The 144,179-nt window shown below is 39.8% G+C and overlaps 1 protein-coding gene across 2 annotated transcripts; it reads right to left on the minus strand.

Annotated features, from left to right (window-relative positions):
- Positions 1-53,802: 53,802 nt before the first annotated feature.
- mafa (MAF bZIP transcription factor a) lies at positions 53,803-121,386 on the minus strand. Of its 2 annotated transcripts, XR_003272602.2 has the most exons (4): positions 119,678-121,386; positions 112,191-112,258; positions 57,393-57,434; positions 53,803-54,075 (listed from the first exon to the last, which is right to left on the minus strand). XR_003272602.2 is itself a non-coding variant. In XM_026169911.2 (3 exons), the coding sequence occupies exons 1-2, from the start codon at positions 120,643-120,645 to the stop codon at positions 112,231-112,233; spliced, it is 996 nt and encodes a 331-aa protein (XP_026025696.1). In that variant the 5' UTR covers positions 120,646-121,386; the 3' UTR covers positions 53,803-54,075; positions 112,191-112,230. The 2 variants fall into 2 exon arrangements, 1 of the variants encoding a protein (XP_026025696.1); XM_026169911.2 differs by lacking the exon at positions 57,393-57,434.
- Between the last annotated feature and the right edge of the window lie 22,793 nt (positions 121,387-144,179).

Here is a 144,179-nt window from a genome sequence, read left to right on the forward strand (position 1 = left end):
AACTTCCATCTCCTGAAGGATTAAAGAGAAAAAACAAACAAAACAGAAGATTGATAGAAGGAAATCCCATATAGATGAGGTGTCCAGATAATATGTAAAGAATAAATAACAGTTGTTCTAATTATAAATAATCAAAGGGCTTCACATTTGCTAAGACACCACACCATTTAAAGAGTTTAATTAATTCCAACTATCTGTCAAGTCAACATGGTCATATTTGTGTTTTGGTCATTTATTGCATTTATTTAATTAGTTTTACATATTTTATCATAAAGTCTCTTTCAGAATAAGATTAAACTACTAAAAAATAGAGTTCAGAGTAATTAGAGGCTTAACACTGTAGGCAGGTCTCAGTAGTAAGATGATCCAAAGATGGGTAGAAAGACGAGAGTGATGGAGACGATTCTATTCCCAAATGTCTTTGAATCATTCCCTCAAAATCAGTTAGTTTGTTCTCTCATCATTCTGTATTTTCCCTTTGTTTATTTCTTGGCTTTCTCTGTTTTGTGCATATAATTCTGCTTTAAAAAAGAAATCATTTTCTAATGTTTTCCTATTCCCTATGTATATAAAAAGTACTCTACCATAAAAGGGATTGCTTTAAAAAAATCAGATAGCTTCTACTTTTAAGCATATTCTTGGCATTGTGTTAGTGTGTGTAAAGATATCACTGAATTGGGATTAGACTGAGATGTTTGGCTGTGATTATTCCAGTCCATCATTCGAACAGAGTTCTATTGTGAAGACTGAATAACACCACTACTCCAAAGTGCATCTTAATACTATACTCGACTCCTTTAAATCAGTTTAAAGTCGCCTACACAAGCCTCGGATCTATTCATCTACACTTCAATCCCTTCACGATACTGAAAGGAGATGCCTTTTACATTGGAAGGCAATACAATGACAATTACATTATGGTGGCTGCACTTTGGTCATCCATGCGGCTGCTCTGACCCCAATGATTGGTTAAGCTGGCTGTGTGGCTCAGCTGGGAGACAGAGGTGGTGCTCACGGCGGCTCCATTGTTCAGTAAAGAACTTCTTTATGTGCAGCTGGTGTTGCCTCTGATGTGATTTGGCCTTTCACTCATCCTCACTTTGGATAATAAAAAAAAGCTTTTCTTTTGGGGTTGGACTGGCTCATTGGCCTGTTGAGGGAGGAAAGTTAAGGTAAAGATTGTGATTTTTGTTATTGATGTCTACCCGCTAATACTGATACAGAAGTCTGACTTTACCTGTAGGTTGAAAAAATATGACTACTTTTTTTTTTATAATCCTTTTTTTGTTTTGTTTTTTTGTTACCCTTTCCTGCTATCATTTGTCACATAAAACTGCCATTAAAATGATAGCTGATCCTCTGAATGGTTAATGTGCATAACTGATAATGTCCAAACATAAAATTCAGGGCTTTCTCCACTGGTTGTTGAAGTCTTAACTAAAATCAGGGACTTGAATTACGTCGCTGGACGTCAGCGACTTGAATAAAGGTGCACCACTGTAGCTGGTCTCCCAAACAGACTCCAGTACTTTTTGATAAGTCCAAAAACAGTAAGAGAAAAAACACAGGTTTTAGGAATGCCGCAACAACTGCGAAAGAAACTGGTTTGCCTGATTAAAAAAATCTGTTGCACAACTACCAGTAAATACATTTAAATACTACGTATGCTATCACATTTTGGGATTTTTTTGCTTTTTTGCTTTTTTTTTTTGAGTCACACAAGCGTTGTCATCACGGACACTTTGAGTGTTGCAGGTTGGGACAAGTTTCATCTCTGTGTGTGACATGCTCACCGGAAATGGGCCTAAGTACACTGTTTGAAAGAAACAGAGAGCATATTTCTCCTGTTTTAGCTTCCCTTCATTGGCTTCCTGTTAAATCCAGAATTGAATTCAAAATCCTGCTCCTCACATACAAGGTCTTAAATAATCAGGCCCCATCTTATCTTAAGGACCTTGTAGTACCATATCACCCTATTAGAGCACTTCGCTCTCGCTCTGCAGGCCTACTTGTTGTTCCTAGAGTATTTAAAAGTAGAATGGGAGGGAGAGCCTTCAGTTTTCAGGCCCCTCTTCTGTGGAACCAGCTTCCAGTTTGGATTCGGGAGACAGACACTATCTCTACTTTTAAGATTAGGCTTAAAACTTTCCTTTTTGCTAAAGCATATAGTTAGGGCTGGACCAGGTGACCCTGAATCCTCCTTTAGTTATGCTGCAATAGACGTAGGCTGCCGGGGATTCCCATGATGCATTGAGTTTTTCCTTTCCAGTCACCTTTCTCACTCACTATGTATTAACAGACCTCTCTGCATTGAATCATATCTGTTATTAACCTCTGTCTCTCTTCCACAGCATGTCTTTATCCTGTCTTCCTTCTCTCACCCCAACCGATCGCAGCAGATGGCCGCCCCTCCCTGAGCCTGGTTCTGCCGGAGGTTTCTTCCTGTTAAAAGGGAGTTTTTCCTTCCCACTGTTGCCAAAGTGCTTGGTCATAGGGGGTCATATGATTGTTGGGTTTTTCTCTGTATCTATGAAGCGCCTTGAGGCGACTTTTGTTGTGATTTGGCGCTATATAAATAAAATTGAATTTAATTGAATTGAATTTATCATTTCCAAAACCATATAAAGGTGACGTGAAAGGGTTGACCAACTAGATCAACTGATTTGTACAAATGCTATGTAAGTTTTTTATTTCATGTTAGCTGACTTACCTACAGTTGTCCCTGTCACTATGTTTCCAGCAGAGTTTATCTGATGAAGAGAAATAAGGGCTCTGATGCTCTACTTTTACTAGTCCTTCTTACACATACTTCCACTCCAGCAATACCACAAGATATAGATAAGAGTGCGTTCTTTCACCCACCCCCTTCGGTTAGGTCACCATTTCCCCGTTACTTACTCAGTATCATATCACTGTGGTTGGAAAACAGAAAAAAGCCCCATAAACAGTCTTCAATAAACCACATATAACTGACTGTCCCTCTTCGGTTGTAAAATATTGTTCCTTACTCAATCCATGTGGCTTTCTTAGATTGGCTAAGCATCTGCCTGTGGTGCTATTTTGTATCTGGTGCAGGCTGTTCTTACTTCCCTGTCAAACATTCAGCAGAACACATAGGCCTCCTGTCAGAGAGTATTTTCCAGCAGCCAAAAGGTTTTAAGAAAGAAAGACAGAAGCCTCCCAGCATTCAGCCTGTTTGCTCCACACCTCTCAGAGCTCCATGGTACGTGGGAGAGAAGCTGTCTGACAAGACCACCTCTCTTGCCAGACTCAGAGAGAAGGTGGGGGAGGATGAAAGGAGAGGGGAGCAAGAAAGAGAGGAGGGAGAGACTGAGAGAAAGTGTGTGTGAGAGAGAGAGGTGCCTAGAGACTCTTTCCCTAATCTTTATGTATTAACAAAAACAACATATTCACTCAAGCTTGCCAAAGCTTTCACAATCTCCTGAAGGAGGAGAGTCTTGGACAAGATTTCTTTATCTATCCGATAGAGATTGTGTGTGTGCATGCGTGTGTGTTAGTGCAAGAGACAGAGAGTGTAGCATGACTTCTTATTGGTTTCAACGTGTCTAAGTTTACATCTATCAAAATGCATGTGTTGTGTCCAGACAGTTGAGTTTTAGACTGTAATTGGTTCATTTTTTTGAACTCTGTGCTCTCTGAATGGCGTCTAGGTAACAACGGCGTATGAATTTTTCATCACTCGCAGCAGCCCCTCGCCTCTCTTTGGGCAGGTCTGTGTTTGTCTAAACTAAACTTAGGGTGACATGGCATCTGCATCCAGGTGTCAACAGGCGCGTGAAAGTGGGGGAATTCATTAGCACTCAAATCCCTCACCCTCAGCGTGCCAGCTTGGGATACTTGATGCACACGATCTATGTATGTATAGTCGTTACTGTGGTGTATTGTTACTGCAAATGGTTCCCTCCCCAGCAAGCAAGCTACTGTATTCAAAACAAAATAGCACAAATACATTCATTTTTACCCTATACGAAAAGATTTTTGATGTATGAGGACGCTTCCTCCACATTTCCACCCTTCTGTCTTTGATTTTATCTACCTCTTTCTGCCCGATTGCATTCCTTCCCCCCCCCCCCCCCCCTCTCTCTCTATCCATTTCCTTGATTCTCTGGGGCTCCTCATGTTATCCAGTCAGTTGATAGTGTATGCCTCCATGCATCACAGCTCCTAAGCTGTGATTGAAACATCAGACAAGGAGGACGGGGCCCTTGAGATGCTCCCGCCTTGACACTGTCTCTCAGCGCTAAGTTTTATCATACCCAGTGCCTGGCTCCCACACACATCAGGTATGCTCCACAGCACCAATGTATATTAATCAATGACAATATGATTACCTCTGAATGGACCGTATACATTATTTAAAGCAGTGTCCCATGGCTTACAGTGCGTCTGCCTTTCAAATTAAACTCAGAGTCAATAATTAATGTTGAGATTAACCGAGAGCGCATTCAGAGGGCAGGTGTTGAGAACACAGGGACACAGAAAGAGAGGGATTCTGTGTGTGTGTGTGTGTGTGTGTGTGTGTGTGTTTGAGAGAGTGAGTGAGCACACCAGTTTGTGTATATTATTGACATGGAACCAGTCATGTGGAGCAGTGATCATGATCTTGGCCTCATTCCCTCAGGGATCATCTCTAACAGCCCCTGACAGAGCCTGTAAACCTCCTCACTTCTGTTGGGAGAGTCTCCCAGACATGCGAATGACACTAACAGAAGCCGAAGAGATTGCAGAGTTTTGTTTTTCTCACGGTGACGTGGGCCAAAGACTTATCTCCGTGTCTCAAAGGGAGTGGTTCATATTGTCTGAGCGAGAGCCTGGGCTTTCTCACACGTGGATGGACTCTCTGCACGGTTCAAGGCCCCTGAAATCTGTCTTGGTGATAAGCTGCCAGCGCAGCGGGGAACAACAGGAGATAGGACTTTTAAAGCAGTTCAGCTCAACTGGAGGGCTTCCGTCTGCCTGCCAAGAGCCTGATTACTCAATCCAGCTTTTCTGTTGCTCACAATCTGCCCAAAGAGCTCCTGGGGCAAGGCCTCACGACTACCTGTCAATACTTGATACTGGCATAAATACCGCTGCTCCACAAAGACAGTACACAGAAGGTTACAGGAAGTCTAATCTCATGTAGCAGCACCTTTAGCTCTAAACAACCTCAAACCCAAAAGCCGAATAGAAGTGGCTGCAAGGTCGACAGCTGCGTTCAGCCAATCCAGTAAACTTTCAGTACTGACACACAACTTTTATCTAGCAACACGTATACATCTGAAAAACAAAATCTACTATTTTCACATCTCCCTGGGAAGAAAAGCAAGCCATAGATGTCAGTGAATTGGGCAAGAATCACACTTATAACCAAACGTCTGGTAGGGTAAACTAGTTCTGCTCCAGCTATGAAAAAAAGGTTTGACTTCATTGATTATTGTAAGCACTACCTTGAACTTCTTAGTTATATATAAAAAAATTGCTTTCATTTCAAAGGTGTTTCAGGTATTCTTAGATTTTCTTCTTACTTTAGCCTTTATGTGCATTTGGAGGGAGATCTTATTATAGTGTCCATGAAATTATTGAACCCACATTAACATATGATAACTGAAAGGACATTTAAAACATTTTTTAGTTATTTTTTATTTTGACGTTACCACATGTCTGGATTGCAGTTCCCCTGGGAGAAGGCACATTGTCCTTCAATAGACCCTGCAATAAAAGGCTGAACATCTTTTTCATTGGTAGTTTGTTATGTAAATGAAGTAAGTCAAACATGAAAGAAGGAAATCTTTTGAGAAAACATCCATCCATGATTGACAGATGTTTCGTTACTGACACAATTACAGTGCACACTGCAGTAATTGAAGTACTTTCTACAAGTAAATGATCCAGTTTTGGACAATTCAGGATTTTTGTGGTTTAGGTGGATTTGGTGGGGCTGTTTTATTATTATTATTTTAGGACAATACAATGCATTAAAAAAACCTTTCACAAGCTTGGCCCTTCACACACGCACAAATCCCGCACACATACCAAACCACCCGTATTTGTGATCATCAGACTAATGACCTCTGCTTTCAGTGTAGGATAAATCATCCAGAGTTCCAGGAAATCTATTTTCATTTCCAGGAAAAGACACCAACTTTAAGCTGCGTGTTGGGGCCAAATGTAGGACTTGCCAAATAACTGGAGTGTACAATAATCTTTTTGTGCAAACTGTAATGCCTACATTTAGTTATGTGTCTAGTTAAGTTTCTATTTGTTTATTTAAAAGGGACAATGCATCGTAATTAACATGGACACTTAAATTCATTATGTAAATATGCCAGATTTAACCGCATAGGCTAATTTTCTTCTGTAGTCTCTGGCAGTTTGATGGCATATTAAACTAATCAAGAAAACCAAACATTCGAAGGCACGTGAACATAAGTCAAAGACAGAAACACATGTAAAATAAACATACATAACATGTTAAAAATCAAATGTTAAAATCACTTATAAAAACATATTAGAATCATGGATCTTCACCACCATTATTTAAAATCATGACATGTTTTGATTATCCAGTAACCAGTTTTACAGATTTAGAGAAAGAAGTAAAGAATGTTAGGTTCCTTATTTCTGTATTGTATTCCAAGCATGAGCTGCTCAGTAAGAGAAAACTGACTGCCCAAAAGTACTGTTGCTGGGGGCTATTTTTTAGTTAGTTACTCGTGTAATTCATTCAGTTAATACATATAATTCAGTTTTTTAATCCCTGAAAAAAAGTTTAAAAAAAGTTGTAGTATAAAACACTTCAAAGTCCCCTTTAGTCTGTGATGTTAAATGTATCCCCTTAAACAGTTGCATCAAAAGAGAACAATGCCACCTCAACAAATGTCAGAACATTCATTATGCACCATCATGCATCATAACGCACTTCAGATAATGACTCATAATGAAAGTGACTTTAGTATTTCCATACATTTCTTTCACTAATAGACTATATGATAGTTTGAATAAAAAAAAAAAACAAGAGAACTAGGTCAACCCACGGTATGTAAAAACGTTATACAACAGTCTTTTAATGTGGTCCAGTGAAAGGGTGAAGTGTCAGCCAACCCACGAGTCTAAAAACGTGATAAGGACAATGTGACAATATTGACACATTAAGATGAAAGCAAACACAAAAGGTTTCTCACCAAAGATAGAACATGAAACGTACTGAGGGGAAACATCTTCATTCCATTAAAAAACTTGAAATTACAGATGAATAATTGCTGTACTACCACATTACTACTCACGCACAACTTTGTTGTGACCAACTTGAAAGTCTGCATAGTTGTCTGTGTCAAAAGTCATGTTGTTTTTGTTCGTAATATGTGAGAAATGGCATGAGAGATTTATTCAGCCTTTTGTGTGTGTGTGTATATATATATATATATATATATTAGGGGTGCAACAATACACAAAATTCAGGGTTCAGTTCGGTTCGATACTTTGGTGTCACGGTTCGATATTTTTTCGATACAAAAAAAAATGTTCATGCCCTTTTAATTTGTCATTTATTAAAATTATAAATATATATTTTAACTCAAAAGTACAGTTTTTAAATTTAATGTTGCTGAAACAAAAAAGTAATAAAAAAATAAAAAAATCTCAGGGCTCGCAAAATTTCAAAATCCCTGGTAGCCCTTCGGGTAGGGACTCTTCAGTGTTTGGTAGCCCAAAATACATTTAAGTAGCCCGAATAAAAAAGAGAGCAATTTTTTGATTGATGTTTTGTTTCCTTTACAATATTATACATTAAAGTATAATATTTTAAAAAATTACAATCATCAACTCAAATACTTGGTTCTAATTGAACAGAAATTTCTATGAACTTGTAAAAACTGTGTAAGTCTGTGTCAGATCCTGAATTTGAAATTTCCATTGAAGTCACGGGTAAGAGGCAAGTGGAACCAAGCTCTAGGCCATTTGCTTTTTGAAGTTTGCAAAGACTGCTAAATTTTGCCAGTGGTAGTTCACTCTTTGCAACATAGTACGATGTTCTAAACAGATTTTTCAGGTTTATTTTTAGTATGTTATTTGCAATTAGTGTTTGTTCTGGGAAAGATACTGCAGACTGAGCAATAATGCATTTCTTGCATTTCTCATGGGTTCTAATGGGGGCCTTTCTTAAAATGACTGGTCCCAGTAAGAAAGGCGCTTGTCGACTCAGAATTCGAGGGAAAACCAACAACACACCCGGCAGAACATTATGTTATTTACACGGGTGCACATAAGTGGTCCGCATGTGCGCATTCGCTGTCAAAATAAAAGATGCGCAGCAGATAAGAAGTTGCAACGCGCGTTTGCGTCCATATAAAAGGCACTGTTTTTGTCTGCTAGAGTGGGATTTTCACGGCACATTCCGCACCACATCTCTGTGCGTTCATCATTTGTTTGAACCCAGCTAACCTCCTGCAACCACTTTTCTGAGAATACGTGCTTCTTTTGTGGTTCGGACTCCTTCTGACATTTCTTTGGATATATATATATATATATGTGTATATATGTATGTATATATGTATATATATGTATATGTGTGTGTGTGTGTGTGTATATATATAGAATAGAATAGAATAGAATAGAATTCAACTTTATTGTCATTGCACATGCACAGGTACAGGGCAACGAAATGCAGTTTGCATCCATCCAGAAGTGCTTTAGTGATATAGATATATTACAATATATATTAGCAATAGTATAGATATGTAAGTATACTACAGAAATGGGTCTATTATGGTATGTTATAATGTACACGGTATGAAGTATGTTGTGAATATTCTATAACTAAGTATGTAAAGGCTGTAGTGAGTACAAGCTATGTACAGGCTATGAACAGGATATAAATATGAAAAACTATACAGAATATGAAATAAATAACTTTACAGAATCTGAGATATACAGCTATACAGAAATGGGAACTATGCAAGTTGTAAACAGTTGTAGGATTAAAGATTATTGAATGTACAGAATGATTATTTACACAGAGCTATACAGTAGTGCAGTTAAGATAAGTGAGGGTGTAGATAGTTTCTACAGAGGCTATATAAAGTGCTAGTGGTTGTGAGTGGTGGTTCAGTCCATGTTATATATATATATATATATATATATATATATATATATATATATATATATATATATATATATATATACACACACATATATGTTTTCGTTGTTTTCTCATTTTGTATAGGACATTTCAACACCGTGCGACATGACCTCCATAATTGATCAGTGGAAATAAGTCTGCCGCTTCTTTTTGTCTTCAGCACATCAAGGCCGGACGGAAGATTGTAGTGGTTTTCAACTATGTAAACACTCACTATACAGAATATGCTTAATTTTCCAGGTTTCTTCCCCGCCCTGCTAACCTATTTTTTCAATTGCAAAGGTTTGCTTGTGGTAGCACAACAGACAAACGGCACATCTATTTTTGACTAATAGGACAACGATTGTCCCATTTATTTGTGGTAGCAGAATTTTCTGTGCAGGCTAGCATTTCTCAGCTCGGCGATGTGGGGCCCATATACCTGCTTAACAGAAAAACAGAGAGTAGGGAATGATGCCACCTTATAATTTTTCTCTTTAATCTTTGTCGATTCGTTTCTTGTTATTTCATTTTTCTTTATTGGATATGGAAGGGAAAAAAAATTAAACGGTTTTATTGTTTTACCTTTGGAATCTTCCAAGAGAAAAACAGCTTAATGCCCAGGTATGAAGTCATCTTAATACCACAGATAACATTTGAGGTTATTTTATTGTTGTGCATCAACATTGGGACGGGGTTGATCCCTGAACACTTCAGACCCTTTCCCTGTAATTACCTGCCTCTCACATTGTTCTGGAAGAGTTGAGGTGAGCTTCCTCCTGCTCCTCCTGTACACTTTGGGGCATTATCATAAATACGGTACATTAACACTTGTTCCTGGCTTGTCAGGATATAAATTAAGTCTGCAGGTGTCCCACCGAGGTTTACCCCTGATACTAATTAAAGCATGATAATTAGGTTTGTTAAATTTGGTCCTTTCAGCCTTGATACCCCCCTTGGAATACAACAATCGCAGATTGCAGACAAGAGAAGGGCTTAGAGGATCCTCCCCTAGTAAACGCACAAGAACAGACCAGTGGGTGCCTGATAAAGTCATTCCCCGGTACTGGAGGGAATATGTGGGCTTGTAATTATGATTTTGCGCGTGACAATTCTCATTCATCTGACTTGAATGTAGTCTCGTTTTGTGAAGGGAAGAGACAACATTTTGATGAGGTTCTTCCTCTTCATCTAGAGAGAGAGAGAACTATTCATTTACACCAGAGAAATACCCACCCCCCTTCTTCTTCTCTCTCCTGTCTCCATGACCTTGGCGCTGGCATGCCTTATCAAGCAGGAGACAAGAACAAAGAACCAGAAGAATAACAGAAGGTTATGGCAGCTCTTTAAAGCATTATGGAGGCTTAAGCATAAGTTCTTGTCTCTTATAAGAGTGAAAACAAAGTCAGTGTAGCCAGTGATGCTGAGCTCATTAAGGTGAAGCCAAGATGTAGGCAGAGGACTGTGAACCTTCACAAAGAGGTCAATAAAGGACAAAGATCTGAATATTGTTATTTAGTAGTTTGCCTCCACAAAGAGCTCTCATTGTACCATGCAGGTCTGAAGATCTGCACTCATTGCCATAAAATAAAAAATTGTTTATACGTATTGAATCCCAACAAATAAAAACAAAAAACGGCAACAAAATCAATAGAAAATGTGTATTTCTCAGTACATATAATGATAATCTTTTTTTGTGGGAATAAAGAGATGGTGACACCCAATACTGATTAATGACTTGAAAGCTGTTACATGTCACAGCTCTCCTCTGAGGCTGCATATGTAGACTGTCCCTGAGCTCTTTCCCTCAGTAGCCCTGCCAGGGTGGAATAAGAGATAGGTGAACTGAGGCAATGCAATGAGAAAAATTTAAAGGGAGAAAGTGCATAGAGGGAGAATGAAGGGAACAAGGGGACAGTTCTGCTGCTATGGAGTCAGCTGGCTCAGTTGTAGAGCTGTTCATCATCCTTTCCCTAGCGACTGCGACTTGTGGACCCTTCCGTAGAAGGATACAGAAAATAGAGGAGAGGGAAATGAGAGAGAGTGGGAGTTACTAACAGAGACAAAGATGGATAGACTGAGATAGAAAGAGAGGCAGTAAAAAAAATAAATAAATAAAAAATCTGAGAGTGGGAAGGATCCCTCCCTCCTGTGTAGTCCAGATGTCAGACTGTATCCAGGCCTCCCAGTACAGGCCTTTGGGACAGCCCCAGCCTGGTGAAGCCCACTGACAGCACAGGAAGAACAGCTGTGTACAGGTCCTCAGCTCTGACGCTCACTGCTCAGATGTAGGACAAACAGATACCGCTCTTTGTTTACACTTGCTCGTTGTGTACATATTGTGCTTGTTTACTTGCTTTTTGTGTACGTGTTGTTTTTTTGATGGCCTCCCATGACAGACATTGTTCTGCATGGTCATCGTTTTCAAGTTTCAGCGCCTGGCAGCTGATGGTCCTCTTGGGGTGTTATAGGTGCATGCCACAATGAGCATTTTTAAAAGCCTGTTACATTTTAGGCCTCCCATTGAGCAAGACTGCACCTGATGTCTGTAGTTCTTCTCCCTACTTACCTACTTTCATTTGATTTTTAATGCAACCTCTTTTCAACTTTTGTTTTTATATTACCTGGTTTTAGTTGCACCCACAGAACCACAGATGCTTCCGTAATCATAGTTTGCCTATTTTGCAATCCTTTAATTTTACCTTAATCTGTCTTCACCGTGAACACAACAAGTGGATTTTATGTCAGTAAGTGACAACTGATGTCTCTGAGATCCATGGATTTTCAGTCATTGATAGACTCTTGGTGACAGCAACCCAAAGAGCTATCCATTATGAATGAAGCAGGGTAAAAGAGAACTGAATAGAGTGAAACTGAAGAAGGCCAGGCAGAGTGCCTCACATCACTGAACACTTGACTGAGTCCAGAGACAGGATTGCTTTAGTAATGTTGTACAAAGAACAATGAATGTCTACACTTTCCCCTTATGTAGTGGATGGAGAGGGATCAGGCAGTACCTGGTTCCTGTTGCAGCATTGTCTCCTGGGAGGTTTTTGTGTGTGTGTTTTATGATGATAGTGCTTTATGGCCGTTAAAAGTAAACTCCTTTTTAGATTCTAATTGTTATATCCAATAGTTTACAGAGAGAGAGAAAAGTGATAAAGCATTTCATAAAAAGTTTAATAAAGGATAAAGAACAAGACACCTTGAAAAAAGAGGGATTCCAAGTTTTTCTTGTGTTATCCGGCTTGACAGTATCCCAATCAGTCATTATCAGGAGTTGGAAAAATCCAGTAAGGCATCCTGTATCTGACTGACAGATTCATATATACTGAGGTCCAGTGAGTATATACAGTATTTGCACCTTGGTGTTTCTTCCACATGATTCCACTTGGGAAGTATAACTCTATGACCAGTCCTAAAAACATTTCTTGCAATTAATTTGAGGTTCACATGGGGATAAACTTACTGTTGTGTTTGTAACATTTAGCTCACAAAAGAATTGGAGCAAGCATAAATCAAGTGCCTTCCTTACTTAAGTGGCTCGCAATTTCAGTTGCAGCGTTGTAGTCAGAGGCATAACCTGACTATTTGTTCTGCTCTTTGCTACAATAAGAGTACCAAAACTGAGGATAGTATGAAACATATTCATACCATTCTGCATCACCTTCTACAGTTTGGCAACTTGATGCGGTTTATACTGAAACTCCATAGTTTTATTTGAAGCCATGATGGGTTTAACAGGTCTATATATATTACATTCAGCTGAAAATCAATGTATCGTTCAGATCATTCAGCTGGAAAAATACAAAATTTGTGGCACCTTTTAAAGCTGACTTTAAACTAAGAGTTTTTATAATCTTATCCAGAGCAGATTAGGCAGCACAAGTTACTATGATGATTTAGCCAGGTTAAATTTATTGACCCTGAAAGCTCTGGCTTTTGCTCCAAACCATTATTCTGTCTTAGGTTTTTTTTTTTTTCCACAATATTAACTTCTCCCTAGAGTTAGATTTTTCTATTGCACCGTTAATTACCAGCTGTATATGTGCAAATCATAATTAGTGCTCATTGTAGGGCCAGATTGGGTGGAGCTTGACCTCTTCCAACTCCACCTTGCTGTTGGTAGTCTGCGAATTAGGCTGGGGATTGGGCTGGGCCGAGAGATGGTGCTCGATTAGCCTGTAGCTCTGCAGTGAGAAATCTAGCACACGTCCTAGGACTCTTTACATATACATACAGTGTGCAGGCATATGATAAGTGACTCGAAGAAAAAAAAGAGTCCAAGGAGAGCATTGTTGCAGCTAAACACCCTCACCATATTATCAGTATGCATGCAGGACCTGAGAAGTTCCTGGCTTTCTCCTCCTTTTTTCTTGCGATAACCTGTATGAACCCCCATGTGATAACTTCAAGGTCTAGGGGCGTTCTGCCAGTGCTACATCTCTACATAAGGAGGGGGGAGCTGGGCCACAGGCATCCTGAAAACTGTCTTTATGGAGGCGAAACACAAGTGAACAAACAAAGGGGTCTGCAGCCAGGAAGCCTTAATCACTGCCACTACCATTAGAGTAATGAGGCCTGATGGACGCACAGTCTAGTGAGACACGAGGGAGGGGGAGTGAGGGGCTTTCCTCACAGATGAGGGCTGATAACTCACCTCTCATTCTTCTGCTACTGCCACCATAGTCTCAGGGGCATATTAATGAAACAACAGTACACACACACACACTCCACTCACCCCCATTTCTTTCTTTCAAGGGTTTCTTTTTCTTCCTGAGATTAGCAGGGTATTGTTTGAAGACCCCTTCTGTTTTAAAAGACACCCTGGTGAGACATGTCAGTGTAAAGTTTTAAGGAACTGCACATGAAAGACAAGGCTGAACCTGTAGCTTTCATTAGAAAATTTGAGATCAGATAATCTTGTCCCTTAAAGATGTATTAAAGACTCTGACTCTGACAAGGGGAATAAAGAAAGAATGGGATCCTTTTAAAATTAGATAAAACAGAATGCAGTCCCATAAATGTCACAAGTGTTCTCGTATGTTAAAGGTCCTATTGATTTTAACAATAAGCTTTGGATATCATTCTTGGCTGTGGTTATATGTGACCATAGTGCTTTGTGAGCTGTGTTGTGGCCCTCGCTATCTTGGGATTGCCTGTTGTGTGTTCTCCTGTTTATGGATCTCATAGCTCTTTACAACACACTTCAAAAATTAATCACCCCAGAGTCCCATACAAGTCTCTTCTTTGCATCTGCTGAACTGCTCTGGCCAAGCTCCCTCCCACTGAAAGCAGCCACCAGTGAACAAACTGCTGCAACGCTGGAGAGCATTTCATTAAATAATAAGAAAAAAAATCCCGTTATGGCTCTTGTTATGCAGTATGAAATAAATTACATTTAAATCACCCACGAGAAGAATTAATAACACACTTGTGCAGTGTCACAAAGCAGAGTTGACACTGATGGCTTGTCACAACGTCGTTTGCTAATGCTACATGCTGCTGGTTCTCCTGTCTGCCTGTGTCGGCTAATATTTCCAGCAGGTTTCAGTTTTAAAGCTCTCAGGTGGGCCTTTAAACGGTTGCTCAGACAACATTGAAGGCCTCCCTCCGATTTTCCATTTCTCTCTCCTCCTGTCCGCTGTCCTTTTCAGTGGCTGATTTATGGCCCACATAAGTGTGCAAGAGACGCTGAGATTTCAGAGGAAGTCATAAATAGAACAAAACTAAGGAAGAGAGGAGGGAAGAGGAAACAGACTGAAGAGGTGACGGGGACATGCGGAGTGAAAGCGAGAGCGTGAGAGAGACTTTGGCTTATTACTTCAGTCAGTTTTACTGTAGAGTGAATAATTTCCCTGCTACTCTATCTACTGTACTTGCTGTCTGTCAGCCTTATTTCTTTCCATCCTGTCAGCTGACCTTTGAACTCCCGACAGTGTGTATGCCTCCCTCTGGTTTATTCTCCTAATTGGAGTCAGGATGCAGATGCTCTGGCAGGTTGCGAGCGACATGCATACACACCTTCTTTATTAGACTGAAATGATGGAAAGGAGGAGGATCACCTGAAAGAAAAAAAATAAGATATGATTCTGTTGGTTTGTTTAAATTAGGAGGTAATTTTCTGAGAATACACTGCAAGTAAATGCAACTTTCTTTTTTTCTTTATGCATTTGACTTTCTGGGAAATGCTGCTAAATATTGCTTATTATAAAAGAAATATGTAAGGAGTGTAATAATTACAATAAACTTCTTTATCATAGTAATGGCACATCACCAGTCCCACGAACTAATAATCCACATAATCCAGGACGATGTTTGATGGAATGTCTGCTGCTAACACACTTACAAGCAATGCACTTGCCACTTTCTTAGTCTTTAATTATTGGTAAACTGATGCTTCCAGGGCAGTGATCAAAGCAATTTTCACTCATTTGAATCCAGACCTTGCATTGGACTATTTGTTTATTAAGGACACTTACAACTGACCTATAAATCATACAAGTATAAAAAGGCACTTAACTCAATCAGCATGTGTCAGTTTAGCAAAGAAACCAATTTTATATTGTATCTTTAGAGACTTTGTTACCAGCATCCTGCCACAAAAACCCATCATTTGTTCCCATTTATTTAGCTGAATCTGTTAAAGATTGCGAAGGTTTCATAGTTTAACAGGCCTAAAATAGAAATTTTACGCCAACAAGATGATTCCAAATATAGCTCATTAGACTTGTACATACTCTGCTTTTGCCTATATACTGTATTTCCATGTTTGCATGTTTCAATAAATTGCTGCAGGTATTTTTCATTTTCCTAGCAACATATAAAGAAATGAATGGTGGCTCAAGACTTTTGCACAGCACTGCATCCCTTTTGTACTGGTATTTATAGTGAAGATGGGGAAAAAAAGAAAGCTATTTCTGCATTGTTCTGTGAAGCACTGCTTCTTTGTTGTTTGTGTGTTACTGTTTCAGTGTGTGTGCTTGTAATGCACAGACGGGCCATACATCACATCCTCTTTACAGTGTTTCCCTGAGTCATTTGCATGTCATTACAGCTTTGTTTTATAAGTGAGTGGCTATTAAGGAAGCTGCTCCATAAAACCCCTGTTAAAATGGAGGAAGCCAGCAATACGGATCTTAAGAAGCCAAGAGCATTCTAAATTTTCTTACCTTACATGCTCGATGAAAAGTTAGAGAGAGAAAGAGAAAGCGAGAGAGGAGCCAGATGTCTTTCCTCTGGGACCTGCACATCTGTTGGTTTTTTTTTTTTTATGACAGCAAAATTCATGCAATCCCATTTCTCTTCTCACTTTCCCTACCCTTCCTCCCTGCTGCAGTCCCTCTGTTCTCCCTTCTTTCACACATCTGGACTTAGCTGTATGCACCCTGATGTGGTCCCCATCTGTGAAGGATGACACAACTGTTGGCACAATTTTTTCAGGTTGGACCCAAGATTGGACAGGGCATCCAGGGAGTCTGTGCGCTCAAACTGTTCCTCCTTGGCAATTTTGATGTGTGTCCACACAAATTTGTTTGCATTTATGTGCTCAGCGTTGCCGTTAAAGAAAGAGCAAATTTTTTAATTTTTTTATGTTTATTTTTCAGACAGCTTTTAGAGCTTTTTTTTTTTTTATTAAGTGTGTGTTCTTTAAAGAAACACATTGTAGTGTCAGTTTTCTACATTGTGTGTGCACATTCCTGTAACCACAGAGCCACATGCATTGCTATTGTGCAAGCACAGGATCTTTGCAGGCTACACGAATGACTTAAATCATCAAAAAAAAAAAAATTGAAGACAGATTTATACAGCTAGACAACCCAGAACAAGGGAAGAAAGATTATACACTGGCATGCTGTTTTTTTTGTTTTTTCTTTTCTGAAAGTCAAAACCCTTTTGCTAATCTAACTAACTGTGTGTTTGAGACGTGATTTCAATTGCTAAGGGTCAGGTGATTTGGGGTGTAGTAGCTTGGGATTGGAAGCATGTGTCTCACATCTGGATCTGCTTACAGTGGCAAGGAGGGTGCCTTCGTGACAGCCAGGCACGTGGCAACAAAGTAAAACCATTGCAGAGAAAATGTCCTAGTAACTCACTCGTAAAAGAAATGTTAGTGTGGCAAGCACTTTTGACAAGCTTAGCATTGTATTTATAACAGAAAGGGCAGGAAGGGTTGTGCAAAGTTTAACAACTTTTGGCATGAGCAGGAGATCTTTCCACTGCAAGTACTGAGATATGAGGTGTCGTTTTGATTTCAGCTAACAGGCTATGTCCATTGTGTTTCTATCCAATACGCTAACTAAAGTGTTTTATTTTTTCTTGTCTCCATGTTGCATTAACAGCATAGGGTATATTGTATACTGTAACGCTATGTGATACAATGCATGTGAATAATTTTGTGCAATTACTTTTTTGTAAATCCACAATGACAAATCTTTTGAATATGAAACACATGTTCCCATGTTGGCACATACTTTTCCAGCTGTAAATCGTGTTATTTCAGTGTTACAGAGCTCTGAATTTAATGGCCCAGTAGAATTTTCTCAGCTCCTGTTTTATCAAACAGTAGAAGAACTGTGGTAAGAATAACAGTGTATGATTTGTAGTAGGAAGGCTGATCTGTCTGAAAAGAGCATATCTGTAATGATTGAATTTCCATTCATTGTTGCATCCGTATGTTATAATAAAACAGGTTTTAAAAGGTTTGTACCACAGTAGTTTTTTGCTCCCTTTGTTGTGTTTAAAAAAATGTGTTTTTTTTTTGTTAAACTGGTAGTGTGGTACACACTATTCATATGTCTAGTTTACAGTTTGTCCTTTCATGACTGTTCTTCACTAGCACTTTCTCTTTCTCTTTACTCTCCTTCTAACTCCTCTGTCCTTCTCTCAGTCCACTCTCTTCGAACACTGTTTCTCACAGCTATTTCTCTCCCTCCCCCTCTGCCTCACTCGCTCTCATGGACATGACAGTGCGGGGGGATAAGGGAAGAGTAATTATGGTTCAGTGAGGCTGCCAGGTGTGATAAATGACTAATAAGGGGAGCGGAGCCCTGGGTCCTCTAAGGAGGACTATTACAGTCTTATCAGCACAGGGCTGCAGCTCACAGCCTGGCCTGGGACAGAGGCCCTTGTAGCTGTGCTCGCTCCTCTCCTAACCCCTTCACCTCAGTCATCCTCCACCAGCATCAGTCCAGCCCACCCCAGAGACAATCTGCAGCTTTAACACCTTAGCTGCTGGTTGTGAACTTGTATATGTATTGTGTATCAGATTTATACATTTTAGTGTTAGGACTTCGAATGAGGAGACACGATCAGCGCACCTCACTGCACAATTGTCAGTAAAACCTAATGATCTCACTGTGAGAATCGATCCTGAAGTAATGAAATGTAATGTTTTTTGCTCTACATATATATATATATATATATATATATATATATATATATATATATATATATATATGGACTCCAAGCCCATAGCACAAGTCACCATCAAGTGCGGGATCTACCAAGGAGATGCTCTGTCCCCACTGCTGTTCTGCATAGGCCTGAACCCCCTCAGTGAGATCATTAACAAGACTGGCTACGGATACCGACTACGGAACGGAGCAGTTGTCAGCCACCTCCTGTACATGGATGACATCAAGCTGTATGCCAAGAGTGAACGAGACATCGATTCACTGATCCACACTACCAGGCTATACAGCAATGACATTGGAATGTCGTTCGGACTGGAGAAGTGTAGTCGGATGGTATCAAAGAGAGGGAAGGTAGTCAGAACTGAGGGGATTGAACTACCAGAAGGCAACATTGCAGACATAGAGGACAGTTACAAGTACCTGGGGATCCCGCAGGCAAATGGGAACCATGAAGAGGCCGCTAGAAAGGCTGCAACCACCAAGTACCTGCAGAGGGTCAGGCAAGTCCTGAGGAGTCAGCTGAATGGTAAGAACAAGATCCGGGCCATCAACACGTACGCCCTGCCCGTGATCAGGTACCCTGCTGGGGTAATAGGCTGGCCAAAGGAGGAGATAGAAGCCACTGACATAAAGACAAGAAAGCTCCTTACCATGCATGGAGGGTTTCACCCCAAGTCCAGCACCCTGAGGCTGTACGCTAAGTGGAAGGAAGGGGGCCGGGGACTGGTGAGTGTCAGCACCACAGTCCAGGATGAGACAACGAACATCCAAGAATACATTGGGAAGATGGCCCCAACTGACCGAGTGCTCAGTGAATACCTCAGGCAGCAGAAACCCAAGAAAGAGGAGGGAGACGAGGAACCATCATGGAAGGACAGGCCCCTGCACGGTATGTACCACCGGCAGATAGAGGAGGTGGCTGATATCCAGAAATCCTACCATTGGCTGGACAAAGCTGGACTGAAAGACAGCACAGAGGCACTAATCATGCCAGCACAAGAACAAGCTCTGAGTACAAGATCCATAGAGGCTGGGGTCTATCACACCAGGCAAGACCCCAGGTGCAGGCTGTGTGTATTTTTTTTTTTTTAAGGCAAGATAAATATATATATATATATATATATATATATATATATATATATATATATATATATATTTTTTTTTTTTTTTTTTAAGGCAAGATATATAAATAAATAAATATATATATATATATATATATATATATTAGGGGTGCAACGATACACAAAATTCACGGTTCGGTTCGGTACTTTGGTGTCACAGTTCGATATTTTTTCGATACAAAAAAAATGTTCATGCATTTTTAATTTGTCATTTATTAAAATTATAAATATATATTTTAACTCAAAAGTACAGTTTTTAAATTTAACCCTAACCCTTGTGCGTGTTTTTTATTTTGACAGCGAATGCGCACCTGCGGACCACTTATGTGCAGCCCTGGTTATTTAGCTCCTCATTTTGCAGCCACAGAAATTCTTTTGTCCATGAAACCATAAAGCTGCACTTTCTTTTTGCCTTATAGTCTGATTTGTCATAACTTCTCCGTTTTGTGGTAAGCTTTTCTTTGGCTGTCACTTCTTCACCCTGACCTGTCTTATTTGGCTCAGCAGAACTGAAATGCTTTTACACACGCACTCACATAAGCTCAGCGATTCTCTGCGCGATCAACCTCTCACATGTTTAAGCTGCGGGAGATTTCACTTGTCATGTTTGCATAGTAAGCTAACAATTAATAAGACGATGTCAGAGGAATTGGTGCACAAATTATCATCACTCACAGATCAGTACTGTCGCTCTCTATACACCGTTCGCGCGATTGCAAAGTGAAAGCAAAAAAACAAGCGCAAATTCAAACGCGATTTCAATATGTCACATATTGACAGTGGCTCACCGATGCCAATGACATAATTACCCAGCTACATTTCCGAAAGAATGCAAAAGCATTGACATATATTTTTCCTTCCTACAAAAGCCCGACGGGCAGGGAAGAGATAGATTCTGGTACCCCGACTGAAAAAATCGCTAGCCCCGGGACGTCGGGCTAGCGATATTGCGAGCCCTGTATCTGATTGAGGAATCACTCATCTTTGGAAAAGAGAGTTTATTACAGAGAAATGCCTCTTTCCAAAATAAAAGCTATACTATCCGCTTCTTCTGGGCTATATTCTCAGCAGCATATTAAACAGCTGTCTAAATGACTCGGCTAAAGTTAGTAGCATGCTTGCTTGTTTTTTTTCTGCTTCCACTTGTCTTTGCACTAGGATGATGTCGGCGTAAATGTGCAGTCATATTCGTTGTGTTCCCACTAGTGCTTTCAGGTTAATCTCATTGAAATGACCTTAATGCCACAACACGGCAAATCTCCGTTAACGAGCTACCGCCGATCGCCCCGTGCATGGGGCTAGACGGCCAACACATTAATGAGCTAACTGCGCTAACACACTAGTTCCCACCCATGTAATTGAGCATTGCATGGCACATCCAACATACTGTTTTACTTTAGTCCATGACTCGCTTACCTTCAGGGTCATACGTCACATGAAAACCAAAATAATTCCAAACGCCAGATCTGAATGAGAGTGGGGGAGGTCCATGTTGTAAGGGGAGCTTAACTTCTGTCTCGCTAGCTTGCCCTGCGCTCTTCCTTCTGACGATGCTGTCTGTGTTGAGCGCTCAGTGAATCTGTGTTCGACTACTCCGCCTAGGCTGCACTGTCGACCCTAGGCGGAGCAGTTGAACGCAGATTCACTGAGCGCTCAACACAGACAGCATCGTCAGAAGGAAAGTTGATAAAATAAATTACAAATTTTGTATTGTTCGATACATATGCGTACCGAACCGAAAGCACTGTATCGAACGGTTCAATATCGATACGAATATCGTTGCACCCCTAATACACACGTATGTATATATATGTATATATATCTATGTATATATATATGTATATGTCTTGCCTTTAAAAAGATTGGTAGGAAACTGTTAAATACATTTGAGTAGACAATGCATCTAGCTAAACTGACACATTAAAATGGATAGATTTCTTTATAGGAGGTTATTTTTACTTTTAACTCTTGTGGCCAATTTCATATATAAATTGTTCATGAAGGGGACTACTGCTCACTGCATACAATGTGTACAGTCTTGGGCGGTTGAATGATATCACATCTGGTTTAAATTGCCTTGCAGCCAGTTTTATCTGATATTTAGTTTCACATTCTATGTGCACTATGAGAAATGATGGTGTTAAAACATGATAAGCCTTTGCGGGAAAAAAAAAATCCAGTATGACCAATTGTGTGCTCATTTATATCTCAAACCCTCAAAATAAAGTAATGTGTTGTAACCCATGTGTATTTTTGATAGCTGAAAATGGTTGGAGTATTCCCCCATCACTAAATAAATAATTGGATGAATAAAATTGAAAAACCTAAAATCTCACAATAAATTAAGTAGGAAAATCTCAGTTTTTTTAAATTTAGATTTTTCTTTATTACATAATGGAACTACTATGAAGATGTTATAGAGCTAGTGAACAGTGACGTACGTGTGTGTGTGTGTGTGTGTGTGTGTGTGTGTGTGTGTGTGTGTGTGTGTGTGTGTGTGTGTGTGTGTGTGTGTGCAAATTAGACTAAAGTAGACTACATCAGATACAGACAGATGCATGTGACAAAAATTCCCTTATATTTTCCTTTTCTTATGCTGGTCTATTAAAAGAATAGAAATCTATTGAAAGTACCAGTCTACCACATCTCCATCTCCTGAGAAATCCCAGGATGAGCTGAAGTAATCCCTTTCTCTGTTGGGGCTGTACTTGGGTTGACTCCCAGTAGGATGGTCCCACAGTTCCTCTAATGGGAGATATCTTAAAATCATCCTAATCAAAGGCTTTAATCATCCCAGCAGTTCCTTGAACACCCTTGAGTACCTCCACGTGACAACATTGGCCAGTCAGTGTCAGTAGTCAGATGTGCATGGTCACTTTGAAAAGCCTAGGCCAAAGGTTGGCAACTTTTGCTATCAAGAGACATATTTTTGAGGAATTGCTAGAAAGAAACAAATCTGTATGGAGCCACAAAACATATTTGACCCCTACAATGAAGGTGACATAGCCTATTAAGACAAAATTAGCCTATTAACATTACTATTAGGTGTAAATTTAATTACATTTCATTTTAATGTAATTTTAATATTTTACCACATGTGATTACTCTGCAAAGCAGAACTACAATAATGAAAATGATGACACAATTGCGAGTTGCAGGAAAAAGTACCTGCTTTAGCATGTTTAAGCCTGCTTTGAAATAGAGTGGCTGTAAAGCTAGGCAGGCCACTTTGAGTCATGGCTGTGATTGCGCAAGTTAATTAGATTAAAATTACCCTGCTTTGATTAAAGCAAATAAACATATAAACAGACAAAACATTTAGCTGCATAACAGCTTGAAAATGCAACAAAAACAATAAAGGCTACTTTCAATGTTGTGCAGCTGCAGATCAACTATCCTTGTGAGCACTGGTAATAAAAGTAAACCAGTCTAGATGACTATGAATCTTTCCAGTTTGGTTTTGTGTCATAGAGAGCCACTGGGCATGGCCAGAAGAACTGTATGCAGCTCCTGCCCTAGACTCATGAGCAAGAATCCTGGATCTTTCTATCTTGTCATTTCAAGCAGCAACTCACCTTCAAAGAACAGATGGAAATCCACATTTTCCCCACATCAGTGTACTATTGCCTGAGGTGAGATAGTTGGCACTGATCCCAGCAGCTTAACACTTTGCTGCAAACTGTCCCTATGTAATATACTGTCCCATAAGTAAATAACAGACAGGTCACCTGCAGAAAAGAAGTGATTAGCAGAAAATAATGTTTCCTATAACCAAACACATTGTTTGAATCATTGTCAAGGACCCAACTGCATCCCTAAGTCATCTCTCAATGGGCTCCAGTGGCATATACCAAAGAACAGAGACTCCCACCAAATCCACAAATACAGTGAAAAGTGGGAAAATAATGAGTTCATACAGCAGGAACAGTGTCTAGTTCCATGTCTCATTAGAACACAGCTTTCAAATCATTTCTCTGCCTTCAGGGCCGTATTTTCTAATAAATAGATCAAGTTTATCTCGAGATTTCATACTATTTTAGAGGTGAGTCAATCAGGTTTAAGAGTTTAGAAGAAAGTGCTCAAATTATTTCAGAGTTGGATATTTCCATTCTATCACTACTATCCATTTGTCATGGTCCGGAGTCTGCGACTCCGTGTTTATGTTTAGTCTATTAGTATTCTATGGTTTTGGTTACCTTGGGTGTTTGTATTCTTCTGTTCATGTTCCTATGTTCTGTGTCGCCCAGTCTGTGTTTAGTTGGTGTGTTATGTCATTGCGTGTATGTGTTTCCTGTTTTATTGTGAAGGTCTGCGTCTTATGTGAGTGTTTTCAGTTTGCCTCCCTAATCTCGTCACGATAATCACTCCCAGCTGTGTTCCCCACCTGCGTGTAATCTCCCTGTGTTCTCTGGGTGTATTTAAGTTGTGTCTTCTGTCATGGTAGTTGCTGGTTCGTCTGTGTTATTTCCCTTCCACCCTTCTGTGTTGATTCTCTGGTCATTCTCCCTGCATGTCACGTTTGTATTCCGGTTAGTGTTTTATTTAGTTTTCCCAGTTTAGAGTTTTCACCGTTTTGTTCCTCGCCACCCTGTCTGTTGTACCTTTTAGTTGCAAATAAACTCACCCTCCACTTCAGCAGCCTGCAGTTGGATCCATTATTATTCACACGGCTTGCCCCGGCAAACCGTGACACCATTTAGTTATACCAAGTCTATCTGGCCTAAACCCGAACCATGTATTTGAACAGATGTTCAAGATCCTCCTTCAGAAATAAACATGGAGACTCGAGGGAAGCCAAATACTCTGAGGTTCTGTTTGACAATAGTCTTTCTTTCTGCCACACTGTGGTAATACTTGTCCTCTGCTTAGACAAGCTAAATAAAAAGATTTGTTAATGCCTGTCCAGTTAGCACCTGCCACCAATCAAGAAAAGAAAGCTGTAATCAATTGTGGACTATAGGGATGGGTATCGTTTAGGTTTTATCCGATACCGGTGCCAAACCGGTACTTTTGAAACGGTGCCGGTGCTTAAACGGTGCTCAAACCGGTGCTTAAAGAATGGAGAACACAAAATTGGTCCAAAAACCTCTCATGTTCAGCTGTTTTTTTGTAAAAAGATAACAATGTTAGCCTTTTCTGCAGCTATGGGGCATATATGGTATGACTCTTGGCTGGAAGCAGTGCTTAAACAATGGAAAAAACACAAACTTTGTCCAAAAACCTTTAATGTTCAGCTGTTTCCCCTCTTTTTCTTTGGTCATTTTAGCCTTTTTGGCCAGGGTGAAGGGAGTATCTGCCATCAACCAAGAAGACAGCCGCATGTAACTACGAGGTGTTTGCTAGTTCACCTTACATGCATTAATGTAATAACGTTAGCCTACTCAACGTAAATTACACACGAACAACATTAAGCTACTCACGCGGAGAAGAACGGCTGCTGCTGCCATCATCATCCTCATCATTTCTGCTACACTGGCAGGGCTAGGGGCCAGGACTCTCCTCTTTGGGTTTTTGGGTATGTTGCTAACTCCGGGTCTGATAACAGGCACCACATCCGAAGTAGATGTGCTCGGTGTGAGGTCTCGCAGCAAGCTATCAAATACGGCGCATTTCTCGGCTTTTTAAAAAAAACGCTATGCGTCGCCAGGTGTTTCATCGGATTTGAGGTGTTACCTCCTTTGACAGTATCAGCTTAAAGCACTTGTTGCAGGCTGCTGAGTTTGCATCTTTTGCTGTGAAGTACAGCCAGACTTTTGACCGCTTCGCCTTGGGCGTTTTTAATCTGTAGCTCTGCTCTAAAAGAACGTACGTACCTGAACCCGCCTACTATCCTCGGAAACGTAAAATGATTGGCAAGAAGTGTATCACAGCTCAGGAAAAAAAAGCACCGAAATAAAGCACCGAAATGTGCGCTGCTTTTCGGTCTGGTTACTACCGTTTATGTCAGAACCGGTGCCATCACAGCACCGGACACCGGTACCCATCCCTAGTGGGCTATGAGGAAAAAGGGAACATATTAAGTATTGATACTTAAGAAGGGCCCATTATAGGGCTGTTCGATATAATGATATATATCGGATGGCGATAAGAAAACGTCTATCGTTTCATTTTAGTCAAGTTCTCGCTTTCTCTTGTATTTAATATAACCACACTACTGACGGACAAGAGACTGTTTTTATGCGTTGCCGTTAGCAACAACGACGGTAAAACCATCGCGTGGCTCCGCCATACGTTTGTTAATATTCCACATAAACCTTTCACAATAAAGCTGAAGATCCTGTTGAGATTTTTCAAAAATAAACTGAATCCGGTAAAAGAGTATGCAGAGTGTTTACGGACGAGAAGCTAAAAAGAGCCGTCAGGTGCTAAAAAATAAACCTTAGAACACGCCATGTAATAAATACTCACAAAGAAAATTGCGGCCGTTTCAACTTATATAACACTCCACTCCAGGTACACTTCACGCAAGTCAAGTTGCCCAAGATTCACAGAATTTAGAGAAAATGTTAAAGTTTTGTGATATATATTGTTGTCGGGACGATAAATGTCTTTTATCGTGATATGAGATTTTGGTCATATAGCACAGCCCTAGCCCATTATGCAGTCATCTACGCATTTACAAGCCAAACATCCCTGGTTTTATCCGGCATAAAAATTGCTTTCGGATTTTATCAGGAAGGACATCTGGTGTAAAGATCCGTCAAAGCAAAATGTGGAACCTGTCTACTGTGTTGACCCCTTATGAAGACGGCAGCCAAACACAGCTTTTACTTATAAAGCCAAGATATACCTGGGATTCAAATGTATACCCACTGTTATCTTTCACTGAGCCTAGAAGCGATCGGTTTTAATTCAACCTTTTCTCTAATTTTTTCATTTTCTAAAGGATGCCAAGCGGCTTAACAAGAAAAAGGCATTCACACATACAAGTATTACAAATATTTTGCATGTATTCCAGGCAATTTAACTGCCGAATGATACATTTGAATGGATTTACTCTTATCTAAGTGGTTAGAGATCAGACATGATCTGCTGGTAGGGTGATCTGTGTAAATAGAAATTATGTCAACAATTTTAGAAGAAATTTAAGTCATTCATCTGCATTTAACATCTACTGTCTCCCTGATTTAAAATGTCATCATGTGCCAATTGTCTTCTTTAACCATATAGGTATGAGAGCAGATAGCTTTTTAGCGTCCTTTTTGGGCGGATGTTTTCAGAGGAAATGAATGACAAATGAGTAAAACATGCACCCAATCCTTTAACCCCCTCCCCGTCTAAAACTCACAGCTAATTCATAGCTCCGTTGATTACCCAGGGGAATTCTTTTATCTCCCCCATTTCATTCCTGAAGCGCTCCGCGGACATTTTAATGGCTGCACTTTCATCGTCTGTCAGATATTTAAATGGAGAAGTGCGTGTGTGTGGTGAGGAGCGAGGGAGCGTGGGGGCCATCTCAGATTCTGCATGTCAATCTTTAATGCCTAGAGATATGGACGAGTTCTGACCTCTTACTCTGTCATTCTCCTTCTCCCTTGCATAAATTGACCTCTTGATAATCATTTCCTGCTCCTATCTGCTGTAACGAGTGTTCCAGACTACTTGGCAGTCACGTGAGCCAAAGTGAGCCATTAGGGTTGAGAGATTGACCCCTCTGCTGTGGCTAGGCCATAGAGCCATCCTCTGACATATGGACTACAGTAAGACTGTCATGGCTAGTGAATTTCACTTTGCCTGTTATGGCTGTGAACATCACACGAAGACATGTAATAGAAAGGGGACCATTGGTGTAATGAAACTGCAAGTGTGAATCATTTGCTATTATTGCTATCAGTTGGTAGTTACAGTTGAAGGAATGTGTGATTAAAGACACAGAATGAGAGGGTGGACCAGGAGGGACTGTGTAGTTTGATAAATGCCAAGTTCAAAATTGTGGGAACACGATTATTGTCTGTGCTATATCTCTGTGTTATTCTGTAATATTTTGGCTTGAGTGCCACCTGCCCTTTAAGAAGTGGCTCTCTGCCTATTGAGAACTGCTGCTTACTTAGGTTAGCACCAGTTTAATGAGGCCCCAGTTTTCTGTCTCCGTCCCAGGCCACACTACTGCAGCCTTATGCATATGGCTACACACCTGCTCCACAGCAGTGGCTGTTCACAGATGACCTAACTCTTCAGACAGCAGAAGTTTAGGCGGACAGAACCAGTATCAACCCTGCATTATTGTTTTATACTAACTAATCAGTCTTTCTCACTTCTCCCTAATGATATCTTCTCATATTAGTGTCTTCTAGCCGTGATCCCTTAATTTCACGTGGTTTAAAAATTGATGGAAAATTTGCCCTACATGAATGGACAGAAAGAAGGATAGCTGAAAACGTTAGCGTCATGGTTTCTCCAATTCACTAAATGGGAGCACACATTTAACTCCAGATGCAAATTCTGCCTAATTAGTTTACTTAATCCTTACAAGAGTAATGGCCACACACCAGTGGTCCTCAAATGAACATTTAATCCTTTTGGGGGCACCTCTAATCTTTTCATATTAAAAGCTAAATAATCAAATGTAAGTATTGATCTAATTACACATGAATTTCTCTGGAGAGCTTTGGAAATGAAATGTGTTCTATATGCAGAGTGCAACCCGTAATATATGTCAGGCTCTCGGAAACGATGTAGTCATAATAGCGTTTTTGATATTAATTTAGACTTTGGTGAAATTGGTTTCCAAATATAATATAATGTGCTAATTTTTAAAATCCTTTTTCATGTACTGTGTGAATTGCAACATTTTAATAATAATAAAAACAAATACTGTGCATTTTAATTTTGTGTGCAACCACTTACTGGATTTGTGAAAAATCACAACCTCACTAACAAAGGAAACTGCAAATGAAGCCCACTTCTTAAAAGTGTACATGTTGACTTCACCCTCCATTTATTCACATCTTGAGCTTCTTGTGTTCCTTCTACTTGATGTTGCTATGATTCTGTATTGTTTTTAATACATATTTATATGTACCTCTCTCTATATAGATATATTTATATATCAGTTTCAGCATTTAACTGTATTAAAGAGTGAATGGACAATAGGTTGGAATAATAATTCCTAAATCATATAATTTCTTTTTGCCCACATACTTTAATTGTTTTCCTAGGTAATTGTTTTTTAATCATTTTCACTATTGATATGAAAATGAAAAGTATATTGATCAAGTACTGTGGTTGCGACATTTTTTCTAAACCGTTTACCGCCTGCTCTCACGATGAAAATGTCACTTTCCTCCACCTCCAAAAATCAGCTTTAGCACAACATTAAAACACATTTTATTGTCTTTGTTCACTAACAAAAAATTTTGATACTAGATGCATTATATTGATTTTAGAAAACAGACAAGATTAACATTTAATCTTCTCCATAAGAAGCTCAATAACTGATTCTATTGTTTTAAAGTGTTACAATGTTTTTGGACTAATGAGATAACTTTTGTGATTCTTCACTTAAAATTTAACATCACTTCTATTAATGTAAATGTCTTAATTCTTTATTCCCACATTATTTTGTAACCTTGGGTTCCTTGAGTTTAAGGACATACATTTAATCGGGGAGTTGTTCTTTTCCTGTGAAATATTTAGTGTATTGCTAAAGAACACATGTTTTGCGCCCTTGGTAGTAGGCGGTGCACTGGACTGGAAATGTAATTGGTTTTGTTTATTTTCTGAGGAAATGCAGTTTTGTGCTTATGCAAGTGAATAATGTTTAGACAAACATGTAACCCAACTTGGCTGGCTCATAGGAATACCACAGCTGTGTGTGGAAAAATATACGGTTGATATGATTGCTGAGCAAGAAAGAAAAAGGCTTAAATGCAAAGCTGTGAATCTTTTAAATAGCCACATTTGCACTGAGAACAAAGACTCCACACATGTATAGGTCCTGTAAATGATATTAGTATTTTGAAAGAAAGTTGTGTTTCACTGAATCTGATAGGTGTTTATATTAAACTTAATGTATAAATACATTTCACCTGCAGGTTCCTCGGTGGTTAAAATGCATGCTACAAGACTTGTATAGTGAAGGAAAAGCAGAAGGCAACAAGAAAGAGGCAGATGAGAAAGCTGTCCACAAATGTAATATGAAAATACTAACTCTTGTTTTTAACTGAGTAAATGGCATTATTCTATGTAGAATTAATATATCAACTTGACTGTTATATGTAAACACAACACTGGATCATCTCTTGAGTTTTGAGCAATTTGTATGCCTGAATGATTAATAGGTCAGTGTTAACCAGCTTTACACAGAAACAAAAAAATAAAATACCCCCGAGGTTCAAACAGTGAATTTGTCTTAGATTCTTTAACCCCAACACATGTAGGTTTATGCATAACATACAGTGACATTATAAAACTTCTTCTTTGATTGGGTATATTTTTTTTTAAAAAGTGATATATTCATGTACAAGTGCATTTTTATCAATTCATATTGACAAAATTAGGCATACTGTTATGACTCAAAGTTGCTGTGCTTCATCCCTTGTGTATTAATTGACTTAAAATGCTATGCACAAATCTGATTACAACATGCATCTTGAATGTACCTTTTATCATTATTTGCACATAAAATTACTGTTGCATCACAAGTTATAAGACATGGCAATTAAGACATCTAGTCAGCTGGTAAGTATCCCCAGATGGAGATTGGTAGAGGAGCAAAATGGCACTTTTAGGTAGATCATTTCTGTCTTGACTATAAATCAGACTCAAATACAACTGTTTAAAGTTTATTGTAAAAACAACATTGTTTCAATGCTTCAGAAAGCTTCCAGTAGCTGCGCTGCTTTGTGCGATTTCTTGTTTTCCAGAAACCAGTCAGCTGAGGGGGAGAATTACCAAGAGTCAGAGCCACAGTACTTTGTTACTGGGACATCTCTTCATAGTGAACTAGAGTTCTCCTGTTCAGTTTGGACGTTTTGAACTGTCTGTTTGACAGCAGCGAGACATTTAATGGCAGCCCTCTGCATGAGAGTTTAATGGGTATGTATATGGTCTATTAATGAAACTAGGGATGCTCCTCGTGACTTATTTACTAGCTGTTAGTTGACTGATCCTGACATAAAACATTAACCTGAAACAAATAGTGGTTTAATTCCGCTGAAATGTATGTCACCGTGCGTTGTGTATAATGCTGTACAAAGGTGATGTCTGATTATTTTGCCCAGTGTAGCCAACATTAGCAGTGCTAGCAGTCAAGATCCTGCACACACCTGTGCAAAATGTAGTCGCACATTGCTTTGGTTATATGGTTTCGTATTAGTTTACTCTAACACAGCTGGCATACAACCATTTATTCTGCTTGAATAAATTGGGTCCAGTGTTTGTAATAGAGAGGAGCATGAGTTCTTAAGTACTGAAGTTGGCGCTTCTCTCTCCTGTCACAGACAGGCACTGCTGCTGTCGTAGCTGTAGACCTGGGTAAGCAGCAGGTAGTGTAGTAATAAAATAATGTAGGAAGAGGGGCAACATTTAAAGTCTTGCGCATACCAGGATGAAACATTTTTAAAAAAAATAATTACCTTATTGATAATTATTTTCAATTAGCTAGGAGCCTGACTTACTTGAGATGCATATACTATCATTATTACTGTTGCATTTGATAAGGTGGATAAATACAGTGTGTCAACAGAAATTAAACAAATGGAGAACTTCTTACTGATGTCTACTAACTGACAAGTAAAGGATGCTTAGAATAGTTTTAAAAAAATGCTTCTCTGTTTTCTAAAGTGTACTTGATGTACTAAAAATGTACAAAGATATGCAAACTGCTGCTATGGGTCATCAAAGACCCTCCAATACTGATGAGGTCTGATGGGATTTCTGAGAAGTCTGCAGCATTAAACTGTTGATTTCTCCAGTCTGTGAGCTTCCCTGGCCTGCCAGTGTTATCTCCTTCTCCCTGGTGGGAGGAGACATGCTCCGTGGGAAGGGCAATCACCACGGGCTGGTGTGGAATCAGATTCTCCTATCACAGCTCCTGACCTCACTGTTATATGATAGAATGTGAAAGTTAACCTGGATCAGTGCCTGGGGACAGTGTCTGCCTTTGTCGAGGGAATATGGTGTTTCATTGTTTTTCAAGACTTCTCTCTTCTCACACTATCGGGCGTGAATGTGTGTGGGTGCACAGTTACACACACGCAAAATGACGATTTTCCATCCTGGAAAGCAAGTTTCTGAATTGTTGCAGGTCGCATTCACTTTCTGTTGATTTTTGCGTGTTTATCTGGCCTGGGTGCTCGGTGAATGCATTCTGCACCAAGGCTTCTGCCTTATTTTGTAATTTAAAAGTGCTCTGGGTCTGCACCAGCATTTAATGGGTCCTGACTTTGCCCATGCTCCATCCCCCACCAAGTTAAATTCAGCTTGGAAGCTATTGCATATTTGTGCTCACAGACTGAGAGACAAACAAACAAAAATATGTGCAACAATGAAAAGATACCTCAGCTCTTACCTTGTCAGAGGGAAAATAAAACTTCTCCACTGAAACTTACAGGGAAGGGTAATGCAGCTCATTTTACCTAATAGTCTAGGGGTTTGGCTTTTGTTTACTAGCTGTCACTTCTACTGAGCCCCAGTATACGTGTTGAGTAAACTGAGTGCAAAACAGTAAAGCAGTGATGATGAACACAAAATAAAGAAAACAAGAATTTTATGGATTAACACCTTCGACATGATACAGCTGTAACTTTCAGTGAATGTGTGGGAGGACTCACTGCTTGTGATCTACTGGGAGGATCTGTACATGCTCTGTTTTGCTTAAAGGTTAATTAAATTATGCAGGGGGTTGTGCCACAGCTGCAGGTTTGCTCTCTCACAGACGGGCACACTTAACCGAACCCTGGAAAAAATAACAAGGCCAGTTGTGAAATGATTCCATACACGTGCATTTCCGATAGAAGAAGCTGCTATCTAAACATACAGCACAATGGATAGACTGACATGTGGTAATACACGAAACTGCGAACAGTTACGTATATATATGAAAACGTTGACCACTTTCCTTGCATTTATGGTAACTGCTCTATATGTGCTTTACTTTCCGCTTTCTGTTTACCTCTTCTTTGCCTGTTCTGATCACTTGGCTCATCTGTAACCTGCTCATATCATAGATGATGAGACACAAACCTCTTTAGAAGTTTGACAGAAAAAGAAAAATACTAAAAGTACAATTTTTAACTTGTGTCAAGTATAACAAGTATAACTGCTTTATTGTACCTGATACCAGAACCATGTCAACAACACATGGAGCAAAACAAAAGAAAACACTGACATCTCTTAAGGTTATAGAAAAAAACATAAATTTGACGTAAATTTGACATAAAATGACAAATTCTTCCACTATGTTCAGAGTGTGTATCCCATATGCCTTTCTACAGAGCAGTAGACGTCATCACCTCTAAGGCAGCATTAGATTAGATTGTTTTTAGTCCTGTGTACTATTAGCAACTACGCATGGAACAACTGTGTGGAGAGTGTGTGCAGCATTGGTGCCACAAGATAAGTTGTACTTCAATTAAGTCAGTTAGCTTCCAAAAAATACAAGCCAAAATACTATCGATTGGAGGATCCATGATTCATGTTTTTTTTTTTCTCTAATGTTGCTTACTGTAACAGGTCAAACGTCCCAGTGATAAATCGATCTACCCTTGTGGCCAAGAGTGAGCTGAGTATTAAAAGAAGCCAAAGTATAAAAATGACAGCTGGACAAAGATATTAAGTTTCACTGACTTCAATCTGTTCTCTGTTCTTACAGCTGTTAACAACTATGTCTGATCCCAAAGTACAGATGGTAGTGTCTCCCTGTCTGTTTTTTTTTCTTCAGTTTTATAACCATTTGTTACAGGGAAGCATTTGTGAGTTGTAACTGTAATCAATTTCTTATTCGCTGTATGTTAGTTTATCTTTTTTGGTTTACTTTTTAAAATTTGTTGTTCAATAAACTTTATATGTATTGTAAACTCTAAACAGTTTTATAGTCAGCAGCTTTGAAACCAAACCTCAGGAAGCTTTTCTCCAAGTTTCTTTATTTAGTTTATTAGAAGAATGAAAAAAATAAAATGTAATTGTCTTATCTTCAAGTCAATCTCTTGATGCCGACTTGTTGATCACTTTAAAAATAGATTGGCATGGCCACTGCAAGAAAAGAAATGAGAGAAGTTGCAAAAAAACCAAAAAACACGTGAATAGGAAGGAAGGGTGGAGAAACTGAAAACAAATGAGATGGAGTTGCATAGAGAGATCAAGTTAGAGACAGGGAGAGCTAGAGGGATACAGGCAGTGTTCTAATGACTTCACACCCCATTAGCCACTTAGTCTGATGCGTCACACCTCATTATGCTGCTCAAGCAGCAGTGCATGAACGCGTGAAACCGTCCACTCAGCCAGACCTGTCCACCCACTCCAAACACTCACTCACTTACAGCAATTAGTGTTTGTGTATGTGTGTGTTTCTCTGTTGCTCTTATGAGCGCGTGTATGTGTAAAGGTAAAATCCAACTGTCCTGCCAGTTTGCGAAAAGAAGTGGTTAAAACTGCTTGTTTAGAGCCCAAGAAAGACTTTCTCAAATCAGATGCAGGGGCTCCCACTATGCTGTATTTCAGCCCAAGTTCACCATGGCTACCCCAGAGCTCAACCGGGAAATGCTGCGAACAAGCTGAGCCGCGCTTGCTTTGTCAGCCGCACAAGAGAGCAGGACTGAGTAGCATGCTCCAGAGGACTCTCCTTAATCACACTCGCACATGCACACACTCTTGCACTATGATGACCATGTACGCACACAAACACACAAGGATAAGGAGATAGAGAAAAGAGCGGTCCCCATGCCATTCCCTGCACGGACAGCCCCAGTTGGCAGATTGTGAAGTGTTCCTCTCCAGGACAAGGCCTGCTAACTCAAATCCCTGGCTAGCGGCCACGCTCCTCTCTATTACAAACACTGGACCCATTTATCCCGGTGTCCCCCCCTCCCCTCTCCAGTCACACTGCCACCCCAGGGGCGATCCCATATAATGGATCTGGACCCACTGTAACTGACATCTCTATTCAGCTAATGTTTATTGTTTTGCTCTGCTTGATTTGTTGATATTCAACAAAAATGAACAGCACAGAAGGAAAAACCAAAGTGAGCAAATAATGAGGGTATTATTATCCCAAGCTTTGTATAATTCATGAGTTCCAGACAAATATTTCATATTTAATTTGAGTAGCCTCTTGTTTGAAGCCAAGTTAGACTGTGTTAATTACTGGGAGATGAAGGAGCCTTAAATGATCTGTTCGTTCCACTTTACATCTCATTGTCTGTCTTGGACACTTTTTGTCCTCTGCCAAATCTTAACTGCACATTCATATCGTCTGTTCTTTGCATTCCATTAATGTAGGAATTTGATACTTAAGAACTCTTCTGCTCTCTCTCACCTGTTCCTGTCAGGCCTTTCTCCAAGGTGACTTTCTGCAGTTTTGTTCAGGGTTTTTTTCTTATTTAAAAAAAAAAAAAAGGTTACGTAGCTGTGTCTTCATTCCTCGAGATGCGTGTTTGTCCAAAAAAGCTGACAAACTATGACGAAAGTAAGGATGCTTTAAGAGTTAAGGGCATTTTAGGCCATATTAACAGAATGTAAACATTCCCTTATAAAATATGCATTGTTTTTAGTGTTTAATAGCAACCACAGACACAGATTGACTTGACTAAGTGATTTATAAATGGGTATGCCCGTCATCATCCTGAAAAAAGATGCAGGTTTCCTTTTGCATCATACATCACCTTGATATTCATCTCACTGTGTAAGCACTTACTTTCTACTTGTTTTATGTAATGATTACTCAAAACAATAATGCGAATGTTTTTTGGTTGCATTTGCTGATCAAAGTTTTGATATATTCTTCTTTTTTTGGTGTATTCCTTGCTTTAACAATTAAACGCTTTGCTTAACTGCATATTTCAGCATGAATAGGTTTTGTTTCAAGACAAAGGAAAAAACCACCAGCTTCTCAATCTGAATTAACAGTAAACAGACTTATGCAACACACTGAAATGCTTTTATTTAATATTTTATTTAGTGTTTGTTTTAATTCTGCCTTCCTTAAAAATCTGGTTTTCCTCACTGCAACGACGCCTGTGCCCTGACCTTCAGCAGCACACCGAGAGATAATGTAATCATGGTCAGGGAGTCGCTGCTGTCAAACACATCTCCTGCATGTGATGAACGCATGCTGTGTGAGAATGTCAAACATCACACACCTGAGCACCTGTCTGTTCATGTCTCCAGCCCCACCTCACCCCGGTCACACAAGATGAGCAAGGGAAAGGACAAAAACCATGGGAGTGGTTGTGGAGAAATAAAAGAGGATAATTCATCTTGTGTATTGAAAGGAGGAAGGATCCCTGCACGTAGTAAATTATGACTCAATTACTGCCCTATTAATTTTCCAAAGCACGGGTTTAATTAAAGATTTTTTTTTTATCAGTGTGTGATTCACATGGTGGGGTACATAGGTATTATAATTTGTTTGTAATCAAGGCTAGCTGACTGGCAGCTGTGACAGTTGGCACAGCTTGGAGTGTGTTGGCCCCTGCAGTGTTCTGTTACTGGGTCACTGAGGCACTGTGTGCTGCAGACAGGGGGTGGCCTTTAGTGTCAGTCTTCTGTGACCTCCCGCTTGCATCCTCCACTCTCTTCAGCCTCTTCATCTTTATGTGCTATCCACTGAGATAAAATAGGGATAACGCAGATCAGCTGGCATGGAAAACATGTCTCACCTGCTGGGACGAGAGATTAGAGGGAGTGGATTCTCATGGATATATGTCGATTGTTGCACGTGTATATGCGGTTTATGGTTTCAAACGTGGTAAGTATCAGCCTCTGTCACTTCCAGACATCCTTAACAGAGGCAGGCTGTGACTTTTTAACCGCTGAACTTAACCTTCACCGCTGGGAGGAAACAATCAGCGCACAATTGATGAACATGCCCTTGCCCAACAGCGATGATTTCAGAATAAATATTACACTTTATTTTGAAGACACAAGCATATGTGTTAGGGTTGATAATGCACTATGGTCAGATGTGCTCATTATCTCTCACACTTCATTATTCCCTCCACTGCCTCCGTTCGCTGACCCCAAACCTGCAACCCCCATCTACTCTCCTCTCTCATTCACTCTGCTTTAGTTCCTTTTTTCTCTCCTACTCCCTCTTCTCTTTTGGACTGAGGTACGGGTGAGATCATAATTATGTTTTGACACATGGCGTTAGCCCCCAGAGCGCTAGGATTTTAACTCAAAGTGGGAGTTGTCAGTGCGACAGCCCTTGCTGCTCTTAATTGGAGGGGAGGGCCAAGAGGCCCGCCCACAGACCAGGGTGGCAGTTTTAATGAGGTTATGTTCATACAGGAAGTCGGAGTTGTGACAGGAGGAAACTATCATTGGCCTGTTAAAGAGAGCAGCTGACATCTCAAAGCCTACTGTGTTTGTCAGTGAGAGGGGAAAACCTCTCCATTCCTCTCTCTACAGGTGGAAACAGGCAATTAAAACAGAAATGAAGAATTAAAAAAAAAAAGCAAACATCCAGGGCACCAACACAAACTTGACTGCATCGCCAATAAACACAAATCAGACGAAGAAAAGCTGCTGATAGAATAATAATTGCTAAATAACTTACTTAATAACACTCCGTGGACTCACTTCAGTAGGACTCACTTGAAAATGAGCAAATTGCAGCAACTAAATGGCAATTAACACAAGTCAGCAAGATTATGAGTGCTTTTGTGTCTTTTATTTGTGCATGTATACACATATAAATTATGAAAATGTATACTCAGATGTGTTGGGTGACTTTTCTCTTATGTTCTTCAGTCTTACAGTAGCTTGGGTTTCAGAAAGAAAATTGGGAGAGAAGCAGTTAAAAGTGAAGCCTCTGACTTTTCTGGCCAAAACACTGGCCTTAGTGTTCTCCAGGTGCACCCTGCTGAGGAAGGGTCCTGTTGCCAGAGTAATGTGGCTGTTGGTATTCTGCCCTTACAAACAGGCAGTGCACAACCTTTGATCTGCGCCACCCTCAAAGTGAGTTCCCTCTTCAGCTCAAAGTCCATTTACAAAATGTATTCCATTCTTTCTCTCTGTATAAGCAAATCCAAAATATTTGTTCAACATTTCATTTCAAACAGACATTTATTTGGAATGAGAGCTGTGTTTGTTTTCCTAAGTAGTTTTTGAACAGGTTAGAGTTTCACCAAGGCATTTAAGCACACACACGATGCGTGTCAGCATGTAACCTAACAGAGACCGTAGCCATTTCCGCTCACTGTGTCCGTCCACAGACCTTTGCACGCCTTAGGTGCAAAAGTTTGTTTTTAGTCAAGGCAAGCGTTGCAGGCCAGGAATTTTGTGGAGCCCAGAAAGGAGTTTTTACAATGTTAAAAAAAAGTTTAAAAAATAAAGTTAAACAGGCTTTATTTTGCAAAATGTTTCACATTTTTGGTCCTTTGTTGGGTTTAGTCCAGTTGTGAATGCTAAGGGAGAGAGATCCCTCGCCTCTTGAGCTGTGCAAGACATAATAAATGGCTTTATTAATGAAGACATTTGAAAATAACATTTGCAAATTTGTGTGTACACATGTAGAGGTGGTGCCAGCTGGCATGGTTTTGACATATCACATGCTATGGTTTGCTTCCCCTGAATCTTATAGCATGAACTTAATAGACTCTCTTTGTCCACCGTGACAATATGTGGCTTTGAACAATTAGAGAGGACTCCTTCCTGCTATACTAGAGATAAACATCACCTGCTGGCTGTATAGATTGGAACAGACTCTCCAAGGTTGTCTGGAGGTCTTTTACTGTTTGGCTGCTCATTCACAGAGCTTGCTTCTCTAAGGAGTAGTAAAGGAACATTGGGGGGGGGGGAGAGATCTGTCATGACCTTGTGTGGCCTGGGTCATGAGGAGAGAAAGGTGGGGATGATGTAAAGCATTTGGTCCAGAACAGAAAAAGACAAGGTCATTGTGTTTTTCAGTGGGCTTTACAAGGTTGCTTAGTTAGTTGATATGGGCCACAGCAAATGGGCTTATCAATAGATGTGGACACCAAGGTGAGAAGGGGCAAGGTCCCATTTTAATCCAATCTGACTTTAATGCTTTGGCGAACATGATTTTTTACCGTGTTGTACATCAACGACTTTGCTGAGTTTTTTCCGGACTTCTAAGATCTCACAAGTACACCGAGTGGCTAAAACACTCAGGGACACATTTTCCAATGATACTGGAGCAGTTTGTGGCTACTCTTCTGTTTTCAGCTTAAGCTACACAGACTGTGTAGATGTGACTGTTGAGGTGAAACTGCTACTGGAGTAAGAGGCATATATAGCGCTTGAGGTGAAGGGTATTTATAAAATGAATGTGTGCGAGCTTGTGAAGCTTTGGCTCAGAGCTAAGTCATCCCACCTACGAGACACCCATCAGAGTTCTGTGATCAGGTCTGACTGTAATCTTACCACAACTTCAGCTCACTGTGCTTAGATTCACCCCCGGATGATTGTCATGAGTTTCGGTCGAGAGCATTCTTGCCTAACTGCTGATGTTGTGCTGCTAGATCGTGAGAACTGACACGCTGATGTTTTACTTCCTCCGTGTGTCGAAGATGGAAACAAATGTACTAGAAAAATGAACATGCACGTTCGCCAAAAACGTGGAAAGTTCTGACCACATAATTTATTTCGTAACAGGTGAAAATGAAGACGCTCGTCTTTTTTTCTTCTTCTTCAGTGTATTTTAATTCCGGTTTGTCAAGATCAGGAAGCGGTTAAAAAGGTCATACACATCATCAAATTGGACTAAATGTCACCAAGAATTAAGGTTGGATCACTGAAGATTCATTAGTCTCAAGATTTCCAGTAAATTCTTTTGTCACTCTGTTGCACAATCATGTTGTATCATATAGTCTTTGTGAGTCTCTACAGTGATCACCTCTGGTTAAAGCAAGAATTCTAAATGCTCTGAGGTCCACTTAGCCGGGCTTCTCTAACATTAATAATGCAGAACATTTTCCTAATGAGGGAACATATTTTTTCTTTTCCATTTTTTTTCTTTTAACATGTTGGATAACTGTGTTAATCAAGGCTTTACTTTCAGATTTCCTCTCTAATGGCATATCCAGTGAAGGGAAAAGGTCATGGTGGTAATAGACTGATCTGTCGTCCTCAGGGAGATTCTCCCTCTCTCTCTTTTTTTCTTCCTTTCTTTCTTCTCTCTTTCCTCTACACCTCGCTGTTTCTGCTCAGCCTCGAACAGGCAGTCTGAGTCGCAGACATCCTCATCTGCCTCCCGCTGCGCTCAGCCCAGGATTTCAATCAGAGGGCCAAATGAAATTATTAAGAGGTGTTAAACTTATTAATCATTAAATTAGCTAAATGATCCTCCAAGTACAGCCCAGATGAATGACGTGCCATTCTCTAATGCAATTTGCCTCTCCACCTTTCCAGCAGGTGAAGGTCACGAGAGGGCTCGGAGCATACCAGTTGATGGTTTTATTATTTTGTTCGTTTACTTTTCATGTTTAATCACTTTCTTTCTTCGGGTCAACTTCAAACAATTCACTGAACCTGAATATGAATAAATATAACGCGAAGCAAGCGTGAAAAATACGAGCGGTTAAAACTGCTATTAACTTTAAAATATACTCTGTTTCAAAATGCAGAGGCTAACTTGAAGAAGAAAGACATTAGACTTATGTACACCTGACACTTCCTGTCATCATTTCCTTTTTGATGATAGGCACGTATCTAAGTGCTCTGAAGTTTCATTTCATATCCGTTATCTCGATGTGATTGGTGGGAAAGTAGGTGAGCATATGCGAAACACACCTCCTACGTAACACTTGAGCTTTCTGTGTTAGTATGCAATGACATTTTGTTGATATCGTGTATAAACACCCCATGTCAATATGAATACAGATGGCTGATTCACCTTTCAAGAACCCCCAGTGTCACCATGTGGTGAAGTAGCCTTAAGTGGTTTAGACGTAATAATGAAACATTTTAGCATTCATGCGCAAAAAAGATCCAGTAAGACAAGCATTTAAAAAAAAATAATTTTGATAATTATGCCGTGTGGTGGAGTTTTTTCTCCTTTCGCCCCTATTTGTTTTTCTTTTTTCTTCATAGCAGAAGGATTCAGAGTGTGACAGTTCTAAGTAATAACAAAAGTTGATACTTATGCTAGAAAAGATTTTTAAAATTGAGACTAACATTTTCAGCATTGATCTAATAAGTAATCAAATTATTTATTCATGTAAAATCCAGACAAAGTAGAGAAAGTTTGCATTCTTATATTTTCTCATTTTCTTTGATTTACTCATTGCTTGTATAATTGTTTATGCCTACCCACAAATGACTCATCTTACCTTTACCTTTCATTTCTATGCAGCATGCAATATGCTTTATCTGTATGTCTGTGTGTCTGTATGCGTGTGTGACATATACCCCCAGTAGTGCAGATTTACAGCCCCGAGGGATTTAAATATCATTTTAATTAATCTGCTCACCTGAATTTAATGAGACATGTCCAAGGGGCTGTGTGCTTGTGTGAATATACTGGATGCATGTGTGTGTCCATATATGACTCTGACTTAAGATGTGCATCTGTATGTTCAAGAATGCATGGCTGTGACTAATGAAGTTCATTGAGGGACTTCAAATAAGCTCCTTCACTTGCTTTCAGAATTTGCATGTACTATTTGTATCTGAAAGTCAAGGATACATTCTGTGTTTACCTTATAATGAGGCTACACCACTTTTATAAATAAAGGACTGTCTAGAAATCAGTTCCATCTGTTATTGATACAAGTATGATTATGTAATTAGTCTGAGATCTATATTGACATTGATTACAGTGCAAACAAGGGATTAGAGCTTTCTGTGTTCTCTGGACAGTTCGGGCAGACATGATCTGGACGTGTTCGACAGGCTGACCAAATGGCCTGTGCAACCTTGACCAAGTTTACATCAATACGTGATTGAACTGAACACAAAGGTTATGGGAAAACGTAGATTTAGAAGTTGCCAAAAGCAAATGTCTTCAAACATCATGTCAATACACACTGAGAATTTGCATAAATGTGTAAATTTGACTAATTAGCTGGTAACACAATTTCACTTCTGTGTGTTGTAATATAGATAACGTATTAGCACTTTGTAGAGATGTAAGGCTCTTAGATTGTCTTTGTTCTACGGAATACTTGAGATAAACAGATTTATTTTAAAATGTAGTTTCTTAACGTTTTAAAGTGAAAAATGAGGGCAAAAATCACTGATGTTGATAAATTAATAACATGATTATTTGAAATGTCAACAGGAGTTATGGAATGATATGACTTTTATCTCTGTCTAGTTGTTGGCAGTTCAACTTTAAATCCTTAAATGCTGTGCAAAAGTCTAGAACCGACCTTCATGCTTTTTTTTCTAGTAAAATGGGAACTAATTCCAATTAAATCCATTATTATGTAATTTTTGAAGCATGTGCAAGCATAAATGGAAATCCAGTGTATAAGGCAGAAACTTTTGACAATTCTACTAAGCTTGAAAGTCAATATTTGCTATGACCACCTTGATTCTTCAACACACCCTATCTTAGGCAAATTTCCTTCTAATTTCTGTAAGCAGTCTTCTGCAATTGTTCTCCAGGCTTTTTGAAGGACATTCAATGCTCTATCAAGACGATTTTACACTGATTCAATAACGTTGAGATCAGAGCTCTGGGGAGGCCAGAAATGTTCCATTATATTCTTTTAAAAACACACTGCACACCATGCTGACATATGCCACATTTTTGGTTAAAACGAGCAAAAATTGCAGGCAGTGCAGGATGTTCCTCCATTTTGAGTGTGTCAGAACGTGGTTGTCAGTGTGAAAGACGACAACAAACATGCAAGCGTGTTGCCAAACATTACACAATAGGTTTGCACAAAAACCCTCCCTCCCTCCCTCGATCACAATTGCCCGTTTCTCTCTGTATTCTGCTTTTGTTTTGTCGCGCCTCATTTGTGATGGTATTTATCTCAGTGAAGAATACAAAAACCTGCTCTTGTCTGAAAGAAGAGTCATTTACAATCATTTACATTAACAAAAAAACTGTATTTTAACATTACAATAACCTCAGACAATAGCATATATCTGCCTTGTTCATTTTGTGCAACAAATGAACAGAGGTACACACGCTTCTATTGTTCTGGTTTAAATGTGCCATAGCATAATCATCTCCCCCTTCACTTCGTGTATTAGATAATGAGAAGATGCTGATAAGTTCCTCAATACAATCTGCTCCCCACTGGCTAATCCACATCATTCAGTATTGTGAGGATCACAATGATAGTTTATTATTGCTCATTCAGGGCTCAACAGTGATTTAAACGTTCGAAATATAGGAACAAACACGCTGTCTCAGATCACTCATCCATTTAAGAGGATGCCAGTTCTGCTTAGTAGCAGCTGTTTGTTGCAATGAGGATGATGATCATTGTTAGCCTCAAAGCTCTACAGTTCATTCGTACCTTTGGAAAAAGAAAACGCGTGTTTATCCAATAAAATGGAAAAATAAATCATAGTAAGGATGCCTGTCCTGCACATATTCAACTTTGGAAGTTTCCAGTGAAACACAGAAAACGAATCAAGAATGGAATTTCAATACAATATAGCTGCAGTAAATGTTCCCTTTTCCCCAGGATCTTATAAAGAGAGGGCATCTTTCTGTTTAGCTCTTCTAACCCTCTGTTGTCAGCCACCTGGAGTATTGAATTTCACTGACACTGGCCCCTAATGAGAAGCAGAACGACACCTTCGTATTATAGCTAGTGCCCTACCTCTCTCCATTTCTATGACTTGCTTTAATAAATTACTGTCCAATAAGATCTTTTATGATCTTGGCATATGTTGCCTTTTATAGGTGAAAATAATTGCGTTCCCAGATCACCCTGTCCATTCTGAACATGAGAATGAGACTAGCGGAGCCTACAAAATGAGATAGTTTCACAGTGTCTGCACAAGTCCTTCTCATTTGGGTCGTTACGCCTCCCCCTCCTTCTTTCTCAGTTTCCTGGCATACCTTCAGAAGCACCAACCCCCCCCCTTCGCCACTCTCAACTCCACTCATGCCTAAAGAGGCCTGCGCTTGCATGCCAACAGGCACTCTTAAACCCACAACACCATCCCCCAATCGACTTCACACACACACACACACACACATGCACAGAGTCTTGTTTTTGAGTTCCCACTGAAGTGTGACAGAAGCCACTTGACAGGTGACACACACACTTGATGTTATCGGGTCAGGGCCAGAGATTCAGCCTCTTGAGTGATGAGAGACTGTCACTCGCATTGTTTATCTATGCTACAGGAGGGGAGAGAAAGGAATGACAGAGGGAAAGCGAGTGCTTCTTTCTTTCTTTGCCATATATCACTCGAGGGGAAAAGAGGAGCAAAGAAAAATACAGAACCTTGCTCCCTGCAGAAGACAGTGTGTACATGTGGAATTCCTGACCGAAGCCACCGAATCAAACATCTTTGAAACACTCAAATCTGCAAATATTCTCATGGCCTGTACGGTAGCATGGCCCGTGATTGGGGTTTCTGTGTAAACGGTGCAGAAAAACACGAACCTAGAAGTGCTCTTCAGTCATTTACAGAAATTTGCTGAAGTCAGCTCACAAATTGATTTGGCTTTGTTATTGGCATTGTCAATTGATTACACCTAGGGCGATAATGAAATAACTAATTGAATGTGTCCTCTTGTAAACAATTTGTTGAAACATACAAAGCACAAACTTCCCTTGCTCTGTGCAAGAGACTTTTAATTAATTGAAGACTGAGTCTGATAACCTTCACAAAAGTATTAGCCATTCCTTTAGTTTCAGGCAAGGAGTAATCTTAGAATGATGATAATTAAACAGATGCCACAGAACTCACAAATATTTTGGGAATCTCTGCGATATTAAAGTGGCATATAATAGACAGTCTGGTTCACCAAAGCCAAGGTGAAGTGAGAGGTCTCCACTCCGTCTTATACAACTGGGTGCCAGGGGTCAAAGGTCATTGTGTCAATTGCTTTCCTTGTACTCCACCAAAGATATAAAAAAGAGGAAAAATCTAGCAGTTAGGCTCCCTTACAGACCAGGGCTAGCGTTTATCAGGACACAACATCGGATTAATGCGTTTTATAACTAAACTCTGTAATTGTGTTTAGTTTCCCTTCACTGTTTAGTTTTACTTTATCACTCGTACGCAGAAGGATTCAAGAGAGACTTCAGAAGACAGACATGTTTTCTCTTTACAATAATTATTTATTAAATTCAAAATATCTTTAGCACAGGTTAAAAATTAGACACTTCCATCTACTATGAGCGCCTTGGGATTTAACATGGTTCTAACATGGTTGAAAATAAATCCTCTAGAAACAAAAACAATTTTTTATTTTCACTCCTCCCTATTTCTGTTTTCATAAAATGTCACATTAGAGTTGCTAGGGCAGAGGCAAATTTGAAATATAGATTATCATTTTTCATTGGACATTATTATTCTTTTAATATTAGAAAAAAAATATCAAAAACTCTTTCCCTTGCATGTCATGAGTTGGACAATTTGGAGTCAAAATTGCCTGTTGTACCAGCTTTGTAGTTTGTTGTTAATCGGAATTTACAGACATTTACAGAATTGTTATTTCTTTTATAGAAAACAGATTAATGCCTTTTTTTAAAGAGCACACTCTAAAGCTGGTGATAAGACTTTTTTGGTGAAATAACTAAAATTGCACTGCAGTTTCACTACTTTTAAGTAGTTTTGCCACAACACTTGATTTATTGTGGAAGACATTCAGAATATGTCATTAATTATTAAGCGTATGCATGTAAACATGCAGTGGCAATGGAAAAAAGAAACTCAAAAAAAGAAAAGAAAAACAAATCAACAAAAAAGCAAAAGACCTACAAACATGATCTGACTGCTTTCCCCTCAGCTTCTTAGTCCCCATCCCAACTAGACCGCAAACCAGTGATTTATTTTTTTATTTTTTTTGCCTCAGCCCTACCTTACGAAACATAAAAAAGATAAAAAGTAACATGAGCAGAGCAGTGTAGTAAATGGCAGGCCAATGCATTAGTTATCAGTAAGAAAACATTAACAGCAAAGACATATACTTTTCAGTTATGAAGTTGTTTACAAACCATATCCGTGTTTACAATTTCTTATGATTTTCAGTGTTTGCTTCTTGTCGTCACTACATGCCATATGAGAAGTCGGGATTACAAAAGTACCTGAACAAATTGCTTGTATATTAGCATGCATAGCTGTTTGGTATTTACATCCTATTTACAGACTTGAACTAGGAAGAAAAGACTACAATACATTTTCTTTCATGTGTTTCATTTACATTTCTAGGATGGAGAACAAAAAGCAGCCTCATACCGATTTGAGTACATGGGACATGCACATAAAAGAGAATGTTTGCTCGACTAAACAAGGTGTGTTGTTTTATTCCCCTTCACTGCAAAAGGAATAGCTCAGTTCTGTAACAGGCTTTGTCTCTGACCAGTGCTACCGCATTGCATAACAGAGATCTAGTTTTCCCTTTGTCTGTATTGCGCACTAGTCTCTGAGCACAGGGGGCTTGGAAAGGTTAATTTACGATGTTAACCGTGCCGTGAAGGGAAAAGCAAATAGGAAAGAGCATGCACAGCACCAGAGAAGGACATTAAGCTGTGGCTGCGTCTCTCTCTTTCATGCTTCCTGTATCTGTCCAGTCAGTGACAACAGGAGGGCCTCCTGATTTGTACAAAGACACTGGGCTATCACCATCCATCATTGCGGACATACTGAGATGATCTTATATCAGCGATCAGGCTCTAAGCAGGCACTCGGCACTGACACATTCTTTTTCGAATTGTGCCTTTCATAGCCACAGAAAAATGCCCACATCAGTGTGCTTGGAAATGTAGAAAAAAGGCCTTTAAAATGTTTTATTTAATGGATGTAGTGCAACAAAAATGAGAAGACAGTCGAAGAAGAAGCTGCCACTTACAGTATAGTGCGAATAGAATAAATGACTACAAAATATGTTACACCATATCCAAAAGCAGATTTTGCATTTTTATTGTTATAGTTTTGTCAGTTTTTGTAGAAAGAATGGAAGACATGGATATATTTAGGCTGCAGACAGCATTTGTAATCCAGGGGCTAGTAACCTGCTCATGGGGTGTTGCAGTCATTAAAGATATTGCTCATTTAGTGAGGATAACATCACTATTACGTATCCTCAATTCTCCCAACTGCTACAAGTCCTTTGTCCACCTCGAGCTCATTTACAGTCAACCTCTAATATGGGCAATCAGCAGCACTATACCCTCACTGGGGGTCCATAAACACTTGATTTCACAGAACTGCCTTTGATAAAGGAGGGAGGTGACTGCCAGAGCATGTTAATGTGCTTTCCCATAAAGCTTATCTCTGACTAGGGTCACGGAGGCCAAGTGGCAAGGGGCTGATCGCCATGGCAATAAGACCCTAGAAGCTGTTACTGCAGCTTACGGCCCCTCTGATAATAACCAAGGTCTACCTTTGGATAATCAAACCCCTCATCCAGGCCCATGTGGGAAATAATGTGGACATTTACTACGGTACAATTGAAATGAGGGGCGAGCACAAATTAACCTCTGGTAACAGTGAAGGAGCTCATTGTGATAGGAATCATAAATTTTTAATTGTTCACCAGCAGCAGTATTTTAAAAGCATGTAAAAACAAAATGATGAGCTGACCCACACTACTGGAGCACAAACGCAGTTTAAACAAACGCATTCGAGTGAAAAAGAAAATTATTTACCTTTCAAAGTGGCCAGACTTCCGAAATACATATTTTTTCTAGTAATGTTTTTTCCCCCATTAGTACATTAGGCTGCATAATTACGTTTCTTCTATTTTTGTCAGGTATATGTGATGATACTGTATAATTTAGTCGACTAAAGATGGGAGCTTTGAAGAACACTTTGATAGCATATGGTTATCCCCTGCTGTCTCAGACTCTCTGCTCTGTAGGGGGCCCAGAAGGGATGTATTCATAACTTTCTGGACTTTACAAACTTTTCACTTCTCTAAAACTGAAGGATTACACCCGAATCACAGCAGGGAGAACAGCATGTTATCTCCTCTTGAGCCACTATAATCTCAGTTTTACACCCTAAAGGTAAACCCTTACCCCCCACCCCCCGAAGCAGGATAGAACAAAACAGGGGTAAATTAAATTAGTACTATTACCTTCCTGTCTGACCCTGAATTAGTGTGCACAGACTTCGCACAATCAAAGTAAGCTTGGTACTCTACCAAAAACTGCATTCTGTGTTTTCCATGTGCATTAGCTTCATCAATTGTGTTTCAAAGCAGGCAAATTGGAATCTAGTTAAGCTGTTTTCCCTGCCGTTAATTTTCTCTCTGTTTTCTGGCTCAGGTGTGGGAGACTAAATCAAGCTGTCAGAAACCAGACTGCACAGCTAAACGGTGCAGACTGAAATGCCACCTGTCCACAGCTCCTGGCAATTTATTATTTCCCCATTTATTTGTTTCTATAGTAGCAAACTTGGCTATTTGTAGAAGTCCCTATTGTCTCTCGTTTTTTTGTTTTTAAAAACTCACATTCTGTGTGTTTTGAACCATTGCATCCCACAGACAAAGGTTGTGATTTCCTCCATTATCTAATCAGATGCTAAAGATTTGGTTTACAGCATTTATCAATGGTATTACAATGAGGTCAGCCCAGAGCATTTCTTCCAATTGAGGCATTTTGGTTAATCCGATTTTCTTCACCCCCATCCCCAATCTTCTTGGGAGCTCATCTCATCTCAGCGAGGGGCTTGATGGCTAACTGCCCACCTAGAGCTCAAGCTTATGTGCAGGCCAGAATGAGGTGGCAGTAAGGGCTTTAAAGGCTCTATTATTCATCCCTGCCATTAGCTATGTGGCATAAGGAGGGCTGTTCTGTCTTTCTTGCTGTCTGGTTGTGAGACCAACCTTCATCCACTGTATCCCTACGTCAAAGTCCACACCACTTCATGTGTTACATTTCAAGCATTTTAAGAGTCCTCTCTTAGTTCAAATACACACATGAGTTAGATATTCTGTGAGTAATGTGTTGATGTACCCACCATATGTTGACCTCATACATGTGAATAATTTTTCAAAAGGCTCAGGTCAGCCTGGAGGTCAGGATTGAAGTAGAGGACTTGACACGGGTTGCTTCACTGTAATCCTACCACCTTTGACCCCACTCCCACTACCCCATCCCTGTCTAGCTTGAGGTCACTGCTAATCATGACACTCCATCAGACATAGACACAGACAGCCAAAGTGTGTGTTTTTGTGTGTATGAAAAGGAGCTGTGTGTGACAGAAAGAAGAGCAGGGCATGGATATGTATGCTGCTGCATATTTCTGCAGTACAGAGTTGCATGGTGAGAAGAGCTGCTGTCAAGCATGTGTCTGTCATCAAAGTTACTGTATGTAACTTTGATTGCAGTATTACTTAACATAGAAATAGAGGATAGAGGTCATCTGGATAAGTTTATAGTTGTGTAGCTTAATGCTACACAAACACAAAATAAGAATTTAAAATTCACACTGGAAATTGTACTGCCATCCTTCATGATTGGTGGTTACTTAAAGAGCTCCATATACCATGCCACTCTGTTATACAGTGTTAAGTGAGTCTTTTGTAGCTTTTTTGACTAAAAATCATTTTGGGGTCTTACTAGAAAATCTTAGCTTGTCAAATTTATACTCATATTTTCCAATAAATCGCCTTTTAGTCATGCATTTTTTCTATGATACATTTTGCTATTCCCTGTTCAGAACAGTGATCTCTCTCTCTTGTGTGCCAGGGGTGGGGGCAGCTATCACTTGCTACAGCATTGTGTCCTTGGCAGGATTCACATGTATGCGTAGTGTCAATACTTGATGGTTAAGATGCCTGAGGCTTGGGAAGTATCTTTGCTGGCACGATTGTCATAGCAACAACCAATCACTCACAAGGCAAGGTAACAGAACTTTGCTTAGCAGCTGGCATAGGATTAACTAGCTGCCTGTGACAAGCAACTGTCTCACACTCATGGGATAGTTTTATAACGGGATTTGACCTGCCAGCAGCTGTAATGAAGTAGTTGATGTAACATTGCCTTTTCACTATTCTGTATTGAGCATTGGTTGTCCACACAAAAGCTTTACACCATATCTTCAGCCACACATCCAGAAGGCAGACAGACTTGAAATAATCAAACAGGCCCGTTTTATTCAGGTTGTTTTTCCTCTGCAGTGTTCTGTCTATGTGTTTACTCTGTCACTTGGCCCCAGTGTGCATCTGCTTCAATGATCCACAGGCATATGCAGCACACACACACAAGCTAGCCGGTGATGACACTAATCAAGTGTTTAGTCAGGAGGACATGGACTTATTAACCAGTTTAGAGAATGGGCTAGATCATAATCAAATAAAGTAGAGATAAGTTAATAAGGTGCGATCTTATAAAGTAAGCTCTGCGGCATTTATTCTGCCCGAAATGGCTCTAGTATGCTGCTACTCACTGTGACACACAAGCACAGTACATAGTTAAGGGGAACATGTAGCAATCTCTCTTTATCACATGCATTGTTCTTCCCCAACATGGTGCTGTCTTTTATTTTCTAGCCTTGCTCTTTCACTGTTTTTATTAGACATGGGTGAAGCACCTCAGTAGTCCAGTATAAGCCAGACCTCTCTTGGCCTAATCCAAAAATAAGATTGTGGAGCTACTTTATCCTGATACCCCACTGACCACAGAGATGGACTGACCACTTTACCGAAGCTGATCATAATCTGCCCAGGGGCGACAGGGAGAGGAAATAAGTAAATGAAGATACTGTGTTAAAGACATGACTGAAGTAGTTAAGAGGGAGCGTTGTGAAGAAATAGAAGAATTTGGTGTATAAGAAAGGGGTGGGTGAATGGGGGGAGGAGCAAGATGAGAAGACGACTGATTAAGTGGGGCCCATATGAAGGAGCCAGAGGAGAGAAAGGCAGCGGGCAAGACCCAGTAGGGGGTAAATCCGAATCAGTAGAGCTCTATATCCCTGATATCCCTGCCCCCTCCTCTCCAGCGTATCCATCATGTTAATATACATACAGCGTGGCCCTCTGGGTAATATATCTTTGACCTGTGATTACACTAACAGCTTATTGTTTGCACACTGAACAATCCCATTATGTCGACGATCTGTTTACATACAGCCTTGCTGTTTAGATTAGCTTGCTGTGCGCGTGTGTGTGCGTCTGTCACAAAAAGATCAAGGATGTGCTTCTGTGCTTGTAGGCATTTACACACGTTTTGTGTGTTCAGGTGTATAGCTGTCTATATTGTTCTGGTCCTGTCCAGTTTTATTGCTGGGTGGTGTTTAAACACTGCAATCAAAAACATGGAAAGCACATCTACCTGTCACATACGGCTTCATCTTTGTTTCACTTCTAACAAAGTGGAAAGCCTTGACACTCAGACCACACACAGTCTCATATTTGAATGACATCTTCATCCTTTTCTGTGTTTTAAATCTTCCTTAACTAATCACCACTAAGTCAGAAGTCCAAATTTCAAGTCAGTTTACATGTTGACTGTAAATAGCTTTGGTGTGCTCTGACAATATTTGATTTAAGAAGATTTGCTCACATAAATTGTAAGACCTACTTTAGGCAACCACATGTATTCTGCTAAAATTCTATTTTTATGGTGCAGCATTTTGATTTATGTCTTTTATTAATTTTACTCCAAAAGAAAGCACCTGTTTTGCAGAGTTGATGTCGTTTCCTACTTCAACTGCATTTTAGATGGTTGAGAAATTTCTGCAGCTGCATCCAGAAAGAGTACAGATGTAGTGGGCAGGCATTACAGAAGCATAGAGGGTATTGGGTATTTGGCCACAAGGGTGAACATCTGGTGGAGCAGAGGGCCATACTCATTAACACAAAGTTAACCTTAGACAGGACATTAGGTCATGACAGCCCAGAGAGCTGTATGATAGTAATAGATGGGGTCAAGGGGTTATTGAAAATTTTTTAAAAATTGACAAATAAGTGGACCGACCAGTAAAGTATGTCAACATCAGCTTAGTACAACCTTAAATTTTGATCAGAAGCTGTGAAATTACACAAAAAAAGAAAAAAAAACTCCTTTCAGCCCAGCCTTGTTTCCTTTCCTTCCCCTCCTCTGCTTTGCTCTTGGACTTCTCTGTCAGTGCATACACTCATTGAGACGTGCAAATCCCTTTGACACTGGATGAATAGACAGTTGCTGGCAGGATGCCCTATGCCACTTTGTGCGCAGCCACTTAATTGGAGCGCCCCAGTTTTCCTTCTCTTCTTCTACCCACATTCGCTGTGGCCAGATTCTGTGTGACATCAGCAGGGACAGTATGTGTTCCTTCAGAGAGTTTAAACCTTATCAGAACTGCTGTTTGCTGGAAGACAACATGTCACAGTAGACATCAAACTGTTTCTGTCACCTTACTGTAAATCTCCTGCCATCAAATATGGAGATGTAAAGCTGTCAAAGGGCTTGCATTGGTTTAGAGTCAACCCACTCACTACCTGCTCATCCTCTTGTTTGAATAAAGGTCACATTCCATCTACAAATCAACATGCAAAGTACAGCATCTGAGACTATACATACTTGACATAGTGTACATATATACAGCAACATATTCGAGAGGCATTGTGTATGATTGAGCATCTCTATGCATGCGTCATATGTGTGTACTTGTTGGGCATTGGTTTGGTTTCTCCCATTGCCATATAGATCCATCCAAAGCATTTAATGCTGAACTCTCCTCGTGAGGCTCTAGAGGGACATGCAGCAGAAACGTGGGGTAGTAGAGGGGGGTCAGTGTGAAGACATGGATTTCTTGATGCACAGCAGAACACTGAGAGGTAGAGGATGCACAACGGTGGAGATGAGGTCTTCAACAAGCTAGAAATTATCCCTGTTGTCCATGCAAAAGGATTTCTGTCTTCACCAGTGAGGGCCTAATCCTTGAGGTCATCTCTTCATTGGCTTGGTACGATGTCAGTCAGTCCTTTTGGTTAGCTTCATAGTCAACTGAAGGCAGAGGCCAGAATCCTCATTTCTACATTGCAGTTACTGAGGTCTTCTTTTGCCCCTGTGTAGGCTCAGGACTGGAGCACAGTTTCAAACCATGCAAAGAAAAAAACGTGTCCCTCTCAGGCTAACAGCAGCTTTGCTACAACAGTTACGAAGTGGGCATGAGAGGGCAGGGCAGTTGTTGTAGTAGAAAATAATAAATAAGAAGACAATGGGAGAAATCTGTAAATTATATATAAAAAAAAACAAAAAGAAAAAAAAAAGTACATCAAATATTAAACCTAATACTTAGAGGTGCTATGTTAGAATCATGGCTTTGGGAAATTGCCTGCTTCTTCTGTTCAATTTGCCTGTTTCTCAATGGAATTCACTGATGATAGCAAAGGAGTTTCTGTTGTATAATCATTGTAATGTGGCCGGATAAATTTGATCTATTCAGACAGTATCCAGGTATCTGAGACTAAATCACTGGCCATCAGAAAATATCTTCAGCTATTTTAAACTTTCAAAAATGTTGTCTGAAATATCCACATACTGAGATTTGTGATCTAAGAGCGTGGTAAATATACACTAAAGTCTGATCCATGCGGTTGTCTTCATTTGTCTCTATTTACACGTACTAGTGTGGATACTGGAGAGGAAGACTAGGCTGAGAATAAGAACAATTGTAAGTACAGTTTTTACAATTAAATTAACTTCAAAGACTAGAGAAGCAATATCTGAAATGATAGCTACATTGGCTCTGAATAGGTAAGAATACTGATTTTATATGGAAAATATTGAACCATGGGTATTCTATTCACAGTAATGAAGGTTTATGAATTTGGTGAGAGCAACTCGGTACGTTTCCTATATTAGGAATAAGAATAGGGTTTTTATTGTGATCTATTTACAGAAGCATGCATCAGTGATCTTCCCATCGAAGAGAATCAACCATCTCCTGATTATGAGTCTCTGTGATTTTTATTTTTGTTTTATTTTATTTTTATTTCTTTTTTATTTTTGTGGTTTTGTAGAAAAAAGCTGGAGGTAAAATATTGGGAAAGGAAACAGGGGTAGTAAGAGGCTTTTCAAGAATCGCTGTAGAGATTTTGAAGAATTCCAGCGGGCCTTGTTTGTTGTTCTTCGGGAAATAATTTTGAATGTTGTGCTTTGTAGGTGTCTCGGTGCAATTGGTCAGTCGCTTTGATGTCATCACTGCTCAGTCATTAGGTTATCTGTTAATGGAGAGAGACAGAAAGAGAAAGGGGGGAGGAGGGGTTGGACAAGAAAGGAAGACAAGAATTAAAGTGGGAGTCATACTGCAATTGACTAGTGTTGCTTTTCCATGTACGCCGTGAACACACGCACGCACACATACAAACACACACTCACAGTTGTGTTTTCATATCTTTGTGGTGACATCTAAGCGACATAATGCTTTCCCTAGTTGCTCACCATTACCCTAACCATCAAAAATGAATGCCTAACCGTAACCCTTACCCTAAACCTACCCATAACTTAATTATAACTCTGACACTAAAACCACATTTTGAGTCTCAAAAATGCCTTCAAACTCGTGTGGACAGGCATTTTGTTCCCATAAGGGCTGTTGGTCCCCACAAGTATAGTAAACTTTTTGGTCCCCACAAAGATATGTAAACACACACACACACACACACACACACACACACACACAAAGTACACCTCAAGACTGTGAGTGAAGTCCACATTGTGAGCAATACAGGACCCTTGTCTGAACTGTGCGTGCTTGTCCAGGGTTTATTGTGACACACAGTAAGCAACAGTCACTGCACTTGAAGTGTGGGATGGGCTCTGCTGTCACTGGTCCCAGTGTAAAAACAAAGGCAGAATGACCACCCTGTGAGTGTACATGGAAAGCCCACTTGGCTGAGATTCAGAGTGACAGTGGCGTCAGCATGGGGGGGTGACTCTATAATCAGCTTCAATTAAGGCCAAGGAGAGATGAGGCAATTCACTAACAACATGGGTGAGTCTAATTTAATTCTATTAAAAATATTATTTAGTCTGGTTGTGATTTACCATTTTGAACCATAAACATTTTTTTTACACATTTTCTTTATTGTGTTGTGTGTTTCTAAAAAGTTTCGGGAGACCTTCCAGCATCTTGTGCACTGTGAAAGAATGATTCATGTGGCCAGAGGGAGGTCTTTGTGGGTGGGCCATTAGACACAGAGACTATAGTGGAATTCAGCTACTATCTACTGGAGATCCAATTACATGACCCTACTGTAAAGGTACTGCCTGCACCCATTATAAATCACCATAAACAAAGTATTGGCATTGCTTTGCATACCATCACAGCTCCACTGATGCTGGTAGAATCTATACATTTTTTATGTCATTGTATTTACATTGTATCCATTTGTGGAAAATGTTTTTACTTTTATCTATTTATATTTTGTTTAATTTTGCCTAACATGATTCCTAAGGACATGATGAGTGATGGTAAAATACACTTAAGAATATGATTTATGATTATGATTTCTAGTAGTTTTCCATTATTATAATCAAGTATTTTAGATTTTGCTGTTATTTGTAGTTGCATATAAATACATGTACACAGTCTAGCTTCATCAGTGGTGCCTCTTCGTGCGTTTGCCTTCGGTTAGTTACGGCACAAATCACTACAACTGTCTTTTTTTGTCCAGCTTTTGCACATCAGCTAGCCGTGTTCTTTGAGCTAACATGCTCACAGCTATTACCCCAGGGCATGCTACGTCCATTCTCAGAGAACTGCTACCGTCAAGACTACATCCTCTCCAAACAGAATGTAGTCCCAAGGTGTGTGATAACAGAGGATGTGATGGGAATGCAGGGCCACTTGGACTTCTAAAGCCAGGTGTTAGCACTTCAGCTCACTGCCTCATCAATAATTGACAGAGGCAAACCAATCAGAACAATTTGCTCCCCACAGCGAAGTGCTAGAGCAGCCTAACACCAGTGAATCATTAATGAGGCAATTAGCTGAAATGGTTAGACGGTTAGCCCTCACTGGCAGCACTCCTGTGACTCTACTGTGACGGTCCTCCTCATACAAAAGCTGTGCATGATAGAGTAATGTACAGGCCAACACAAGCTGAGGGAGAAGATGAGTAGAATCACACAGCAGTGCCTGGATACAGAAGGTTGGAGTGTAACTTGCGTCAGTGATGCCAGCTCTCCATCTGTTGACCACTGCTCAGAGGGCCAATAACGGGAACAAACCCAATTGGCCATTACCATGGGAGATTGACCTTTATTGGTTGTTGTTACCATTGCACAGACAAAGCGAAGCTGTCTCCTGGGTGATTCAAGTGTGGGAGAGTCTTTATGGACAGGGATGAAATCGACCTCAGTGACATCACTCAAACACGGGGAAAGCAACAACTACAATAACAGCAAAGATGGAGTTTGGCTTTGAAGACCAGAGATCCTGGATTGTTGTTTGAGAGGAAAATCAAAGTCCCAAGGGAGCTGCTCACAAAGCCACATCGATTAGCCATATTGGAACCATTTTATAGTTTATCGATGTTCCTCTGCCTGCACTCTCAGCCCTGGGTCCAGTACAGGCTCAATTAAACCAGCCACCTTGATCTCAGGAACAAACCATGTGAATACTACATACTGCATAGATTATTCCCAAACACACACTCAGTGTTGTTCACCCTCATCAAAAGTAAATGTTTTTTTTTACTTTTGTTCAGGCAAAATGACCAAAGAAAAAATACGAGGCAAATATGATGAACTAACTACAGCCAGCCAATTGTGTCATGCTCACCTTTATTTTACTGGAATTCACCTTTAATATTTTAATTTAGTTAAACATTGATACAAACTCTAAGATCTGAGCTTTTTCTGGCATTTGAAAGAGGACATGTTAGAAATGTTTAAGAACCAGTGCTGTATGATAACCTTTTAGGAGTCATATACAGAAAGGGCCTAAGGGAAGGGGTCTGCAGGTTTTCATGCCAAGCAAAAAAAAAAAAAAAAAAAAAACTATGACAGTATATATACAGTATATGTTTACAGATAGTATACAATGATAAATTATAGTAATAAGAACATGGAATACTGTTGGAACTATGAGTTTTTATTTCCATGTTTGTATTTTATTTATTCCTTTTCCTTCCTGGGAACTGTTTTACCAGGGTATAATCTGAGTTTGTTTGATTGATGTTTGAGTTTCAAGTATTTTGTCTTTGAACTACAAATGTCAAGCATGTGCTTATGAAAGAACTACTGTTTACTGGTTTCACGCAAAGCACTTTTTATGTGCAACAGAGAAGGAAAAAAACCTTCTAGTACAGAGAAAAAAATAGCTTTTACCTTCCCATTGTTTTCTCCCATTTTAAAACTCAATAACTTGGAAGGCCTGAAAAAGTCCCTCTTGTTTGGAAAATAATTTAGTATAACAACAGCAAGAAGTTCACACACAGCTTAGTTAATGCTTGTTATTTAAATTCCTTTGATTCGATTTGCATCATTGTGAACAGCAACCGGAAGAGATTGCAACCTTTAGGAGAATTATTACCTGGACTTAGTTTCAAAGAGCCGCTTTAACAGGTCTTCAAATCTGTCAAAAAAAAAGAGTCTTTAAATGGTTAGGATAATTTCATTCATACAATAAATAAATAAAAAGGGACCTTTTAATCTGTCTTTTCTTCATGCTTTCATTTAATATCAGTTCAATCACGAGTTGCTCTGGGACTGTACTAACATTTTACTACACTTATCTCAAAACAATACTGGAGTCATTATTCATTTTCATTAAATTGGTTGGGGTCATTCTGTCTGTTTGGAAAGTTCAAAAGCTTGTCAGGAAATTTAAACCTGATTATTTGGTTTTATTAAGTTAAGGAGAAAATGAAATAAACATTAAAGATTATTTTCTTAAATCCATATTTAAATACAGAAAGGGACTTTTGAGATTTCTACCTATATCTTTTGCGTGTATGCCCTGAAAATTATTGCTTTTGACAAAGAAGTGTAAAAGCAATTGATTAAAGACTGGGTCAGTCTGTGCTGCTGATATTGACACTTTTGCAGATATTGTAGAAAGCTAGTCTCTGTTTAATGATTGCTATTCACTTTTATGGCCCTCTCAGGATGTCATCCTCAACAAATATTTGCAAACAGGAAATTTGCAGTATGACTTGAGAGAGTAATAACCCTGGTACCTATGTGTTTTGAGATTAACATGTAATTAAAATAGTAAATCAATATTTATTAAGCAGTAGTACAAAACACATAATAAATGTAGCCAGGTCATATAATGAGTCACAGGGTAGTGGTTGTGCCCTTCCAAGTTGCATTCTCCACTGCAAATATTTAGCTGTGAAAACAACTTAGAAAGCTAGAAAATAGCTTTGAAATGAATTAGACATGCTGTAAATTACTAGAAAGACACAGACACCCATGCCCTGCACAAATGGAAGTGCTTCTGCAGGTGCAAATTCTCACCTCAGCCTGAGACCCCTTCCTTTCCAAACCACACTTTTTAAATGTGGAGTCTATACTTTTTTCACTTCCACACCACAGCTTTTCCCCACAGTTATCACTTTAAGATTTTCATGCTCTCACTAGATACAATGACAGACAAAAAAAAGCACCTGAAAGCAATCCACCACTTACAGCACTGACGACAAAGCACAGAGTAAAGCAGCAGCACAGGCCACTGTCCATACTTTCCAGCGTGTACTGGAATATGAAAGGGAGATGTTAAAAGCTTAATGGACTGCTGCTCTTATTGTTTAAAAATTGCTCAACATATAAATGGCTGAATAAAGAAAGACCAACCATCACGGGTTGGCCTCAATTATGCATTGAAAATAAAGTTATGAGCTAGTGTTTGAATTATTGATGCTGGCACCGGGAACAAGAGCATGTTGGCAATGTGTCACTGGTTTTTTGCTGATGCTTCATGTTGTATTGATAATTTTTCATCTAAAAAGCCCATGAAGTCTTGATCTGTGAAAGATGGAAAAACACACCATGAATATTGGAAATCTAATGCAATATTACTGGAAGAGGGAAACATATAGCATACCGTCGAGTAACATAATGAAAACTAAAAATAATAAAAAGGTAATGTAGTTTAGAGCCATAGCTTGCACAGTGTAATCTCTAAAAATCGTATAGTTTTTTCCAGTAAAAGAATTGAAACAATCGACCACATTCAGTGCTTGGTACTGGGACTGTCCCATAAGGGTGACACATTTCCTGAGATGCAAATGCTTGTGGTACATTCGGTGATAGCCTTTTTTGAAAAAAAGAGAAAAAATTCTCACCGACTAAAACACTCCCCACTTAAACATCTATTTGCCATGAAAAGATAAGAGAATATGTAATGAAAAAAAATTCTTAATGTAACATTAAATGAATTTTTGAAATATGAGTTAGACATTGTGACTAAAAGTAGCTCTAGCAGATGAAAGAGTAGAGAGTGAGAAAGACAACAGCGAAACAAGATTAAAAAAGAAGAAAAAAAAACAAGATTTGATTGTACTCAGATTTTCTGTGAATTCATTTAAATGGTCTCTAGCAAACTTAGGTGACCCAGGAATGTACAACTTTATTGCATGCGCAATAAAATCACCATGAACGTGTTCATAACCGACCGCAAATCATCACTAATCAGAATAGACCTTGATTTGATATCACAATAGACTTAAGTGTGGAAATTCCCTACTATTATTATTAATAATATCTGCTCAGCATTTATGTCTGTGAACATTGTATTATTCTGGTTAACCTTTTACAGTCCCCCTGTTAAGAAAACTTAAACGGAGACATGGATTACCCAATCAGATCCTGTGTTCAAAGAATCAGCCACAATGAGGGCAACACCACATTCCTTTAGTGTTTCATAATCTGCGGCTATTTAGCGTCATCCGCACAGCCAAACATTGAGGTAAATAACTTTTAGCATTCATACAATTTTCTTCTTTTGCCTTTCCACATTTATCTTCTTATATTTAAATTTTTGATTCCAGTGCACGCACACACATTGATTTCTTTAAAGTCATCGTAAAATACATTATGCCAGAAAACACCCTTTCCTTTCAGCTCAGTTTACACATGAGTAGTAGAGTTCATTTGAATTTAAGAAACATAAATATCTACAGAACAGAAAAATAAAAATTTGCTTCATTGCACTTCAGTCTGATGACATTATTTTCATTTTCTGTTTAAAATATAAATATGTAAAATATTACTATATGCTATATGCTCACTCAATAAAACTGAAACCCTTTTTAAATTGGGGAATTGTAAATTTAATTGTATAACTAATAGTTATACATGCAAATGCATTTCATACATATACATATATATATATGTTTTAATGTCATAGTTTTACTTTTATTCATATTATTCCAATTCTTTTGGCTATGCAGCTGACATTTTCAATAGGCATAGAAAAAGCTCAGTGAATCATTTGTCAAAGTTTTAACATGAAAAGGCTTAGACAGGGAGATCAAAAGAAAAATACATGAGTGAAACTGAACTGAAAAGCAAGTGCTTGTGAAATTTCTCACAAAGCATTATGACTGGACTTCGCCCACGGCTGAGTTTTAGGCCAGTCACAATCAGCCATTCAAAATATCTTTTTGTATGATTCAGTGAGCTCCACTCGTGTCCTCTACAAGCAGCATCCTCGCTGTAGTGGATGCTTGAGTCAAACAACCACAGGTCACATCTACCTCTTCTACTTCATCTCATACCTCTGCTGCCTACTCATGAGTGCCTTTGGATGTGCACATTACAGCTTTAAAAAATGTCATGTGGATAGTTTTTCTTTTCTTTTTCTCGCCACTGTGTGTCAGTTTCACGCTGCTGTGACTCAACTTCTGTCATGTTAGGTCTTTCATCTCGGCATCGGCATCTGCTAAGATACTCTTACTTTTATTTCCGATAAATGACTGATTTTACGTTTAGCTGGCAGTCAAACGGCCACTGTTAACCTTTCCACACCTCCACAACAGACTTTTTTTTCACCTCATTTGTAAGGTGTGAGATGTGTGCTCTTTGAGAATCGCCTACTATCTTCCTTTCCAAGGTCCCATAATGTTAACCTGTGGAGGAGCCGCTGAAGAGATCAATACCCATCAGACTGCTAAAATAAATACATTTATCACAGCGGGATACTTGCTACACCACACTACTACAGCCCGTTACATCTGATCGGAGGCAGAGATACTCAGGCTCATTCTGTAGCTAGAGAAGCTCTGATCAAACTGTCTACGTGTCCTGTTTAAAAAAGAAAAAAGAATTACAAGTCGTACAACACTTGGATTTTCATTTTCCTCGGTTTGAACAAGAAGATGACAGGCTTATGTCTCTTTCCAGCTGAAAAAGAACAACGCTTTTGACTGTGTTCTCCATCTTTTGCTGCGGGTTGAGACAGCTCTCTGGGTTTTAAAATCTCATCTGAGGAAATGCTCCTTCTGTCCTCCCTCTGCTGCAGATAAAGAACAGGCGTTTGAGTAATTATGGTGCATTATCGCCAAGGAACGTTTCATTGCTACATTTTAAGCTGTGTAGTGAGCGGTGACAAACGAACGACCATTTTAATTTCTATCAGGAGGAAAAACACATGGCTGGAGCCAATGAAGTCAGCTCTCTCATTCTGCCACTGACTGAGACCATCTGGACCAAATAAAGTTTTTCCCTTTGAATCAACAGCTGTTGGAAATTGCACGGGAACACTCCTTGTCTGTAGATCAGTCTTTTATTTTTCATTCTTTTCACTCTTTTTAATGCTAACAGTGTTTGTTTTATGGTTTTAGTGCCGGATTTGATCAGTGCTCACAGAAGAAAGTAAAATAAAACGTGGCTGTCTAAACGCACCTGTTTCCCCTCATGTCCCCCCCTTTGCACGTCTTTCAGTTTGTATCTCTTTCTCTCTACCCCTGCTTGTTCTATGGTGGTAATCTTAGGGCTGACCATGTCAGTCAATCTTTCAGTGGCTGACAGTTTTACAACACATGCACTACACTGATGGGTAACATCACTCACATAACGAGACAGAGTGAGAGGGTGGGGAAGGACTGAACTAACGGAAGTAAAAATAACAGCTCACGTATCTTACACAAACACGGTGAGAGAGGAAAGAGTCAATTTTATCTCAGTTTCATCTATGAAACTGAACATTTTTTTTCATGATTTCATAAGGTTTTGAACTCAGAGGTAGATTTTCCACTATGCGCTGCGGAGATGGAGTCACAGTGGTTTTCTCTTTCCATTGGCCAGAGAGGAGAATTTGTTCCACTCTGCTGACAGATATGATTTTTAACACTTCATTTTATCCTGGATTATTATTATAGGGCCCAGTCATTAACATTTTTTAGCAATGAACCTAAACTGTCTCAGGCATTTAGAGCAGTATTGCCTATGTTAAAAATCACCTTGGTGAGCACTAATTTCGCTACTGAAGACTCGAAGAACAAAAATGTTATTTATGCCAAGAGTATGACCAAACATGATACTCTTGGCATATATATATATATATATATATATATATATATATATATATAAATATATATATATATATATATATATATATATATATATATAAACATTTGATGATTCATGAGTTCATGAGTTTTTATTTTTAAAGGCAGTGTTTTCAGTCCGGAAATTCACAACAGACAGGATAGTGTTTCTTGTTGAAGCTGCCAGTCCACATCCTTGACAGCTGGGTCAGCAGAAAGCCATAAGTATGCACATTTGGGCCTGGAATTCTACTTACATTTTACTTACATCAAATGGTTTCAGGCAAATGTGGTGATAATAAAAAAAATCCTCCATACTATACTGTAGCTGGTAAACTAAGGAAGAAAAAGAAAAAGAGAGCAACTATTTACACCTTAAATAAACATTTTCTATTTCTTTGACAGCTTTCAGTAAATTATTAACACAATACATGTCATTTTATTTGTGGATACAGACTAAATGGTTTAATATCAGCTTTTATATCAGTCTGATATCTGATAGAGCTAATGATTAATTAAGAGAAGCCATGCCATGCACTGCAGTGGCACAAGCAGCATTCTCTCTGGAGAGTCAGGGGAGCCAAAGTCCTAAGTGGTCCCCAGAAAGTAGGCGAAAAGCCGCCCATAGGAGAGAGACGATCAAGTCAATCTGTTTGTCTGTTTATGGCAAAAGGCGGAGGAAGCATCCTGCCACCCTGCACTGTCATATGGGAGTCAGGCTCCCACAAACACATGCTTAATGACTTCATTTATTCACCCCGTCACTATTGCTTTCTCTCCGTCTTTCTGTTTTTTTCTAATGATTTTGCCCATATGCGCTTTCACTTTTCTGTCCCATTGGGATATTATTAGTAATGGGTGCAAGGTTAGCATCTGAACTAGTTTGTCTGGGTTGTGTAGGATTATATGTGGATACTCGTGTATAGACATAAGACAAGATTACAGAATGGGTGCCACTACAAACTTAGAATAGTGAAGAGTAGGGTCAGATAGTTCCCAGTGATGAGTTGATGGAAGGCCATGTGATTCATGTCAGTGACATCTGGGCCAACACTGCCAGGACATCGATCAGACTAAAGCTCTGGAAGGTCTCTCAAAAGGTTTATTCTTAAATCTATGCTGACAGGCGATGACATGATGGAGACGGGGCTGGTGAATTGATTGTGTCCTCTCTCTCCTTTCACTTTTCTGCTCGCACTCCTACTTCTTCCGGAGTCTCTCTCCTCCCTCGCCTCTTTGTCCCATCACTCTGCTTTCCATCTCTCCTTCTCCCCCCGCCTCCTTTTTTTTCCTCCACCCGGCTGTACTCATCGCTTGAATGTGTCGAGCGCAAGATGTCAGATTATTTCCCAGCAGACACTGCGCTGTGTGACAGAGGACTAGAGCTGTATATCACTCGATGACACTTCTTTTGCCTCCCCCTCTTCACGCAGACAACACCAAATATTGCCAGGCCTTTTTGATCACTTAAAAGGCTTGTATTAGGAGAAGAGTTCATGCCTAAACAAAAGCAAACAAAGTGTTTCATCTGTTGTGTTCGTCGGTCGCCCAAATGTGTGCGGTAACAGTTTTTCTATCAGAAATGTGGCAAACCACATTGACTCGCACATTATAGGACTTAAAAGAAGTCTCAATGCATATGCCAAAAGAGAAAAAAACAGCCATTTTTTCCACCACTTTTAAGTTCCATATTACTTTTTATAAGTTCGCATTTTTTTTTAAAGTAACTTACAATAATAAAACATATAAAAATCCCTGCAGTTCTCTGATTGTTTATTTTCTCTAAAAGCAGGCTTCAGTCCATGCCTTGTAATTTTAATTGAATGCACTGAGGACTTAAACTTGGGTGGGGTCGGCCCAGTATCCAGGCCAACCGCTCAGCATATTGTTTCTGTGGCACCTGTCTCCCCAGATTAATAACTCCAAAGTCTGTGCTGGCAAAGCATGCATGGATACCAGAAATTACAATACTAATTCAGCGCTAGGGATTTATACACCCGCTTCTCCCAGGATTTATGGCGAAAGAGAACTGGGGAGGGAGAAAGAGAGAGAGGAAGAGAGACTAATAATGCTAGCGAAAGTGATTAGCTCAATGGGAGAAATTGTGCGTTTGTAGTCCTGCGATTATTATTGTGTTTCTCATCACATAATGAGTTTGAACAATGCAGTTAATGGCATTATTGGCGGGCAACCAGGAACGGGGTGTATATAAGCTTGATAGCACTTTTTCGTCAATAAATCACTCCAGTGCACATGGCAATATTTAAATCTATGTTATTAAAATTGTTGGAACAACACTATCAGATTTATGTTGTGTTATTTTATTATGGATTGATTATCATCATCACAGGCATATCTGATTTGCGTGGAGGCAGCTGGAGCGTGGTTGGTTTAATCCATTTTGATTGCTCTGCAGAGGAATGCAGCTGCTTTGCTTGAGTGGACAACAACTTGCCTTGCACCTCTTATGATTGTCTCAAACTGAAAAAAACAAGACTAGTGTTTGTCTTTGTTTTCTTCACCGATATTTGTACGATTTCTCTCAACTATCAGTTATGTTGACCTGTTATGGAAATCCTTGAAACGTCTCTGTTCTCTATCGTGTTATCATTTCAAGAGAAAATAGATCATGAATGAAAAACACTGCTATTATTACTTCCTCTTTGACTGTACACTAGCTCATTTATCTTCGTAAGGCTTGAGACATAGGGAGTCTTAGAATCATTGATGAAAGCATTATGAATCACTTCACTCCAAAAGCCAATTGTATTCAGGGGATGAAGACAAATGAAAAGGAGTTGCATAAAAGGCAGACTGGATTGTCCAAGTAATTTTAGATGCAATAAAATGGAAAAGAGACAGTGGGAAGAAAATGTGTTAAGCCAGACAAACACAACAGTGGAGAAAGAGTAAGAGCAGGAGTGTGACCGCTACGTAGACACACACCGCTCTCTGTTTACAAAGTAACCTGATGTGACTCTAATTATAATCAGTTTGTTTACTTGATTTGAGATGAATGAAAATTTAGGAAGGCAGCACTGTGAAGATGAGATCAGTCTCAGCACGAAGAGTCAGTGTAGTATGTCCACTCGCCAATACGACAGCAGAATTACAGGCTCTGAGAACTGTGACAACCCTGAAATTACAATTGAGTTTCACTCCTTCCTGCTTCCACACTTACCCCCCCCCCCACCCCCCCACCCCGCAATACTTTCTTTCTCATTCTCTCGCTCTCTCTTTCTCCCTCTGATGGCTCAATAACAGGTGCCATGCTAAGAGAGCTGTTACAGCCGTCCCTGAGTGGTTGTGTCAGCAGCAACGTTAGGGTTGAGCTTTCCAACCTGCTCACCATGCAGGAAAAAGGGAAAAAAGAGAATGAGGAAAAAAAATCTCTCTGGTCCCCAAATGATGCCCGCTGGGAGCCATCGTGCGCTAAATTTCGCCGGGTGTTTCTCCCCTCTTTTCTGTCTTGTGGCCCCCGGACTCCGATTTACAGACATAGCCATATTGGGCCTTTATGCATGGCGGAGCCCAAGCAGCTGTGTTCAGCAGAAAAAAAATGACAACAACAAAATAAAGAAATAAATAAACAAATCAACAAACACATAAGAGAAGCTTATTTCTTTGCAAATGCTCGAATAAGGACTTTTTTGTGTGCCATCTGCAGAAAGTGAACCGTAGAGTTGGACCTGGAGTGCACTTAGACAGGTTTGCGCTCACTATTCAAGAAAACTTGTGGAAAATTCACTAAAGTGTTGGAAATCCTCCCACCACATCAGAACAATTTTATTTATAAGTTCTTGTGAGCCTTCTCTGACTTGAAGAGCCAATTTACTGCGTGCAACTCAGCTGATACTGATATCGCATGCCTTTACCAAACTGGAAGATCTGTCATTATGATTGCTCATTTAAGCACACTCCTAAAGACTTGAGAGGTTCTTGGCAAAATCTATGCAAATTAAGCTGCTTTGTGAAAAGACGCATCACTGTGCATGAAGCCTGAAGCGGGCAATAATCACAGACGGATTGTGTGCAAACAAGAGATGCTAAGCACCTCAAACCTTAGCAAGAGAGGAAAGCACACCACAGGGTGAAAGCGAGTCAAACACTCAGGTGATTGCTCAATTTTTCTTTCGCTGATGAGCAACAAAGCACTGTTATATGTTACGTTTACATTTTCAACTTTGCTCTTAACAAAAGAGCATAATTTTATGTTTAAACAGAACAGTTGCTGCAAAGGGGGAAAAAAAGCAAAAACAAAGTCAAATGTCTCATCTGAGACTCGCCTTCCACAAGTTCATGAGCATATGGCCTCGGTATCTCAGCATAATTCACAACCCCCCCCCCCCCCCCCCTCTTTTTTGTGAGGGGGGAGGGGGAGACATATGTTTGCATATAGCATAGGTAATCTAAATTTAGCATCCATACCATCAAGGGGCGTTTCATTTTACGCTCACAAAAAAAAATGATAAATTTCAAAGGTGACCTGATGGGTTTCATTACAGCTGATTGATCGGCTTATGTTAGGGTGTCACAAAATGGACAGAGTAGACATAATATACCTTCAGGATCCTATACAGTACCTATAGGCTATTTATCAAGGCTCCTACATGAGACGCTGATATACAGTAAATCATGAGACATATTTCTTTAACAGTTCTTGATGCTTGATTTGTACACAGCCCACTGGCACTTGACAGCGTTTGATTAAAAGTGCTTATTGTATAAACATCACTTCTATTAAACTTCAAATCAGCAACTGAACTGCTTCTCTGATGTGACTAAGAAGACCTTTTCTTATTGTCCAAGTCTTTTAACTAACAAATCATGTTCTTGATATTAACAAAATCATTAAGTGTTCTAGAAATATTAATGTCCTAATTTAGAAAATTGCAAAATAATTTGAGGTTAATAGTAGTACACCTTGTGCATTTCTCACTAGCGTTTCAGTTAAAACAGTTAAAGTTCCAGAGCAGTTATTTTTATGTATGTCTCTACATTCTTTTTGAGCGTTTGGTAACAAAGCAGGGATCTGGGATTCTCTCCTATGAACTAGTAAATAACCCCTGCAATTCATCATAAGAACAAGAAAGAAATGTCAAGGGCACAGGAGTTCCTTTTTTCTTTTCTTTTTTTGGTCGAGGTCACACAAACAGAATAAACAGCAACACGCATGCAGAAAACATACACGCGCCTGTTTGCATGCTGCATTGTGACCACACTGCACTACATAAAAGTTGAGGCATTGACAAATCACTGAGACCTGAAAGTGGGGCCGAGGTGGGACTAATTGAAATGAACTTTAGAAAAGGGGGGACACCTAATTAAAGATGAACTTTCTATCCTGTGTTTGTGTTGACATCATGGGGCCCAAGTTTAAACTCATCTTTGTTTGCACAAACCTGGCGATGCGGGGAAACTGTACACGGAGGACACGGAGAAGGAATAAGGTCATCGCTTTTCCTCAGTGGAAACATATTTTTCTTTAAGTCACATGCAACACTTTTATGAAATGTGTGAGGGGCCCATTCATTATCTGCAACTTTTCCTCAGAGAAACCGTTCTGCATATGGTATCCTGGGTTTTTTGTACTTATATGTTTATCTGTGCTGGTTTGAGACAACTATCCAGAGTGCTGGATACACAGAGAACATCCTGCTGCACCTGTGTATGTGTGAACGAGTGTGGGTGGAGTATGAATAGCCGTGTGCATGCTTGCACTTGTTTATTGCTGTTTATTGTCTGTTCTATTTTCTGTATTACTTAGTCAGGGACACAGCCCAGTACTGGAGCTGTGAAGTTCCCCAGTAACAGGCTAATTCCTCAGTGGCTGTTTAGAGTGTCTCTAGCAGTGCTAAGTGTTCTCCTCTCTGTGCCTGATCAGAAAACAGGACCACTTTAGTCAGTTTGTTTAAGGTCCCCCGAGAAGGCTCCCATATCCTCCCTCTACTCACCCCTTCCTCATCCCTGCTCTGTTTCTCTCGTGCTCACACAAACGAAAACACTTACTTTTCATGCTCCCTAACTCGCATCACATATTAAACAGATAGATAGAAGCTGACATGTGCAAATGAATCAATTGATTATTTTTTCAGCTCCGTCCATATTTAATCAGTATCATTAATATTGGAATATCTCTTTTTGTACTTTAAATTTAGCTTTTAAGCTTTGTTTGGAGTAAATGATAGAAGCGATAATGATTTTCCTAGTAATGCACTTACAAAAGTTTGAAGGGCTCAGTGAAAAGCATGGAACATGAATATGGATAGTGCTGCATCAGCAGAGAGTTGTATAACGTCTGTCTCTCATTTAATACATTATGAGTAAATGCGTTGACTGAAAATAAATGTTTGAACAGACCGAAGCTAAAATTTACACTGAGGATAAATGTTTATTGTTGTGTATGTTAAACAATGCATAAAACAATTCTTTTTTTTTTTTTTTTAACTGAAGGAATTAGGCTCGGGGTGACTGTTGTCCCTGTTCTTGTTGTTAACTGGAGCTTGACTGCCAAAAAATAAAAATAATAATAATAAATAATTAAAAATAATAAAGGAACGGTTCAATTTAGCTGGAGATTATCGGCTGTATGGTCCTGGAACGTGAGCATGATAGGGTCCTTTCATCACACAGTCACTGTGAGGATTTAACTCATACATGCACAAGGATTAATAATGAAAAGCAGTTCCCATCAAGCAGTGATGAATTTTATTAATGTGGTTTAAGAAGCGACTTTAATGAATATCATGTGCTTGCACTTAACGCACCCACCTTAGAGTTTAATGAGATACCACCCAACTTAATGTGTGCATGGGCATGTGCGCGTGTGCCTGTGCACGTACACGACAACTTAACTCCGTGCCACCTGCTTCTATAAAGCAATGTATACAATGCTACAGTCTTTTGGCTTGACTTTTTAAATGCATATTGTGTATTCATTAAATACCCTTTGATTGACAACTGAAATGTTGTCAAAACACCACTATTTTACTGGATTTAAAAACAGGACATATTTGCAAGGGAAATTCTTTGCATAGAGAATTTATCTCACAACATGAAGACATATTCTCTCTGTTTTCTATAGTCTGGCCTGTTCTGCTATCCTTGTGTAAAGGTGAAGTTTCCTCACAAGAGCTGACAAGTGTGAAATTACGATAGGAAGTGCTTCATACCCTGCCATTTACCTTCATTCATTACCACTCTTCACACACACACACACACACATACACCTTTACATTCCCTACAGTCCACAGCTGACTGGTTGATACAGCAGTCATTTCTTTAACTGGAGTAGAGGAAAATACCAGACATAATGTGCGTGACAGTTTTGCCTTTGGAATTTCTCAAAGTTGGTGATATCCTCAAAGGAATTGGCTTGCCTTTTGAGCAATATTGGATGTGCAGGTACAAAGATATTGGAAAGAAGATTTTAGGTAGAGAAACACCTGCATGGATTATAGCTCATCTATACATCTATACCACTAGTCTCCAGCCCTGGACCTAGATCCATAGGATGTTCAAAGGAGTGCTCGACCACAGATTTTTTTGCAGAGAGGTGAGACAGGTACCATTGTCCTTCATTGTCCTATGTTATTTCACTTCAAACTCCTTAATTGCAAAAGTTACTCTATTATGTACTCAAAGATGTGTAGGATTGTTGCAGAGTACTGTAACAGACTTTACAGTCTAGACTGTAAACATTGGCAAAGTTAGATAATTGCCTGTGGTTTTCTAGTTCAGCACAATTAATGTAAAATGCAATACTTAACGCTATATTAATGTTCAAACTCTGAACTCTTATTTGAGTAGATTTACATCTCTATGAAAAGAACTGTGCGTAAGCTGTAATGCTTTTAGCACATAGTATTAAAATCGTCTCTCTGTGTCTTTCTCCACCCCCTACTGAGTGTGTGTTGTCTGAAGGTTATCCAGCTGACTCTGTGGCCAGAGGAACTGAGACGCTGGGCGGTCATAAGTCTTTGTCTTTGAAGACCGCACACTGTGTCCGTATCGCTGTTGCAGCGTAATTGATACAGGCTCACGCTGTTGAGCTTAACTGAGCCCCGTCATGGCCTTACACTCAGATCTCTCACAGCTGTAGGGCTCAGAGTACTGAGCTCTCACAAAATCACACAAGCTCACGCACAAACCCACATGCGCACACACACATATAACACCCAGCTGGCTTCTGGCGAGATCACAGCTAAAGAGATCCAGAGCGGAGCTGGTTAGACTAACACTAATGGAGATGAGCTGCCTGGTTAGCTCAATGGAAAATTGAGCAGAGTTGATGCTTATTTCATCACAGCAGTAGCCCATTCCGCAGGGAATACACAGTCAACTTACAATGATTTTAAATCTTTCTGAAACAAAGGAAAGTAAATAGTGTGGTTTTTGTGAAGGTCCTGGTTCTGTGCCTACTTTTTATTTTGAAGTGTTATACTGTATGAAACCACGCGTGATGGATGATTTTTCTCCTAAGTGTCATGCACAAAGGATACATTTGTTGGTGCATGCTGTGCTCAATCAGTGTTCTTCCACTGACAAGGAGTTCTTCTCACTTGGCTCCTTAGTAGTGAATGCATTAAATCATGTCACCAGCCGGTCCGGTGAAATCTGGGCCACACCTGAATGCATATGTCCTGCCCGGCAGCACTGTAGCATAGTAAAAACTACAGAGGATCACTGGCAAGCAGGAGGAGGTCCTCTGCTTTTATCCCCCCGCCTGACATTCAGTGACATTTAAGAAGTCGTTAAAGGTGTGAGCATGTGGAGGTGGGGAGTGTACATCCTCAGGCTGAGAAAGACCCTCAGCGCTGTCACCAAATAAAACCTTGTTGGATGAACTGATTATGCTGTCCAAAATATCATTGTATTACATGACACCTAAACTAATGTATATGCAGTGTTGACAAATAACCTATGTGGAATATGCTATAAAGACAGCTAGACTCTAATGCTAATGTAACTTTATAATTCCTTCTGTAGGCCATTGTAGATGGAAGTATGCACTGCAATTAGACGGAGTGCAGTCCATCTCTGGCCTGAATCAGTCTGGTGGTGATTCATTGTGGTCAATCTTGGCTGTGACACAAGCACACAGGGTCCGCAGAAGATAAGAGTCTCCTCTTTTATGAGGCTCTTCCTCTCCACCAACAAACAGCTATTAAAGTATGACTGGATCTGGCCCCTTCTGGTGCTGCTGACAGCTAATGTCATGATATTTGTCCATCTCTGGCATCCGTCTCCATAAAGGCTGTGCAGTAAAAAGGCCCCGCTGACCCACATCGTTAGGGGCTGACCCTCTTTTTACAACAGTAAATGTTTGTTTAGGGGCAGTCCCCTGTTCTGAAGTAGCGATTAGCCTCTGGTAGAGAGAGGAGCCCCCAGGTTCAAAGCCCATCCTGCGCTGAGAGGCTGTCAGCTCCAATACTAACAAAAAACACAGACAGACAAATGCAGAGGCTGAGACAGGACAGTGATTACAAAGCTTTAGCTCTCTGCTCAAGGCGCTGTACAGTTTCTCTGGAGGGAAAAAAACACTACGCTCCTCAACCCAATGAACTGACAACTGAATGTGTTCAAGTGTTTCAATGTGGAAATGGAGAGAAAGCCACGACTATAGAAAGTAGGCTGGCATAGTTTTCCCAGACAGTATAGCAAAATTCTCTTTTTGTGCAAATAATAAGCGTCTTGTTGAGTGTTTATTATAATTTCTATAAAAAAAACACGGATCAACAGATCACAAATGTGGCACATTTCTCCTACCAGCAGTGAAACACTGCACAGCTGCCCAATACGTAAGTGAAACTAACTTTAACCTTTAGATCATAAGTCATCCTTTCAACACTGCCGCTGTGACATAAAAGTTTTTTTTTTAAAGTCTGTTTACCGCTTGGAGTCTTCTGATTGTCATTTTAACAGGTTTTAAATGACAATTTTTTGTGTATGTGTACAAAAAGATCCATTGTCCTCGTTTAAAGGATTTTTCAGGAACTGTATGCTTGTAAATCAGTCATCTAAATGTTTCCCTTGAGTGTCTCTGTATCCTCTCCCATCCCTGCACCATATAAATCTGTATGTGCTCAAAGCGAAAGTGAGCCAGGTCACAGTTAGACCTTTGCCCATCAATCTGAGCCACACGCTCTACACACGGGAAGGTCCTGGCATTCCCACAATACACACAAAGGTAATGGAGCCCCAAAGATGCCTGAGGGGACATAAGTCACACAGAAAAGAGATGGTGACAGGCTGACAAAAGGCTTTGATGGGTGCCTTCAGTCCTTGGTATGGACAGAGTAGACATAATATACCTTCAGGATCCTATACAGTAGGTGAAGGTTTTGCTCCAGTCCCAAAACCTTCACGGTATCCAACTCAAGTCTCTACTCAGCCACATGCAGGCAGGAGAGGATGACTTTAGCATGGATATTACAAAGTTGTCAACTGGAGGTTGGGGGAATTAAGTAGGGAGCACATCTGCAATATCTTGTGTGGTCTCTCAACTGCAACAGTATATGTTTAGACTCTATCTCTAGGATAAAGTCTGTATGCTGCTGTAAGAGCAGCTATAGATCAGTCGTAGCTGGTTTTCACCACACAACAGATATGTTGAAACCCAAGGAGGTTCTTCATCGTCACATAAACATGCTTCACTATAGATGAGTACAGCTTTAAAAGCATATTTGTATATCATAAGCAGCTGTGCACTACTGTGCAACCATAACTTGTAGACATAGTGGCAACACCAATGAGCCCTCATCTGTGCTCAGAAGACTGTATATGTTCACATTATGCATTTAGCTGGGCATCAACAAAGAAATGCAGTGATGTATTCTCAATAAATACATATAGTTACTATAGTAAAGAACATTAAAAAAAATGGAATACCGCCAGATTGAGTGCTTCCTTGGCTTTATAGCCACTTTTGATGAATAATTCAGGAAGCATTTTAAATTATTTACATAAAGGTTATAGTGTAATATTATGCAAAAAAAAAAAAAGAAAAAGAAATTGCTTGCCTGTTAGTGTAGCACTGTCCTGAAGTTATGGGGTGATATTGCTACCCCTGCATGGTAACATATGCTGTACTACATGCTCTCACTGGTCTTATGATTTTCATCAGTGTAACTGTCAGTACCTGGCAACACCGTGGCTTCTAATAAAACAAGATGCATTTTCAGGAACATAAATTCTTTTTTTTTCTTTTTTCTTCTTTTTCCTGGGAACTCACCTTGGCGGTCAGTCCGACCTGAACCTGCCTGGACTAAAGCCAAACTAAACAGACAGACATCTGGTCCCTGTAATCCTCTTACAACTGCCTCCCACACATAGTCCTCAATGGCGAGTCTGTGGTGTCTGTGACATTGTGACATGGCAATTAACTTTAACTTATGTTCACTGATTATCCAAAAGTAGCTTACCGTAGCAAGGGTCAAGGAACAGACTTGGATTCTTAGCATTAAATAAGACAGAATTGAACAAGTCAAGAGAAAGGCACACCCTTCTAAGCGTGAGACTATATTATGCGTAATATGCTGATGACTCCAGAATCTATTTGCCTGATTTTTATCCAAATATTTTATATAAAGATGTTTGTGATAATGTGACAAAGAAAATGAATGTCAATAAAATGTAAATCTTCACATTTAAAAAAGTTTGTAGGCACTTTTTATATTTATAGTGTTGCCCATTGTGATTCAGATTTTTTCATTTTGTTTTGTTTTCTTCACATACCCCCCGCCCCAAAAAGGTTTTCTTTTGTTCATAGCTTAATTTGATATTCAGTGTTTAAGAAACCAATGGTCATAATATACTCCTTAAATGAGGTGATTAAAAATAATAATTTGAGAACCAAATCCCAATATCATTAGTTCCACTGTGTGTCTTTCAGACATCTGTAGTGCTTGGTTCTTGATAAGATGGGTCCTTTTGTCTTGCATTTTCTTACTGTCTTTCTACAAGTCAAATGCAATATTTATGCATGAATTGTAAGCTGTGCTGTGTCAAGTTAAACATTAAATAAACATTATTAACTGTTGTTGTGACATTCACAACTACAGACTTGGGCTTAAACAGACATGATTGTTTCCAGGAAAGCGAAGGAAAAAAGAAGGAAAAGGTTTAAGATCAACAGGAAAGCTCGAGTGAGGGATTTTAGATAGCAAAGAGGAAATGGCAGTGTCCCTGCCATGGTACATGCCCCACTGTCATCACTCACAGGAACATCCTCCATCATCCACGTTTGCATATCGTTTTTCCTAATTTATTACATGTTCCACATGTTAAGCGTGTGGACCTCCAGGGTGCAATTTTAGTAGCAGCAAACCATCAACAAATCTTTGTTTCTCCCCCTGGCAGAGCGCTTAGTAGAAGCGATAAAAGCTTTTTGAGAGAAACAGACTGGAACAATGGTGGGGACTTCACTCTAAATGGCTTCCTGTTGCGCTGCAGCGCAAGATTGAGCACTGCTTCAGAAGCGCAGAAAGAGAGAGAAGAGAGAGAGAAAGGCATTTCATAAGATGAGCACAGAGCTAAGCAAAGGATACACGGAGTGAATGAAAGTGAGAGAGACACTTAAAACAAACCGTTTATTGACTCTGCTGGGGAGAGCTTGTGTGTGAAGTAGGAGCGGTGCAAAGATGCATGCGTGTCTACAGAGGCACGTCTTTAGTCTTCTGCACAAGTGCTCCCAGTCCTCTCAGCCACTTAGCACCCTGCCTGAGGGAGCTCAAGTGGCTGTTGCTGTAACATCTCGGGTAAAAATACTAAAGAGTCAGATGCTTTGAAAATAAAGAACAGAACTGTGCTTTAGATGGATCGTTTTCTTAAAAAGACAGTACATACTTTTTGAAATAATGCTTCATTAAAGTTCACTCTCTGTTCTTAGATGCATTAATAGACTTGTTGAGTAAAGAAACGGTCAGAATATATGTAAAACCTTTTGCATCACTTTATGGATCTGTTACACACATACTTAAGATAGTGGGCATCAGATTACATATTGCTGTGCTTTATGTCCAGATGTTCTTCTCTAGCTCCAAAATATTATAGTATTAAATCATTTACAATAGCAGAAATAATATGCTTGTAGGAAAGTGAATGTTGCCTGAATTTTGTAATTATTATCACACAATTCAGTCGTATTGTGTTTCCAGATATTTAAAAAAAAAAGATTTTAAATTTTGCTGACATGAATTTGCATCAAACAACGTGAAATGTAAACAAACTTGACATTCATGAAAGATATAAGAAGAATAAAGAAGAGACCATTCATGTGTGGAACAATAACAGAGCTCACAGCAAAGTCAGAAATAGATTGTAATCTTGTTCTATATGAGTTATTATCTTTTTTCTACTTTTAGGCTTCTATTTAGTGTGAACTCCCCCTGACCAAGTTAACATTTCTCAAAATCTCCAGTCTGTGCTGTGACTGGAACACACCAGAGAAAGTAGTGACCATGTTAGCAAGAGAGTGGATGTATTATGAGATTCATACTTTGGTTGCAACTGAAGCACATAATCTAGTGGTGCACTGTACCCTACATGTGCAGCACCTTCTTTCATGGTGCATTTAGAACAGAGGGTGATTTTAGAGATGCTTCACTTTTACAATCTAAAATGTTTGTATTCAGCTTTTGTTCAGTTTGGGACCCATTAGTTGAATATATAATGAACAGTGTGTTTGGATCATTGTCATGCTGAAAAATGAAGCCACTGCCAATCCCAGGCTTTCCAGATGGTTTTGTATGGTGGTACTTTTCTATGTTCATAATTCCATCGGTTATGACAAGATCCCACCACCAGTGACTAAAATGTAGCCCGAGACTACGATAGTGCCTCCATCATGTTTTACAGATGGCTTTAGACACTCACTGCTCTGCTTCTCTGCTTGACTTCAAAACAACTGGAACCCAAATTTTCAAACACTTGATTGCCAGGCTTCCACTCAGACCATCGCTGATGAGGTTTCACTGAACAATAATCACATTACTGGAACAAAAACACAATTTTTTTGGATTCAACTAAAGAAGCTGGAACAAATTATATATTGTTGTAAAAGGGTGATAGTAACAAAAGTGTTTAAAGATACAATTTAAATTTGGGTCCTTGCTAACTTGTCTGTTATGTGCAGATACAACACTGATTCATCCCTTATGTTAAGTGCATTTTTCATGCTTATGTGATTTATATGTTTGTGTAAGGTAAAAAAAAAAAAAACGCTCAGGTAAAAAGGACCAACCTAAAAATGAATGTAAAAAGCTACCCGCGTCTACAGGAAAACTCTGAAAGAATGAGTGTGATATATCTTTCAACCTCTATGTCTCATCCTGACAGAAACCAAGTCTCAAACCAGAGCACAACATAAATACAAGATGTTGCTTTTTGTATCAAGCAAAAGATAGGACCATGAAAGCTGGAGGGGTGAGAACCGCTCCAAGGGTTAGAAAATAGGAATGACAGATGACACTTTGGCTTTCACTCAAACCTATTTGTATTTGGTAGCAGTTTGTCACCGTCTACACTTGCAGACATTGAAATGGATCTGCCACGAAGGTTATGTATCCACATCTGGTGTTGTAGAAAAGAGCATGCATATGCAGACTGAAAAAGACGAAAAGAAAATAGCAATGTAACTTTAATCACATCCAGACCTATAAAATGTAACTCTGAGCTGTAGTAATGGTAATCAGAAACAGAGTGGTCCCGCCAGGAGCCAATTCACTTTCTGTTTTTCATTAAAATGCTGGCCAGTACTTCTCACATCTCTGTGTGCATTTAAATAGTTAATGGACTGCCCATCCGCTTTGCTACTGTAAGTTGGAGGGCTAGAGGAGGGGGGGGTGGAGCTCTTCAAAAGTTTCTGTTTCAGATCAGAAAGAGTGACTTTACAATCTTGCAATATTCATGATGTGTTTAGGAACCCTATACCCTTTCCTGGCTTTGAAGTTAAAGCAAGGCCAGATTTTATGTATTCCTTGAAAATCTTTGGTCCCTTTCACTGGTCAGTAATTGGGCACCAAGATAAATACATATAGTGCATCTTCTTTTTTTAAAAATGTATTTTCCCGAGTTTTTCAACAAGATCGAATTAACAGTGTCTGGAATCTGTTTTCATTGACACATTTCATTATTTGACAGCTTTACAATATATAGCATGCCATGACACCGTAACACGTACTCATGCCAATAAGATCAAAGCTTTTTCATGTTTTTGAAGTGAATGCTTTTTCTCATGTTTTTTTATCTACCTCAGCTAAGAAGCTGTCTGATCATATATCCAGTCAGTATGGTTCGGTGGATTTCTCCTCATGGGTTCAGGTTAACTGCGCAGTCACTGTTTTGGGGAAATACAGTTAAGTGTGTGTGGAAGGAGATCAGCAAAAGAGGGAGGGTAACTCTATACAGGGCCAGGATACCAGGTAGGAAGTCTGAATTCTTTCACTGAACCCTTACAGAGACTTTAGTACGTGCAGCAGGACCTCTTTGAAGGAAACCATAAAATATTAAGGGGAAGTGGATACCTCACTTGGCTTAATGCGGACACGAGTCAGGCCACACATAAGCTCACAAGCGAAATCTTCTTTTTCTCTCTTTATCTCTTTCTCGCGCTTTCCTTCCCTTACTATCTCTGTCAGTCTTTGTGGTAAAAAAAAAAATGTTATGGAGTTTCAAGCTACACAGATTTTAAGCGTTCTTGTCGGCTCTTTTCAGGTCTGCCACAAGCAGGAGTTCCTCAGCACTGGTTTTTCCTGCACTTATTTTGTCTTCACTTTCATCACAGATAATGGATTGCATTTATATAGCGCTTTTCAAGAACCTCAAAGCGCTGTACAATTCCACTATTCATTCACACACTGGTGGAGGCAAGCTACAGTTGTAGCCACAGCTGCCCTGGGGCAGACTGACAGAGGCGAGGCTGCCATATCACGCCATCGGCCCCTCTGGCCATCACCAGTAGGCGGAGTGTCTTGCCCAAGGACACAATGACCAAGACTGTCCGAGCCGGGGCTCAAACCGGCAACCTTCTGATTACAAGACGAACTGCCAACTCTTGAGCCACGATCGTGCCAGTCATTTGCTTTGCTTATGCACACTATGTAATAAGTAAGAACTGGATTAGAAGAAAAAGCATTGTTTTGATCAGAAGTCACTAAAAATAAATGAATGATTACATTTTCCAAACTTCCCCCTGTACTTCAATAAATTAAGGGAACGTTATTTTTTGGAAATAAGATCAGTAATGTCCCACTTCTGACTTAAAATATGTGTGTAAACTACACAATTTATTTAAGAAAACAACAAAAAAAGCTGCACAAAATTCAGCAAAAGCAGCCAACAAAAAGGTTTATAACTCAGCGACTGTGATTTCCATCATAGCATGTGCTTTTAAAGCCATTTAGCATCTCATGTCATTGCCAAGCTTTTCATGTGTCATTAGGACTGGGCGATCTGTTCCATAGTCCAATCGTTCGTCGTCCCTGTGCCATCGATGACCGATAGCATCACTGCTGGGATAGTGTGGTAGAGGAGGTTAATGTACGCCCATTAGGGTAGTCCCATGCACCCTTCATAATCCGCAATGTGTGACATAAAATCCAAAAATAAATAAGTAAATGAAACAACAAAAGAAAAACTTAGCACACAAGTGACAGAGGACTACACACCAGGGGTTTACTTCTCATTTCCAGCATAAAGAGACTTTCACATGTTGGAATATGAAAATGAACGAATTAGATTTACCATAATTGTTATAAAAAGGCTTTTCAGTATATGAAATAAAGGAGCGTGTCCCTGATTGCACACTCGCATTCAGCTATAATTGAAATATCCGTTGAACTGTCAGACATGTACTCTGTCAGAATACACTTCTCTTCTTGAATGTTATAAAGATGACAATGAAGGATCAGTATCGCCACTCTGCACACACACCCACATTGATTTCAAAGCATGCAGAAGTCCAGGAATGCCTGTGTTGCAAGTGCCGGTTATCTGAAACTGTAGTGACTTGATTTAATTTATTATTAATCTCATATTGATGATAATAATTTAACCCATCAATGGAGAAATCAGCTAAAAATAGACTTTTTGTCTCTCGCCACAGTTCTATATGTAATTTCACATCGTTGACATCAGTGACACCTGTATTGATAATGATGGTTTAGTTGGTAAAAGCATGTTTTTACTGGAGACTGAGAGGTGTGATCAAAAGGTCCTTGGAAGGTCTGGGCCATGAAAACAAATCAAAAACCTTATCAGATTTTAGTGTAGCTTATCTAACATTTAAAATTAGATTCCAATATATATATATATTGTGAACTGTGAAATTGAGTGCTGACACATAATATATTGAAGCTACGTTTACTTTTTAACCATACCAACAGTCTTTGCTTACTGCCTGGATATATTGCCAAACTTTCATATTTCATCCACTTTCTCAGTACAAGTGCATGATACTGCAATAAGACTTGTGTGGAGTGATCTAAAAGTGACAGTAAAGATAATCTAGAACAGTTTATTTAATCAAACCTCATAATTACTAACTCAACGGCTATCTTTATCTTTGAAAAAACATATCCTTTACTGTCTAAACCACCATTATCATACCTCAGATTATTTAAACCAGCGTGAACCACACACTCACACACACACACTCACTCAACTATTTTAAACTCTAGAATTTCTTGTTTAAATGGATTTATTAAAGAATAGTGATCAGTATTTCTGTTCCTAATGTTGTGTATTGCATGCAGAATTTTATTTAATCTCTATGAGCACAGAGTGTGCTCATTGTGTCCCTGCAAAACTGACAACTTTGCTTTCTCAACACAAATGCAAAAGAGAAAATAGAGAGAGAGAGAGAGAGAGAGAGAGAGAGAGAGAGAGAGAGAGAGAGAGAGAGAGCGAGCACAGAATACATCCATCAGCTTGGTGCCACTGTGCTCTGGCTGCTTTTAACCCTACAGCTATCTACCTCTCTGTCTCCATCCATCCATCTCCCCTCCTCCTCCCTCTTGCAGGAATGCTCAAAGTTACTGATACACAGTATGCCAAGCCAGATGGTCAGCCGCACGGTCGAAGCATGTACCACTCGGTTTCAACACCCTTCTAACAAACCCTCCTCCCAACTCCAGATGGCATGCCATGCCTGGTTCTTGTGCCACAGGGGGACTGCGACAGTATCGGCGTGACTCGAGTGCCTTGGGGCATGGTCCATGTGCATGTGTGTGTGAGTGTGCTTGTTTTGGTATGTGAATGTAAGCGTGCATGCGCGTCCCTTAAGTGCATTTTTTGGGGGGTGTGTGTGTTTTAAAGTCAAATGCCTTTCTCTCTTGGGCTGCTGATTTCTCCCCGTTGGCCAAATTTGGCTGCTGTGGTTCAATATGGAGTTCCATCACAAATAATCCTCCCCGCTGAGCCTCACTGTTTAAGTAAGTGATTTCAAACGGAAGAACACAGTCTGCGAAAACTTGTCATGGATTTCCAAAAACATTTCATTGTAGGAGGAATAATGTATACATACATATATTCTCCTCGGCTAAAGCTTCTGTTACACTTGACTGGGCTCATTCAGACAGAACACTGATATTGTGTTTCAATCCACTGTTTATGCTTCATCAGAAGCAGCTAATTAACACATCAGCCTCTCTGCTATCATTCGACTAGAGACATTCAGTAATACTTAGATTAGCATACTTTACATAGTCAGTGCCACACTTGTGTCTAGTTGTGCCTTGAGCAACACATAATCTTTAGCATTACAAAAGAAACACACCAAAGTAGATTTAATTTATTGTTTGCGTTTATTGCTAAAAAAAAAAAAAAAAGAAAGAAAAGAAAAAACCCAGACTGTTCTCTTCTGCTGTATTTTCTTCCTGCTTCACCATGTAAATGTCAGGGGGTTTCAAAAGCAGTGAAATGGGAAACCAGGGGAGGAACTTTGCCTCTGATCTGGGAATATTTCTGCTGATCACCCTTCTAAATTAAAAAGCAGTTATGAATAATCCTCACTGGAGACTCTACTTAAATTAATACCTCAATTAGATTGGGAACATTAAAGGTAGTAATGATTCCACTCCTCTGTATTGTAATTTAAGGCCTGCTTGCTCTTCCCCAGGAAAGCAGCTCTTTGCACTGAATATATTAGAGTAGATTAATGAGAGGAGGATATGGAGGTGGTTTGTACTGAAAGCCAGTCCACTCTGTTTTTTCCTACACCCTTAATGGTATGAAATGTGAAGGTATATCAATCCTGCAATCTATGTCAGTCAAAGATCGCAGGATACTTTTGTCAACAGTTTTGGAAATGACTCTTAAAAGTAAGTTCACGCAAATGCCACCTCCACCAAAGAACAGCTATCTGGGCAAGGACGCACTTCAGTCAGGACCATCACCTTTCTATGTTGCTGTGCACTCCATGGCTCCACCTGAGTGCTGGGGTGGGGTTGTAACGATCGGTACGTGTAAGTGATCCATCCCTAATCGATCCAGACTGTCAGCATGGACTAGACATTCACCTCTGCCTGTTATCTCTATCTGTAAGGAAGCCTGCCTCTGGCACGTCAGTGACCACAGCCTAACCCAGCTGGTCAGCTCCAGTCACAACCTACTGTCGTGGAGATGAGTCACCTGTAAGTTTTAGCCTGTTCTTGTGGGTTTGGATCTGGGTCCAATGTCACGTTTAGCTATGGTGAAATGAACAACAGGGGGATATTGGCTGGCTTATATCGTATTAATAGGTTAAATCTATGGTGACCTTATTTTTGGTGAAGCAGCGTGATAATTGGAAGTCCTGCACAACACTAGGGATTACCATGTTTATCCTCCTTTAATCCCCATAAACATTAAGACACAACAAGCTACATGCTGATTAGCTTCAGGCAGGAACAATCAATCAGAGAGAGATAAATAGCTCCCTGGCTTTCTATCCACATGAAAGAAGGACAAGTAAACAGCTAATATATTGCTGCTCAGAACTTACCATGGTTTTACCACCTCTATAAGCACCATGTGAAATGATACCATGTGGAAAGCCCGTCACTAGTTACATCTACAGAAGTGACAGATAAGACTTGCAACAATAAATCTTTCTAATACAGCATTTTCCAGTAATATTTTGGATTAAGTCTGTAACTTTAAAGTGGTTTTTTAAGGCAAGTAATTCATTTTAATAGTCAATTCTTTCCGAACTGCTGGTTGACAATCAAAAGTGTAAACATTTATCACATGCCCCAGACCTGTGGGTAGGATGCCTCCTTTGGCAGACAGGAGGCCATTTTGCCATGCTGCATATTTGCCTATTCAGACGGGGAATGGGCAGAACCCCTCAAGCAGAACATATTCAGGAGGTGCGTTTTGAGGACTTCATGTTTGCAAATGACTTGCAGGTACACACATAAAACCCCCTACCTGCTCTCGATAGAGAGACTTGTTGAAACCCAGACAAGCGCGGCTGCTCAGCGACTCTAACCAGATGCAGGCTTGAAGAGACAGGTTGTGTGGTGAGATGGAAAGGGTGGGGTGGTGGGGGGAATACGCGCTTTCCTTGTCCGTGCGACGCCATGATAAGGAGACACTAGAGCTTGTTTACATGCGGCAATGGGAAAACAAATTGAAAATCCCTGCCAGGACGCAGATGCATATCAAAACAGGATTATTTTAGAAATAATCGCCCATGCCACAAACTGTCACCAGCTAATCTCCACTTTGTTAGAATTCAAATTACTTTCCCATGTTTACATTGCCATTACTGCAAGGGCAGGGACCAGGGACTCTATGGGGGGCTATTTGCACAAGAGTAGCAATAAAAAAAACAGATAAAATAAACTTTCCATAAATATTCCAGACTGGAGAGAATGCTCAGGTCCTGTATGTCCTTTAGGAATATTGGATAGGACAAGCTTTTGGAATAATGGAGACTGAAAGGCCCAGTATAATGCAGAGGCAGCACACAGATTGAAAGTTTGATGGTTTGTCTATCTAGTGCTCTGATAGACTGGCAATTGGAAGAGCCAATCAGAAGTGGACAAAAAACTACCAGAATAGCCTCCACTGACCTCCACCTGGCCAGAATATATCGGGCTCAGTTAGAGTGAGCCAAGCAAATCTGGGCTTGGCTAAGAAGAACAGAAGTGCATTAAGTTTGAGCTCTGTCGAAGGCAAAGGCGTCTCTTGTCTCTGGATCAGGTTTCTGGTGTTTATCACTTCTAGCTGTGCTGGCACTGAGGACAGTCACACTATCCCTTATCCAGTGCTGTCAGTCAGTGGGCCGAGCCATCTCAGTCATAGCAGCCCTGTGCATCAGCGTGCTTTAGCTCTGGAGGGAACCATGGAAAAACACACAGGGCTTATTGCCCGATATCCCAACCGATCAATGGGGCTTGTCCTTAAGTGAGAACGGAAGTGCAAAGCTGTGCAAAACAGTTCTCATGTATCAGAATCCTTGCCAAACCTTACATTGTTAATTCTGAATATACAAATTAGAAAACAAAAGTTTTTGTACACCTCTCAAACTTAATTGATAAAAAAAAATCAGCTAAGATGAGAAAGAGACAAGCTTCTGAGCATTTAAAGTCAAATAGTCCCCTCTTTAAGCCGCATAAGAGATAGCATCGCTCTGCATGTTTTTCCAAAAACTTTTCTGGCTTTCAGAGTCTCTGCACTAGTCTATTTGTTGCTTTGCCATGCTGTTATAGAGGTTGGCCTTATGGTTCCCAGAAGGATAGGGGATGTGTCTTGTGGTGAAAACCACACTGTGTGACAGACACAGAGGAGACATGAGGAAAGTAGTTCTCATCTCTGTTCAATGCAGCAGTGGTCACATCAAACGCTATTAACTTGTTTTCTTTTGGTTCACCAAAGGCTCCGGCATTCTTCCTCTAAAAATTAAATTCACAAACAAATTCATTTACAAATCCCGCACTCACAATGTCCTTGGAACACAAAGTGCATCATTTTTGAGGCCTAAATATTGCGATGGGTGAGCAAACACAAATTGATGGTGTTCACCCAGAGTGTTCTCTTCATAATGCTGGCCTGTTTCTGCGAGGCAAAGCATGCAGTCTGAGAGGAGACACTGTGGTGGTGACTCGAATCTACGACTCTGCTCTGACTTTGCTTATGTTCCCAGCCCTTGCCTGAGGCGGCAAACGGCTTTGCTCACTAAGGGAGGGAGGAGAGGGAGTGCGGCATGGGATGGTACGGGAGGGGAGGAGAGAGGCAGACAGAGGTAGGTTAGATTAGGTTTGACAGGGTAATGCTTTGAAAAGGGCCCTGTTAGATGATTTATTCTCAAACACCTACCCATAATGGACTAGTGCGTGTTTCTATTAAGAAAGATGGAGACGGTGCTATGCTCACTTTCATAGACACTCAGTGGTCTGTCATGCTGTCTGTCCCTCCTTTCAAACTTCAGTCTCTTCATCTTTTACGCTGTCCCTTATGTATGCACCCTCGCTGAGACAGACACTCCTACTTTTACTCTTTAAAATTTCTTACTCGTCATCAAAGATTCCCATCAGATAATTTGTCACTTAGTCCACCTTTGGATGTTTAACAGCATAACAAGCACACAACGCAGTGTTGTAACCAAGGAGACAGAGCTTTGCTGGAGCATAAGTCTTCTGTACTCAGACTCAGCATGAGACTTAGCACCTACTAGCTGCGTGTGACTACCCCTGTAGCCAAGCCAAAAGAGGTCTGTCTTTTTACATTTTTTTACTCGTTGTCTTACCAGCTGCTGGGCTGCAGCACTCCGTGTGGGAGTGTAGCGGTTTAGAGTACACCAGAAATGGAGGAGGATAGAAGAGGAAGTCAAATAAACATCATCTCTGAAAGCGTGAATGAAAAGATGATGGTTATACCAGACAGACTCTGGAAGCAGTTGAAACCTTGAGCTGTTTGTTTAATCTAAACGAGAAAAGGACTGCAACACAATAAACATACACCCATACTGAACATCATAAATAATCCAACCCAGTCAAAGCAGCATCATTTCAGGTTATGCTCTTTCTTTCACCTATTTTCTGTTCACAATAGCATCATCACTAACCAGGATAGAACTTTTGTTGTTGTTGTTTTTCAGTTTTTCACTAAAACTACACGCGTGCATACTGCAGGCTGAAAGGACAAAATGTTTCTGCTGAGTAGATTTTCACCCCTCACTTCTTTTTTTTTCAACGTGCTTTCATAACCCTGTCTTAGGCCTTGAGTTCAGAGCATGACTTCCTGTGACTGGGGCGAACCAGGCTGATAACAGTGGTTTCAGTTAAGTAGGGTCAAAGTTGACATAGGAACATTAGAGCAGCCAGTAAGAGAGAGCTGGCACTGCTTGGACAACCCAAACAGGAAGCAGCGTTTTATTCAGTGCGGTTGACAAAGATATCAGGCTTGAGAGAACTATGATGGGGTTAGGGTAAGATATGGATGCCTGCTCTATAAGCCATGGCAGGAAGGAGAAGAAATAGATACCATCCTTTCCGCAGTGCTGGGAAGGTGCAGCTCATATCGGACAATCATATTACAGAAGAAAACAAACACTACTGCAAGACAAAAAATTCAATATTTAACAGTTCATTATACTAGTAAGTAGAATTTATCAACGCTAAAATACTGTGACCAGTTTTTTTTGTGAAATTTTTTCACATTTTTGCTTCATTTTGCAATTATTTGGCCTCTCTTCACCTATTCAGAGTTTTTTTTTTTTTTTGCCCACACCTCTGCATCCACTGATCTCATGCACAGCTACACATAAAACCTACAAAGGGCTACACAACTGCCGCTGTAACTGACATGAGCTGGGTATTTTATTTTCATTTGTGCACAGGACAAGAGTGAATCATGGCAGCATTGGTGTGCAGGCGCCAAAACAGCCCGCTGATGTTTCGCTCACAAACACTGCACTCCATCCTAAATCTCATGCATCAACTTTTCTCCAAGGCAATTTAATGCACCCCTTTCACGTATAATGCATTTTTAGAAATGTCAAACAATATAACTATAAATAAAACACCTTTCCACAACAGGCGCAAATGCGCACAGCTACAAAGGCAATACAGCTACATAACTGGATGCATTAGTGTTTTGTCTCTAACAGCAGAAAGCCCAGGTCACTATGTACCGTTGCAATAAATCCAGTTAATTTATTGTCAAGACAGTTTGCTGAAAACCAACATTCATTATGTTAGCTCGCTCAGTGGAACATGTCAGCGGGCATTTTAGATGTTCAGAGTCTGTTAGTGTTTTTGTTTGCACAGCAGTGGCAGAAGCTGCAGTCTCGCATTCCGGTGACTTTTGAGGCGGTGAGAATTGATACACTATCTGTGGCAACAGAAACTTCACTACCTGCCTCTCTCCCTTTTCTCGGCCCCACACGGATGTAGGTTTGTGCCTGCAGTTGTGCGCAAATTCATCTGAACAAAAGCAATACAGCACTCACACGTAGCTGTGAACCTCAGTGTGACCACCTTTACCACAGGTTGCCTTTGGAAGCCCTCACCCCACACCCCTCAACCCGTACCCCCCCCCCCCCCCCTCCCCCTCCAGTTTGAGGAGCTGTTAGAGACAAGTAGCGGGGCTGTGGTTTCTCTTGTTGCATGAACCATTTGAAACCATTCATCACTGACCCACAGAGTTATTTAATTAATTCCAATTCCCAGTCTAATTCCTCTCTGAGAGAAATGTTCCTGAAATTAAATCATCTTAAAAAGAAAAAAAAAAGAAAAAAGGAAAGTGACCCGATCACAATCTGTATAAATTCTACTCTGGAGAAAAGCCTAGCGTAAATGTCAAAGACTTAAATAAATTTGTATGTAATTTGCTGTGCATAGATGGATTTCCTTTAAATACATATAAAGATGAAGCTGATCCACTTTATTGAGAGCATGACAAAGTCATACAAATAGAGGGCGGGTTAGAAAAGTAGGAAGAAAGGTGTATGAAGCTTTGTTGGCTAACACATTACTAGAAAACAAGATTGGAGCGGTCACAGCCCCCATACTGTGCTCCGGGGGAGGAGTGTGATGATGATGAAACAACTGATGATTCACACTTTACTGTCAGAGGTTGTCAAGGGAACGCTCACTCACACGCCTAGAAAAACAGGGTGCGATTGGACTGTGGCACTGACTCACATCTCCACCGTCTCTCAGTTGCATTTAGATGTACCAGCAGCCTTGTTATTTCTAGTTTAACAATGCTGAACTATATCCATAAAATGTTTTGAAAACTTGTCCGTCATCTGTGCTACATGAGCATGTACGCTGTGCATTAAGTGCAGCTGGGAGCATGTGTTTGTGTGTCTCTGTACCTACAGAAAGTAAAGGTCTGTTCTTCATCAGTTTCTCAGTAGGAACAGATGTCTATGTAGGCCTACTTGTGTGTTCTCATTGTGTCTAATCTTGCCTGTGCTCCTCATCTTCTTTCTGCCTGCTCCTCATCATGGTCCTGTTAACTCCCGAACATGAGGGTAGGGAAATGAAGATTTCTCTTCCATGAAACACTGTTCAACTTCCTGCAAAGAGGGGCACTTCCAGTCATAAAGAAAGCTTTGAAAACGAGGTCAAACAGACTGTCACGTCAGTCACTGGTTATGTTAAATTACTCATACCTAATGGTATTAGCTATAAATGGACAGGGTTTAGCACGGCCCGTACAGTTAGTTTTGATTAAACATATATTACAACTTTCTTCTTAAATTTGTTATTTTTTTCAATTGCGCAAAGTGAATACTGCCCTGAGCCAGTAAAACTACCCATCTAATACATCCAATTATCTGGCATTATAAATTGGTCAAGGTCCATTTATTGTGGTCAGATACTTTTACTTCAGGAGTAGTGACCTGATGGCCTGGGGATAGCCTGCGTGTCTTTCAGGCCCAGTGGTATCTGTCTAAACACTGATAGAGCTCTTCCAGAGCTTCCTCCTGTCATCCAAAAACCTAGCTGCTAAAACAAACACTGACACAAGCATCTGTCAGTGACATGCCACAGGTATGTGAAAAGCAGGAAATAATCTTTTCTTCCAGTGTATTCACGTCTGCATTTGTGGCTGCCATTGTTCAGCATGTGCCCTCTGTTTTCTCCCCTTTTCCCTGTACTTTATCCCTCTATTTCCTGTGTTGCTCAATGGTTACACTCAGGTCCTAGCTCTTTGTTTTTATGTAGTCTACTTACTAGTAACTGTGTGCATCAGGTCCATACAAATCCTGCCTACCTGATTGCAGTCCTACCTTCGTGGGCCTCACCCCATTATTGATAGTTCTCTTGTTGCTCCTTACATGTTCATCTTTCTTCAGCCGTTGGCTGCACTTCCCAGCAGCAATTACCAAGTGCTGCATGGTCAGCCTTACTACTTGGTGTTTTCACCATGACCTCACTTGACCATTATCTTCACCTTTCTGCAAAGCTAACTAATAGGCAAAACTGAGAAATGAAGCTAATGTAAGTTCAGAAAACTGCAGTTTCTGTAGGTCTGACATGTGGCTGACTCAACAAAGCTGGACCTCTTCACTACACAGTGTTTGTGATCTTGGTGCTTTTCGGGGCATCCTTAATAGATTATCTAGCTAAAAATATGCTTCCTGTGTGGTACAAACTATCCAAGAGTTTTGTTTTTCAGTTTTAGTGTGTGAAATTTTAGTGTTTCATTGGTCTTTTACTTTGCACTAACTGGTGGTGATACTTGTTTGTGCACTGACACTGCCATCCAAATGTGGTAGCAGGAAAAAAAAACATTAACACTGAAGAGTCCAAAATCAATAGGTGATGTCACAGTAGCTTTTTACATTTTTTATACTGTGTATGGTTATAACTGTGCCTGCATACACTATCGTGTAGTGTAATTGCCTATTTTTGTGCCCGTGGAAAGATAAAGCTGCATTGTTCATTTTGATGCATCTGTGTGACCTTGAATGGAAAATTAGTGGTAATATGTGGATACGGATATTATTTAAAGTTCAAGTCTTAGTGAGCTGTGGTTACTCTTGCTTCTGTGAATGGGAAGAGCTTACTCAGATAACACTGAACTCTGACTAAACAGGCATCCTGTCCCTGCTTTATATGCTTTTCTAACCCTAACCCGGGGAGCATTTGAGGCCATGGAAGCCTGTGTCTTTATCGTCGACTTGGACTCATAAAGCTACCGGGCCCAGGGATGCAGCGCACTCTACCAAGCATGTCAATCCCATCTCCCTTCACATCAGTAGAGGTTGGTCTTGTCAAGTGTGGTGCAGGATGTTTGATGGTTGTCTCTTGCATGGTGCTGCGTGTTAAGATAACAAAAGCAGGTACTTTCTCGTCCCCTCACTCTGCAGTACCCGCTTGGAAGCCACTTACCATCACTCATTCTGTGACAGAATGGGAGGGAGGAGTGGCAAGGATGAGGAGGCAGCATAAACAAGATCGTAAAAAGTTTTTAAAGTAAGTGGACAGCAAGCAAGTAATATCTTTCTTATAAGCTGTTTAGTTTCCTATATGTAAGCCCTCCAGTCCACACCTTTTACCTGTCTCCCATGTTCTTATTTGTCTTTTAACGTTCTCAAGTTGTGTTTTAAGTTTCCCTCTTGGTTTCGGTATAAAAGTAGTATTTTTGCCATGCAAAGCACTCACAGACTCTCCCTCTGATGAAGTGCTGACTGCTTGAAGGCCATGAGAGCCCAGAACAGACTCCCATGGACTAGGTTAAGTTACAGCACAGCTGGAGACGTTGCCTATAAACTTTCATCACACTTGAACAAACACATGCAGTGATGAATCACATGGAAGTGTCATGACGGGAAACCAAATACTTGGGTTTGATTTTAACGAGTGTACCAGGTTCAGGCTTAATCTGGAATGCTGTTTACTGACCAACTGTGCAGAGGGTCCTATTGATAGAGACCTGGGTTGGGTTGCTCTCTAATTATCAAGTAGGTGTAAGCTATGTTGCACAGGTACTGACAACATTTTGACCTTTGACATATTGTCAAACAGACAATATGGAGTATTTCATTTATGTCAGACATGCTTTTAGAAACATTTTTTTGTGATTTTCAGTTTCCTGACTCACTTCAGTAATTAAAACACAAAACCACAGAGTGTTTTTTGTGTATTTATCTGGGTATCTGTGTGACACACCAATAGAAAGACAGAAGCCACACAACACAAAGAAGGCAAAGGGTTAGGCAGACGTCACTGATCAGTACTGATATACTACTAATATTCATTTTTTGAGTCTAGCATGAGCGTGGCGAAAAACACACAGTTTTACCTCAAATATATTTTTGCAAACTGAAAGTGGTCTATATGACATATACTATGATGTGTGTCTAATAAGAGGGCCACACTGTAACTCCAGGGACAAGTTTTAGGAGAGAGCATGTGTCACCGAAAACAAACAAAAAAACAAAAAAACTTGAAGCAAGTCAAAACTGCAGTAAGGCAGTGAAAAGAGGAGGAAAGAGTAAAAAACAGAAAGCCCAGAATGAATACATTTCAGGAAGAGCCTTTATTCTGAGTCTGTACTTGGCAGCATGTGTGATCAATATAAATAGCACCAAATGGGTTGTTATAAAATTGTCAAGAGTTGTAAATAATCCCCAAAGATCCCATTGGAACATAAAAGCGGACCAGCTCTTATGCACAAGTACAGACATGCAGCCAAACGTATATTTTAAGTTTGTGCATTATACAGAACCCCCTTCCCAGTACCACTTTAGCACTCAAAAGCGCTCGCAAACACACACACTGCTGTTTTTTGATTGGCTGAGCAGTCTGAAATACTATTACCTGATCCAGTGTGGAAAAAATAGAAAATGAACAAAATGTGCTTTCCTTAGACCTGGAAAAAAAATACTTGGCAGGAAAACAAAGAAGTAAACACGTATTATAAGAATGCATACATGCACACACACACACGCCACTGCTTAAAGCTGACCTCAGGCAATAGTTTTCCTTCAATAATGCAAACAAACATCTTTATTGCTTTGTTTGGTGAATGGCATGATTTATGAGGAAAACTTCCTATCAGCAGTATTTCAGTTGCTGTATACCAGGGGACAGTGAAAGGGCTGACTGCAAGACATAGGACAAGGAAACACCACAGCTAAAATATCTAAGAGAGACATGTTAGAAATGCTGCCTCTGGTGGTCATAAGTGGAATGCAATGCAAAAAGTATTAAACGTAATGATATTTTATCACTTTTTATTCTATAATGATTAATATCAAGTTTAAATTTGCATTATTTTGTTTTTCCTGTTTCCTTCACCTCTTTTTGAGCCCATTCATTTATCCCAGCAAAGTCGAGAGAAGCAGATTCAGTGATTATAGAGACTTATTGTATTATAACTCAGCCAAAGATTAAAGGGAGAAACAGGGGTAGAAAGATGAGGGAAAGCTAAAGTGCTGCGCTTGCATTTTATACACACAAAGACTTTTTAATGCATATGCATCCCCAAATTCTTCTTCACAAATGGGTGCACCTTGAGCGAATATATTCCAAGCTATCTATCCAACTAACTTTTGAGGTAAAACAAAAAAAAACCCAAAAAGGTGTGTGTGTGTGTGTGTGTGTGTGTGTGTGTGTGTGTGTGTGTGTGTGTGTGTGTGTGAGGGGGGGGGGGGGGGGGGGGTCGTATTCCGGCTGACAACAGAGGAGCATATGTGGAACCATTCGATGCACTCGCTTCACCAGAGTGCTCCCGGTGATGGTGGCTAACAGTAGCAGTGATATGGCGGATATCACACAGACTGGTTAATGAGCATTAGTATTAGAGCTAAGAGACGCACAGGTAAAAACCCAGAAGAAGGAACCTCCTGAGGATATGTCTAACTTTTTAAATCCCCCTTTTTTCCTCTTCTTTATTTTCCCCCTACGGACCATTAGCCAGTATGTTCCTCCCACCTCCCCACTGCACCTCCCTCCCTTTTTTCTTTCTTTCAGCACGTTGCAATTAGCACTCTCATTGAATATTGAAGGTATGAAGAAGAATGGGGCTTTTTAGCCGTTTCTCTTCCGCTAAGACCATAGCGCCGCTGAGGGATGGCTGAAGGCTTCGACTAAATCAGGATGCTGAGCTACAGCAACAGCACTTAGAGCCAAACAATCACTGATCATTTATTTAGTCAGCCTTATTTATTCATCCGCGTTTGCTGTTGCTCAGAGTTGTGATTATTTCACTTAGGTTTATTCTCATGTGATTCTCTCATCTTAAAGCAGATAACTCTTCTGAGATGCTCGGATTAATGAGAATGCTTAGTTTTGCCAATTCAGATCATTTTAAAATACCTAGGAAAAAAAAAGTAAGGAATGTACCACATCGGTTGAGTGTTTTATTAGAGTCTTACACTTTTTATCTCCTCTATGTTTTTGCACTGCATCATGATGATCTTATTTTAAAAGTGCACTGCTCTTATATTACTCAGCACTTGCAGGATGTATCATATCCCTGCTTTGTGTAATTCAGAGCTGAAAACAGTCCTATTGTACTCCTACCTTCTCAGGATCCAACACACTAGCACAAACCACTTGTGATTATCTACAAACTCTCCATGCCTTAAAGCCACATAATCAGGCATGATCCTAATTAACGCAAGCCTTCTCCCACACATTCATCCTCACCACAGGAACACACATACACACACACATGCACACAAACATATAAGGCACATGCTTCCTGCCAGACCTCGCACATTAACACAAAGTAACACCAGACATTGATTCTCATACATAGTAGATTACAAAGTCTCATTCTCTTACTGTCCAACACCCGAACCCAGCTCATATTGCACTCTATAAATACATTTACAGTCTTAACAGGTCTGGTATGCAGCTGAACTTTACCACTTGTTGGTTGTGTGGCAGATCTCCCATGGTAAGTCTGCACTGGGTACAGATGGGTGAGGTAGGGTGGCAGTAACTAAATCTCTCTTGGATATATTCATGTTTGAACTTGTCACTACATGTTGTTCAACTGGCCTAATGGATGAGTAAATTTCACTTGTTAGCGATGCTTGTTACTTTGATGCCGTCCTCACTGCAGGCCCCCACATTTCATACACTTTTATTTTTATTTTTTCAAGGTATAATTGCATTGTGCGTATGATTTAATCAAGCTTTTATTCATATGCATCTGAAAGTGCTTTAGAAGCAATTGCGCATCTTTTTACATTTTGTGAAAATAGCAGGGTGCTGATGGTCTGATGTTATGCACCGCTTCTGCTACATACAAGCACACACACACTGATAAGGAAAGGAAAGTATTTGCCGTCTTGTCTCCTACCACTTCCTTTCATATAGCTGTGCTCTGTGGTTAAGAGTCATAATGCATAACATAAATGTACCACACACAGACACTGATGCAAATACAGAAATCAAATACACACACACACACACACACACACACACACACACACACACACACACACACACACGCAGTCATTTCCAGGAAGTCACGTTGTGCAGTGCAACTGGCCACAGGCACACACTTATCATTTCTTGAGATTTGATGTGTCTCCTTATACTGAGGAGCACTTGCTGCAGACAGCTTCATTCAACCACATTCAAATAACCACAGCAGTAATAAACGTAAAGATTACGAAAGGAGGGGGAGAAATTGAAAGGAGACAGGTTGCAGCCAGAGAAGAGACTTGCTATAGGTGAGGGCCAGACCACAGTGTGAGACAGGCTCCAGCTTTCCCTTACAGCTCCATCAATGTTTAATGCAGTGGAGCAGAGAGGGGGCCAAGCCTGTGCTGCCACCCTCATACAGGAGGTCATCTCTGGAGTCGTCAGGGTGGAGGGAGATCATAGCGATTTAAAGGGTGTGACAGGAGACAAGGGTCTGTCGCACAAAGTGTCTCGTGGAAGAAATTCCATCTCATAGATTTTTGTAAAGCTTTGTTTCAGCACATCAGCCTAAAACATATTTCCATGCATAACATTTTTTTTAATTAGCAAATGCATTTAGCAGGAAATGCAATACCATAGGGATATATTTAAATTCAGTTAATGAAAAATGTTCATTGACAACATTTCCAAGCCCACAATATTTCTTCCTGCTGACTGCAAACATTTATGGTGATGTTTAGAAAACTTGAAGGATTAAATACTGAAAATAAATGTTTAAATGAATGTGCATTTGTTGTTTTTAAAAAAAAAAATTGATTGTTGTTGAGTTGTTGGACAAAGCATTGCTAAGCTTCTCTGTGTATCTAGAATATGTATGATTATTTTTTTTCCCATCAACATTAACTGCAAGAAAATACAGCACAGACAGTGCTACAGTATTTTACCCTCTGGCAAGAACACAAGAATGTAGAGGATAATACCTTATGAATGTGAGTTAGCGAGTGGCTCACAAAGTTTGAGCCCATTTGTGAGAGGACATCCTGCGATGATAAACACACAGCACTAGGCGGTGACCAACCAGACACCTACTCTGTGATTGGGTCGCGAAAAGGCCCGCTTTCCTCAAATTCACTCACACTCAGTGGGATACCCTTCATAGTCATCTCCTCCCACAGTATGAAAACACACACGCACTCACAGTGGAGGCATCTGTGTGCATTTTGGAACACAAACACCTACAAGCTGTGATTACTTGGACTAGAAGTCTGCCTTCCCTGTCATTGGGACCATCGGTTGAAGGAGTGTTCGTATGTGTTTGTGGAAGGGGGGGAGGGTGGACATAAACAGAGTTAGACAATGACCTTCATCAGCTGTACCCATAGAGAGGGCTGTGGCTGTGGGTTGAGACAGATACAAAGGACAAAGAAGACAATGATGGGCAAGATTGCAGGCATAGATGGATAGATTAGCAGCAATCACCGTGAATATCACTGACCGAGGTGTAGATTTCCTCAAAGAGGAAATAGATTTAAAAAATAAATTCTTAATTTTAAACCATGTTTTTAAGTATTTATTTATTTTTCACCCAAATTTCTTATGTTGTTTTTGCAATTTTTGTTTTTATTTTTTGCCAAACTATTAGCTCCTGAGCCACACCTAACTTCTCTGGCAACACACAGCACACAGGCATCAAGCAATGCACATATTAGCTCATGAATGTGTCCTGAAGGGATGTTAAATGTGCGGCATCTGTGGCTGGCAGGCAGGGAGGGATGGATGGATGGAGAAAGGGAAAAGGAGAGGGAACGAGGGGGGAAAGTGCTGAGTCTGACACCGTCTCTGTGTGCCGCTAACACAGGAACCAATTAGCTAGAAGCCAGCTTCCGTTGCCTGTGCCGTTATAGGACCTCCTCTCTGAGTCCCCAGGGCTGACTTCAGCTTCAGGGCTGTGGTGGTACATATACTGTATACAGTAGACAAGTTATAAGAGAGACACAGATACTTGGCAGACATGCTACAGACGGGGATGTGGTGTGGCCTTCTAGACCAAAAAAAGTGCAGACAGACACAAGAGGTCAAAGAGGTAAAGGGCAATATGTACTGTTATCGCAAGTATGAAACCATCACAAAAGTGCACGCTGTGGTCAAATTCACCAACACACTGACTGACCCATGTCACCTCATCCTTATATATCAAATGTAACACATCTAAAAAACATCTCATAACCACGGATACCACACTGTCTGCAGCTCATTTCCTCTCACGTAACAAACACATTTCACAATTTTTCACACGCTTAGATCGACAGACCCCTCTCCCTTCTTAAGTTAATATACAAACACCCAAGCATTTCACCCATTCATACCTGCCCACAGTGTATACTTGCAAACACGTAAACACGCAGACACACACCGCCTCAATGCCCTGCTCAAAGAAGGCACCAGGTGACGCAGTCCTTTTATGACAATTATTGATCCTCTGGAGCGCAGTAAAAACTATCCCCAGACAGACAACAAAAATAACTGTAACCATATAACAGCTTCCTGCCAGGGGAACAGATCCCACAGTGCGTCCACGTGACTGGACTATTCCTGGAGCATACTGTAGACCCCTAGCAGACCAGGGCACTGACCAAGCATGCACTCACATAGAGGATGAGAAGAGATGAGGAGAGGAGAAGGTTATAGAAAAGTGTACATTCAGACTTTGTCTGTTCTTCTACCTCTCTTTTACCAAGAGGCTTTCAATTTGATTGTTTATGAGCTGCTTTCTTTCCCTCACCATATGGTGCTGCTCACTTTTAATTATGATAATATCAGCGTCTTTGTCTTGCATAGTCCATTTATGTAATAACATTTTCTCAATCCACTACTCGCAACATACATCGCCCTTCATACCCGCACGCACACTCTGCACATTTCCTCCAGCAGAGATGCAAGTTATCAAATCTGTCCTCTTTGAAATCCGAAATGTCTTTAGAGTATTACACTGCAAAAAAGAAACACAAAAGGAGAGGATGCTGAATTCAAGTTATTTAAAGTGTAAGAGTGTGCTATTGTATCCATTGCTTTGTGGTTGAATTTGTACCACAGGAACAATGGATAAGATAAGTCAGGATTTCTCTGACAGAACAATTTGGCTGTCAACAGGGGGATAACGGTTATAAAGCCGCCTTTGATTCTGTCACTCTGCCATTAATAGAGTCAGCCAAAACCCAGTTCTTAGAAGGATGGTGGCTACCTCTGATACATTAAACAGCAACAGAGGGGAGAGTTAACAAAAACTGGAGGGATAGCAGTTCACACATAGACAACGATATTAACAGCACTGGTTCCCAACCCCTTTTATTTGGCACATTCTTATAGTTTTCTCACAAGGGCTCGCTTTAGCAGACTTATTCCACAAATTCATTCATAATTTTACAACGCATGAATCTGTGCAGCAGTACGTTCTCCTGTATATGTGCATGTTTAGACTTGGAATATGCTACACTTAGGTTGTAGTGAAACTGAGACCTTTTCATTTGCTGGAGTGTGTTGGAAACTAAAGATGAGAATTACACCAATTACACCGATATGTGGAATATAGAGGAGAGGGAAAATCTCAGCATGCATTTAAAAAAAAAAAACAAGAAGAAGCTACTGGGGAGCACAAGGGGCAGAAGTGGTTTTGGATATTATCTAGAGTTAGATATGCGGCAGTAAGCTGTCAGACAAACAGCGTTCAGTCCTGTCAAACTCAAATACTCCACTATCCACATTAAGTTCTGGCTCCCAGCCAGTGACAAAAACCTCTCATCAATGCCATTCCTCATCTGTCCTCGGAGGCCAATTGTCTGCTGTGTTTGGACCAATTGAGCTTAGATCTCAGTTCAGACCAGCATTCTATGTTGTCACTAAAGTACTGAAATCACAGTCTGTATTTATACACAGAATTTATTCTGAAAGATGCCATTAAATACTGCACAATGACACAATAATGGGGAGAAAGAGAGAGACAGAGAAAGCAAAGAAAAGTGACTTAACAGGTGTTATTTCATTTTCCTAATAACTTATCATCTGTCTGTGTTATCACCTCGTTAGTGGTTGTAGTAGTGGCTCCACTAAATGAGACATACACTAAGTAGCACTTTGTAGCCGTGCTGCCCCTTGAGGGGAGTTTCGACTGGGGAAGGTCTGTTTGATCTCAAATCTTATCTGCTTCATTTCTGTTCTCTTATGTGGTGCTCACCAACCATCACTATGATTTGTGGTCAGGCTCAAGTCAAGTGTGTTACCACGTTGCACACAGATGTGTTTAGCTGCATAAAAATACAAACGCACACACCATCAAAACAAAATGGTCCTTTTGCAAACCTCAGGCAGTGTGAAATGAGTGTGCTTGCTTTCCCTGTGTCTGATAGCGTTTCAAAAGCTGTTTGTTTAGACCATACTGCTGAAGAAAATACAAGCATACTGTCAGTGCTGTGTAACTTATTTGAACAAGTCCAGAGCCAAATATTGTCTTTTTCTTCTGCCAGAATGACTCACTTGCTCACTACTCATTTAAAGTCTGTATAAATTGCTCTCTATCTTGCATCCATATGTCATTTCCCACAATTATTACAAATTAAAGCCAAGTTTTTGTACCAAAACTGAATCCTGAAGACTTGCTTTTGAAGATTTAAAAATAAACCACTTTTACCTGGACAGAGAAGAAAAGTTGAGTCCATCTCAATCAATTTTAAGAGGTGTACTGGACACCTCTTAGCTTATCTAAAACCCATGCTGTGGATTTTTCAATATGTGCTGCTTGTGTAAATGAAAGAATCGCATTTAAAATAAAATAATGAATTATTATCATCCACTTTTTTTCTTTGTAAAGCTTATTTGACGCTGTTCTTTAAACCCACCAGACAGTGAAGGAACACTTAAACAAATAGAATTAGACAGCGGATAACCGTGGCACAATACAATGGAGGGTCAGTGAAATTGAAAACATATTTCCTATTTCCTTGCTCTCTTTCCTATTCCTGTGCGCAAGCCCTGTGCATCTATATGTGAAATAGATTCTTATGCCATCCAGAGTCCTTCACGCTTCTCGGTAGCGACGCCCATAAGTATAAAGGAAGGTAAGTATGCATGTAGATTAGGTCGGGCACAGGAGATGCACGCCTAGAAGCAGTTGGCCTGTTTTAGTGGAGAAAAGTATTTTCTGCTCGAGAAAGAGAAACACTGGAGGGTAGGCTTTTCTGCAGTGTCTGCAATAAGAGTGCTAATTTCTGGAGGTGTCTCCTTTCGATGGGGGTTGTTGTTAAAGACTGGAAGGCCAGGAGAGGACTTAGGAGGTTTTGGGGGGGTGCTGGGGGCTTCTAGTAGCAGGTTATCTGTTTAAATAAAGCCTTGCAGAAGCTGTGTGATCAAGGAGGGAAAAACACACATGCGGGGGAAAGAAATCTAAAGGTATCCCTGCAGACACACTTTCAAGCACTTACAAAAAGGGAACACATTTTAGTGTGCAAGAAGTCGCGCACAAGCAAGCACAGACAGTATGTCTCTTTTAACAAAGCATTATGAGACTTATTGTTTCCACGCTCTTTTTGTCTGTTGTGTGTAAAACATGTTTTATATAAAATAGAACAATAGTCAAGGACTGAGTTTCTGTGAGAGCAGAATTCTTCCTGTGGTTTTGGTTTAGGTTTTTTTTTTCTTATTTAAATTAAATCTTAGTGAAACACTTTGAAACACAGGACTAACAAAACCTCTATTGATATAATAAAAAATGTTTGAATTCTTTCAGTGTGAGAAATCAAGAGTTTGCGCTGGCGAATTATCTACCCATCTTCATGTCTGCAAGAAAAACAACAAGAGGAAGAAAAAGAGATAATGTGAGAAAGAGAGGAAACTGACAGACACAGGACGACTGTGAAAGTGCTGTAGATAAAGAGTGGCGATTTCAGATATAGCCTTTAGCAGAACAGCCATGATGGTGGCTGAACACAGCTGTCAGACCCAGATGGTGAGGTGCTAATAACATTCAGAGTTTTGCAGCGCACCGTTTATTTTCTAATAATAAAACTGTTAGCGCTTGCTAATAGCATAGCTCTGTGCTTGCCAAGCACGCGTTCTGGCTGACACTCGCACCCCTCTGTGGCCATTTATGTGCCATACTGCCGAGCTGAACGGGTCTTTACACACTGAGAGAGACACACACACACATATTGACAGACTCACACGCTGGCCAGATACACTCTATTATGTGTAACCAAGCAGATCACAATGGCCCTAATGTCATTTAGTGTTATAAACATGTAGAGGTGAATGTAAACTCACGCATCCTTTCATACACATTTGAGAAAACTTGTCTTGTAGGATGGGAATTTTTAAATTAGGTGAACACATCAACTTTTAAAGGAATGTCGCAGCTAATCTGAAGCCAATTATGATGATGATCAGATGCATGGGCGTTCAAATCCACTCACTTCCTGTAAAACGTTGCTGCTGAGGAGTGCTTGAGCAATCAACCAAATCCACTCCAACAGCTTTTGTATGAGAGTACAGAAAGTAACTGTTTGCTGTACATTTAGTAATCACATAATTTCAGAAATAAGAAATCACAGGGGGAATATTCTATGTCAAAAGTGAATTAAAACTTCAAATATATTCAGAGAGCAACTAAAAAAATGAGCATAATAAGAAACAAATCTCTTTTTTTATTAGAAAGAAAAATCGAATTCCCGAATGGCTTGTGTCTGGACGGTGATTCTGGGCAGAACACCCAGACTCCCAGAGACAAAAACAAAAGGTGCTATTCTCTGAAAAGTGCTGACTCAACACACTGTGCCCTACAATAGAGAGCTGCTGTGGCGTGACACGGTGTGTCACTGACCCTAAAAGACTGCTGTTTCCATTTATAGACCTTTTCATTTTAGGTTGGATCGATACTGTAAAGCCACGTGTAGGTCAAAAAAAAAATCTACCTATTTTTTTTTTAATTTTTCTTTAAAAAAATGATAAATTCAGGCATTTTTCTTCTCTTCAGTAGCTGGCAGCAGGCAGTGACTGGAAACATGAGGCGAAAAAGAAATGGGTGACATGTGACAAAGGTCCACAGGAAAAACTGTGATACGTTTACATAGTATGCGTCTTTTTAACTACCGGTTAGTGTGATGCCTTACACCAAGCAACTGAGAAATTTGTTAAATTGAAGTGTATGCGTGTCTGTGTGTGTAGAAAAAACCAAAAGAACAAGCTACGTTTGTCAGTATCATATGAGGTTGTTTCACCTCGCAAGTTATTTATTAAATATTTCAACAGGAGCCAATTTCCCGTTAAGTGTCATTACAGTGTTTCTGCACACATGTACGCCTGCAAAGTGCCACAATTAATTGGACTTCATTTCCGGGAGATAATTTCCGACTGTTAGGCAGGCTGTAAAGGCACATCACCGTGCACATAATTACACAGGAAGGCAGAAGCAGCCTGCAGAATTTATCTTCCACCCCAAACATGAGAGGCTGGTGAGTGGGACTCTGCAGCAGCCTTTGAAGAGGCATTTATGTCTGTATACTAACTGTCTCTAAATGAGCTAGCACTGTCATATCACTGAGATGCAGCTTAATTTAGGTTTTAAACTCCCGCAGTCTGTGCCTCTATATTACTAAGTCCCTCAAAATATTTACCAAATGAATGAATTACAAAGATGCTGAATTAAATTACATCACCCTGGTGGATATATGAAAAAATAGGACGGTGCAGGAACAAGGAAGCAGAATAGCAAACACACTGAACAACACGAATGAACTTTAAATTAACTGTGGACTGGATCTCCAGCTGTCTCATGTAGCTGAAAGCAGAAACCTGTGTCTTGAGTAACTGAGCTTCTCTCTGCCAGAGTTATCGTTTTTCTTGATATTATGCAAGGATCTGTAACACAGAAGCTATTTTTTTTCTAGTTGATTCAGATGTGAAATCACTTCTGTACTGCAAGGTTTGAAATTGATAGTAATTAAGATGTGATGGGAGATGTTTGAGAACGGGGGTCCAGGGCTTTTGTTGAAGGTCTTTATTGTTGAACTGCAAAAAACCCCAAAAACAAAACACAGGTGAACACAAAAATGTGTCCTTAAAGAGGACATTAAATGATTTGTGGAAGCCTATGAGGTGGATTAAGGACTGGTAGGTTGTTAACATGAAAAACTTCTAGTTTTTCTGTGTGTATGACTGTGTGTGTGTGTGTGTGTGTGTGTCTATGTGTGTGAGTGTTTGTGTGTGTGACAGAAGGTTCCGGGGCTGCTGTGTGCAGTACCGGCTGGCAGGGTGGCTGTCAGAATGGCCCTGTTTCCTGTGTCAGCTCTAAAATAGGTCCAAACACAGCAGAGATGCACGACACACTCTGGCTATTTACAGCACGCACACAGTGTGTGCGCAGGATGCTGCCAAGTATATGAAACCAGACTCGCTCTTTATTGTACTGTATCTGTTCAGAGACTAGAAAAAAAATTGTATTCACTTTAAATGCAGTATAATGGTGCAAAGAAATGTTGCACAGAATTTGTCTTGAAATTGGTCTTCAAAATAGTCAGTGTTATGTAAAATAAATTACATCTCACGATAGTGTATATGCATTACTTAGCGTGTGCATGTCCTTGACCCCTCCATATGTAGGTGTTGTGAGAGCATCGCGTATAGTAGATGTACTGCGTCCCGCTTATGTCACTGCACCCACCTCCTGTTCACTGGAACGTTGCCCTCTGTGCGTCCGTGACAGCACAACCTCCCAAATGATTCAGACATGTTACCAACTTCGAGGCTTGCGCTGCACACACAGGTAAAAAAGATACACAAACATCCCAATGCACAAGAGCACATTCTTTAAATCTGTAACCGCCTTTAAAAAAAAAAATCCCACATTGATTTTAAATAAAGCACACCAAATGACACCTAATCTAAACTGTTGTTTCTTGGAAAAACCGAGATCTCTCTTTTGCAGATCACACACTTACAGATGCTTGTGGTTTAAACACCATTCGTGAATAACAGTGTCACATCACTGTTTCACACATGACCCAAATGGGCCATCTGAGACCAGCCTACTTGACACATTGTGACACACAAGCCATAACTGCCACTGACCATTTCCCACCACAACTGTTTATGTAAAGTAGCAAAAAGTCTGTAGTCAGTTGTCACATCCTATCATCTACCAAGAAGAGTGTCAACAGTTTGACCACAGTGATTCCCATGTAGCTTGTACGTGAGGAACTTAGTTCATATTTGCAGAACCATCACTAGAATACTGGAACCCTTACTTACTGGCTTCCCAAATGGGTGCCATATTGCGGTGGCACCCGTTTACTCAAGTCAGGTTTAATGCACTTTCACGTTAAATTGTCATCAGAAGTTCCTGTTAAAATGGGCGTGTTCAAGTTGTAACTTTCTTAAGAACTAATCATCCAAATTATTGAAGGAATGAAAAAAAGCCAACAAAAAGTAAATTAAAAAAATAACACACGTAAACAAATTTCTGACTTCTGTTCTTTGGCTTATTTAAAGTACGTGCACAGTTTGTTTTATTTGCATCTTTTACAACCACACTAGTTTCTCTCCTCTCCTCTGCATGTTGTGTCACTGTATGTGTATCTGTGTCAGTTTTTAGCAATGTAGGAATCTTTTCCCACACACAGCAGAACAAAGCACTCAACCCAGGTGAAACACAGTATCAAAAACCAGCTTTTAACCACAACTTATTTTAATCTATGTTGGAATATATATTAGTTAATATAAATATATTGTAACTTGACACTGCCTGTCCCCAGCAATACATCTGCTAGGTGTGAAGTAGTTACAGTTACTCGTCGCCACTCTAAGCGCTCTAATCAAGTCCGGTGAAAGATATTTAAATGATGCCTCATCTATATGTCATTCGGGCAAGCTTAATTTTTGCAGTCCACGTTTGCCCACAACATTAGTTTTATCTAATATAGTATATATACTTTTACACAAAACCCCCGTAAACAGAGACGGCATCAGGTTTCAGGCCCTGTTTAGTTTCGCTTCGCTCACCCACACTTTCTCTAGAATATGCTTCGCTCTTTCAATCTTACGCTTTTTTCTCAATCAGAATTTCCATTCAGTTAAAAGAAACAAATGCTTAACGTTTTTTCTTCTCCACCCAGGTGCAAAACAAAGAATATGAAATGATACAAATTACACGCGCATGGACACACACCACAATAAAACAAGAAACAAGGGAAGCTTTTGATCATGGCGCTTGCTTCGTGTTTGCATGTGTGACTGTGTGCCTGCATCTTTAAGTGTTTGTGCAGAGGGAAGAGCAGCAAGTGAAATGAGTTGAGCAGAGAAGAGGGAGCCCATATGGCGGTGGTTATCAGTGCGCTGTCGGTTTTCAGTCATCAGGCCCTCTGCATTTGGGTGAAGAAGAGGAGAAGGAGGAGGAGACTTATCTAAAAACCGATAAGGCGGGTCAGGCCTTTCTCAAATTATACGGAAATTATTTTAATTGCTAGTGAGAGCTGCAGAGCTTTGAATTTTATCTCCCTATTACTGTTTGCCTATGAGTGGATGCCCCCTCCTTCCCCTCTTTTTTCCTGACTCGCTTCACCTTATTGTCTATTAAGTTTTCCCTAAAAATATCTTTTTATGCACATGCAACTGTCAGCCTCCATCTGGGGCTGCTGAGCAGGGAGTGCGAAGGCTTATTTCTCAGTGTTTTAGGTGTGTGCACTTGCGTGTGCTTATAGCATCTTAATGTACACAGGCCACAATGTCAGCATTTAACACCCAGACACCATGTGACCAAGCTCTGAACCGGAAAAGTAAACCAAGAAATCTTTCCCTGGTTGATTTGTGCATGTGTGCGTGCGCGAATGCATGTCTTGTGTGTACTTGTGCTCCATGAACCAGAGAACTCAGGTCAGATGCTTCCAGTGTTGGGCTTAAAGCTGCTTTGAATGGGCCAGGCTGTGCTCATCTTCTGCCTAATCTTCCTACTCTGGTGAGTGTAGGGAGGAGGAGAAAAAATCCATAGTCTTTTCATTCTCCTGTGACCACTGTGCCTGTGACAGAGCAGCCATGGGAATGGAGATGGATACAAGCAGCCCTGCTTCTGACCTCCCTCTACTCCAACACAAGCGTAGAGATAAACAGGGCCGCAAGGATCGCTAACATCTTTCTTTCTCAGGCACACACAGACATATGCGCACACACTCATACAGGCGCAGACATCTCATTAAAGCAATAGTAGGTGAATGTTGCAACAGCAGTGTGCCACTGGGAGAGAGGTCTATTAGGGATACTATCAAGAGACGACGGAAGGAAATGAGAGTCAGTGTACAGGACTTGTGCGCATCTCATTCTGGTGTGGCATATGTGTGATGTATGTCTAATTTTGACCCGAGGGATCCAGCGAAGGAGCCAGTATTAATACTTATTGGCTGAATCATTATGATAATCTAGTGACTAGAGAGTTAATGCAAGAATTCATAGAGTAAATATCTATTACGCAAGCGCGTGTGTGTTCGCATGTGTGTGTGTTAGAGAAGGAGATAGAAAAAGACTTGTCCACATGCAATTCTATATCCATAAGTGAGAAAGACAAGAGGAACTGCTCGAGAGCATACGGCAGGCCATTCATTCTAAATTACTCTTCCCTCCCTGTATCCTGGGGATTTTTGGAGTGATATTCCCCTCCTGCTCCCTCGTTCCCTCGGCTGTCACAACCCGTCACCACAACTATTCCACTTCAGCCACAGAGACAGAGGGTAAGCTTCGTCCCTCTCCATCACCCTCCTTACACATCTCTCTCACTAATAACAGTTGTGCCATACTTGGCTGTAAGTTACTAATATTCTTTCTTTTATTCATATGGGTTTGTGTGTGTGTTTGTGTGCCTCTCTGTGTGTGTGTGTTTTTCCCTGTGTGTGTGTGTGTGTGTGTGTGTGTGTGTGTGTGTGTGTGTGTGTGTGTGTGTGTGTGTGTGTGTGTGTGTAGTGTATTATTAGTTTTAGAAGAGAACAGGAAACTAATCATGTTTTAGTTTTTGCTAACAAGAGTCTCATACTCCAGAATGTCAAAATGGAAAGTAAACAGAGAGCCATTCCTTTGGTCATGGCTTGTATCCATAGAGATCCATGTGTCTTATTATGGTTTGTCAGGGGTCATTACTGTAATTCAAGCAGACAGACGTTTATACTGAGAGAAGTACGCCATAATATTCTCTTTCTGTTTGTGTCTTTTTTTTGGTCTTAGCATCTATATGCAGCCGCTTCCGATAATGTCATCCTATACCGTTGTCCGCTTCTTGCAACCAGACACTATCAGCTGTGAACTCATCCCTCTCCTTTAATGATCAGGCCACAGAGAGGAAGAAGGAATAAAAACTAAGAGGAGTGAAGATGTTGTTCAATACATGGGGCTGTGCACGAGGGAGAGGAAAGAGCTTCCTCCGTTCCGCGAAAGACTGAGCAAACTAGGACTGTGGTTCTTTCTTCATTTTAGTTTTTTTTTTTTGCCTCAGCCACAACATTCTTTCCGAAAGGTCTCACACTGGTCCAAGCCAAAATAAAAAGAGAGCAAATGAAAAGAAAAAAGTGACCAACACGGTGTTTAACTTCACGGTGTAATCTCCTGACACAAGCCTCTTTGACAGTAGTGAGACGCAGAAGCGTGCCACTCTCCCGCCTCCACACTTTAAGGTTCGTTCTCCACGCTGTGTCAGAGGGGCCTCCTCTTTCAGGTCTCTGAGGCCATGCACTCTCCAAGAGTGACACTACCCAAATTCTGTAATTATAAGATGCAAAGAGAATTCCTCAGCCTGGTTAACCAGAACTATGAGAGACGGACAAATATTTACCCCCTCCCCACCCCTTCCTCTGTTCCTCCTCTTTTAACACGCCCCCACCTCGATAATTTAACAGTAAGAGCAACTCAGCCTTGTAAACACAATAGTTATGTCTGCGCTCACAGAGCCATGAAGCAGACATACAGGCTCCACTACCCCTGCAGCTACTACTAATACAGCTCTCCTCTCCTCTCCTCTCATGTACATATGTCATCCCTTTATAAAAGCAAAGTTTGCATATCTTTAACAGGGTGCAACTGAAGAGTGCTAAGTAATTATTACAGCTTTGTTTTCATCTTCCTCCACCATACATTCCCACATAATTTGTAATCAGTGTAAGCAAAAAGAAGCAAAACCTATTGTTGTTTAAATTAAACACACAATCTTTTAGGTCACACACACTTTTCTATATTATGTTATTTGGTTCTTCTCTGACCGAACACCAAGTCTGGACTTTCTCAAACATACACAGTTAAAATATGTTATGTCTGTTCTCACCTCCCATAAATGTCCTCTGGTTTAGTTATGGAACTGCATTTAGAATCCCGATGTTTATTTACAAAGTGTTAAATGCTCTAACTGTTTCTTCTATTACAGCACTCCTGTCCCTACATCGTAAAGGAGGGGTAGGGGCTTTGGCGTCCACGCACACCATATGTTTCTATCAGTTTAGCAAAATTAACTTAACACCCAGTCTTCTTCTTTTAAATACACCTAATCTTATCAGCTGATGTATTCTTTTTTTCACTATCAGTTTTGAGAAATATCAGTTTTGTCTAAATTGTCCAAGTTGTCTGACTGTGCATTGTGCAGCCATGTGTGAGTTTCTATTAAGTGTGCTAAATATAAAATGCTGCCTAAAAGTTCAGGCGAGTCAAGTTATGACTAACGTACGCCTGCAAAACAACAACATTAAATTGCACTTGCAACACTGTTTAACACTGAAGTGATTCAGCTTGGGAGCTCTATAAAGCTGAAAGTTAGTAAGGTGTCAGGAATCTATCAGCTAATTACAAAAAAATCTGTATGTTTATTAAGGTAAAACCAAATATTGCTTTAATGGCCAAGAGAAACAGCCCTGTGGCTTGTGGCTCTAGAGCACAGACTAAACATCTAATGATGTGTGTGCATTACTAAAGCTCCCACCTGATTGCTTGTCTTAACACTTTGTAAACAGTGTGATAATATCTTAGGCCTAATATCTGTCCCTCTGCATGCATTACTGGGATCCTGGACTGATTAAATACCCTAGCATTTTAACTGAAAACAGAAAGTAAAGAAAAGTAACTTTTGGTTGGAAATTTCCTGTTTGACAGCAAGAAACTGAGAGAATTGTGTTGTTCTCGGAGGCTATTTGTGTTTGACATTAGCAGGCACGCACAATGCATTAAGCCAGGAATGTAAGTAATGTGCGCTTAGACATACGGCCCTAACTACACAGCGTCGACAGCATTGTTTAATGCACAGCAATAACTCTGTTAGCCTGTTACTTCTCATTGCTTCTCTTTCTCTCCTCCTCTTTGTTCACTCTGTGTGTACATTTCTTAAATGGTGCACTATAGGGTGAAAGAGAAAAGATGAGAGAAGACACTGGAAGTCTCTTCAGAGCTATTAGCTTTGTACCATTCTGTCTCCCCCCTAGCCCTGTTGAAGCAAGATACTAAAAATATTACAGGAACATTTGATATGATGCAGTGCTACTGGACAACTTTTATTCTTGCCTTAAAAATATGTTGCCGTGTTGTGATTCAGGAGGGGACCTGAACTCTATCAGTGTAAATGCAGACTTGGCCTCCACAGAGGACCCGCACCCTGGGTGAATGACTGCAAGAGCTGCTATATGGCAGGATGAAGTGTGTTCATTTCCTTATTTATTGACTCACTTGCTTTTCTCTGAGTGTTTGAAATTAATAACAGCCAGCAGAAATCAGACAGAGGGATGAAAATCAGCACTTTCCCTGCAGTGAAGCCATTCATCAAGCTAACGAGGGGGAGAATAGAAGTGGAGAGAGGGGGAGGGAGAGTAGTGACGTTTGGAGAGGGAACAGAAAGCGGGAGGGAAGCAGGTGCAGTGTGAGGTGAAGGGAGGGAGGGAGGGAAAGTGACGCTGGGAACAGAGGGGAGGGGAAGGAAGCTAAGTTTGTTTGGGAGGAGAGTCATTTGGAGGATAGCGGGGCAGACAGAAGAGGAGGAGCTGTGTGCCACTCTATAAAGAGGAGTAGCGATAGAAAGAAGGGCAAGTTTGACATTGGAATATAAATAGAGAGGGAAGAGAGAAACAGAACGCAGGCAGGATTTCCAGAGATCAAGTCAAGAACCACCAAGTCATAACTTGAATCTGATGATGATGTGTTGATATATTTTAAAGTCCATGCCACTGCTAGTTGATAAAGAGTGAAGCCGCTGGCTTTATGGAGCTTTATAACAGCTCTTGCTCAGTGTCTGGGTTCTTCAGGCCTCTGCAAGAGGCATCAAGAACCTAGCAAAACAACACAGCAATGATATTTCCCATAACACTTTTAACAGTACAGAATAAGGAGTATACTAAACAGAACTCTTTTTCAGTGTCCCCAACTTTCATATATTATCTCTCTTCCTTTCACTGATGGGTGATGATGGTTCCGCCCTCACTTTAAAGCCTTCACCTTGTCATGGCTTTGGTCCCACGCTGCTCTGCCTCCCTACAGTCCACTAGAGACTCAACAGTATCTCACACCCAGAGTAGGGCTGACTAAGCACTTACCAGTGAGTCTCTCTTCTCAGAGTGAGAAAGGAGCGCCATGCTGAGAACTCTGCCACAGGAAAATAATTAGCAAAGTGGAGCTCTGCCCAAACACAGGCTAAATCTAGTAGCACTTCACAGTCAAATGAAACTATAAATCTCAATTCTTTTTCTTCTGTTTTTGCTTATTTGTTTGCCCCCCTAACCCCCCTAACCCCCCCCCCCCCCCCCCCCCCTCAAACACACACACACATATTTTTCTTAGGATACATAATTTTCACAATTACAAGTAAAATCTTTGTTTCATGATAACTTTTAATAGCATGAATTTAATCAGGGGTACTAAAACTTAGTTCAATCTCATACAGTCTTTTAATGAAAAGGCATCCATTGGAAGCTGCACATTGCTTTGCACTCGTTCTTCACGAGTCACTTCAAGCTGACAAATTTGTGATAGGTGCCTTGTGATGACGCAAACTGTGTCCATCTCACTGTACATGGATATATGTATTTTTAACTTTAAAGTTAGACCACAGTGTCTTTGGTCACCAAGGCTAAATATAGTCACCTCCTCCTGAACAGTCTCCAGTTTCTCACTCCTTTCCAAGAGGCAGGTGGAGCAGATAGAAGGGGGGGAAGGTGGGATAGCACCCAGTCTTGAATAAATCATCCCACAACTTTTGACCCATATGGAGGAGGTTGTTTTTATACTTCACACTGCCCCCCTTCTCTCCATGGCCTCTGCACCCCTCTGTCCCATTCATTTTCTCCCCCACATGACAGGTTAATCTGGATCGATTTCATCTGCCCTCAACGACTGAGACCAACATCCTGGCACCCAGAAATAGAGCACACTGTGACGGATTCGCCTCCTACTAACCATTACCGTTAACAAGCAACTCTAAGAAGGGGTGGGCAAGAGAAGATGTTTTGGGAAGTTTAAAAACAACATAATTTACTGCACAGAGGAAAAACACAGATGTGAAGAAACGAAAGACACTTGATAAGATGGGAAATTGAACAGTGCGATGAGCTGTGGTATGTGGGTGATGCTGCTTCAGTAGGTTTCACCCAAACCACGTTGTCATACAATGGTCACATGACTGTATGCTGTATCTTTATGTGAGCACAAACACTCACACACACACACACACACACACACACACACACACAGACACACAGACCTTTCCCCCCCCAATCTATATTTGCACTTTCTCACAGCCTCTTACACTGCATATACACACACCTGGCATTTTATCTTTGTCAGCATATTCTGGGTCCTTCAGCTCCCTACTGGGCTCTCAACTCCAGTGTCTCTTTGCATGGCAATCCCCTGAGCTGTGCCTACCTTTACAACACACAGGAAAAGCGCACTGGCAGGTAGTTTTATACCAATGTTAACCTCTATTTACAGTATCTTCATACCAGCTCTGCATCTTGTGGCGTAAATACATTTGTGCCTGGGAAAATCTTTTTCTTCTAGGATTAGTTAGGTAGAGGCGCAGTGACATAGTGTCCTGGTGGCAGTCCAGGCTCGAGTCAGGACACTGTTTCCCCAGGCAAGGACACCAAGACCTGGCTCTCCGTCTCCATCACTCAGCTTGTCCTCCTGGAGCTACGTGGCCAGACTGCTCATCACCCCCCCCCATTCTTCATATGCATGGATTTGCATAAAACAAAGACATGGCTCTGCCTGGAATGTCTGCCATGGTTGAAACTGCTAAGAATGGGATCGACCAGACCACACCGCACGCAGCACCTCTAAGTTCAGCTGGCAGGTTGTCAGAGCACAACATCAGCATAGCGCATGGCAGGAGAACCGAGATTTACGAGGCCGCGTAAGATAGACACCCTCATGGTTTTCCACTTTAATTCGTTTAACATCCGTTCCCATGGCATTGTTTATATTCGACACCCCTTAGCAGTGAGCAGAGGGCACCTAATTCACAGTGATGACGTGGGAGGAGAATCAGAGCACTTAAAACACTTCATCTAAAGATGATTTGTCCTTGTCTTCCTTGATGGCTTTTGTCCTGCTTCCCCTCCTGAAGTTAAGTGGATCTGGCGAAAGGCCAGCTACTGATCCCGCTCCCCACTTAGAGACAATCAAGTAAATAACAGCAGATACAAATACATGTACACAAGCACACACACACACACTTACAGTATATTCTTCTTTACGTTGGTGGAAAAAGTTAGAATGCAAGTGCTCTTTCATTCTTATGTGTCATGATGAAGCACATTGCAGCTGTTTGCTTTGGAACAATCAGTGAAACCATTACAGGAACATTTGGGTTTGCAATATACATTCTCCCAGGTTGCCCTTTGTCTCTGCAAATTGATATCAAGATTCAAATCTTATTTTTCACTCTTTGTCACTGGTGCAAAACACGAACATATAATTTGCATTTGAATGAGTGGCTCTAATCTGCCGGTTGTCCTGATCGGGGATGAAGGATGTTGCCCTAGACTCAAAACTTCATGTGTCGTGTGATTTTTCTTCTCCATGGATAAAATAAGGTATGATAATGGATACGATATCAAGGAACGTTATTGCATCAGGGAGATAGATGTAGAGAGATATTGCCAACATTAAGAAGGTGTGTGCTCTTTAGCATATACAATGCATTATGTATCCATTATAAAAAGCTTACAGACATGCATTATGTTTTAAAACATTCAGTAGCATATGTGGTGACTATTTTCTCCGTTTAATATGACTGCCTGATATTAATGAATAGTTAATATGGATTTAATTGTGTAGTGCTATAAATGAAAAATGCATACCACAAATAATACTTGTATAACACAGCTATGTTTGGTAGCATGTGCAAAGCTGTGGTATTTTTCTAAAGAAGGAATATTTTGTAAACTCAACAAATCTGATATTGCTCACTATTATTAAGCAGAAAATGTAAAAAAAAAAAGGCCAAAGTTATCAGACATTTACCTCAAGAATCCTCAAGGGCACAGAGGGATGGTGCTTGAAATCACAGATGGAGAAATTTTCTTGATGACCTGAAGAAGCAGAAAAGATTGGACAAACAGATCAGATAAATTAATATCAGCGTAAATATGCTTGGTGTCACCTTTTCACCCTCTTCCCTTCTGTCTGCATCAGACACGGATACACACAAGAAGGCCCACACAAACAATCACAAAGAAACAAGCAGACTCATTCTGAGCAAGATTCACTCTCACCTTGTCTCTTTGGTGAAATACACTACATGTATCATAGTAAATGTTTGATGCTGGGGGAATTGTAAAAATTTACATGCAAATAGATTCTACAGGCGGAACCCATGCATCAAAACACAAGAGACAAAACTAAAATATCTAAGCGTACGTACGGCGTGCCATCACACAGACAAGGCAAAATAGATTTTTTTTCTTTTTTTTTTGTAGAGGCATTTATTTCTGTTCATCTCATTCAGTTGAATAATGAATTGTTCTAACAGGGGAGGAATCGTGGCAAATAAAAAAGAGAGGGATAAAGTCTTGTTTCCTTGCTACCTTGTGACTGAAACTTTCAGAAGTACCCTGGCAAAACATACAAAAGTGGGCATGTTTCTTTAGGCGGGTCCAAATACAGTTCATATCCCCTATAAATGTTGCAGCACAAGTAAAAACATTAGCTCAGCTCTTAGCTCCCTTTGCAGATTCCAAGCCGGGCCGATTTAAAGTTCCTGGAAAATAACAGCGGTGGAAGTAATTTGCCTGTACGCTACTGTGAGAGAAATTTTAAATCACTGGATTTTCAAATAAATGCCACATAGAACTGGCACAAAAGCAGTGAGGCAGCTGTTGTGATGACAGATGTTAAGAAAAAAACAAAAAAACCCAAAAAGCTCCTAATGGTGCTAAACTGTGATCAGCAGCCAATCAGCTGACAAATCATATCACCTGTTAGATATAGCAGGATATTATCTTTTTCATGTCTTAGGTTTGCTTTATTTCACCTGTCATTCAAGGTGAAAGTACTGAAAGTGTAAAAATACATATGCTGAGATATGACTTGGACTTACCTAAACAACAAAATTGCACTTACATCTATGCTCCATGTGTATCGCTCTGCATGCAGCTCCCTATTTCATACTGATCTGCTTTAAAAGTTACACCTGAGGAACCAAAGGAATGGACTTAAATGTGTAGAAAACAAAAACATTTGTGGAGCACAGAGGGATTTCACTCATGTAGCTAGATTTTTAGTGGGAGAAATTTCACAAACATATGCCCGTTTGAAGGACTGTGTGTCTCACTTTTTCTTTTACTCCGTTACCTCTTGCTTTAGCGCTGCTGCATTTATTTAAGTCACAGGCTCTTGGTTTGGGTCCATTTACAGACATATAAAATTACTCCAGCAAATCCCTACCACCTCATTACCAACATAACCTGCAGCCAGTCTTTCAAGGACGACTCTCTAATGACACCACATGTATCAGCTTAATGTCTATTTGAAGCAAGCTTTCTGCCACAAAAGAAAGAAAGAAATGTACAGACATCATCGACAGCAAAGTGTAAAGTGTAAGTATTGATGCTTGGCATTTATTTATTCCCAGTGAACTGCACTATTGCACCATTCCTCTCTTATACGATTGTACTATTCCTCTCTTCTACACTATGAATGTGAGAATAATGTTCCTTTTTTGTTTCTCTACTTAGACAGACCATTCACAGATGTGGCTGCCACCTGGTTGTGTTGAGACACATGACTGCCACTGCTGCTGCACATCCTCTCTCCAATCTTCTGTCGACAGTGGTTTTTATCCACAACCAAACTCATATAAAACATTTTCTAACTGTTGAAAATGAAAATAGTAAAAATGAAAAACAGAAGCAAATTCCATGCAAAGGTAGGACGAACAAATGTGAAAATGCAAAGAAAAAAAAAGAAAGATCTTATTACATTTATTTAGGATTTCTCATCACACTAAGACAGATTAGAAAAATATGTTTTCAAAAAACACAGTTGAAACTTGGCACTTTTGATATTTTGTGAGTCTTTATTAACCCCAGTTGTGTAAAATGTGACAGAAAGCCACAGCTTAACACACCCACTCTGAGTCAGTTGATATTTAAGACAGGAACAATGAATTTACCCCATGTACGACTGGCTGCTTTGTTTTGCAACACCCACAATGAAATGGTTGAATGAAGTGGGTGTGAGAACAAGATTAAATGTTCACCATGTGTGCCACAAATACTACCAGACTCAGAGTAAATAAATAAATAAATGAATACATGAAAATAATCAGAATGAATGGCAGCGTGAAAATAAACCTGGCCAGCTTAAGCCAAGTGCCACTGCCCTTCACAGCATATTTAATAGACACTTTTCCTGCACCCTGTATTTAAACTCCTTTTGTATGTGTGCTATTATAGTATAGTATTATTATATAATCTTTTCACAGTCAAAAATATATTATTTGTTTTCTTGCGATTCAAAAAATGTAAAGACAGGAGTGAAATATAGGATGTTAATAATTAAAAAATATATATAGCAGGGAGTTGTGCTGAATTTACTGGATACTATCCTATGTCGGATGTGTGTGTACATCTCATTCATTGGGTTCTGGGCAGAGGAAATGAGCATGAGTTCCCCAGGGCAGGGATTACTCTAATGACTTTGAGAGCAGCCTTGTGCGCTGTAACTTTTGACCTCTGCTCATCCTCTTTGACAAAAAACACAACAAGAGAAATACACATGCATGCACACACACGGATTCATGCATCTACACCTACAAACACATACATGACATACCGTGCGAAACAGCAAGACAAAAAGATTTGCTCCAATTGTTCCTCTGGCACTTTCTAAAGCCTGTAAGAATTCAAACCCCCAACCGGCTCTTATTTTTGGTTGTGTCGACTGGCGTACTGGTACTTAACTGAACATTGTGCTGCATCTTATGCTGTCAACCTGCATAGCGCCAGCGTTCCACATGAGTGTCTCGCTGGAAGATCGATCATTTTATCACTTACATAACCGCTGCGTACGGGCACCACAGATATAAGAGGAAACATCTTTTTACAAATTAGATCTGTCTTCGCAAAAAATGCCATTTAGCTCGGGGACTCGACTGTTTGAGTCACACACACAGAGAAGCACAAGTAACACTATGGTCTGAAACAAAAGAATGGAGCAAATCTATTCTTTTGTTTTCGTATTGTAAGTTGGTGAGTGTGTTTTCATGTTTAGTATGCGTGCGGTGACTGTGTTTTAGTGGATGGACATTAGAGGTCTAAATGATCTGTTCCAATGAGGAAACAATCAAACTAAATAAGTTTAAGAGTCTTATAAAGAAGCCCCTAGCAAAAAACAAATGTTCATTTTTTACATGCCACTCAAAACACATCAAAAAACCCACTGCACTGAAAGCATGGTTTAAAGAGAGGCAGAAAAGAAGAGACTCTTAAGCAAAGAGGAAATTATTTCCTCTTTGAAATGGCAAATACAAAAACATGTCTTTTAAATGAGGGGAAAAGCAAATGATTATCCTCTCTAAAGTCATTTCATACATTGTTGTGGTTAATGTGACATATCAGACTATAACGGTACTACTGCTTTAGATGTAATTAGATAAATTGAGGAAGAAGGAGAACGACTTGGCTGTAAATTGCATGGTGTGTACATGCTAAGACCCAACACTGGCACAGCTGCACAGAGCTACACTCACAATTTATCATCTTTACATCGCAGGAGCCACTGGCCCACACCACTATTAATCATCAGCAAAATCATTTAATTCAGCCCAAGCCTGACTATTGTCTCAGCTTCTCCCCTCACTCTGGGCAAATCAGCCACCACAGCAGCAGTGCACACCTCAGATCTTGGGTTAAAACTGTCTTTCTCCCTCTCCCTCTCTCTCCTTTTTGATGAGCTGTGTAGCACATCATCATTGGCAGATGGCGCAGAAGCTTGCTTTTTTGCAAATTTAACAAGTATGAAATTTATAATGGCAAAGACTACGAACGGTTGAGCACTTACTGCTTTAACACACTGACAGTGCGGTTCATTTTTATGAAAGGCGTTTTTTTGTCTGTATCCGTTGGACACTGATAATCTGTGGCTAAACTGCAAAACAGAAGACAAATCCAGATTGAATCTGTCTTCAGAAACTGTAGCGTTTCCTCAAAGTGTATTTTGGCACGTTGGTCTTCCTGTTTCAACAAACAAATTGTTCCGAATGCCCACAAGCCTATTCCTTGTGAACTCAGCAAAGAACTTTTCCTCTTGTCTTTCTGGAAAGTGGCAAGTTTAGTTCGTGTCCAAGTGCAGTCCAAAAGTTATGTTAAAAAGAAAATCAGCATATGATGTAAAAACACCAAATGCAATGCAAGATTGGGTACAGCAGAGCAGAGACTCTTCTGCTAACCACAGTGGCTGACATAAATTGGCACCTTCTCCAGCGCCCCCTCACATGCCTGACATGGCTGTGCCCTCCGTGCGCCCCGTCTCCCACAGCATGTTTGCTTCAGGCCAACGTCCAGACCCACTGACAAAAAGGAAAGAGCTGGATGAAACTGAGAAAGCCAAACGATGACATGCTAATGACTGTAAGTGCAGAGTGTCCGAGAAACACGGTAAGCGGGCACAACAGATAAGTAAGCAAAGAATGTGTAAAAAGGGTAAGTGAAGGGTACAAATATGGAGCATGCATCATGCACAGCCACAAGAAACTCACAGTGTTGTCATTATTACATACTGCCACTCAAGGAAACACACACACACACATTCAGATTTACACCTAAGTCCAAATACACGCTTGCATACTCCCACATGAAGCAGCACTTAAGACAAGCACACACATATGCACAAATAGAAAGGCTCACACATGACCAGACTGTTCATAATAATGTTAACATGATTTATCAGACATAAAATCAAATTGGACTTCTGCAAATAAAAATGAGGATGAAGTTCATGAACTGAGATGCAAACACAATATTTCTAACACTTATTTTTTTGATTATAATGATAGAATCACGTTGGACTTTAAATGAAAAATGTCAGCAGGTAAGGTCTGTTTCTCCTTTTTAGGATCATCATCATAGGAAATAATAAATACATATATTTTTATTTGGTGTTAATTCATGGATTGTGAAGAAACATGCATCTCTATCATTCAACAGACTGTCAAAGCAGAAATGTTTAATTAGCTGCACGCCACTGTGAGTTATTGTTATTATTATTAGGCTTCATTAAGTTATTGCAACAATGGACTTGCATCTCTACATTTTACAATTTTTTTTTACACTGCCAGCCTGAATTGCTTTCCTTAAATGTTCAATTCATTCCTGTTTCTGATTCTTCCAAAATGGTGTAAGAAGCTCTTACTAAATTAATTCTGGCAGAAACCTTAAAAAGAGGGTAACAAGACCCCTATAAGCAGTGTTAAAAATGTGGGGCAGTAATATGGAGATGACATGTTTTCTAGTTTCATTTCTGTGTGTTTCACTCACAAACAACAAAGAGTCTCAGGACAACTCAAAAGAAAAGTGAGAAACTTATTGAAGACAATTACATACATTTATTGCATATCATTTAATTGTATGAAATGAGAAACGAGCACATATGAACATCACATATGGTTAGTGAATGAAATAATTTTGCACAGCAAAATATATATATATATATGTATATATATACTATATGTAAGATGAAAGATTAATTAACATATTTTCAAAATTTATTGGCGAATAGTACTCCCCCCTTTTATACATGCAGGGTGACACTCCCTGACGATCTAATAATGTCCGGACATTATAGATTAGAATAATTACTTATTGCTTTGCAAATGTTTACGTTTATTTAAGAGAAAACAACAGTATACCCTGAACTGATGCTAATATCTCCAAATGATACGACTAAGTCGTAAACGAATGTCAGATCTATCTTCTTGGGAGATGGAAAGCTAATTTTCCACATGACATTTTTTTAGTGCATTTCTGTTCAGAATAAGTCAGTTCAATCAAGAAACACATTTTCAAAAGCACAGTAATTTACTTAGACTTGTGAGAATTGTCTTCTCCAAATATACTTTTTCTTAATATAGTTATTTAAAATATAATAATAAAATGTGTGTCGGACACCAGATCTCTCACACTTCGGTTTATAGCACATGCTGCAAAAGCGCTGTTTTATGCACTGCACAATACTGCTCACTGTATAAATTGGAGCCGAGCCAATTTCTCTTAATCAGTGTTAAAAATAGTTTTGGGCAGCAATCTTATTATTAATTATCCTAGAAATCTATATGACATAAGCTGTAGCACATGATATCTTTTGCATCATAGATTATAAAACTTTGTCTTTAAATTACGCTTTAAAAATTATTCAAATGATGACAAATGCACAATGGAATATATTTAAATAACAACATAGGCTTAGCAACAGACTAAACTTCCAGGAAATTGACTGGTAATTTCCTTCATACTGAAGTCTTTTCTTTTTCCCCTCGCACCAGGGTCCCCGCCGACAAACTTCCACCAGGAATGCCAGCGCATTCACTGCAGTCTTATGACAGCCGATGGTGGTGCACTTCAACACAGCTGAAATGCACCACTACAGGGGGTGGGAAGTCCTGTCACTTTTTTGTCTCTGTCCCAAAAAAGTGAGGAGGCCTAAATGAAGTATGAGTGCCATGCTGGAGTCATCCGACAAAATAGGACATCTTCAAGCATAGAAAGAAAAACCATACATGTCCAGCATGCAGGGCAGTTCAATAACACATCTCTTTAAAACAATGAAGAGTTTGTAATGGATACAGTCTTTTGTTGCTCCACACAATAACAAGCAAACGCATGAGATGAGGTGGCGTCAAACGGCAGGCTTGCAATCCTCCAAGTTTGGCAGACAAAAAAAATAAAAAATAAAAAAAGGAGAAAGAAAGAAAAAAAGGAAAAAACATACTGTCGATGGATGCACTTTTGATAAGAATCTGTACACTGAATCAAAACTAAAATGATGAAAAAGGGCCAAGTTGATGAACTTCAAAGGAGTATACTTAGTGCTTGCATGCACACTTGGTATACTGCGGCATAAAGTTGGATCAACTTTCAAATATCAAACACTGCAAATCTAATGAACAGAGATGAAAAAAAATCTTGACAGACAAACTATGTGTAATATACTGAGTATGATAGCAAAAAGTAGAAAGTTTTCTCAATACGCCTCTTCTAGATTAAAAAAAAATGCGGATAACAAAGCCCTCCAAATCTACAGCAGTGGTAGAATGGAGGGAACTTATTTTCAAAAAAAAAAAATAAATGTAATAAAAAAAAATCAAAAAGTTGATAAATTAGTTCTTCATCTAGGCATATAGTGGGATTTGCGTCAAGTAAATAATAAAAAAAAAGTTTCAGAATGAAAACTTTTTACGCGGGGTGAGTTATTCATCTGATATAGTTTTATTTCGCGATAATGTCGAAACTCACATGAAAAATTCCGGAGATGAAGGGTTGTTGTCACTGCTGGATCCGTTTTCTCTGAAGCCGTTGCTGATGAGCTTCTCATACTTTTCTTTGTACGCGTCCCTCTCCCGGACCAGCCTGGAGATCTCTTGCTTTAGGTGCTCGACTTGCTGCAGGAGTTGTGTCTTCTCTCCCTCCAGGACGTGCCGCTGCTGAACTCGCTTGAACCGGCAGGACTGAGCGTAGCCTCTGTTCTTTAGGGTCCTCCTCTTCTGTTTCAATCTGATCACCTCTTCTTTGCTGACCCCCCGTAGCTGCCGGTTGAGCTCCCGCACTGACATGGTCACCAGCTGCTCGTCTGAGAAACGCTCCTCCAAGCGCATGTGTGGGTGATTTGTCCCAGAAGTGCCGTTGGACTGGACGCCCGGTGCCTGGTGGTGGCTGCTGCTGTGGTGGTGATGGTGGTGGTGGTGGTGTTGCGCTCCGTTCTGAGCGGCTGCCGCAGCAATTACTGCCGACACCACCGCCGCGGCGGACCCCATCTCTTCCCCGGCCATGGTGCTTCCTCCTCCGGCTGCACCAGCAAACTGCTGGCCCCTGGCATAGCCATCGAAAGACTGGAGCTGATGACTGCTGTTGATCAGCGCCTCGACCGCGTCTTCGGGGCTGAAGCCCAGCGCCTCTGGATTCAGCTGCTGTTGATAACCGGACATCCAGTAGAAATCCTCAATGTGTGTCTTCTGCTCACTCCCCGAGCCCGGACTGGGCGCCGAGAAGCTTGGGGAAGGGGGCACCGAGCTGCAAGGCGTGCTCATCGGGGTGGAAGACAAGGATCCCCCGGCGATAAGGCGACTGCACTGGCTGATGTTGCGATCGGGCTCCACCGGCTCCTTTTTCACTTCAAACTTCATCAGATCGAAGTCATTAACATATTCCATGGCCAGGGGACTGGTGGGCAGGTCGGAGTTGCTCATTGCCAGCTCTGATGCCATCCTCTTGCTGCTGACAGTCCTCCAAACGGGGTGAAGAGCAGCTGTCAAACTGGGTTGGTTGGGAAGAACGTGAGCCAGTTTGATTTTTACGCGTTTGTCTTGAAACTGAAAAAAAAATTAGGTTTTCGGCGTCCTTTTTGCAGGCGTGTGTGAGCAGAGTTTCTTTGCAGAGTCTATTGCACTGACACACCAGTGCCGCGCGTACGAGTAGCGGAGTCCTTTTTCAGCATGTGAAATTCGGCGGTTTTGGATTTCAAACATTTAACACTTTACGGGGTCTTCATGAATACATTGCGCACGCGGAGAGGGAAACACACCGAAAGTCAGGGAGTAAAAGCTCACTTGCACGTTCTAACCCGCTGTCTGGTGGGGCGATTTTTTAGTGGGATCACACAGCAGATGAGTTTAAGCATTGTAGCCGCTCTGACGTCAGGCTGGAAATGGGAAATTGACTCGGACGACGAGCCAATAGGGTCGCACACTCTAACAGCTAATTAACATATTAGTAGCCCAGAGAAACAAAACTTTTATCTACCGTCAATGGACACCAGCTGACTGTCAGTCGGAGCATAGATCCTTTTGTTCTTTTTATCGTAATTTCGATTTCATTTTATTTATTCATTTATTTATTTATTACTTTAATTTTTCGAAGTATGAGTTGTAAGTGGAACGAAACAGAGCATGCTCTAAATTAATTACAAAACGGAGTTGTAATGCTTGACATATAGAAAAAAGAGATAAAGCAATCATAAAACAGACCTTATATAGTTCGCGTAACCCTGTAGCATAAACTGGTTATACATTTTAAGACATAAGTCTTAATCTTGCGAACATTACCTGAACAAAACCCGTCCACTTCCTAATGGCAATGTCTGTTATTTGTCTGAATGTACAGCACAATTAAAACCTAGAAACTATGTTTTATCAACTAAATATAAAACAAAAGTGGCATGTAAGAAGCTGCGCGGTAACTTGACAAAAAAAGGAAAAAAAAATATGAAAGGCGGATTGAAGAGGTTGTCATGTTTTCGCACACCATTGTAAAACTCAACACTGCCACCTTTTGGGCACGCTAGTGAAAGGGATTCCCCTCCCCATCCAGTCCACACAATTTTCGAAGAGTTGAAAGTTGAATGAAACATATACTGTTTGCAAAACACAAACACATGTACACGGTCCGAGTGTCGTTGTTTTCTTCACTTCAGTAGGAAAAAGACACGGTACCCCGACTGAATTTCAAACATCTTACATAACAAAGTCAATTTTGTGTTTTATGGAAGAAGTCATATCAGAGGAAGTGGATGCGAGTGAACCCGCTGCTCAGTGCAAACTGATATTCTGTGGAAGCCATAAAACTCACTTTATCTGAGTACATTGCTCTTTATCTCAGTTCAGAGGTCTCCTGCATTTAATTGACTTGTGTACAACACTAACATGAGTCAGTCTTGGTAATCCAGCTTCCACTGTAAGTCCTGTCTAGTTAGGTGGTTATAGTTTCTTTACCCCAGTGGACACAGCATGACTTTTAAAAATCAGAATAAATAGTAAGGTTTGTATACAGTTTGTATACAGTGTATTGTTGAAGTCTCCCATTAATGTATAGGCAAAATGCAATTAACTAATGACTAATAGCAGCTCACTTAAAAAAAAATAAAGAAGTTTGTTAGGGAAAATAGTGATGTAAGCCACACTGGCCCTGTCTTACTGGCCACAAGAGTGTTGATTTCTTTTGTGGCCTATTTTGACATGGTGCTGACAAATAACCATTTCTTTCCTGTGACAAAAGCCTATAATCATAGCCTGTTTCCCACTCTCTCGCCAAGCGTATGATCTCATCTTTGCAATGATGTATATTTTTAGATTTTTGTATGCGTCCTATTTAATGATAGTTCAACTCAGTCATGTGGAAGATGATCTTGACAATAAACCAGATATGTTACAACCACAGGGAGTTCAACACTTGGCCTATGGCTGCCCAAAACTATAGTTCAGGTTATGTCTTTATGTTTTGTTGACATAACATTATGGGGGTTATTTGAGTATTCTGATTCTGATTTTCTAATCTTTAAATGGGAGAAATACTAGTTATATATTATTAATTTGGTAAAACAACAGACTTTCAAATATTTTATTACATGTTGAATAAATTAGAATAAATGCAGAATAAAAGTTTTTTTATAAGGCTGTGTTTTGTCTAAAAACATCATCATTACTGTTACTGAATGTTTTATTAAAGGGTAAGTGGATGTATCCATTTGTATGGTAATTGAACGCTACATATGGCTCAAATAAAATTCAAACAAAACCCTATTGTTTGTATTTCCATTCTGTTGCCTTGTCATCTGTTTGGGCTTACCTGTTCACAGGAAGGCACAGCAGCGGCCTGTTCCCTGGGGTGCGGCCACAGCGGACTGAGACTAATATACAAACGAAGGGAAAGCTCATTAGTCATGACAGAAGAAAGTGGCGAACCTAATTTAGCTGCTTTTGTGCCTTTGAAGTTATTGATGATGCAGACCTGTGAGAGATCTACATGGAGAGAGATCAGTATATGCTGTGAAGACAACTTATCGAACCGGAAAGACAGAAGTTCATGGGATGAGATGGAACAGCAACGCGAGGTTGACTTATAAAGATATGAAACCATCCAGCCTCATTAAATAGGTCACCTCATTTTTTCGCTCAGGCTTTTCAGCAATTTGAAAAAAAAATCTGGAGGATTTTTGAAACCACAGCAGCCACATGAAACTGAAGAGTGCAGCTTGTTAGAATGCTGTAGTCATTAATGTTCAATGTGTTCATTGGCTTTCCAAACTTAAGAATCGTGAGACACGACTGAAGAAGGCTATTTGTGTATATACTCACTTTGTGTGTCACCTATTTCACTCATTTTATTTAATTAACACACATTTTCATGAGTTGCCACAAGGGATGAATCCACATATTTGATTTGGCATGGATTTTTGCCCTTCCTGGCATAACTCTCTCTGGGATTTGCGTCCCTTCCCACTCTTGAGCTGGGGATCTTTCACAGGTTAGGTGAATGTGTTAAACACTGAATTATGGATCCACTTACATGTTATCAATTCATTTGCTTTGACTATGTTAAATTTGCTAATCTAAAATGCATCATGTAAACCGTCAATTGTAATGCATTAAACACTGTGTAGTTGTTTACAGTGTACTGTTTAAAAACCAAACAAGAAACAAACAAGAAACAAAACAACATGATTTGTAGTTTCGGTCTGTAATGGTTTATGATCAATCTAGGGTGTTGGTCATGTTCTAATTTGATTTTCTGACCTCAGATTAGATCTGAATATTAAAAATGGCTTTGATAAGATAAGGACTCAAATTTACTTCTCCATTACTTCTACACACATCTGTTGTGTGACTCCTTGTCTATGGTGACACTTATTTTTTTACAAAGTATATAGTCAGTAGTTGTTAAACCTTAGAAGAGAATTTTAGCATTAACATGAATACTGTCTTTTAGGTTGGTCTTTTGCTGTTATCTGTCTGAACTTCTCTCATTCTGGTTAGCTCTAGAGGCAACTGAGCGGGAAGATCAGAGGTCAGTAAGTTGTCTTTTGTATCTGTTAGACTTTGTGTGTGGTGGGAAGCGGGTTCCTCAGTTTCAGGCAGGGCTAACCAGAGACTGTTACTGTATCCATGTTGGCACTCAAATACCTGGAAGCCGATAGAGCCTGCAACCATACAGGCAATTTAGCTAAAAAAAAAGTTTAGTATGGCTTTACCAAACAAGAAACCAAATAAAACATAGCATTCTGAGCATTACTTTTAACTGTAAAATGAAGAAGACAGAAAGGCAACCCATGCTTTACATCTTTACTAACGAGACGAGCTGGTATTGCACTGCTGCAATGCAGTTTCATCAACAGTTTAGTGACAGCAACAAAGCCGGAATATCAATTTTCACCCTACCAACAGAATGTGGGCACAGCCATGTCACAATTACTTTAATCCATTAGTCAGAAGAAGGGTGAGGCAGAGAAGGGTGTGATAGAGGACAGAGAAGACAAAATAAGGTCAGGAGGAGAGCAGGGTTGTAGTCTGAGGTGGAGTTTGGTTAGCCACTGTGACACCGGTGGAAAATATTTCGTAGCCTACAGCTAGTGGGCTTTATGTAAGCAGAGAACTCTGGTGTCTGAACACAAGTTAGTATCAGTTCTTTGGCTTCATGGCAAAAAACCAGCAGTAAACCAGTGAATGTGTTACAGTGCTGTGAACAGCACAGTCACACATGTTTTCTAGACTGTCTTAGTGTCACACGACCCTGGGATGACACATGAGTTTTGAGGTTTTATCTCTCATATTCCTTTCCCTCCCCCCCAGCTGAATATTTGTCAAGTTCAGTGACATGGTTGCTAATTAATACTATGTGCCCAGTAAATGTATGCTATTCTCTTCTCATGCTAAGTAATCGAAGAAGACTAGTCAATATTGTACAAGAGTTGGCAGAGTGGTTTGCATATTAGCCATAATTACATTCACATGAACATAATGTATTGGTTTACTGTCATGTGTAAGGTTAATGTGTATCACAATTAAATGATATATTAACTGGTGGATAGCTTTCCCAACGATGTGCACTTTGTGGGAATAGGTTAATTGAAAAATCTAAATTGCCCATAGGTGTGAATGACAGTCTGTCTCTGTGTGCTAGCCCTGCAACAGACTGGCGACCTGTCCAGGGTGTACCCCGCCTCTTTCCCTATGACAGCTGGGATACACTGAAAAAAAGTCCATGTTGGATTTACTTGATTCAATAGTGGACATTGGTTGCACACAAATGTTTTGCTTTGGCAGAAACTTAAACAACTGAGTTAAATCAACACAACTTTTTCATATTCAGTAAACCTGTGCATTTTGTGTTCATTAAACGTGATTGAAACATGTTCAGATGAAGTAAGTTGAGCTCTTGGAATATTTTAATCCTTCACAATTTTGTCATTTTATTTTAACACTATTCAATAACTTTTACCCCAATACTACTTGGTCACTTAAATACTACATGCTGTCTTCATATTACATAATCTTCAACAAAGTCTAGATCCTGGTTACCATAAAAATTGAATGGGTCTTCAACAACTACCATCCTTCTAGCTTTATCCTGGTTGCAGGAGGGCTGGGAAATAACCCTGAAGTGATAGGTTACAAGGCAGGGTACACCTTGGACAGCTGACCAGTCTATCACATAGAAACAAACAACCATTTACACTTACATTCACAGGTAATTTAGAATCATCAGTTAACCCTAACTCTAATAACTGCATGACTTTTAACTGCGGGAGGAAACCAGAATACCTGCAAACTAGCCAGAATGTGGATTTGAACACAGGACCTTAGGAAAGCTATGATTTCCTGTATTTGATGCAGAATTTTTTTCTTTTTGTAATATTACACAATAAATAGCAATAGCATGCACGTGGTGCGTGTGTAGTTGTCTGCCTCTTATAACTCCAGTGATTTTCCTGCAGTTTGAAATCTTGTGCGATCTTGTGAATTTCATGAGTTCAGCAACTAACCACTCTTACTAGATTGTATCATGTCAACAAGAACAAATTAAGTTGTTGAATTTCGTAGAAATTTCATAGAAACATGAAATTATTGTGTTCAAATTACAAGTTAGACTTTTTTTAATGTAACAACCACCCAATTTACTTTTTTTGGTATACTAAAAAAAGTAGAGGTGGCTGCTCGACTTGACTGAGATGGATGCGTTCCTGAAACCACGATCTAAAGAGCGCGAGTCTGAAACGGTGTCGCGGGATTTAACATTGATATATTATTGACTTACTTCACTTGAACATGATATGAACAGCCTCTCTGCATACCATGTAGTTTCTACACTATGTAGTTACACTTAACTTTAAAGCATGAGGCAATTGTGTTAAATACACGCAAGATGCTTACGTAAATCCAAGAGCTGGCCAATCCCTTTTTTTCAGGCTCCAGCGCCCGCGACCCTGAAAAGGATAAGCGGATGCGAATGGATGGATGGAACATGAAATATGTTTACTTCATTGTTTGCATTCGCTGTTTTACAAACAATTAAGGGGTGTTTTTCCATACAATATACAATATAGCAGTTCAGTGCTGATGTAGCACGTTCGTTACCATAAAGCAGCTATTTCTCAATTTCCAGGCTACAAGATTTTAAGCTGCAAACATGCAATGTTCAGGGGAGTTGTTGTGTTGTACAGAAGCATCTGGAAAGTATCCAGCCTCTAACTCCTGCTGTGTATTTTAACAAATGCAAAAATGAATAAATGCACAATGAATATCAAAAAACAATAATTATTTGCTTTTTTTTAAGCTAAATTTTTTTATGATACCTTTTTTTACTCCTGTCATTTTTGTTGAGTTGATCATCATGGCAGTGGTAAATAATAATATGATATAATACCACCTAATGTTATACCTTTCCATGTGACTCTATACAAGGGCTTTAGCTTTAGTTTAGCATTTGGACATGTCCTTATTTATGTTGTTTTTCCATTCATTTGTCACCTTCTACATGGTCATTACAGTGAACCTAATGAGACTATCTCTTTATTATGTTCAACACAGTATTTGTCAAATATGCCAATACAGACTATTGACTTAGTGAAGATAAACAGTCTGCTTATGACAAACAACAGTTTGATAAGATCCACAGAGTTTTTAGAAGGGTTCTCAAATCCAGTGTGTTGTATGTTGGTACATAAATCTAATACTTCTCATATGCAATAAATGATGTGGCCTCAGGGCTATGGCACATAATATTATAATGTTTAGAAAAGCAGGATCTTCATTTTTTATCAGTCTTGTGTGATGAAGTGATGAAATACGTCTACATATTTGTGAACTGGTGATAAGGACATTTCTTCTATCTAAATAAATACATGAAAGCAGAAACAATTGCACAAACTTATTCCCAACTACATGCAGACATATACAAATGCAAAGAGAGGCACACACCCATGCGCATGCTCAAGCCTAATGAGAGATTTTCTGACCTTTCTTTATACACCCCTGGAGAATATTGATGAATCCCCTTTTAAAAATAACTCTCGCTTGTAGGGTCATTAAATGATTTACAGTTATATCAGAAACACATAATTATTGCATTTATTATGCTGGACTGTACAGGGCTGGTCCATTGTGGTAGGAGGTGGTCCTTTTAACACACAATATGAACAATTAAAAGTTTATTCTCTACGAGTGTACTCAGTACTTATGTTCTGCTCTAAAGGTAGCATCAGTAAAAAAACAAAAGAGCACAACACTTTACAGCTTTTATAGTGGTGCATTAGCTATTGTAAAACTAAAGCTGTGCCCTTTATAATGGATTGTCTGATTAACTAAATAAAAAGACTATTGCCAAAGAAAGAGTACAAAGTGTCATTCCGGGCTTTACCTCGTCATATTTAACGTTTTCCATAATGTCCCATAATGTTAAAAATCTGGTCTTGGATTTCAGCCATTTCTAATCACAGGATTTGCAATGACATTTAAGCCTTTTATCGTCATACATTCCAAACCTGTAATGTGGAAACCTTCGTCACAATGAAACGTGAGTGGATGAATTTTGTCCCCTCCATTACCCATGTCAAATCAGACATAATCTAACACGGTGAGCAAAGCAACTTCAGGCGATGTCACACTTGCTCTTCTCCAATAAGACTGACTGTGACATTGAAACTGTGAGGCTCATTTCTGACCTGCAAGTACACACCATCTGCTTTAGAGAGTTACCAATATTATCAGAGTTGTTGCATGTTTAAATCCTGCAGTCTTGATCTTTTCCTAGTAATGATATCTTCTCAATTGTTAACGGTGCTAAGCTGGTTAAAAGTCATCTGACTGTGATTGTGAGCATGGCCGTTCAAATATTCCCACTGGGTGAGGCGCTTAACGTTCATTTGAGCTCTGTGTTGAGCACGGCATTAAAAACCCAACTGAAGCCCAAATGGCGATGATTTAAATGAACTCATTTGAAGAACATTTAATTACCATTGGAGCGTAATTGAATGTTTCTCTGAAGTGCTGAGTGATTCCTAATGAAATGGGAAGATACTGACGAGGCTTAGGAGGCAGGCTGAAAGTCAGGCCCATTCTCAGCCTACAGGACTGATAAAAAGATCAGAGAAGCACCTTCTGGATAAATAAATCTATCACTGTTAAATGAGCCTAAAAAATGCGCTAAACAATCCTGAGCCAAAGGCCTGCTACTCTTCAAAAGATATGCTTTAGTTCATTTGCAAACTCTATTTTAATGATTCATTTTAATGGAGATTTTAGTGTGGACATTGATGAGTGTGGACTCATATAAAAGAGGCATAGGTAAGGAGGGGGGCGATAAGATATTCACAGGGCTGTTTGGCCTGTAAAAGTCTCTTCCTCTGGAGACATGTTGTTAAGCTAAGGCAACTAGTGCCCCACTGTATTTGTACGTGAGAGACACAAGACGTGCAGGTAAATAATTGTCAGTCTTTATGAGCGGCAGAAGCAGAAGCAGTTTACAGACACTGAGATTGTCAGTGTCTGTAAACGTAAAGACCTCATGAACAAAAAAAAAAAATATATATATATCTTCTATTTCCAAAGCATAATGTCAATCAAAAATACAAATATAATTTGAAAAAACACCTGTTTTTTCAGTTTCATCTTCTGTCTAGGTTTTTCTTGGTAACTCTATTTGGTTGTAGTCTGTCCAGTTTGTTTTTGGAATGAGGGTTTAACAATAGGCAAACAGGAGCTGGTTAGTTAAATGTCGCTCTTGCTATTATAGGGTTAAATCTAGAGTATACAAGCTAGCAGTCTGTATCGTGAGAGCATTTCCTGCGCAACAATGAGTCTCCGGGCTTGTCTGACAGACACAGAGACACAGAGGGAGATAGGCAGAGAGAGCGAGCGAGCGAGAGAAAAACAGCGAGATAGAGAGATAGATCACCATTGCACAATAGTACATTTATATCTCTTGGCAGCTAAACTGATAAAAGTTCACATTGCTTTCTTGCAATCAGCACATGATGATAATTCAGTCAATGTGGTGATTAGTGTGTCAAAGCATCAAAATTCCCTTTGCATCCTGACACGCACGCACAAAAACACACACACACACACACACACACACACACACACACACACACACACACACACACACACACACACACACACACACACACACACACACACATAAATGCAAGTATCTATGGATCTGTAGGTGTCATACTAAAATGCATGTCACAGGCTTATCATTACCAAATGCTGTTTAGTATCCTGAATACCAATAAATGCATTACATTTTTGGCTGTTTGACCCAAAATTTACACAAAAACAAGTCGTACATTTATTATTATTGCTATTGCAAAAGAGTGAATAATTGCTAAGCATTTGTTTTTGTCTAAAACATGGTGAAAGTGAGGATTATTACCCCAACAGCTTGGAGTCTGGCCATGTATTGAGCCACTGTAGTGTACTCCACGAAAAGTAAAGGATGAAAGAAGGGAATTTTAGAGTATATCATACTCAGCAGTAGCATTATTAGCAGTGGTTTGAATAACTTTTCTAAATACTCAACAACAACTCAGTAAAAGAATGCCTAAATAAAGGACAACCTTATAGTGAGGTGCTAAGGACTTAATGCTCAGTAGAGGTCAAAACACTTAGCACCATTATTTGTAGGCTGTTTGTACTGAACGCTGGTACCTTAATGGTAGCTTCAAAGTAGAATGTCACAGGTTTGAATTTGGTATGTAACTTCATCAGGTATTGCAACTGCCACAAGACTAAATGCCAGATTTCTGTGAGATTTCATGTTCTGATGAAATGAGTGAGTTGATCAGTAATACTTTTCATTGCAACAGTATGTGTAAATGTTTAAAGTGACTTTAAATTATGTAAGCTATTTCTCTGAATGCTAACGATACTAACATGTCCTTTAGTGACAGCTAGCGGCCTCTGAACTGTAGTTAATAACACATTCAAATAATTTCAGGTGGATTTATTTTGTGTATTTTGCGCAAGTTTTCCTAAAAGATACAGTTTGACGATATTCATCGGCCACAGTGCTACGAAGAGAAGACAAAATTACCAATTTGGAACTTTCATTTAAAGTCAGGCAGGACAGACAGCTACTGTAAATGAATGATTAATCCCATCAGTTTTTTAAAACTGTAGAGTCAGTGACAAGCAGTTTAAAACCTTATGTTATAGAAATGTCAGATAAGGTTGCTGGTGTAAAATAATAAATAAAAATGGAAAAGAAAACTCACCAAGTAATGAGTTGTAATTGACCTCTCCTTCCACAGGCATTCGTGCATTAAGAGGCCTACCTCAGAACAATATGGCAGCCACATTAATGCATTATTTCAGTAAATTAGCAACCAATGTGGCACCTGCGTATGGATACAGTATTAATGCTTACTGCACTCTGCCACCCACCACACATGTACTTTTCACAGACACACACACATTCAGTCTATACTATGCATATAAACTACATAGAATATGCTTAACACTCAAGCTAGGCATTGTTGTTGTACATTCAGGCTTGTCAAAGCAGTTAGTCAAATGTCTTTCTGTGCAAGATGCTCTTCCCATGGAGACATAGGAACTAAATTGGCTAATAAAAAGTCATGAACTAAATTGTAGTTTGTGACTCCACAGCTCTGTCATTGGACTGCACACAGACAATGACACCCAGTAGTCGAAGCACATCCTCTAACAAGACTGACATTCCAAGCCGCAATTACAGCACAGGGCCCACCAATCCAGACCAAAACACCTACTCACAGAGACAATGGCATAACTGTTCACACACAAGGGCAACCCTCATTATCCTGTCTGCCTTTCCCCTCTGCTCCTGGTCCAATCTTGTTATTAATCTTAACTCATTCATTAGAAGAATCCTCAATCATTGCATGCTTTCACATTAATGTAAAGGCCATAACAACAAGTCCTGGTAGTGTGTTTGCTGTCAGGCCCAATAGCAATTAATGTTTCCAAATTCATCTATGATTTCCCTACAGCGCTACATTTGTTTGACCTTGTTTTCCTTTTGTTTTACCAACATACATAACACAATGCACATCTGTCTTGTCACTGCAAAATCAGGGGTCCTCCTGGAAAATGCATTACACAAAAAAGAGACTATCGCCCAGTGCAACATAATCTATTCAATTGTGAAACAATTGAAGGCTATGTTACCAATCAAGTATTTCATAATTTGAAAAGTAAAAATTCCTTTTATAAACAATAAAATTATTTTTTTTTAAGAAGAAAATGAATTCCACGAAAGTACACGTTTGTTGAAACTTTGATGGTGACCCATGATTAATTAGGTTAATTTCATGAACATGATTATATAATGACATGTGAGCAATAGAAGTATGTTGGTTTGGATCTATGGGATGTGTCTATCCTTGTGTCTGCATGAAGGCTTCACAGAAAAGGAATTCTCGGAGGAACTGGAGAAATCTCATTCTGAAACTTCACAAAGATGAATGCACATGGTGTCCAGCATGTTTGGCATGTGCCTGGCAAACTCTGCTGAAGTGAATGTGTAGTTTTGCAAGTGAAGCAGGGATGTGACAGTATGACAATATGGTGATGCATATGGAGTGCAAAAGGTGTTTGGGAGATGAAATTTATTGATGGCACCGCGAATGCTTGTGGATAATTCCAATATTTTGGCTGATGAGACGAGTCCGACTCTCCAAAGGTCTGACAGAAGAGCAATATTCCAGCATGATAACGATCTAAAGCATACTGCCAAAATTACACAGAGGCTTTCTAAAGAAGAAATAAGTGAAAACTATGACCTGGCCAAGTATGCTACGTGACTTGAATCAAATATAACATTTTCAACACTAAAGAGAAAGATAGAGCAACATGTATGTGTGTCTGTCTTTTCTACCAAAGAGCAGATGTGTTAAAAAAAAAATTATTAAAAAATATCTGCAAGTGGGACATCTTCCCTAGAAATCTGTACACTGGTATCTAGGTGTACCATGAAAAACAAAACTGGGTGTAATATTTATTTATTTACTTTTTTAAGACAGAAAATACAAATGTCAGTGATAAAAGATATGAGGCCTGAACAAATTATATTTGATTTACTTTATGCTAGGTTGCCCCTCCAATAAAACAGTGTAAAACGTAAATTTAAAGAGAATACACATTTCCAGATCATTTAAATACCATATTGTGTCCATACTTACACTCAGCCTCCCTTTCCTGACACATTTTGTTAATTTTCTCAGTTTCTTTAAGGTACATAAACCTGAAAAAAGTTAATGCTGTCCAAATGCTTGCATTTCATATATGCAGCCATTATTCACACCAAGTAATTATGTGTTAATGGCCTGCTCTGCAATTTTGTGGGCAAAATCTGGTTTGTTATTCAGTGTGAGATGAAATATTCCAGATGTAATGGAAATAGCTTTAGCCCTACATAAATCTCAAGAAATGTCTTAATATTTTTTGTCTTAATATTATTTCTCTTAAAACCAAACTCAGTGGTGCTACATTACAACCTATATCTTACAGACCGACAACACAGGATGCTGATTTATTTTAAATAATAATACATGGCATGTAAAACCAATCTACAACAGCTCTTACAGAATTTTTAAGACTGATTAGGCCATATCTAAGCTACTCTGATCAATACTGATCAATGAGTAAAATGATTTGGCAAGGGCTCAGACACAAACAAAGGGGAACATGCTATAAAGCAAACATGTATTCCCACTCTTCGAGTGAAATTGCACCATAGATCAATGGAAGAAGTCGTGTTTGTTGGTGGCTGCTTTTCACACCATCAGCAGCAAAGCTCACTGCTAGGCTGTGCATGAACCTACTCTTGTGCAACACTCCCTCAATAGAACATTTGTTCACCATCTGTGACTGCTGCTCCCACTCCATGCACAGTTGAAGTGAAGACACAGCACTGCTCACTCTCGTACAAGGCAGAATATGTTGCCATTGGATTTTACTTAACCTTCTCCCTTCCATAGAAAATGCAAAATAGGAACTGTAAATTCACTCTGTTTATGACAGTGAATTGGCAAGCTTATCTGGGATCACGAAAATATAGTCAGTGCATGAATCAAACCTGTTTTTATTTATCGTAAGGACCCTTGACCAGAAAAGTGTGTTTTGATGACAGCTATGTGTTTCCTGTTGCACCCCATTCAGACCACAGTTGGCTGTTAAAGACATTAGCGCCGGCTGGAAATATTGCAAGAGTGCCAGTTAGACTCACGCGTCCACACAGGCCTCATAGACAAACCTCAGCTCCAGACTGCAGGAGAACGGATGCATTAGAGACCACTACATTTTATATGCATGCAATTGTGATTTTATGCCCAGTGGAGTATCTTGATTTAGTCTGCAGGCGTTTGAAACTAAATGTAAAAGAGGACAGTGTGTTCTGATATTATATTATGAAGAATTTTCAGTAATCCAGCACTAGCTTAAAAGGGCCATTCAAACGTCTTTACCAGTACTTATTATAGTGCTGTCTATTGGAATATTTCTCTCAAGTCCTGTTATTAGAAAAGAATAACTAGTATTTTTCTACTATGACCAGTTACAAATCAACCCAGAGAACTTTGCTGTGACTCAGGCTTTCAGCAGTCGTAGCACAAAGAGCTGATACAGCATCCACACTTCACACATGTCCAGTCTACACTGTGTCATTGTCCAGCACTGTGGGATCTCTCAGTTCTTTTCTTTTTCTCCTCTTTTGTTTGGTCAAGTGGGGGCCAGAGCTTTGGCTTTGTCTATGTAGGTGGAGTTTTGAGAAATGTAACTGGTTAAAACTGCCTAGTGACAGTGTGTTCTTCACCAATCAGAAGCCATACTGGAATTGAACATGTGATTTATTATGGACCTGTTGGATGTATATTCTAAAAAACAGAACAAACAAAAAACCCATGATTTAACCTTCAGTCATAAAACCCACAATCAGTGCTGAGCTACTGATGGAGAATGTAAAGCATATGTACATATGTTTTGAAGGTTGTGCAATATTTTTTTTTTCTAATGAAACACCTACGTCTAGTGTAAGAGTCTTACCTCCTGATAATTGAATAAGCAAAGCAAAAAAAGCAAAGGTCAGTCATGCTTCAATACATTGATTTGGTGATTATGTGAGTTCAGTTACATAGTTAGATTTTTGTGTAAAACAAAGAAAAAAACAGAAAACAGTAACTTTCCACAGTTAGAGGATTTTTCCTCTCCGATAGATCATAATTTTTGTGTGAATCATGATTTCTGTTAACTGAAGTTGATCAGAATTGTTAAATGAAGGGTTATAGATTCTAAAGTAAAAGCTGTGGTGCCAATTTTATTAATATTTCAAGTTCTGAAAAATACATTTTAGAACAGTCTCAAATAAGCTCATGAAGAACTTCCCTGGACCAGATGTGCTTGAATTAGCTTTCAAAAAACAGACCTGAACCAAATAGTACCCAAAGACTGTCGAACACGAGGATAATTAGATCTGAAAATGCGGTAAACCCAAACAGACCCAATTAAAGAACACTAAAACTGGCAGCAGCATGACGTGCTACTCATTAATGAGCAGCTGTGGTCAAAATGAGTAGGAATAAATGTCATATTCTCATCAGTTCACACTCTCTGTCCCACCTGAAAACCGACATGTGATGATAGTGGTGCACCACTTGATCAGCGCTAATAGGAAGTCTGTTTAGATCCATCAAGGAATTAGTCATATTGAAATCCAGCAATGCAACATAACCCCACCTGACCAGATTAGACAAAATATAATTTGGACTCCTGCTCAAGACCAGGGTCAAGTCTTGTAAACAAGAAAACACTGATCCCTAAAAACATGTGATGGGAACGTTCTTTCTGAGAAACAGACTATGCCAAACTCTCTTTTTCTATCCACTATACACCTGGTACAATGCATTTTTCATTAACACATTACAATGCACATAAACACAATGAGTACTGACTGCCATAAACAGCTTATACTGTGTCCTGGTGAACCATGTGGCGTTTTGCTCAAAGGCAGGTTTACAGTCAAAGGCAGGAAAGTCAGAAATCTGGGCCAGAGGATAACAGCTAGGGAGGAAAACCCAAACTGGTTTAATTAGAGGTTAAAGGTCATTCTGGGTCAAGTACCCTGCTTGCAGGCTACATGTTAAACACACTCCCCAGGGTAAAAAACAAAAAAGGGACAGCACAGTGTCTGACAAGATCAACACTGTTGGCCTAATTAGAACAAACACAGACACTCGGGACCATCAGTATTTACATAGAACAAAAGGAACAAAGGAAATCTCCTTGTATGTTGTTACTGTTTTGAAATAAACTTATTTCCTTAAATTATTCTTTCCTTTCCAGTTAGAGCTGTAGTCCTCACCACCAAGAAGGATTTACCGTCTAGAGTATAATTTGGAGAGGCTCCTTGAGGAAACAGCCTCCTCAGGGGAAAGACAATTAGTCCTTCAACAAACAGCACGGATCAGTCGCTTTAATTAAACACCCTCCCCCATCATTGCCTTGTCCTTCTTCCCTCCCCTCCCTTTCGTCTCCACTTTTTCATCTCTTTTTTTTTTTCTGCGAAGGAGTCTGGATTTTAATCCTAGGCCAGATGACACCCTAATAATTTGCTGTGTGGCTTGGTGAGCTCCTAACCAGTGGATTAGATGGATATTGGTTGGTGGGGTAGTTTGTGAAGTTAGCACTAACAGGATTTACCATCTATGGAGTATATCAAAGGCATAGTCCTGCGCTAAGCACTAAGCACTCACCAAATTAAAAAGTGACCCACAGGTGGCCTCTCTGCACTGTTTGTGCCGATGGGCCATGACGCTAATTGCTTTCTAACTCTGTTACGAGTGCCATCAAATTACAGTCGTCAATTAGAGTGAAGAGGGGTGTATTGGAGGTCTAGGAGCTTACCCAACTGATCACTGTGGTGTGCTTTACTTCTGTCATTATTGCACACTGAGCACTGAGTCAGACATGGACAGTGCAAAACGGATCTGTCTCTCTTTCTCTGCATTAACATTTCCATTTTCGCTCTTCAGTACCCATTTGAAAGACATTTTAATATTCACAAGGTCTGTCATCCTTTTATTACAATGTAGGACATTCAGGAGCAGACATGCTAAGCAATCTTTTAACTTTTTTACATGCCGAATAAAGCATGGTCTACATTATTCACATAAGAGAATATTCTACTTCAAAGGTGGTTAAAGAGGTTAAGTTACAAACAATGAGTGATTAAAAAAAAGCCTAGAAAGTAGGTGAAGTACAATGGCAAAGAAAACAAAACTGAAACACCACAGTGTGGGAATATTTTCAAGTGTATGTGTACTGTGTACTGTTTTGTCTGTATATATATGTGTGTGTGTGCATAGGTTCTCTTTAATGTGATGTGGTAGAGCAGTGAGAGGAAGGCAGGATGTGATGCCGCAAGTTCATATATAACATCCTGAGATGTTGGGGAACCCCGGACTTGGTACGTGTTAAAACACTACAATGTTTCCTGTGTTGCTGTAACTGTCTGTCATCTGTGGGGAAAAGTCTGATAAAAAGATACAGCTTTTATTCCTCTGAAGGTCTTAAACCTCACTGATCCAGTTCAAGGATTCCCATCATGAAACTTACTCTGCAATCCCAAGAGGATGCATGGAGGAACAAAGAAAACGAAGTATTTTCAAATAAATCTAACTCATGCTATACCACTAGCTGGACTGTGGATAACTAATTGTTTTAATTGAGTTTGTGTGGTTTAGCATGGTTTAGCATTGTGTGGTTGTGCTGATGTAGCATAAAGTCATTAACGGAAGTTCTGTATCTTAGTGAATCTTCAGTTTAGTGAGTGACGTGATCTGGGTCGATGGATGGGGGTGTGACATCTGCACTAGATGCCTTACTGGCATCGTAAGGCGTACCTTTCCTGGAAGACAGAAAATAATGGGGGAACAGAACAAAGAGAGAACTGATTCCCATAGATTTCCAGATCAGACAACACACCTGTAGCAGGAGATGAGCGAGTCGAGTGGTATGGTTAGGGTAGTAATTCCACCTGGGGCAGAAACACCCAGCTCCCTGCACCTAGACACAAGCAACAAGTGAGAGATACAGTTATGCACATATAGCTGAGATGGGTTGAAAAGTCTAGTGAAACTAAAAGTAGTAGTGTAAATTTCCTTCACATTAATACTGCAATGGAGACTGGGGGACTACCTCCTCTCAGTTTTCTCAGTTTCATTTCGCCAACGTGTATGCACGACAGCTGTTCCTGCTGCTCACAATTGTTTTGATTTTCATTAATGTGACTGCTTCAGGGCACCGCAGCTCTAGTGTTGCATACCGCCTGTCTGGCATAGCAACCTTTAAATAAACAAAAGGTCTCTGTTGTAGAAAGTGCAATGTATTCTTCACGTTTACAAATTGGAAGACATGGGGGAGGACGGGGGAAAATACCCCTGTATTATTAAAGTTCATGGATTATTCAAAGCTCAGTGTTAATGTCACCAATGTCATACACTTGACAAAAGAAAAAAGCTGGACTCCCATGTTATAATGAGCATATAACTTAAATTAAGATCAAATCAGACGCTCATTTTTATCTACAGAGGACACACAGGTTGATTTGATTTGTTTGAATAGCTTCCCAGTACTCAAAATGTGATTATGATTGTTCAGTAACAAAGACAGCAAGGGATAATTTAAAATTCACTAATCACCGCCAGCAACATGAGTAAACCTTTGGGTTTTTCTGACTTCTACTTAACAGGACTTTGTCTGTGCATTCTATATGACCCTGTTATCCTGCAACAGATAAAGAAAGCAAAAATGTTTATGAAGTAACAAAGTAATGAAGTACTGGAAGGTGGAAATAAGTACTTCACAAAAGAGCTGATTCTTTAACAAACTAAAATGCAAACATTTAAGGCAACTGCAATCACTGGTTTTTTAAAAGTAGCATTAAATCTTGTTAATAAGTGACATTAGATGAGCGTTTTGAGTCTTTCACATGACTTGGCAGTTTGCTACATAAAGTATCTTTCTTTTTCTTTTTCCAAATCTGAATTGAAATAAACTCATGAATCACACACTGTTATCTTTTCATCTAAAAATATGATAAAAGGCAAACAATAAAGAAGATTTGTGGGGGGTGCACATGCAGAACTGTAAAATGTTGTATGCATGTGTCAATTCTGCAACACAGATGTTTCATCGTCTGCACGTCTACGTGCAGAGGCATGTTTTATCTGGGACTGCTGCCAACACAGGAAGTGTCTGTGTTAACCCATTGTGTTCAGGAGGCACAACGGAGGGTGATGCATATGCAATAACTCTTCAACAAGAAATGGTCAAAGGAAAGCCAGTTTGAGGAATGGAAAGGGTTAATTTTACAGTGTTGGCTGCATAAACTGAGCTGAGGTTTCTTCATTTTCTCCAGCTCGTGGCACGAACTGGCCTTGTATTCAGCACAAAAAAAGGCCTGTGCATAAAAAATATACAGTGGAAATAGTGTAGGAAATCTATATTATATACTAAAAGGAGAGCTACAAATATAGAATAACAAATGAAAGAAAGTTGAACAAACTAGTTGATAAAGTTCTTTGAATTTTTGATCCACTCCTGAGAGCCAGTGTTTTTTAAAGGGAGGTAAATGCACACCGATTAAATTTCCTAAAAATGCTACTTATTATATTTGAGAATGGATTTGTCTTCTGCTAAAAGATCCGATTTTGCTGTATAATACCCTCTTGAGTGAAATTATTATGTTTTATGGTTATGTTTAGCCTCTGGCCCAGTTGGCCTAGGTTAGTTAATGTGTGGCTTGGTGAGATTTCTAATGTATGAATGTTCACAGTGACTTTGCCTGTATTTATCAGCCTCTAACCATGACCACAGTGTTTGACTAACATAAACCAAAGTGCTTTTACTGTACTATGTAAACCTCACCATATGGGAGAACTATCGCTAGTGTCACAGTGTTGCACTCTATAAGCTCAGTAGCTACCCGAAATGCACTGTTTCAAGTACACAGTGATAGTACTTCTAGTGCTTCATTCACCCCCAGAAAAGCTGCATCTCAATACGATCCAAGCAGATGAATGTTTTGGTGGATTTCTCTTAGCGTGTCTTAAACTCTCTCTGTCTATGAGTTGATTAAGGACCTCACTAATCACTTCTGGACAAGGAGAGGAAGTTGGTAGTAATTAACAACTCATTATTATTAAACAAATGTGTAATAAGGAAATACTGACATAAAGTTGGCGTGGTATATTGCTGTTTAAACAGCTGTAAATATTTTGGCAGGTAGAAAAGTGATTTCATTTGCACCTTTACGGAAAGAAAAACTTGACCAGGGAAATGAAAACAGTACATAGAGGCTGTGGATATGAACTGGACCTAAACCAAGAGAAACTTCAGATTAAAAAGGATATACATTAAATTTGCAACCAGCCATGCAACACACTACCAGAACACATTTATCTCACACCTACATCTGCTGTCAGACAGAAAAAGGGAAACAGAACAAAGAGAGACTACAGAAAGTGTTCCCATGAGAGAATATTTGATTTTCAAACAGTCAGTCCTAAACATCATTGAATGACAGAATCTTTCTCAGTCTGAAATCAAGCAATTTTTATTTTGCATTGCAAACTCCAAAACAAATAACTGTAACAATGATAAATGCAAGAATTTCTATCATGCACAAAAAACCCTAACTGTACCTACCTACTGGATTTACAGCTCACTGACTGTATGTACTAAGCCAGTGCCACTTCCAGTGGCAAACCCAAATTAAACACCAACAATTCTGAAAAAAAAAAAGACGCATTTGAAGTAGCACCATGTTACTATGTTGAGAGAACTGTGTCTAATTGTAGAAGACATGGTGTTTGTCCTCACAGTTTGGTCCACTGCCAAATGTTTAGCATCAGGGGGCACGCTACTCCAGGCCATGTAGGATCTAAGATTACCTCCCCCTGCTAGCTTACATCTTCACTAGCTTTGCAGCCCTCCCCTACTTCTCCTCTTTTTTTCTCTCTACATGAGGCCAATTTGCTGTGGCAGGCGTGCATCTCAAGGTCCAGATCTTGTTACACAAATTTAGGTTTTGCTGGAAGATTTTGGACCCAGTCCAGACCAGATAAATGAGGCTGTGTATATCTCTAAGGAGTGCCAGGCAGAGCAGACATGATATGGGTTGTTATGTTTGATGAGATTAAATAGGATGGCCTTGTGTGGTATACAAACAGCATAATCTCTAGGCTATAGCGTTACAAATCACTTATTAAATGCCATCTGAAGAACATTTTTCCACCGTCTTCTCCTTTATGCATCAAATAACTGGTAATTGCACAAACCCACATATACTATACAAAAATTTCAGCTGCTTTTCTATTCAGTTCTTTTCATGGGAGTCCAGTGTTTTTCTTTGGTCAAGCTTTTCTCACAACATCCATAGAACTGGGATTAGCTAAGAGAATACTCGTCCTTTCCTGGATGAAATCCGGCTGCAATCTCTAACCCAGGAAGCAGTGGTCACAGGTTTTGTGCTCAAGAGGAAGACAAGCTGCTGTGGTTTATATAGCACTGTTTTTATCTCCCCTATTGTTGTTTTAGGGATTGGTTCACTGATGAGGGTGAGCTGGATTTGAAGTTTTGAACAGGGATGTCCGGCGGTGATAACCATCTCCTGGCAGTATAAGTCTGATGATAGTCCTGAAGCCATTACAGATGAGGCAATGAGATGAAGTGTCTTTCGTGTTTCAATTGCAAACAGTAAAGTTTTAGATCAATGCTTCTATAGAGATAAATCATTATTCTAAAAATATAAAAATATAAAATTGGGCTGACAGAGAAGAAGTAAAAATAAATATCGTCTTGGATATTTTATGAAAAACTTTTTTCTGTCAATGACTTTTTGTCAGTGACTTTTGTAATCCCTCACAATAATCCTCACAAATATATCATTATGTAAAGCTACTAACAGTACTAATGATATTTACTCTTTCTCTCTTATTAGTTTTTCTGGAATAACATCAATAAACACTTCCTGCAACCCATCAATGTGTCTTTTAGACCCAATTCATACAAGACTGCTCAAGGAAATCCTTATATTAACTACTGCTTCAGTCTTAAATATGATCAGTATAAGTCTATTAATGGGCCGTGTACTGCAGGCCTTTAAGGAGCGGTAATAAAAACGATTACTTGTCACTTGATCCAGCTGTGTTAGCTAATTATAGGCCAATCTCCAACTTTCCTTCTTTTTCAAAAATTCTTGAAAGATGAGTTGTAAAACTGTCATCACAGTATAGAAACATCACTAATGCAGGTTAAAAAGTGATCTTGTTGTGGCCTCTCATAGTGGACTAATTTCTATGCTTGTCCCGCTAAACCTCAGTGCACTCAGTGCACCATTGACTGCAAGTTTGTAAAGTTTGTACAACAGAGATTAGAACATTACGTGTTCAATCATTTATTCTTAGAAGGCATAGCATGCGTTTTTATTGCTACGCAGATGATACACAACTTTATTTGTCCATGAAGCCAGATGACACAAACCCATCAAACTGAGATTTTTGTACCTGGCCCTAAGAATCTTAGAAACATGGTGTCTAACCAGATACTTAGTATGGATGGTATTACCTTGGCCTACAGTAACACTGTAAGGAATCCTGGACATTTCCTTTAATGTGGATATTAAACAAATATGCTTTCTTGTATTTGCATAATATTTGATCAATTAGAAATACCTTGGCTCAGAGTGAAGCTGAAAAACTAGTTCATGCATTTAGTACTTCTAAGCTGGCCTATTGTAATTCTTTATGATCGGGTTGTCCTAAAAACTACTTAAAGGGCTTTCAGTTGATCCAAAATGCTGTAGTGAGAATATCTGACAGGGACTAGAAAGAGAGACCACATTTCTCCATAACTAATAACTTCTCTTCATTCTGCTTGCTTCTTTTCCCCTCACCCTTAACTCACCACACATATGGCTGCCCCTCCCTGATCCTGTTTGTGCCAGATGTTTCTTCCTGTTAAAAGGCAGTTTTTGCTTCCCACTGTTTCCAAGCGCTTGTTCATAAGGGGATATACTGATTGTTGGGTTATAACAATTAGATATATAATAAGATATATAATATAAAAAATGCCTTGAGGCAACTGTTGTTGTGATACTATATACATAACAATGAACTAAACTGAACTGAATTCAACTGAATTCTAAAAAATTGGGAAACCCATTTGTGAAAGTACCCTAAAGCTCAAACTTCAGAGTATTGAGCAGATGTCAACATCCAGATTTCCTTATAAGGTCACAGATATCCTCTGCTGCAGTCACATCTCAGCTGTGAAGTGAAACTGCTTTTCTTGGTAATTGTATGAACATGTTCTTGCAAAAGAAAAAAAAACTCTGCTTGAACTACTGCTACATTAACTTTACTGCTTCCGTTGATATTTTAGCCTATTTTACACATATACATTTATTAATTTTGACATTCATAGAACCTTTGTGATTGACAGACTAAATCTACCCTTTCGTTAAAAAAAAACCCTAATTTTTTCAGTTTTTGTTGTTGTGGGTTTCATGCTGGGCTACTAGTATATCACTGAAAAGAGGCAGCCATGAACATTTATAGATAAATTTGATCATTTCGACAACTTGAAAATTTCAATTTTCCTTAGTAGGGTCTCGGTTTATTTCCAGACAACCCAAACCAATGCCGTCCTTCTGATAAACAACACTGGGGATCGCATATTTGATCATTTTTTGGTATTTGGTATTTAAATATGACATTTACATTTTGTATTCAAAATAAATGTGATGAAACTCAGTTTGAAGAACAAAAATTGTGTAATGGGAAAAAGGATAGGCAGAAGAGAATGGATGGATGGATGGTTCAAAAGCTTCTGGACCGTGTATCTTATGGCACAAGCCTCAGCATCATCGAGAAGTCCAGCAGTTACTACAGTCTCCATTCTTCTCCTACAGAAGAGTGGGCAGCAAGGCTGAGAACAGAGGGCAGAGAGAGCCCTTTAGAAAGTAAACAGACACAGAATTGAAGAAACAAGGAAGAGGGAGGCATCTGAAACACGTGGGCATTATGGGAATGTCAGATTGGATGGACAAAGGCTAACTGTCATGGGTGGAAAGTATGGAATTGTGACTTCTTGTTTGGAAAAGATTGCCAAATTATGTCCCAAGTCATTTTCCCACAGACCTTAGGTAAAGCATTATGAGCCACTTTCACTCATAGACCTTTCTGTGTACAGGCAGAGTGGGCAGGCACGTTGATAAACTGGGCTTCCATTGTCAGTGAACTTGCTGTCTGAATATTAATCAGGTCAAAGTGACAAAAACCCTTTATTTTTTAAGTTCATCTTCAAGTCAAGTTACATTTTTTCTTGTAGGTGCCTAACATGACAAGTCATAAAGCATCATATAAGCTGTATTTTAAACAGCTGAGGGCTTCACTTGGACACAGAGTAAAAGAACCATGAAAATCTGC

This window comes from Astatotilapia calliptera, chromosome 1, assembly GCF_964374335.1.
Source record: "Astatotilapia calliptera chromosome 1, fAstCal68.1, whole genome shotgun sequence".
In the NCBI taxonomy this organism is placed as follows: Eukaryota; Metazoa; Chordata; class Actinopteri; order Cichliformes; family Cichlidae; genus Astatotilapia; species Astatotilapia calliptera.

Bases quoted from the DNA above. Each gene is read 5' to 3' on its own strand.
- mafa (XM_026169911.2), bottom strand. From the start codon at position 120,645: ATGGCATCAGAGCTGGCAATGAGCAACTCCGACCTGCCCACCAGTCCC. The intron at 112,259-119,677 runs GTGAGTTTCGAC...CTGCTTCTTCAG, and splicing joins TCATCTCCGGAATTTTTCAT to GTCATCAAGAAAATTTCTCC.